The 121483-nt window shown below is 39.9% G+C and overlaps 4 protein-coding genes and 1 long non-coding RNA gene across 13 annotated transcripts; 2 read left to right on the forward strand and 3 right to left on the reverse strand.

Annotated features, from left to right (window-relative positions):
* Positions 1-294: 294 nt before the first annotated feature.
* LOC132973940 (uncharacterized) lies at positions 295-14991 on the forward strand. The gene is made up of 2 exons (XR_009673083.1): positions 295-505; positions 14040-14991. It is a non-coding gene; the product is annotated as an uncharacterized LOC132973940 (long non-coding RNA).
* On the reverse strand, positions 14742-45701 carry ep400 (E1A binding protein p400). Of its 7 annotated transcripts, none has more exons than XM_061037640.1 (53): positions 45549-45701; positions 42852-44206; positions 42642-42749; positions 42429-42510; positions 39984-40372; positions 39576-39875; positions 38886-39071; positions 38643-38783; positions 38460-38538; positions 38226-38263; positions 38094-38151; positions 36907-36996; positions 36474-36587; positions 36032-36216; positions 35774-35951; positions 35554-35690; positions 35292-35461; positions 34121-34295; positions 33857-33993; positions 33229-33415; positions 31953-32122; positions 31343-31530; positions 30055-30354; positions 28508-28681; positions 27588-27740; positions 27258-27328; positions 26842-27131; positions 26324-26526; positions 25741-25910; positions 25313-25509; positions 25049-25160; positions 24557-24856; positions 24386-24460; positions 24110-24244; positions 23967-24011; positions 23310-23463; positions 22951-23183; positions 22634-22807; positions 22501-22548; positions 22252-22388; positions 21029-21085; positions 20847-20925; positions 20503-20676; positions 20351-20396; positions 20164-20270; positions 19774-19975; positions 19542-19678; positions 18193-18429; positions 17693-17867; positions 17087-17241; positions 16756-16917; positions 16275-16352; positions 14742-15827 (listed from the first exon to the last, which is right to left on the reverse strand). In XM_061037640.1, exons 2-53 carry the CDS (start codon positions 44169-44171, stop codon positions 15507-15509), a joined length of 9333 nt encoding a protein of 3110 aa, XP_060893623.1. In that variant the 5' UTR covers positions 44172-44206; positions 45549-45701; the 3' UTR covers positions 14742-15506. The 7 variants fall into 7 exon arrangements, with proteins under 7 accessions (XP_060893623.1, XP_060893622.1, XP_060893621.1 ...); XM_061037639.1 differs by having other exon boundaries at positions 22951-23186; XM_061037638.1 differs by having other exon boundaries at positions 22951-23186; positions 28517-28681; positions 39966-40372.
* A 268-nt stretch (positions 45702-45969) lies between these two features.
* On the reverse strand, positions 45970-59552 carry ulk1a (unc-51 like autophagy activating kinase 1a). The gene is made up of 27 exons (XM_061037645.1): positions 58742-59552; positions 58568-58660; positions 58442-58483; positions 57132-57164; positions 57010-57046; positions 55684-55857; positions 55505-55578; positions 55319-55420; positions 53943-54001; positions 52701-52783; positions 52561-52611; positions 52393-52481; positions 52093-52249; positions 51923-51983; positions 51709-51795; positions 51379-51504; positions 51129-51268; positions 50704-50804; positions 50416-50537; positions 50086-50201; positions 49599-49727; positions 48275-48429; positions 47993-48168; positions 47776-47894; positions 47369-47526; positions 47126-47261; positions 45970-47006 (listed from the first exon to the last, which is right to left on the reverse strand). Exons 1-27 carry the CDS (start codon positions 58829-58831, stop codon positions 46963-46965), a joined length of 2754 nt encoding a protein of 917 aa, XP_060893628.1. The 5' UTR covers positions 58832-59552; the 3' UTR covers positions 45970-46962.
* Positions 59553-59999: 447 nt separating this feature from the next.
* On the reverse strand, positions 60000-94572 carry adgrd1 (adhesion G protein-coupled receptor D1). Of its 2 annotated transcripts, XM_061037643.1 has the most exons (26): positions 94131-94572; positions 93994-94030; positions 93573-93689; positions 92371-92469; positions 91818-91940; positions 91545-91721; positions 89542-89799; positions 88322-88389; positions 86881-87030; positions 86704-86754; positions 84861-84984; positions 84422-84529; positions 83103-83178; positions 82132-82273; positions 70955-71028; positions 70252-70375; positions 67688-67791; positions 67427-67538; positions 66623-66776; positions 63863-63929; positions 63550-63616; positions 63292-63383; positions 62318-62444; positions 62170-62211; positions 61944-62036; positions 60000-61861 (listed from the first exon to the last, which is right to left on the reverse strand). In XM_061037643.1, exons 1-26 carry the CDS (start codon positions 94212-94214, stop codon positions 61766-61768), a joined length of 2766 nt encoding a protein of 921 aa, XP_060893626.1. In that variant the 5' UTR covers positions 94215-94572; the 3' UTR covers positions 60000-61765. The 2 variants fall into 2 exon arrangements, with proteins under 2 accessions (XP_060893626.1, XP_060893627.1); XM_061037644.1 differs by lacking the exon at positions 92371-92469 and having other exon boundaries at positions 94131-94571.
* A 988-nt stretch (positions 94573-95560) lies between these two features.
* stx2b (syntaxin 2b) lies at positions 95561-104893 on the forward strand. 2 transcript variants are annotated; one of them, XM_061037647.1, is made up of 11 exons: positions 95561-95913; positions 96009-96083; positions 96162-96261; positions 97008-97082; positions 97180-97253; positions 97652-97760; positions 101825-101898; positions 102120-102257; positions 102480-102590; positions 102730-102840; positions 102989-104893. In XM_061037647.1, the coding sequence occupies exons 1-10, from the start codon at positions 95884-95886 to the stop codon at positions 102823-102825; spliced, it is 882 nt and encodes a 293-aa protein (XP_060893630.1). In that variant the 5' UTR covers positions 95561-95883; the 3' UTR covers positions 102826-102840; positions 102989-104893. The 2 variants fall into 2 exon arrangements, with proteins under 2 accessions (XP_060893630.1, XP_060893631.1); XM_061037648.1 differs by lacking the exon at positions 102730-102840 and having other exon boundaries at positions 102989-104891.
* Positions 104894-121483: the final 16590 nt, after the last annotated feature.

Here is a 121483-nt window from a genome sequence, read left to right on the forward strand (position 1 = left end):
AGAAACCAGGTCAGACACACAGTCTGTCTTTATAAAGAGCATGTTTACCACAGAATACAGAAGAAAAGCTCAACCATAAGATATGACTCATAAAGAATAAATCAGAATAAATGATTAATTCATTCATTTGGGTAGGCTATAAATATTTTCATATGAAACTTCACTGATGATTACAGAAATAACCAGCCTGACACATCCTGACTGTTCCAGACGACACAAATATGATATATCCTTCCTCCATCAGAGCCTCCTCTCTTCCCCTCCTCCTCCGCAGCTCCTCTCCCCCCTCCTGTCTCTCCCTTCAGTGGTTTGAGAGAAGCCGCTCTTTTGGCTGCTGGATCTGTTGGCCTGTCCTTCATCTGTAACTTCCTGGCCATGGAGCTGCTCTCCTCTGAGTTCAGATCTGGTCCCCAGCTGTCGTCTGGTCTGTGGCTGAGTCTGGCCGCTTCTACCAACACAGGAGTGATGGAGCAGAGTCAGTGAGGACAGCTGCCATGACACACAGGTACAGTATATATCATTTTTGTTCTCAAAGAAATTTTGAATCAGGTAAATAAAATGAAATATATTCTTCACCTCAGCAAAAAGAAAAGTCATCCCCAGGTGCAAAGGAACATTTTCTTGGTGTGTATAACAGCAGAAAAACACTTACTTTACTTATGCATTAATGATTACCGGTACCTTAAACACCCAATTTAGACTTTTCCTAGATTTTCTGCCGTCTTAACCTGTTGCATCAGAGCGCTGATTCTCAAGAAGCAGTAACCTGTTCAGATAGGTGTTGGCTATACTGTCAATGAATACGTGATCAGACAAGAATGTATAATCCATCAACGCCTTCAACTGGCTAGTCAATGCAAGTAATGAAGGCCAGATAATTAGTGTCTTCTATGCGTCACTGAAATGATTGTTTTTTATATTAAAGACGTCAGGTAGAGTGCTAATATCACAGAGAATTTGCTCTGCAGCTCTGAAAAGCGTTTGAGCCCGCTGATGGTTCTTGTTTTTGTTTCATGACACCGTATGGTTCAGTCTTATAGCTCTCAGCATTGTTTCGAGCAGTAGACATAAAAATGTGATCAGACCAAGTACAAATTGAGCCAATCATTAGATTTTTCTGACTTTCTGGGATGCATTAGAAATCAGCTCCTTTTAACAAACCAACATTTTAAAAGTTGTTGTCTTGTCCTCTAGCAGACCTGAATCTTGATGTTATTTCTGCAACGTATGATTCTTTATTTGCCACTATATCAAAAGAAAATCTGTTTCTTTTGCGTGTTTGTACCGTTGTAGTAACCTAGAGTGAAGCTTCTGTGTGACTCATTATTTACAGCACTGAAATGCCAGTAGGCCTGTGGTTGGATTCTGTCAGAGATCATCACCTCTGGGGGATGTAATGAACGAAGAACTGACAGCATACACATTAGCGACATACAACAAGAATGTGGCAGATTTTGTCTTAGCGTTTGAGTTGAAAACACAGAAACAATCCTGTGCTTAAATTTGCACAACTAACACAGCATATTTATTAATGATATTTTGTTTTTTATTGTCTGTTTTTTTTTTTTTTTAACACATCTCATCATAAATCAAGTAGAACATCAAACATAATTGCTAGTAGCCCAGTCTGATGGCTTCTAAAAACTAGTTTAGTCATTAGTCCTAATCCCAAAGATATTCTGTTCCCATTGAAGTATATAGCAGTTTATGGAGGTTCACACTAATAAGTCACTCTTCTCCCTACTCTTTTTCTTCCTTGCCTCTCTTTTTTTCCGCCCTCCTAACATTTAAGTCGAGAGAGGAGGCCCCTGGCCCAGATACCAGACCCCCATCTCCTCATGACATAGCAGTACTTGTGCGTGTGTGTCTGTGTGTCTGATTTATGTGTCTTGTCCAGACTCAGTGGGAGCAGTGAGTACCGACCCCCCCATCCTCCCCCCCCTAGCTAACAAAGCTCTCTAAAAATGTGTGTGAGAGGTTTGGGGGAGGTTCCCCTGAGAGGCAAATAGAATTAAGGAGCCGACTCGAGTCAGTGAAACTATGCTATAGCTCCTCAGCTGACAGCGGGAGCACACACCCAAACCAGAGAGTATTCCCTCTCACACACAAACCTGTGTTTTTCTTTCTCATACCTGCACATTTAACACCACACTGCAGTATAAACTGTGAAAACACTCTATCTGGATCCTTAATATGACCACTATTCCAGGCTAAACATCCAGAGAATATATCATTTGATACACTTAATTATTATGCCTCTAATCTAACATGCTGACACAGGCATTGAATAAATCAAGCACACACACACACACACACACACACACACACACACACACACACACACACACACACACAATAACACCACCAGAACTTCCTCCGGCTTTAATCTCACACATTTATTCTGGTCAGTCTTCTTACAGCCAGGAATCCACCAGGACATCTCATGTTGCATATCAACACTTCCATTTGTGCAGTGTGGGGCTTAAGTAGGTTAGAGGCAGGCATGCACACTCCACTTTCGTCTCCATGCCCTCGAGGCAGTAAACGATTCTGTCAGAGAGGCTGCTGCTCGTTATCGACGTGCTCACTGGCTGGAAGTTGCGGGCGCCGAGGCAGCACCCGTACATTTTAATGCAGCCTATGTGTGCCACACAGCATCCATGATCGAGTACATTATGGATCAGCTATAATACCATGCATCGAATCATAGACAAACACGTGGACCTCTGCAGTACAGTGAATGTGTATTGATTCTATTGTAGAACACAGAAATTGATGGTAGAGGCTGCATGGCTTTGGGCTGCAAATGGAAGGGTGTAATGGTCATAATTGCTTGTAATCAATGCTTAACGCAGAACAAACATTTAGCAAGACTCCACATCCATGCTTTATATTAGCCTAGCAGATCTGTGAGGTTGTACTAAGTGATAGGGGTGTCATGCAAGTCAAAATTCTAAGGGGGGGGGGGGGGGGGGGGGGGGGGGGGGGGGGGGGGGGGCTAAGTTAGAGTGGGGTCCTACTGATAAAAAAATGGGAAGAATGATGACATTTTCTGCATTCTCAAACATATATGATCGAAGCATAACAGCAATGATTTCTTAATCAGTCGGAAAGTCCTCATTTCAATCATGTAAAATTCCTCTCAAACAACAAGCATTTCTGATGTATGATATATGGTATTAGTAAAAGAATCTGACTGGCTTAAAATATTATTTATCATAACTATATATTATACAATGATCGTTTCAAAATAATATTAAGATAAGAAAAAAAAAGCACAGAGAAAAATGCTAATATCAGCAAGCTAACATGCCTCTGCTCATATTGTATGTCAAAGCACACACCTGTTTTTTAAAGTTCTATGCAAATCATATTATTATCATTATGATTACTATAATTATTAATGCTCTCATCCTTACATTTGGCACATATAGTGAGCATAGACACCATCTCAGTGAGATTTTTAGTATACTAACAGTAGATAGTAGACTATTCATTTTTCAATGTTATGCAGATGACATTTGATTGTACTTATCAATGAAGCTAGGATAAATAACTATATCACTATAATTTGATGGGTTTATTAATTGATTGTTGGATAGTTGAGGGTTACAATTGAGGCTTATGAGAATATTATTAGTTTTGCATGTACATAAGTGATAAAAACATTGAAAGTGTGTCTGAAGGCTAGAAAATCGAGTTGATACAATTGATACAATCAGGGGAGCATGAATGTTTTGATCAAATACTATGGTTATCCAATCAATAATTTACTATATATATCAGGAGTCGATGTCAAGCTAGTGTGTGTGGAAAAGACAGGCTCAACAAAATCACCAGGATGTGTCAGATTGCTTGACCACTGTCAGATAAAGTATGAAGTTGATGAGGTTTAAAAGAAAACAAAAAGTGCCTAAAAATGGTCAATAGAGGAACCATAAGTTAAAATGGCAGCTATCAACACAAACATTCAGTGAAAACACCTTCCGCAATTCTCTTGGCTACCTCATATCCCTTCACAAAATGTCTGAATATCTATATGCTGCACAGCGGTTTGGCTGTGCAAGAGAACAAAAGAGGGAGTGATAGAGAGAGAGAGCTGCCAACAAAAGCCATGTAGAAGTTTGATGATGCTAGTTTGTACAGAGTAGCTGTGATTGGCTTAATTACGCACAAGCTAACCCTGATTGGTTGTTTAATTAGGACCAAATTTGTTCTTTTTTTCTCATAGACACATGTCAGAGATACATTGATTCAAAAGAACATTTCAATTCAAAATTGTTAAGCACTTTTCCCACCAAGCGATCCGGTTCACTTCAGCCCGGTATGGTACACATTTGTTGACGTTTACACAGTCAGAAGTTGGAAATGATACCAAAATAACCGATCTGTACCATCCTACTTTTTTGCTACCCTTCTGATAGGTTGCCAAGCATACCAATCCCGCCCTAAAGGCTGGAGCTAGACACAGTTAATTGTTCAAAAGAATCGTCACTTACCATGTGCCAGGACAAATACATATCGTGCCATGTTTAAATATCTCGTGGATTTCAAGAGAGTAATTTCAAGGCTGTTTTTTGCACATGATATGAAAAGAATGCTGCAGAATGTTGAGTCGTTAAACAGTTTGATGGCCACAGGTAGAAAGGACTCCCTGTGGCCATCTGGGCTGGTACTTGGTGGTCTGGAATATCAGGAAAATAAAACTTTTACCTTCCGGTGGTGTTCGAGGAAAAGTCAAGGGACAACTAAATTCATTACTATTCTTTCTTAAAGTACCACTCGTTTTTGTGTAAAATTTAAAATGTTCAGGGCTTTCCAGCCAACAGTTTATGTGATATTTTAGCCTGTACCAAAGTCTTGGATGAACTGACCACCCAAAGTGGCACCAGTGTGGCTGAAATGCTAATTTCTGCTGCAGCTAAAGCTACTCCTCACCTAGCCCGAGGCCTTTTACTGTATGTGCATGCTTCTCAGGCTGTAATAACAGGGATGTTATTAGATAGTTTGTCTGCATTCTTGAATCCTCAGTACACTAGCTGTCCAGGGGGCTGAGCTGAAGATTTGTGGAAGCTGTTGGACCAGAATAACAACAGTCAGATTGATGACCCCTGTTCCTCTGCAATGCACTGACTCATTGTTGTATTTCACCAGAATTTGTAGCCATGATGTGTGTATTTGCTGCCTGTTTGTACTGTACAAAGGCATAGGTTAACTGTAAAAGGAAGCCTCATCACACACACTGTGGCATTTACACAGAGGAGTGCACACTGTGAATGGGGGTTGAGGTAGTTTATGGGGTAAATGCAGCTGAGTTGTATGATCCATGTGTTGCACCTGAGTTGTCTGCAGCCCCCAAAGGCGTACATGTGACAGTGAACTCCATTATCTCCCACCAACCTCCTCATCGAACACACATGTTTCCCATCATAGTGAGGACATTCCAGGCGTTGCACGGCATTCCACAAAACACATTTATCATGAACCGAACACGTCCAGATAGAACAAAGATAAAACACACTTATCCTAGATTTCCATGTTTCTGTACAAAATGTAGAGTGATAAAATTCATTCATAAGGTGCACTGGTAAGAAATTTGTACTGAACACATAATCTCCATGGAAGCAAATTTAAAACTATCTCAAACTGGAGGTAGGAGAGTTTCTTGATGTGATCTCTATCCCAGCTGTGTCTAACTGCCAAGTGTTTGACAATTAATTTTCATTTAATTTTAGGTGAATATGTCTAAAAATTATTTGATATATCAAGAACCCAGTAAAAGTTAAAGAGGTTTAGAGACCTAATCTAAAGGCCAAAGCTCTTCTGAATTCAGTTGTTTGGACATTCATTTTAGGTAATTATTTCAATTCTTTCTAATTTACTTTTGCTCTGTTTTCAATTTAGAATGTCTTTTTTAAGTTGAAATCATTGAACAGTTCATTTTTCACAACATTGTAGAATTTCTCATTCACTCATTTGCACAACAACCACTCTGACCTAAATACTGTTCAAAAATGATAAGTGGATTCTCTGAAACTTTCAAAGTCTTCACAACTTCTTAACTTTCTTTCATCATTTGAACCGTCGTGTAACACGCTGAAAATGCTTTTTCATATTTTCATATTTTTTTCTGTCATTTTGTTATATCAGTGTGTCTAGTTAAACTCATTTAATTTACATTTAATTTACATTTCTAAGATCATTAGTAAAAGAGAACAAAGTGATAAACAGTAAATACTGTGTGTTTTATCTACCTTTCAAGATTAAGACACTGGCCCTTTAAAGTAGGCTCAGTGAAGAAGACACAGAGGTGTGTGTAGGCTGAAAAACAAAGCTTGTGTAAAGCTGTGGGCATTTCTTTAATAAAAGTTGCTAAAAGTGAAGATGGACGAATTCTGACCGGTTCATTTCAAGGGTGCAACAGTCGCAAGCAAAATGTCCCATTCAGTTTTAAAAATCAGTCAGATATGTATATTTCATTAATATCCAAAACATGGGATGCTTATGGTCTCTGCTAAATTTGCAAATGAGCTGCCAGCTGAGAGTAAGGAACGAGGAAACACATGGGAGTCAATTTGTGGCAAATCTTCTGTATATGACTTTACATGAGTTTGCATAGGTTCAACATCAGTGAAATGAATTGGTAATCAGAGTGTTGCATTTTAAGGCCAGTGTTTCTTGTCGAACAAAGTGTGCTAAATGAGGCAATTTGTGTTCAGAGATTTGCAAAACTGTGATCTGGAAGGGTATTTGAGTGAGACCAATGGGATTGTGCTTCAAGTTTTCAGGATTGTGTGCATAGTTACAGTTTTTGTGTGTGTAAAAAGGGTAAACTGTTAGGCTACATGTAGCAGAATAATATATAGGCCTAATTGCTGTATTATTTCTGATATAGAGCCTGCATGCCACTTAAAATAGGCTAATATTTAAATGCTTAATGTTTAAAATGTATACCTTAATAATAAATAATATATATTGTAAAGTGTTCCCAAAATATGTACAGTCCTTTTTCCCAGAAGAGACATCTTCAGCACTCTGATCTCCAGACATTTTTTCTAGTGTTCGTTGCAACATGCTAATCTGTGTACAAAGTGAACAAAACAATTGCTAGCATCAGCATGTTAGCATTATGATTATGTCCATGTTAGCATTAAGGTGTTAAGGTTTAGCCTACAGCAGCAGTTCAGCCATGTGATGAAGACCAAACAGAAGCAAAGAAGTCACTGCTGCATGTCTTGCTACTCTCTGTGGCCATGACAACAATAATAGTAGCCTAAGCTAGCAGAAGTCTGTACATGCTGTTAAACATATCTGTGTGTCATTTTTAACCATTAGTGCAGCTTCTAGGATCCTGTGGTTACAAAGCAAGAAATCAAAGCAATAATTCATATATATACATGTGTATATACATATATTAAGAGAAAATTGTATATAGATAATAGACACAAGAATTGCAAAGAAACTAGCTAACAATGCAACAGTTATGTAGCTAGAAGTGGAGGAGGTTATAAAGCAAAATAAGTTGAGGTCTTTTCTATCTTCTGAATAAATAAATGAATCCTCAGAATTTTATAAGACTCATATATTCATATTCATATATTAATAGCCTACTGTTTTTGGGAAACCTGCAATAGGGATTTTCTACTTTTTTGCTTCAGGCTTTCTTTGTTCATTTTGGGATAATATAAGACACAAAGACTTTTCTGTTTTAAGTGTATTTATAGGGGAAGACAATCCTTTTATATAGATTTCTCAGTGGTATAAATAGAGAAAAATCGGGAAAGTGTGATATTGGGTTCATACCTCCTTAAACCTTGAGGTCAACACATATTCAATCTTTTTGCCACCAGGTTAGATCCCACTGTTTCAGCCTATTATAAGCCGTAAAAAATGACATGTGAACCCACACACACTTTTCTCACTCAGTGTTCACAGCAAAGCAGCTTATCCCATGACAAAGCTAGAGGCCATGCCTGGTATGTAAACAATGACTCACCTTTTATAACCCTAAACATATAAATCCCCCGTAGTCAAAGGGCTAAAATAATGCTAAAGCACTTTCTCAGCTCCCTCTGGACGTTGAGCCAGGAGCAGAAGGCTCTTTACATGATGTACATCATAGGAGGAGGAGGAGGAGGAGAGAAGGCCATCAGTGGGGGCGGATCAGGAGAAGATCAATGGGAGTGACAGGGAGTGCAGGAGGCAGCAGGAGTTTCAAAGTAGGCCAATAAATAACATCCTAGAGAGACAGAAACTGCCTCCTCCTCAGCCACCACTGCCCTGTTCCTCCCCAGCCCCCCTGGCCCCACCGACAGGGCCCCCTTGATTACTGATCTCTGAGGGGGGTAAGGGGGCCCTGGCTGCACAATACAGCTCTCATATGGGGCCCTCACTCACCCCTCGCCTCCATTTGTTGGACATTCATCTTTCAGCATGTGTGTGAGTTTGTTTAGGGGGTGGGAGCTTAGTGAAAAGATGGGAGGGGGTAGGGATATATGTGCATGTGTGTGTGTGTGTGTGTGTGTGTGTGTGTGTGTGTGTGTGTGTGTGTGTGTGTGTGTGTGTGTGTGGCATTGGGGTCTTCCATGTTTTTTACATCTTCTCCCCTTTTAACATACCCTCCCCCTAAACACCATACCATATTCTATCTCCCTCACCACTGACGTCTGTGTTGTGGTTTCACTGGGTGAGCTGGGTGGTTTAAACATTAGCCACTTTGTTTTTTTTTCACTCCAGAGTAGCCAAGAAGAAGAAGAAGAAGAAGAAGAAGAACCCGCCTGCTCTTCAGTCTGGTTGTCACTTTATATATATAACATAAGCCACTTTGAGTTCATAACAACGTGTACAAATAGCCCTGTGATGTTTTCGTCTTATTTGAACAGGTTGCAAAAGTCAACCGAAGAATGTCATCAGGGTAATCTCCAGTGTGGCTCAAGATTAAATAATAATAATTAATTAATGTTTTAGCCATGCTACTTGTGTAGATTAAAATGTATGGATGGCTAGCTGTCGGGTGTGTTTTACATGTGCGCCACTTTCGTCTGGACTGACATATCCAAACTACTACTGGATGGATTGCATTTTGTGCAGACATTCTTTGTCCCAAGACAATAGACAATAGACCATAGATTATTGATCCTCATTGGATGGTTTTCAGTGTGGCTTGTACTTGCATGGGAAGAGTTTTCTTCAAACAGGAGAAATGTCATTCAGCCTGTTTTCTGACAGACGATACAGATTAGGACCATTTTTTGGAAAAAGGGGAGCAGGTAGCATAGTGGTTAGTGTTCACGACCCATGTACGGTCGTGCATCCCCCTATAGTCTTTCAAAAGGGCGGCCCAGGTTCGAATCCGACCTGTGGCTCCTTTCCTGCATGTCATTCCCAAATCTCTCTCCCTGATTTCCAACTCTATCCACTGTCCTATCTCTACAATAAATAAGCCCCTGCTTTATTTAGTATAATGAATCTCTCAACATTTTCCTAATTAATCTAGTTTGTGCAAGTAGGACACACGCAACAACTGAATAAAATTCAACACACTACATGAGATAAAAATGGATATGAAGTACATGAATAAGGGTTGGTAATTTTCGAAAACTCCGTCATCGGTGGCACACTTTGAGTGTGGGCTCGTGCATGCAAGGGGTAGCGAACGAGCAGGGAGACAGGTTCATCAGATTGGTACCTCGTGGCAGACATTGGTCAACGTTTTTACATGCTTCTAACTTCTACAGATGACGGATTTTCTTTGTCCTGTTTTCAGAGCACGAATTAATTAAACACAAATTCAACCAAAACCAAAAAGAGAAACCCAATATTTTTTTTGGTTCAGAATGTTTTGAAATGTGACGTCAAGTCAAGAATTTTCCCAGAATTTCCGAGTTGAAGTCGTCAATATAGAGACTCGTCACATAAATGTTCCCATTCAGAGACTATTTTTTCCCGGTATATTCAGAAACCACATTAATACAGGGATAGTCTTGTGAAAAGAACTGTGCTGAGAACAGAGTACAATGTCTAATGAAAGATGCTATTGAGTTGTGGGAACGCAGGATCCCGTGGTTTTGATACACTACATACTAGTGACTGAAATGAAGAAAATCTGCTGCTTCTGCTCGACCATCCCTCAGAGCACTCCCTGCAGAGCTAACATTTATGAAGTGCCTCTTTAATATGTATGCGGTGTAAAAAAACAGGGGAATATGACTCATTTTTCACAGCATTAGTGGCAGTTTGCCAAATTCAGGTCAGTGTTCATAAAACTCTAACTCTTCATCACGCTATACAAGAAGCGACAGCCTCAGACTGTTACACATCCTGAGTGCTAAAGAGGAGATTATGATTTATGCTCCAAATCAGGATGGTGGATACGTTTAATTATAGTGGAGGACTGAATTTGGCACCTGGAGAAGGAGAAACTCACAGTGAGGAATGCATTTCAGGTTGACTTTCTTCCTTCGCTTCAGTGAAGAGAGTCTAAATATTTGACAAGCACACACTGTACAGGACACAGGGGACGGACAGTAGCAGGTTGAGGAGTGGGTTCTGCAGGCAGGCAGAGTGGGGCCACACCTCAGCCAAGGTTATCGCCAAGGCTCAGAGGGGGGACTAAAGAGATCCCCTTTGTGGTTCACACCCACTCGCTTACATGACTGTCACACCACGAGGCGTGTGTGTGGAAGATGAGAGCAGCCGAGCGTACTGAGCTGACAGAGGAGAGAGAAGGAGAGAGCTGTGAGGAGAAGAAGGAGAAGACAGGGAGAGATATAGGAAGTGAGAGAGAGAGAGAGAAAAGAAGTGGGATGTGGCAGACATGTACTGAAGACCTCCTTGGTACCTTTTCAAAGTGCTGCATGACACTTCCTATCACTGTGTTGGAAGAAGTGGAGCGTGTCGGCGCTGGTGCTCTCACCCATCTTGCCTGCAGAGCAATTACCATGGCACCCCCCCCCCCCCCCCTTTCCCTCTCCCCCCAAGCCACCATCATCACCATCATGGCCCCCTCCCTTGCAATTCAGAGAAATCAGTGAGCAGACCTGTGACTCATCATTTAGAGTAATAGGCCTGTCCTGCATTCGCCTCAGGAGTCTTGTAGGAGGCTTAAGGAGCTCAGGGAGAGGACTAACTAATCCTTATTAGTATGATTCAGAATGGAAGTAATCTCTAGATTCTTAATCTGTTGGTGGAACCAGATTTAGCAAGTCTTCTGGTTACTGTTTGTAGTAGTAGGATTATTGACCAGTAGTGTTTCTTTAGGGAATAGAGATATGCAGGAAAACAGTCCATGTGGAGAGCAAAAGGGGCTGAACACAATACACTGTTGTGCAATCCCAAAACACATTGGTGGTCATCTGAAAAGGATTAAGCTTTAATTAACATATTTAAATAGATATCTTTATACAAGTGCAGCTTCTAAACCCTTTCAGATTGAATTTGCTATCACCAATTTTCACGTCTGATGTTGCTAGTCAGACTGAACTACTGCAACATTTGGGGAAAAACAAATCTTGGAAGTCTTTCATGGCGAACAGCTAGCTACAGTGGAAGCCCCAGAAAGTTGGGCATGGCTCCCAGAGGCTTTACATTTGTCAGTGTGATAGCTGATGGGTTTCAGTTTTGGTCAAAAAAGTCAAGTCAGCACCATTCAAAAAGCAAGAAGTAAATTCTAGAGATGTTCAGAAACCGATAATAGTGTTGCTATGGGTTTTTATCATAAAATGCAGGACTGTGGATAACGCAAGGGTGTCAGTCATCGCACAGCACTGATAATATAATTTATTAGAGCCACATAGAAATTAAGCAGTTTCAGGTAAATTATCCTTGTGTAAAAGAAAACGCTTAACAATAAATATATAGGTTTAAATATAAGGTATTGGTATTAGTTAGTACTCAAGTCTAGGTATTAGAAGGAATACTGGAAGGAAAGAATGATAAAGATCGTCTCTAGTAAATTCTAATTTGGAAGATATTGCAACTAAAACATTCCACTGACTCCCGCAAAGCATCTCAGCATGACTACAGGATGCTTAAGGTCACATGAGCAGCATTTTGACGTCAAATCAAATGTGTGTTTGCTAACGCTCAATAGCTGTTTATACACTGTGATTCCCTTATTTACAGAGAGACTGAGCCGAGGCATGACTGCAGAGCTGCATGTGTAATTTCTGTGTGTGCTACATAACACTATTGTTCCACCAGCACTGTGGTTTTCACTAAAGGGGTCGCAGTGGGTTTCCATGGCAACCTTTCAGTATAGATGGCCTGCTGCTTTTCCAATAGCGGTGATCATGAGCATCATTGGAGCGGCATCATTAGCAGGGCACTCCCCAGGGCGGTGTGATCAGCACCAGGCCGGGGCATTAGAGAGCGTGCACAGGATGACGGACGGAGTATTTGGCCTTTATCGTCCAACTGATGAGCGAACCTCCACTGCTTTTGTACCTGGGTGTTTATTTTTTTTTCCACCTGCATCTCTTGCCTTTTAGCCCCCCTCGTCTCTGCAGTGACAAACAAAGCCCCCTCCGAGTTGATACCCTCACTGTTGTCGTGTCGACACACGCAATAATTGAATCATCCCTGCTTCCTGCGGCTGTCATTCACATGGCTCCTCTGCTCTGCGACATGCTTAGAGGGGGCTCGTGTTCACGGCTCCCTGCAAAGAGAGGAAAACACACACGGGAGTGAAAAATCCGCCCTCACACATTTGACTCTGCTCAGAGGCTTTAAAGACCCTCCTGAGGTAAACACTCACATGGTGGGAAAAGCTGCTGGTGTCTGAGAGGGAAGATGAAAACGATTCTGACAGCCACAGCCACCCTCCTAATGCAAGACTTTTTCTGTGGAAATAAAGATATCCAAATAAAAGCCTGCACTCCAAAGTGCTGCCACAGGGGCTCCTAACACACTTTTCCTCCAGTTGTAAACGTCTCACCGTCAGTTCTTGGATCACAGAGTTTGTGTTTCTTTTACCTTGGTTTGAAATCAAAGTACAAACACTGAATGAATGCATGTTTACACTTGTGCATAAAAGGTACACTTACACCCACCCCTACCTGCTGTAAAGTGACATTTGAATTAACGGTGGCTGTAGGGAGAAGCGGAAGAGAAGACGTTTCATGAGTGCTTGAATTTCCTTTTTATCTGCAGCACTTTCCATCGAATACACACATTCACAAAGGAGGAGGCGTGAAGCATGGTAATCTATGAATTAAAGTGTGTGATTCATCTCCTCTCCTTAACCGCAGCATGACAGCTCCTGTGCTATGAAGTCTGCCAGCTGTTCCTCCCTGCAGATTGAATAAAAGCACAGGACTATTTTATCTCCCCTCATCTCTGTCAAATGGTTAAAAAAGTCTCCATTCACAATTCCTGTATACAGTAGTAGACTGTTATAAAATAAATAAACATAAAGGATGCGCACAAGGATGTAGGGATATCTGGGCAAAAGAAAACCAGCCCTGCCCATCTGTTCATCCCTCAGCCCGCTCTTCCACCTCACCTCCCTTGTCTCCCTCGTTTAGTGCTGAATGTGGACGCATCGAGTGCCAGCGGAGACAGAGGAGACGCAGGGTGAGCTCTGAGGAGCAGATGGAGAGTTTCAATGAGCTGGAAAATCCAGAGTAGTAGTAGGCCTTTCCTCAGAGAGGATGGAGCTTGATACTGGTTAAACAGTGCCTCCCCCTGGACAAATACAGAATTGCGTCAACTTATCGACGGAAGTTAGAAAGGATTTTGTTTTAAATTTGGTGTGCTAGAATTAAAAAAGTCCTATTTAACTTATTAAGAATGTGATTTTGCAAAGTTAAATATGTGAAAAAAAAAGTTGATTTTGTCAACACTGTATTGTATATTAACACCTCTACCTTTCTGTAAAGTACATTTTGGATATATTTAATACTTATATTTTAGAGTGACTATTTTTGAGGCTATTATTTTTGACTGTAGATCTCCAATCTTATGTATTTACTTTTGTGGTGCTTATTTGCTTTGATAACCTGCTACTGTCACGCTATATATTTATGTTTATATGTCCATAGAGGCTCAGGCTCAACAAGCTGGTGAGGAAGGCACACTCTGTGGTCGGCCTGGAACTGGACAGCTTGGAGACAGTGGCTGAGAGGAGGATGAGGGACAAAATCACAGCCATCCTGGACCACTCCTCTCATTCTCTCCATGATGACCTGTGGCAGATGGGCAGCAAACGTCTTATACTGTATCTCGACATGTTTCCTTTGTCGACTGTGATTTCTAAATGTCCTGTGTCATTAACTAAAATCACAACTACGCAGTTATTCTTGCCATACTAATTGGCAATTTAAAAGAGCCCTTTAATTCATTTGAGTAGTGTATTTGCAGGAATCAGCAGCCAGTCGGGCCAAGCAGACAGTGCTGAGAGAAGCTTTCTCGTCTTTAAAGCTACCCTCAGACTGTCTAAAGGCAAAATGTCTTAAATGCAAGATCAACAGCACACCAAACCTAAACATTAACTGAGGAGCCAGGAATGCCCTGTGACTCACATTTTTGCTTCATTAGGTGCTTTTGTGTTTATGAAACCTACTGATCCAGATTCTGCCCTCCTCAGAGACTTCTGGTAATTAATATCAGGAAAAAAAGGAAAAGTTATTCAAACAGGACTAAAAAACATTTAGATCTATGAAAGCCCTAGTTCACTGTTCAGGCTGCAAATACTATACAGCAAACATTTAAAATCAGGGAATGTGTTTTAAGAATTCACAAGATTTCCAAGTACTTACATCGGATTTAATGAAAGGAAAAGATGAATTTGTGTATAAAAACAAAACACTTTATTACAATTAGGCTGAAAAAACCCAATGAAAACACGACTACTTTACAAGTACAAATGTTTTTCATTGATATTTACAGTTTTTTTTCCTTGACATCAATAAAAAAAGACAATTTATGAGAAACACAAAATACTAAAGTACATGTATACAGTGTATTTGCTGCAATAAAAAACAAAGGGCTAAAGGAACGTGCATTATTCTCCATTCAGTATCTATAGACAACAAGGGGAATAGACATAAAAGGGACTAATTATGGATACACTTATTCTAACGGACAGCTGCAAGATTTCCCATGAGCCTCAGCCTCAGATATCTGGTGATTCAGTGATAATTGTCACTTACAAGTCATTGATGTTGTCTCTGTTGCTTGATCTATCAGGGGACAATTTTCAGTTGTGGTATTTTCAAACATTCCACATTACATTAAACAAATAAAGAGAAGTAACAATGTTGACTGTAATGCAAACTTATGGATCCCACCAGGAGTTACAGGAGTGCTGAGATTGAGTTGAAAGCTTAGAAAGAACCACTGACATGTGTGTCATGTTCAACAGTTAGAATCAGATTAGAGATGGCTGCAGTGTGTGAGGTAAAGGTTTTCTGTGGTGAACAATGTGACAGGATCCGCAAGAAAAGCTTCAGCACAACGTCAGAGCTGTCACATCTGTACTGCAGGAAACAATCGCTCAATCCATTTCATTAGCTGCTCCCCCCGCTGGGCTTGGCAGGAGTTTTGGCCCTGATGCCACCCTGGCGAGCCTGACCCTTGGTGGGCTGTTGGGTCTGAGTTGGCTGCTGCGCTGTGGACTCGGCCGCAGAGGTCACTGCAGGCTGCTGGGCGGGGCTGTGTGGAGGAGGAGTCTGGATCTGAGGTGACGTGGCAGCAGTTACCACCTGCTGTTGGATGATCTTCTGCTGGACCACCTGGGCTGTTGCTGTTCCAGCGGAGATCATCTGCACCTGAGCAGGAGCGGACGTGGCCGCCTGGGTCAGAGTCACGGTCTGAGGCTGGGCCTGGATCTGAAGAGGAACACAAGCAAAACCTTAAGTTGGCTTGTTTTATCCATTCTGTCATGCATGGCGCATGTATAACGAGCAAAGAAAGTAATTGTTAAATCAGAATATACCTGAAAATTTAAAAAAATGTATTGAGTCTATTACGTTTCCTTGATGAAGACATTAGATTAGGACAAAATATAAAAAGATAAAAGGATAAAAGATGTAACATAAAGACATCATTTAGAAAAAAAGATGAACTGAAAGTGAATTTCTTTGTCCTCTTTCCTCAGCCAGTTCCTTATATGTCCCAAAGACTACAGTAACATTTTTAAACTTGGTTGTAAAGACCGCCTGAGGATACGAGGCTCATAAAGAGGTTAAAGTCTGAGATAGAGAACAGACACAACCTCACATGGAAGTGATCAGCTACACAGACCTTCAGGAGAAACACTCTTACAAAGCTCCTACCTGCTGAGGAGAAGACACGATTTGTTGGAGATTTGCCACAGTGGTTTGCTGCTGCACTATTTGTGGGAGCTTAGCCACCTGATAAGAGAAATAAACAAGAGATTGTATGTCAACACACAATATTTATGTAACACTATACATACTGTGACTCACATTTAACAATAAATCAAATCCATTCAATGATGTTCCCTCTCTTTCTGGTCCTCCCTCACAACCTCAGCACAGTTTTAGGCAGATGGCCGTTCACCATGAGTCTGGTCCTGCTCGACGTTTCTGCCTCTAAAAGGCAATTTTTCCTTGCTGCTGTAACTTCGATAAATGGAGCTTAGTGCTCTGCTCATGGTGGATTAATTATGGTTCTTTATAGATACTATAACAAAGAGTATGGTCTAAGCCTGCTCATTTTGTAAAGGGTCTTGAGATAACAGGATGATTGATTAATGTGTAAATATTGATTTCTAGACTTCCACTGATGGTGTACCTGGATTTGTTGGGCTCCAGTGGGTTTCTGAGCCTGAGCAATGGATGTAGTGAAGAACTGGGTCTTGATTCCAGGTTGGAGTTGGGTGGTGGCAGCGTAGGTCACCTTCTGCTGCTGCTGAGCCGGCTGGGCTGCCTGCACCGTCACCTGCTGGGTGCCGATCTAAGGGGAATGACATAACTACAGTTAATAAAATCTCTCACCACTCTATCTTTCTAATAGAACCATACCAAATGAACAACCCTGAACATAAGCATTAAGCACTAACGACAAACTCGTAACAAATCATGAGCTAATAAAACATGAAAGTTCCTCGTCCCTGTTTGTGTACCTTTTGTTGCACAGTGGCCTGCCCTTGCTGCGGCTGCCCTGCTTTCTGCTGAGCTGCAGCTGCTGCCTGAACTGCTGCCGCCTGCTGCTGCTTCTTCATCTGAAGCAGCTGCTGGACCTGCATCTGGGGGAAGGACGGCGTCAGCACAGGTCCACCTAAAGAGAGGAGAAAGAGGAACTAATTAGAACTTCAGACGTTTGTCATGATGAAAAACACATGTTGAAACAACAGCATATAACAAGAGGAAATGCAACACAAACCATGCAGGCCAAATCACAAATGAATATAGCTTGATTTGTTTCTGGCTCAGTGTTGAATTATTTTTTGAGATAGAACCGGTATATGATAAAACTACAGGAGATGATTCTTCACATAATTTTAGAATTAGTTCAACAGATAATTTGTAAAGGCCACATGGACCTGAGAGGGAAAAAAGGAAAGGTTGTTCACTGTCAAAGAGAAAACCTACAGTTGTAAAGTGCTCCACAAATACCAAAGATAATACTCATTCATGAAAAAAGTTAATCATTCATTACATTATAAAAACATGGAAACATGTCTGTAAGATGGCTTTGTCTACAAGGCTGAGTTTGTAGAAATGTTTACCTGTTTTCTGGGCCTGACTGATAGCCATACTGATGCCAGCTACAGTGACTGGCAGCGTTGTGACTCCAGCTGATGAGACCACAGCTGGCACAGAGACCACAGGAGGCTTGGTGAGGGTCACCTGGGCTGTCTGTCCTGCCTGGGCCTGAATCTGGCCCTGAGTGGGTACTCGAGTCTGTGAAAGTGAACAGAGACAGAATTAATAATAACACAACCAGAAGAACAGACGGGAAGAACAAGACGAGAAAAGAGGACAGGATTTTAACTGGACAATACTTTTCAAAGTCTGTCATACCTGGTCTCTAGGTCACTGTTGTTACACACCAACCATGTTTTGAGATGCTTTTCTCTAGATAGATTTTTAGTAATATGACCAATTTTCTCTTTTGACTCATACGTTTAGGACCCATGGCAAGTTTTTTTACAATGTATTTACTCCCACAAAAAGTGTGGAAATTCTCTATCTATAGATAAACAAACCATTATCTGCTCAGTCTTACCAGTCTGGCCACTTGCAGGCTGGCCACCGTGGTGCCAGTCAGCACCGCTCCAGGTCTGGGTGCTGCCACAGCCGTCAGCTGGGGATTAGCCTGTGCAGCCTGTGCAGGTTGTACCTGAGCAGCCTGCTGAGCTCCTGCAGCCTGTTGGCCCTGAGCTGCTGCTGCTGCCACTGCTGCAGCGACCTGCTGCTGTTGCTGCTGCAGCTGCAACTTGTGCTTGTGCATCTTCAACAACTCCTGTAAACACAGATCAGCTAAAGATAAGGTAACTGTTTACACAAGGCGTTTGTAAAGCCCTTACATTGTTTGATAGTATTGTTTCATGAGGTCATTTGAAGTATTTGTTCCATTTGTATACACTCCAAGCTTTAATACCTAAAAGGTCAAACCCAGATAAGAGTTGTTTTTTTTTCCAACTAATAAAAATGGAGGTTGTATTTAGGGGTGACCCTTCCTTTTGAGCTTTCTTCAAAGTTTTGTTCGACAGAGCCACAGTGGACTGCCAATCTCAATTGAACACTGCTTATGACACAAGGACCATTCCATTTCAGCGTTATGGGGGTGCTAATTTTACATAGATTTGTCTGTTTTCTCCAAATAAATCATGGCTTATAGCCTATCTTGGTATAAATATCAACTTATAAATACACTTAATGCATTTCTGAAAATATCTAGTACTTTGAATTAATCTCCTTAGTGTGTGCATGAATAAATCACCCGAAGCAGCATATCCACCTCTTCAGAATTTAATTGGCTACAAGAAATGACAGTCATCTGCACTGTTGCGTGCAATTGGTTGAAACAGAACAGGGGCAGGCACCTCCTTTCAACTCAGGCTCTCATTGGCTTTTAAAGGCCGGGAACAGTGAAAATGATTTCTATAAATGAATCATAAAAACCAGCTGTAGCAAAGGTGAATCAGTCCGTGGATCTTTTATGGTTATAATTTGTTCGGATTAAATCTTTCAGTGGATTTGTGCGGAAGACAAATAGATTCATTACATGCGTCTTTTCTTATGTTGCAAATGAGAATATGGGTTGTATCAAGAGGGCTCATATATGGCCCTCTATATCTATGCTTGTATGTTCTTTATCAACCTGAACAACTGAATCAAAGAAAAAGGAGAAAGATTCAAGATGAAACACAACAATGTTATTATCTGATTCCCCTGCACCCTAATATTGTGCATGTAAAACAACCTTCTCAAATGTTAGTTTGAAACAGATCCAGAACTGTGACAAAACTAATACGCAATCTCAAAGTTACAACTCCTAGTATTTTCCACTTTATCCCACGTGGGAGAAATTGCAGTTTGTGTAGCTGTTGTGTAAAGATTGAGGTGGTGTACCTGGGATTTGCCCACTGCTTTGATCTGTGGTGAAGCAGCCTGCTGCTGTTGTTGGTGCTGCTGAAGCTGCTGCTGACGGAGCATCTGCAGATGTGCCGGGGTGAGAGGCTTTCCTTGTGGCAGCTGCATACCTGTGGCTGAATGGAGAACAGCAAACACATCAGATCCATAAAACAACAGTACATGTGCATGAGGCTTTTATAAAAAAAAATGCTTTTGTTAAGTCCAGTACCTGGTGTGACCTGAGTGACCAGAGGGCGGGTCTGTGACTGCCCGGGGCTCAGAGTCGTAGAAACGACTGCAGACGCCGTCACTGGGGTAACCGCTCGAACACCTTGACCTGTAGCTATGGCAACCACTTCTGCTGGGGCAGCAGCAGCTGTGACAGCCCTCTGTTGTGTGTGGACCACCTGGGCTCCGGTTGCATTAGCAGGCTGAACAAACAACAACAACAACAACAGCAACACAATGAGAAACACTCAAACAGTAATAACTAAGCTGTGTACTGAGTAATGTGGGTGTGCTCTCTGCTTCATCCAAAGGCTATTTGCATCAAGAATTCCTGTTAGTCAGTAGGTTGCTGATTTCTGCCAGAGCAGCAGTAATAATGAGCTTGACTCACAGACAGGGTGCCTGGGATGACTGGAGATGCCAGGCGTTTGTTGGCCTGGAAGGGACTTGGAGGAACTCCAGCTACTGTGTTCACAATCACATTCCCCCCTACAGTGGCTGAAACAAACAAAGAGAAATGAATCAAACACTGGAACACCAACAGATCTTTAATATGAACCATATGAGTGTCATCGTACCCGCCTGGATGGTTGTGCCCACAGTGGCATTTTTTATGGCTCCCGCCTGAAAATCACAACAAGTATGAGTAAGAGCTTTGGCTATGTAAAAGGCTTATTCAAGATCTTAGTATATGTAGAAAAATATCAATGGTGGATGCTTTGATTCTAACCAAAACTGCTGCATTAGGAACAGCAGCGGCTCCAGCCACTGCGGCAGTCTGGGGGACCTGAGCCTGAATCTGACCAGCAGCAGGAGCCTGAACCTGGCCGGTTGCAGCCTGAGCCTGGGGTGCTCCGGTCTGCTGCTGTTGTGCCAACTGAGCCTTCTGCTGCTCTGCAAGGGCCTGCAGACACACATACACAGAGACACACATTACACTAAATTAAACACAAATGCTGTTAGGAAGCGAAAACAAGAACTTCTTTTGTCTGAAACACAAAGCAGATGCTCCTGATTGCTCTCCATAACAACAGTTTGGGCACAGAGTTAAATACCCTCATTGTCAAAAATAACCTTTTTCTCCTTAGCAATCCTCTCAGCACGTTGAGATGCCACCTGAATGGGAGGTAGAGGCTTGTCGTAGCTGATCCCGCTGAAGTAAAGTAAAGAAAATCACATGTAAGAATTGAATCCTAATTGGAATTTGTAAGAAGTCATTAGTAAAAAAAAAAAAAAAATGGAAATATTAAACACACCTTTCTGCCAAGACTGAGGCATGTTTAGGATTCTTCTGGAATGGATTCATGCCAAGCCTGTAATCAGTCAAATTTAAAGAGATATACTTCAGTGGTTGGAAGAGAAAACAAGACGTTTATGCAAAATGCAGCAGCACGACTGGTCTTCAACCTTCCTAAAAGAGCACATGTCACTCCCACACTGGCTCCCAGTTACTGCTCGCATCAAATTTGAAACTCTGCTGCTCGCTTACAAAACAGCAACAACAACGGCTCCTCCTTACTTTAACTCTCTCATCCAGGTCTACACTCCCTCCCGCCCACTACGCTCTGCCAATGAAAGGCGTCTGATCCAACCTTCACAACAGGGTCCTAAGTCTCTGACTAGACTCTTCTCCTCTGTCGCCCCCCGGTGGTGAAATGAACTTCCAAACTCCATTCGATCTGCAGAGACCCTCTGCACCTTTAAGAAAAAGCTAAAGACCCAGCTCTTTCATGAATACCTACTAACTTAATGATGATGGTCTCCATATTATTGATGATGATGGTAATGACGATGGTTTTTGTTTGATAACAACGACTTATAAGATGGTTTCTATACTGATAAGAGCTCTCAAAAACTGCCGTCAATGTTGTGCTTTGCCTCTGTGCAATGCCTGTCCAATCGGACTCAAAGCTGATCGTTTTGCTCTTACTGACATTGTTCCCTTTTTTCTAGATCCTTGCTTGTGTTGTACTTACTCTCTGATGTACGTCGCTTTGGATAAAAGCGTCTGCTAAGTGAATTGTAGAATTTATAACGTTTCCACTCCTCAGCTAGAAACGACTCAAACTGTGGATTTTAACATCATCACTACATGTCAAAACACTTCATGAGTTGAAATAATGGATCACCTCCTCTATAGGCTTACACATTGCTACATTTCCAATAAAAACAGTAGAAGCAGTTGGAGCTGAACCTGAAACCTGAACTTTCTTATTTAGAAAGTGCTTTTAAAATCTGAGTACAGCTGACAGTAATATGAAAAACCTGCATCATTCTAAAAGCTGTATTTATAATCTCACATTCAGGGTCATCAATTTTACAAACACTGAATAGCCAATAAAACTTTTGGTGAATCACAAGTTTGCTGTAATCTACAGACGTTTTTTTTTTGTTATCCTGTTTACTTGCACGAGCTACAACATTGTTGAACATGAAAAAAACATTTGCCAGAGGTGTGGTAATCGCAGACAGTACTCACAGTGGTTTGATTGGTGGACTCCTTTTACTGGCGATGATCTTCATGAGCTCAAAGCGGCTGTTGTAGAGCTGAATGTGAGTGGCATTGTCATCCTGTGTGTAGATCTGACATGTTCTTAGAGGACGGCTGTTCTTAGACTGAGAGAGGACACAAACAGAAACAAACAACACAAAGAAACAGAAGAATAGTGAGATCAGGGATTCAAGGGCAGGACACATTGATCACAGAAAAATGAGCAGGTGAAGGTACCTTGTATATGCTTTTGGTTTTCTTCTTGGGGTTAGCCTCATACACCAACTGAAAAATAGAAACAGAGACATGCTTTAGGTAAACAAGCACAATCAGAGTGAGTTCTTGTTTGAAAGAAGGTTGACTCTGTTACCTTGCCCTCTTCTCTGGGTATGATGACATTCTCGTAGCGGTTGCGACACTGTTTGGGCGAGCGGTAGATGCGGCTGCAAGAGTTCACAACATCGCTGACAAGATCCCAGTTCGGAGTGTGTGCAGGAGACACGATTGTCAGGTTCAGAGGCAATTCCAGCAGCTGCTTCACAGCCTGTCAGACAAACAGCAATGATATTAGTACTTTAAATACAGCTTTAGTCTTGCATGAGGATGTGAACTTCAAGGTTTACTCATATGTATTAAGACAGCTTGGAAAGTAAGAACATCATTAGAGCGGGTGAGAGGGGCAAGTACCTGAAGAAGAGCCCAGTCCTCACTGATGAGCCATTCTGGGTTGTCCTGGCCAGCCTCCATGGCAGGTTTAACCAGCGAGGGGAGGGGCTTGGCAAAGGGTGCTTGCTGCTTGAGGGAAAAGTTCTTCTTTTGGTCTTTGCCCTCACGTCGAACTTTGAGCATGCTGGCCTTTTCAAACAGGGAGCGTGGAGGAATGACAGTCTCCCCGTGGCCCTTCTTCTTCTTCCTGGCTGCTACTGGACAAAAAAAACCCAAAATATTTCTATGCAAGTCAATGTATATGTAACTAAACATGTAATCAGAGAGAGTGAAGGGCTCATACATTGTGATAAAGAGGCTCATGAAAAATGTTCTCTCACCTGAGGGGTCCATCTTGAGTCTCTTGTGCTCCTTGCGGACGTAGACCGGAGGCAGTTTGGCCTCTGGCATGGGGGTGGTGTCATACATCAGCATCATCACAGAGTCGATGTAAATGTCGTTGTCATCTTGTGGAGGTGTGGGAGGAGTCCAAACCTGTGACGTGAAGGGAAAAGACAGAATGTGACTTTATGATATGTCTCGATACAAAAAATGTTGATATGGAAGAGGGGAGGATATCCAAATTCTACAAAATCCCACAGAAAATAGAATCCTTTTCCAGACCATAAATGTTAGACGTGATGGAGATTTCAAGGACATTTTTTGACAGTTGCGCAAATAGCAAACATGTTATCACATAAAGAAATGTTATTAAATATAATATAAACTTCTCGCTATGTTTATTTTACTGTCTACAAAAAACAAAGATGAACACACTTACAAATAAGTAAGAGTTACTTTGCTGATAACTACATCAGAACTCATAAATGACCAGAGAAGCTAATATGGTCATTTTTGACACCATTACAGTTGCAAAGAAATGGGTCAAAGTGGGAATCTAGGGGTTTAAGTATTTCAATACTCATCAAGACCTAAAAATTACTAAAATACAAACAAATAAAAACACTTTTCATACTGTGATGAACCCTGTCTCTTACCGGCATGATTTCTGTGTGGCCGTCCTCTGCATCAAACACATACTCCTGTTAAATCACAGAGAAAAGATTATTGTCAACAATGGTGCAATACAATCCACACACCACTCCTGGTTTGATTAGCAGAGATCTCAATGGCCACCCACCATGTTGTAGGCATCCTCTCTGGTGTAGGTGAAGAGGTCTTCATCTCCCTCTATCATCAGCCGCTCGTCCTCCTCCTCTTTCAGCTTCTGCAGCTGCTTTAGCTCCCAGCCTCTCTTAAAGCTCTCTAACTGCTCCTGAGGGGGAAAAAAAGGCACACAAAACATTAACAGTCAGATAATGACACCAAAGGGCAAAATGTACAATGAAAAGCCAACACCTAAGGGCAGAAATGATTTACATGAAAAAGAAAATGTATTTATTACAGTAAAAGTTACCTTGAGAGCAGTTTCATCGTCACTGATGTGGAGGTACTCAAGGTAATGCAGCGCATACTTTTCAATAGGTGTGAGCTGTTGAGGTAAATATAAGACAGGCATTCAATGTATGCTTGTACCTTTGTACATCCAATTTTTAAGTAACAGTGAACAAATTAAGCATAAAGCTACCTGTTCCATGACTGCATTCAGCTCCTCTTTGTGAGCGGGCTCTCCTTTAGCTACACTCTCTGACTCTTGGTCCTCCTCTGTCAACTCCTTGCCTTCTAACTCCTCCTCCACCTGCTGCTGCTGCTGCTCTTCTTCCTCTGCTGGAGCATCCAGATTGATGCTGTGCAGAGCTTGGATGTAGGGCCGAGCCACTCTGGGAGAGATGGCTTCAGAAGATGACGGTTCCTGATGAAGTACCACAAACTCCTCCACCTTCTCCCCTGAGCCTGCCTCAACCTCGAACAGATCCTGGATAGTCCGCTGCAAACACAAAATATTGAGACAATTACTACACCTCATGGGTTTCTTAACTTTTTCTATCTGTTGGTCTTGGTGTCACAGGTAGAAAAAAATGACTTATTTTCTTATATATGCATAAATAGCCTTCAAAGTTTGAATAAACGTAAAGCCATGACAACAAATAAAGGTGTGCGCAGTTTCTGAAAGTCTTACTTGTGTGAGGAAAGCCAGGGTGTAGTCAGTACCCTGAGCAGCCACCTCTCTGATCAGATCCTTGGTGCCGTTCTTCAGCAGCTTCTCTTCAATAGAGTTCCCACTCTCTAGCCTGGGCAACACACAGAAAATGGCCAAACTAGTATCAAGTTTCTTCGGCTTTTAAAAAAAGGTTCAAAATGATAGCTAGAGTTTTGACACACAAAGTAAAGCAACATAGAAAAGAGGACCTCAAAACTGACTTCCCTGTGTTGACAATATTACCTGTATATGTGTATATCCTTAGAACGGCCTATTTTTTCACACCACTCCTGTGTGCGGGCATCCATGCTGGGATTGAGGTCTGTGTCATAGAAGATGATGGTGTCTGCATCAAACATAGTCCCGACTGCAGAGCAGCAGCGGTTTGTCAAGATACTGCAGAAAACCCTCCTGTTCCTGTTGAACCTTTTTATATTCTCCTGCAGGGACATGACACCAACACATGAACAAACTGAGTCAGAATTCTGAACAGTATGATGAAATTTCATAGATCATGAAGAGAAAAGACAAGGACCCCACGCACCATTTACAGCCTCATAAGAAAATATTTATTGTGAGGCTGTGGTGTTTGTAAAACTGGCTGAATTACAGTTTAGAAGCTTGTTATAAATATGCCTAGTCAGAACCACTTTAAATAGTATTCATTTTACCTGTCGTTCATCAGGAGTGAAGCTTTCATCCACTCGCACATAAGTCAGCTGCCTGTGATCGAGGAAGGCTTCCAGGATGTCTAACATCTTCACCATCTGAGTAAAGATGAGGACACGACGGCTCTCTGATCTTAACTTCTGCAGCAGAATGGCGAGAGCCTCCAGTTTACCTTTGGAAATTAAAAATATGTCAAAGTGTTATTCTTGGCAAGGTCAGTTGTTTTAGCTTGTGGTGTTTCAACAAGGATTATACCGGCTGCAGAGACTCTGAGAATAGTAGATCTAAAGACCAAAAATGAAAATATTTTCATCTGCCAAAGGGGGACCTGGCAGAAAAGGTTTGGTCTAGTCTAAGAGATGGTTGTAAATGGAGGGCTGATTACTCTCATACTTGAGAAAGGTAAACTAAGCCAAGTGTGAGACGAGTGATTGAACATGTGTGTGCATACTGATTACAGTGATGTTCCTACATGTAAAACATTTAAGTTTGCAATGTAATTATACATACATGTTTTGTTTTTTTTCTCCTCTTGTCAGTCTTAGCGTGCTAATAAGAAGTAATGAAAACAGTAATTATGCTAACCTGAGTCCATCTGCATCAGCTGCAGGTCAGGAAAATGGATGAGACTCCTGGATGTAAATTGGTGGATATCAGCACCTAGGGGTGCAGAGGCCTCTTGTAGCCGACGTTGAAAGGATTTCTGATCCAGCCGGTAGGGAACCGGTGGATTGGCTGCATACAGTTGAGGAGGCGGGGCTACAGCTCGAGGCACCACACAGACCAGTCTACAAGATAACAATTGTAGTCAGTGGTTGATATATACAATATATGTACATAAGATAGTTATAACAGGAATTGATAATAAAATATCTCAAATTGCACTTTAAATAAAACTATCTTAAGTTTTTAATATCTGCTTTTGTGGTGCATATTCTGCATGTTTAATATTGCAATTTAATATAAAGTTTTACCAAACCCTCACAGTTCTTACTATATGGCTATTTAGCCAAATATAACCACAAAGAGTCGATAAGAAGAGTGTTTTATGATGGTTAAAAACATCTGCAGTACAGGACAATGGAGATTTTGTGTTTAAGTACCTCTTGGTTATGTTGTTTGCAGCCTCCAGGCGGTCCTCCACAGAGAGCAGAGTGGACTGCAGTGTAGAGGTGCTAGTCATGCAGGTTCTCTTGGCCCTCAGGCAACTCTCTATGCCCACCCACCTCCAGCCTCCAGCTGTCAGGGCCGAGTGACCCGGCTCTGAGCTAAGAGTGCACGCCTGCAGCAGGTCGGAGCCATACAAAACTCTGCGACTGCAGCGTCGCTCATTCGCTTCAAACAGGCGGCCCAGACGCTCTTTCAGCTGCTGAGTCTTCTCTTCTGATGACTCCTGAAGAGTACGGAGGGAGATGTTAAACACAAAGGTAATTAGTCATTTTTGTTGAAGGCATAAAAAGACTTCAAATTGAAAGCAAACGTTGTCAACATGATTTTGATTGAGATTTAATGAACTCACCTGAGAACCAGCATTAGTAGCAGTAGTGAGCTTGGTTGGGGCTGATGTGGCATTTGTAGACACACCCAGAGCTTAAAACAGAATTATACAATGTCCATAGATTACTTACTTGTGCTGACTTACAAATACAGTACTATCATATTTTCCAAAAAAAAACAATCCAAAATAAAATATGTGTGATTATACAGGGAAGGTAGCATTTAATAGCCTTTTTTAAATGTATATCTATTTTTCATTCTAATAATACAATGGAAATGGATGGTGTTACTAAATAACTGAAGAGAATTCAGTTAATCAAACATAGTAATGTCATCACTATAAAAGGGGCACCTTGTTGGCCTGCTGACAGCGCAGGATGAGGTGTGCCAGGTGTAGCTGAGGCATTGGATGCAGGAACAGCTTGTGGCATTGCTTGCATCACCATCGATCCCTGGGGCCTGATGAGCTGCTGCCCGGGAGTCGACATAATCTGCAGGATGTTACCTAAATAGACAACACATACTATTAGGTGTACGATATCAGATGCATTTTCTCAAAACCTAACACTAGTTTGAATAAAATTTGAGACCTGTTTGGCCATCAAAATAAATGTAAGAGAACAAAAACACATGAATGAACATGAAGAAAGTTTACATGACAAGGTGGAAACTAGTGGATACTGTGGATGAATTCAATGCTGTTGTAAAGTGGTTGTGTATTTGTTATTTCTTAACAGATACTTGACTCCGTCTCCTGCCCAGGGACTACAGAGGTAAATTAGCTTATAGCGAATGTCTAGTACAGCTAAGTGGCTGTACACTGTCCCTGTCAAAATAAACAAATAAAAAAGTGTCTCTTTTGTTAGTTTTCATGAACTTTGCTGAGTTGATTTTTTACATGTAAAAATCACAAGTGAATCACAATTAAAATGTCATAACTGCTTTTTGTTTCTCACTGTTGACATTGGTGATGTCAGTGTGTATATGCATCATTGCTGACTACATCTTACCTTTCTTACACCAGATGTGCATTAACTACTTTTAATGAACATCTTTTTAAAATGCAATAATGTAAAGAAACATCAGTAATCTTCAAAATTCACATTGTGCATCCCGATATAAAAGTCTTCAAAGTTATCACACACCTGATAATTAATAAAATACGTAACATGCATGAAACTGAAAAAAGAAGAAGAAGAAGAAGAAGAAGAAGAAGAAAGAAGAAGAAAGAATGAAGAGAATTAGAGAGTATGAAAATGGGATGTACATTACCGAGGGTACCTTGGATCTGCAATGGCTGCCCGGTGGTGAGCTGACGGAGCTGGCTGGGAGACAGAGTGAACTTGTTTCCCTGAAACTGCAGAGTGACTGGAGTCTCCTGCTGTGAGATACGATTCTGTGTGCCGGCCATGTTGGCCAGTTGGGCAATCTTCACCACATCTCCACCTTCAGAGGAAAGAAAGAGCAAACACTTCATCAAAGACGGCATTAATATGTCTGCAGAATTTTTGGGACATTTAAAAAAGTAACACTTTTTTTTACTCTGCATCAGTTAGTTGAAGGGTGAAAAGAGACAAAACATGCAGACCCAGGGTGGATTAATCAGAGTGAGCACAGCCGCCCTCCACAACAGAACCATAGCAGCCTCTTACTTTAAAATGAAACTAATCCTGAAGGGGGGAAAGAAAATGTCTAGAAGGCAGTCCTCAGGTGAGACTGAGAGCCTAAAACATGACACAGGTAAATCAGAGCACTCGTCTCCCTACACGTTACTGGTCAACAGGAGGCCCACATTAGAGTCGGCATCCTGAAAATTTTAATTCTGAACAACCTCTATCATTTTTTTCTCATCTCTGACATGGCTTTCAATCAACCTAATTTGATTTAAATAAGACAATGCATAAGAAGTACGTTTAAATGACATGTTGTAATTAAAAATTACATGATATTTCTCAGATCTCCAAGGCAAAAGAGTATGTTTACAACACAAAAGTATGAAATGATGTAAGATGTTCAAAATCTTCAGAGCTAAGCAGCAATCAAAGGCAAATGATAAAAATCTATCTTTGATTAAATAACTTTTGGATTAGCAACACTTTGTGCTTTAGGAAGGGTTCAATTTTACTTTGAAAACTTTTAGTTTTTATGTCTTTGCTTCAAAATTACACTTAAAGGGTTTAACAAATCTTTAGTTCTGCCATTCAAAACGCAATTATTTCTCCTTCTTATACATCTTGCTGATAAGGCTTCTCCGTACATGTAAAAGCAGAAAGGGTTGGCAACTTCCACATGCTTTGCAGTGATGTACAACTTCAAAGTGAAATCGTAACATTGGCAAGAAAAAAACAAAACAACCCAAGCTTTGGGATTTCTTCCTGCAGCTGGGCTGATGCAAGAGAAAAAAGAAAATTAGTAAACTGGGAGAAAAATTATTAAAAAGAAGGGGGAGGAAATAATAACTCAGTTAAACAGTGTAGTGGTGTGTGCTGAGTCAGCCACAGTGTTCATGCAGGTTTCGAGAAAGAAACTGAAGAATACTCAGGCTGTGGAGATGCTGCTGATATGGCTATTATGTAATATTAAGGGATCCTTTGTTGGTTTATTGTTTTATGCTATGTTATTTTTACTTAAATCTTCTGTTACCACAAATTCTGCACAAGTGCCATTAATGTTGAGCCCAATTACATAGCCAGTACTCTGAGGGAATAAAGACTGAACACATATCAGCAGTTCCCCAAGTGAAGGCCTCAGTGAAGAGCAGCCCATACTGTTGTGCCAGAGGGTGGAGGGTAATTCTGAGAGGGAGGGAGGCCACTTACTAGGCAACCGTGCCTGGGCCTGGGATGTTAGAACCAGCCTCTGGGACAGTAAGCTTGGCTGGATTGCATGGCTGGGGGCTAGAGCTGGCCTGGGGACCTGTGTTAATCCAGGCTGGTTAATGGGAGCTAATGAGCCCATAACTGTGCCAGTTAAAGTCTGGCCCAAGGCCACAGACGCTGGCCCCAACACATGCTGCCCAACGCCAGTGTTCCCAGAGGAGGCTACAATGGAGGCGGCAGTGTTGCTGCTGCTGATGACAGGAGGGGTAGTCAGGGCTCTCTGAGAGGCTGTCCCGACCGCTGTGAAGTACAAGGCAACGGGGTACGGGGCTACATGTTAGCTGTGACCCAATATTTGGTCTAATTATCAGTAAGGTCATTGAACATCCTTCATTTATTCAGCTGTTGAGGACGGACTAAGCAAGCAGTATTAGGGATGTAATAATATGAACCATGGTATTGATATACTGGATAATACAAATACATATTTTACCTAACACTGAATAAAGTGGGTGTGTCTGTAGAATAGTAGGCCCTTCTGTGGGTGTGCTCAGTGCCAACAGAACTTCCTCCAAGCAGTAATTGGTTTCTTTTTCCTGCAGCTTGTCATCTTAATAGTTTACTTTGAGCGTTGATTCTTCCATAATACCCTCCACTATTACATTTCCATTTGCATAGCTTTAGTATTTATTTGATCAATAAGCTGTTACAGGGGATCACAGCATGTAGTCAACAAACAAAGTAGTTACATGGAATCTGTAGTTGCCTCATATTTATTCCTGCCATAATTAAATGCAACCTTTAAAGAAGAAAATGGCAAGCCCACCAAGTATAAATGTAAACAAATGTAACCTCCGTAGTATGATTTTATGATGCTATGTGAGTCTAATGGATGTGAATGTTTATATGTTACTAAAGCCTCTAACCAAAGGTAATTTTCTGTCACTGAGATAGACAATACATTTTTTTTTTAATTTGAAACCTGCAAGTGAAGGTGTCTGTACTTCTCCATGAGGTTGAACAAGTACCTCACCTTTCAAATTTACAGCACTGTTTTTAACAATGTACAAAATATAAATAAATATACATGTCTATTGTCTATGTTTTCTTAAAATCCCTTGAAATACATGTGTTATACACATGTACATTCTTTAATGCACACAGTGCAAGCACATTTTAAACCAACACAACAGCTATGGGTGTTTACATTTGTCATATTAGGATTCCATCTTGACTCCTTTGCCCAGTGTAATACAAACAATCCTGTCATTTACTGAAAGGGTCTTACCTTGAGAAGTGGCTGTAGTAGTTGCAGAGGTGACAGGGGACTTGCCTCTAGCCTGAGCTGCTTGGTTGGTTGTTGAAGCAGAGGTGCTTGTAGCAGGAGAGCTTGTCGGCGGGCGCTGGCCTGCTGTACTCGTTATTGTAGCAAGGCGGCCCTCTGGCTTCGTCCCATACTGCACCGGCTGGAACAATCTGATGCAAGAATATCAATGTTATGATAGTAAGTTAACATTTAGAGCAAATCAAAAGATCTCCACATGAATCCTACATTGTGAGATTTTTATCACATCTTCTTATAATCTGTAATTAACTCTGACTGAACATTAATGCTTGTATCATTTTTACTTTTTTATTCACTTCAATTGTATTGCTTGTACTTTACTACCATTTTTTTCTTTTAGATCTATTGTTTCTAATTTAATTCTTCAATCTCAATTATTCTTGCTGAGCTTTTGCTTTTGCATGTTGTAGACACTATGTTTGGCCTGACTATTGATGCTTATTCTGTTATATTCCTGAGTTCTTGCCTTTGCTTGTCTGTCAAAGCACCTCACAAACATCTGTTTTTAGAGGTGCTATGTTAATAAAGTTATTATATTGTTCTTATTGCTGACCTCATGGGTTTTATTGGGCATGGCTTTGGTCGTGGTGGTGGATCTGGACCAGTGTAGATCTCCTCGATGAGCTGCTGAGTGACCTTCAGTTTGGGTACCGCCTCTTCAGTCTGATACCGAGTCAGTCTGTTCTCGTTATTGATCAGATCGAATATCGACATGCTGGCGATCTAGGAGGATAGAAGACAACAGCAGAAGTGGATAAAGGTTGATTGATTATTAATTTGTTATTTGCTAATATTCACATTTTAATCATTGAAAAATATTTGACATATGCACAAGGTTCATTGCTGTAAAATATTTTAGATTTGATGATGACAGGCAGGTTTAAAATAAGAATTTAAAAATTTGAAATCCTTTTCATCTAAAAAACAACAAACACTAATCTTTTTAGTATTAATAAGTGGAGCAACCTTTTTTCAGTTCAATTTATAATAAAGTCTTTCAAAAGATTAAAAATATAATGACACATGTCCATCCCATGTTGCCGGAATCCAAAGTGATTTCTTAACACTGCTAGTTCTTTCTGTATAATGTAAACATCAATCCATATATAAGTTGCACCGGTATATAAAGGCGCAGTCTGTTTCTGATTTCTATTGCGTTCAGCGAAGTCTTCAACGTGCAGTTTGTGTACAGCTGTGTCACTCTTTTAGTTCAAACTGTTTCCGCTTTGTGGAGATTGCACTCCTACTAGCTACAGTACGGTAGTTGAACTCTCGGCCTACGGGGAAAGTGGACACTCGTTAACTTTAATATAGGACTTTTTTTTAATCAAAAAGTGCTCCACAAGCTTTATTTACTTAACAATATGCCACCGCTTGCAGGAGGGAGGGAGAAGAGATGAAAATATGTTAAAAAAGTAGCACAACCAGTCTGCTCTGTGTTGCTGTTTCCCAGCACAGCAGCAATCAGCTTGTATTTCACAATGAATGGGGATGAATTTTCAATTGCGTCACCTCTTGAGTAGTGTGTGATGGTGGCACATCCAACTTTTTAGATTAAAAGAAAAAGGTATTAAAAGTGCGTCCTATACATCAGATTTTAAGGTAATAGAAAAGAATGGGACAATCTTTAAATTTTATCAACACCACGATCCTTATGTTTCGAACTTTTTTATCCAGTTTGAAGAAAGATCATGGATGAATTCTCTTCATCCCCTCACAGACTGATCCTCTTTGCAATGCTGAGCAGGGTGTTTGCAAACATGTCATTTTTGAGTTTCAACAGTTCAACATCTTGTTGCTCATCCATGATGCAAAGCACTCGTGTTTACCTTGCTTGATTCCTTCTGAAGAGCTCCCAGCACCTGTGAGGGGATGTTGTATTGTAGGGAGGATCCAAAGTAAGAGCTGTTGTTCTCTCTTGGCACCACCAGCTCAGGGTGGTTACACACTCGCTGTAACTGCATCAGAACCTGAAGCACACTGACAAAATGACCCGTCTTCAGAGCCTCCTGAGATCTACAAGAACAAACCCAGAGAGAAGACATAGTATTAAAAGCTTCTACATTTGTACAGCCTGACAACTTTAACCATTTTGTTTATATTTCTTTCTACACAGAGAATTATAAAGGATTTAGTCCTTAAGGATTTCTTCAGTGAACATGAAGTGTTTTTGATACTGTGGAGAATAAAAACATTTGTAAAAGATTTATTCAGAAAAAAAAGGTAAAAAGTCACAAAGTAGAGCATTAATTGCATTTGGTAAAATACATTTGAGGACTGTCACACAGCAGTAATACCACTTTTGATTAACATTATATAGATCTCTGATTTACAGCTTTATGTCTGGATTGTACTTTGTAAAGCCTGATTAGTTTGTGATCAAAACATCAGATATCCCTCAAAGTGCGATATAAAACTGTATTCTGACATCACAATAACTAAGTGCAAAAATCTCACCCTGGTTGAGTGAGGATATCCTCATAAAGGCTCTTCTGTCTGCTGGAGAGACGACACTTCAGGATGTGCTCATACTTCTTGGGAAGCTGTTTCTCCACGTCCCTTTTTGAGCGTCTCAGGATGAAAGGCTGGATCATCTACAGTTAGGAGTGATATGATTTCATGAGTAACATTCATTTAAGGATAGCATGTGAACCAAACACGGTCCTAACTTTAACATGGTACAGTTTAAAAAGCGGGGGAATTTGCACGTGTAAAACCCACCCTGTGTAGGCGGATGACAAGTTTGTGGCAGTAGTCCTGGTTCTGGTCTGTTCCTGCCTTAACAGGGAAGTCTGAGTAGGGTCTGGTGATTCCTGGCAAAAGGAAGTGGATCATGGTCCACAGCTCCTTTAGAGTGTTTTGTAAAGGAGTGTTGATGAGGAGAATCCTTTGCTCGCTGCAAGATACACATAAACATCACACATAGTTAAACAAGTTTTTTTACAAGCAGAATATTAAAGAATTACACTTTAGTAGGGATGTAATTAGTCCTGGACTGTCATGGTACGGATGTCAAGGTTCTGTGCATGCAGTTATTTCACAAACACGTCAGAACTGAGAAAAAAGGCAGTCTAACATAGCAGTGTCAACCCCCAATTCATATGGTGTTAATGTGTGTAACTGCCAACCACTATAAAACAACGCAGGAGAAGAAGCAAACACAACAAAAGAACAAGAACAAGGCAGAGCTAGAAAAAAATCTGCTTCTTTACATCAGCTGTGTGGGGAAACTTCAGGTTCACAGTGCAGTAAGTCATTGGAGACACTACCAGCATGCTAATGAATATTAGACAGCATCAACGTGCAAATCAACAGAGCTAGACAAAAGAACACAGGTGTCTAACAACTTATCCCCTGCTGTGTTTAAGACAGGACTCTGGCTTCAAGTATTTGTTAGAAGTGCTCAAAGAAGTCAGTCTGTGGTTGCTTCCTTTACTGGTGTACAAAAACAATTATTCATACTTTCAGGAGTATCATCAGGAGATGTTATTCATTTCTGAATTGCTTTTTATTGAGCATAATTTTGTCTAATGTTTAATAAACTAAATAACACAAGATGAAAAAAACCTAGCTCTACTGTTGGTTCAAAATAAATTAGAGAAACAGAATTATGCTTTGGGGACTATTTTTTCTAGCTTCTACCCTGGCTACACCAAAGCTGTACAGAACTGTGACTCCACAACCAGGTATGAATGGAATTGTGACCTATGTGTACAGTTACATCCCAACCATAGAGACAAAAAGTCCCTCCGATGGATCAATCAAGTAATTTGCTTATACTACAAAGAATGGTTAGTGTTTCATAGAACAGATGAAGAATTGATTAAAAAAATCTTTCCAAAATCTTCTTCCTGAGATCTGTTCTTCATATTATATTGATGAGCCAGCTTACCTTTTGAGAGCAAAGACTGTTTCCCAGTGTTTCTCAGTCATGTTTTTGAGAAGTTGCACCTCGTCCAGGACCATGTGCCTCCACCTTCTCCTCAGAAAATGGCTTTGGTCTTTCATCAGCAATTTGTAGGATGTCAAACAGACATGGAAGCTGTTGGCTTCTCCCCACCACTGTGTTAAGAGATCGAACAATATGTTAAAGCATTAACCACCGTCTAATTAGGAAGTTCATGAGAATGTGTTTGTTCAAACACAAAAATTACCTTTCTCTTAAATCTTCTCTCCCGTCTGTTGCCGAGATAAAGGAGGATCTTCAGGCCAGGACACCAGCGCTTGAACTCAACCTCCCAATTCAGCAGCTTGCACGTTCTTACCACAATAAGGTGGGGTCCCCAGATGCCTGTTGAGGAAAATTAAACAGTTTAATGACATTAAAAAAATAATACAAATATTACTTGTTTATTTAAATAAACAGAGGTATACCTTCTTGGCCTGCTAAGTGGGCCATATATGCGACTGTCTGTACAGTCTTGCCGAGGCCCGTCTCATCTGCCAGGATGCCGTTGAGGTGTTTCTTGTTGAGGTTTACCAGCCAGTCGACACCGATTTGTTGATACTCACGCAGCGACCCATGCAGTAGAATAGGAGCTGGGCTGCGGGTCTATTCAAGTAAGAGAGCAGTTAAAAAATGATTTCAGACATTTTTCATTTGTTCGTTTTGTAGACAAGTGTGTGTCTTACGGAGGAGGTTGTCCTGAAGCTTCCTTTGGGCAGGATGAGCTCTGTGGTGGCAGCAACTTCAGCTATGTCTCTGGCAGGCTTCCCATCAGAGTCAGAGGAGGTGGATTTGTCAGCTCCTCTGTACTGGTCTACACTGAGCAGGGAGTCTATCTTCACTGCCTCAGGTGGACTGCTTGCAGGACATTCTAGATAGATATCGATATACTTTATTAATCCCACACTGGGAGATCGTGGTGTTACAGCAGCAGCAAATAAAGCAACAGAAGAATAAAACCCTGACAAATATAAATACTACCATATCATACTTGAGGAATATGAAAAATATCAACTATATATCATATTATATATACTCATATTATACAAAAACATCAGACAGAAAACCTGAGATAGATAGAACAGGTATAGAGATGAACATGTTAATACTTTTCAATTAAAAACGCACCTTCACTCTCCTCCATGTCTTCCTCCTCACTGTGAGGACTTGGCTGAGGCCACTCAAAGCTGTCAGCGTAAGCGCCTGCATACTGCTTCTTTAAAGCATCCAGAGGCATCTCAGCTAAAATACAAAAACATTTGAGTTAGCAATGTAGACACAAAGGAAGGGAATTCTGATGCTAGTGTGGCATATTTCAATCAGCATAAAGGAAAAAATGTTTAAACAATTTGATTTGTGATCTGTTGACACTATCAGCCATAACAAATGTGAGGACGTGCTGCATACCTCAGTGAAATGCCAGAATTAAAAAAAATGATAATCTTTTCAGCTTAGTTCACTGACCATGTCATACAAATGAGGTTTAGGAATAAACAAAGTTCTCCTCCAAAATCCTTCATTTCCACATACACAAAGACCAAGAGAAAAAGTAAATGAATACCATCTTTGGCGAGGTCAACCAGCTCTGCTTTGTGGTCCGCTTCCCCCTCCATCACCTCCTGCTCCTCTATGGTGCTCTCTTCATCTGGGACTAAAAGACAAGAGATACATTATGAACAGATGAAAATAGTTTGGGGTGATGCGTGAAACTCACCCTGTTGTTCATATGTCAGGAGTTTTAAGGCTACTGAGGAAGGAAAGCTGATTTGAAAAAGACCCTGTGTCGAGTTGCCATATTTGTCCGTCAAGTAGTGCTCCCAGTCAGACTCTTAAATAGCTTATCTATTTATTTATGTTTAACACCACTCTTTTGAACCTTTCTGAACATTATTCATGACCTATTTATCATGGGTTGAATATATCTCACAAATTAGCTTGAATGTTTATTCATTTTTAACCTTTAAGAAACTTAAGCGTTATTTGTTGCTAATCTGTCATGCCTCATTTTTTTATGGCTTTACAAGCTTCACTCACTCAGGACTCTTTGATTGCACTTTGGATGTTGATATGTGATACGTGTGTGTGTGTGTGTGTGTGTGTGTGTGTGTGTGTGTGTGTGGTTTGTTTTTGTGCTGGGCTGTCATTCCTGTGAGCTCTGTGTGACTGATGCTATTTTACATGACTGAAGTGCCTAATGGATAAATAAAGTTATTTGAATTTGAATTTATAGGCACATTAAGTTATGAGCATAATGACAAGAGCCCAGAATGGTGACTGCACGAACATGACAGATGCTTTTACAGCTTAGGTCATATATACAGGTTTACATATAAACTAGTTTTATGCTTTAAAAAAAGATTGTAGTATAAAATGTTTATGTTAAATTGTGTCTTCATTTAGAGATGTTTTTACCCATATTTGTTTTGACAGGTCTATAAATGTCATTTACAGACTGAACACACAAATTGTTTCATCTCAGTTGTTATGAAATTCTGTGAAACTGACCCTTAATTGCAGTGGATAAATTAATTAAATCCTGCACTTTTTAGGGGTATGTTGTATTCTTCAGTTCATCAGGAATCTGAGGCATCATGTATTGCTATAAACTGATTCTTGCTTTATCGTGATAATATCGTTATTGTGTGTCATGCATTGCATATCAAATCTAATCGTGAGTTACCCTGTGATCCCCAACCTTAGTGTATTTTTATTTTTTTCTCCTATGAACCTTGATTCTTTGGAACTTACCATCTTCATCAACAAAAGATGAAGTTGATTTCCTTTTTTTAGCTGAAGTTCCCACCTCCTATAAAACAAAAATGTGTATTAATAATATAAATAAGATGAAAGAGTTTTGGAAAGTGTCAGCGCTGCACTTACCTCTTTATCACCTTTCATGACTGTTGACTGACCAGGTACTGTAAGACAAGGAAGTTGAATTCAAAACTGTGGTTAATAAAAAGGCAGTTTAGGTTGAGTAAGATTAGCGGAGTTTAGCTTTAACCCAGAGTCAATAGTTGGGTAATTAAATGCTTTGTGTATATATACATATATATATATATATATATATATATATATGACTTTAGTTTTTGATAGCTGATTTGAGAGACATACCTTTGGCTGAGGCTTTTTGTAAGCTGAGTGCTTTTAGTCTCTTCTCATAAAACTCAAATTGCAATTTGATTTCGACAACCTGACAGAAAAAAATACAAAATTAACACTGTTACAAAAACTGTTAATATATGCAAATCATTAGAAGGTTAAACGATGAAGAAAATGCATAAATAATTAACAAACCTGCTCAATGTTTGACCAGAAAAATTCCACCTCTCTGGCAATTGTGCTGGCAATGTGGCGATGATGAATTTCCCTTTCTCTCTTTGACCTCTCTTCACTTTTCTTCTGCTCTTGGTGGTGACGGGCACAGGTGCGAACAAGCTGTAAGGAGACACAGGTGAAAGATAAACATGACATCTGTTTTTTAGGTTAGGCTAATTTGTAATTTGAATTATTTAATGAATCATTCAATCTCTGTCTTACCTTCTTAGCTGCCGCCTCTTTCCATCTCCTCTCCTGGGCAAAATCAGCGGCCATCCACTGCATCTCCTCCAGGAGGTAGTCCCAGTGGGACTTTGGACGTGACGCTTCAACAAGCTTTGGGAGTCTACTGGCTGACCACTGGCCCTCCTTCCTAAGCTCAGAGATGCGTTGATGCACTTGACTCTCCTGGGAAAATAGAAACAGCATGTGACCTCAGTGTAGAAAGCATGATTACTCAATTCAATTTAGTTGCTCAGATATGAGATGGCTAAATTCTAATGTACTGAAGATATTCAAGCCAAGTTTGTTTGCAGTAATCTGTTTGCAAAGAAAGGCCCTGATTGGCATCAGACAAAGAAACAGGAGAACATGTTATACAATCCAGAATTCTGAATTTATCCTGAATAATCACATCCCTGGTTTTCACCTTGCCTTAACATGGGTCTACACATGCATCTTGATGCCTGCTCTATGTCTCATTTCCACCCTACTGAACTTCAGTCAGTACACACTTGGTCAGATTGATAGGATTTCAAAAAATAATCAAGACATCTTATAAACAATAACAATAAAGTACATCTATCTATCTTAAGTGCCTTAATAGCTTTGCTTTGGTCTGTCCAGTTGTGATCCCAGTATTAATATTAATACCAGGTGTAAACAGGGCCTTAGTGTGCTTATTGAACTTACCAGTTTGGCCTGCTCAACATGCTTGTCTTGGGAACCTTCCTGGGAGGTCTGCATGGTTGCACTCTGACCAAAGCCACCCACTTTGACAGTGGATATGCCATTGGTTCCACTCAGTTTGGACTGGGTGCTTGGGTTGATGTTAGCACCATGAGGGCGAAGTGGATTGGCAGTGTGGGGGGTTGCGACAGGATTGGTAGAAGGAAGGGGAGCAGGAGAAATGGATGTCATGGATATTGGGTTGGTCATTATCCTCTGAACTGGCTGGTTTGACTCTGTACCAGGACGAGCAAGTGTGACCGTCTATAGAGAAGAGAGAAAAGTACATGTTTAAAGGTCACCTGCAGTCATATGATCCAATAAAAAAAACATACTTGAAAACTGTATTTATACTTTTTTAAGTTGACTGACCGCCTGTGCTGACTGAAGAACAGCCTGGGATTGTTGCTGCTGGGGCTGCAGCTGGATATGAAGACCTGGCTGCATCTGTTGTTGCAGTTGGGCCTGTAGCTGTGTGTGGGGGTTTACTGTGGTCAGGACAGGCCCACCTGCCTGCACCTTCACCTGTGCCAGTTGACCACCAGCCTGAGCTGTGTTCTCCAGTAACTGAGCCTGCTGGGAGAGTGTCATTGACAGGCCTGCCATAGGGAGAGTACCTTGGGGCAACCTGCCAGGTAGCTGGGGAGGAGGTGTGTGTAGACTGGCTGCATTCTGCACTGGAGGTCCTTTGGATGGGTCATATTGCTGGTTCTGCTTCTGTCCTGCAATCTGGATTGCTTGAGGAGTAGGCGGCATCCCGCCTGTACACATAGTAACCAAATTATAGGACAAACAAAGGGGTGGTATAGAGAGTAACACACAGAATGATGTTAAGATCAATCTTGTCGTCTCAAGTCAAGTGTTTTTCAATGTCCATTTGTAATTTTAATAAGATAAAAATGTTTTGAAAGTGCTTGATAGTTCTCCTTATATCTTATTGAGAGACGACTTTCAAGAATTATATATTTACGCTTCTAAGTAGATAATTAAAAAGATGTTTTAAACTTTAAACGATGGTTTAAGTTTCAGCTATTAGATCTCATTGGGTCCTTTTGCCTAAATGAACAAGATGTACTGTATGATTTGACAGTTGTTTACTACTTCCTGATGATCAGAGCAGAAACTAATGAGTCATACAGCAAAATGGTTACAGAAGAAATGAAATCAATGTGAAAATCTACATGTCTCTCAAATAAAATACTACTTTGATTAATGCAAAACCAAAACATTGTATTTCAAATGTTGAGAGAATGTGGTTAAAAACATCAAAGAAATTATACATGCAATAACAGAGGTTTTTAGAGAAGAATATAGAAATCTTACAAAGGAAAATTGTATTAAAAGAACAGCGGAAACAAAGAGACAGGGAAAATTAAGGGAAAATACATATAGAGCAGACACTCACAAAAACACCATGTTTGGCATGCATGAAGCAATGTCACTCTAGCGGTAAACCAAGGCATCTAGATGCCTCATGTAGCGACAAAGCACAGAGGTGAGCAAAAGGACACACATGGGGTCTTGCAGACAGCAGGCCCTGAGCAGAGCTGTGCACACTAAAGCAGCACCTGCCTTACCTCCCTGCACGTCACACCACCTTGCCTAGAAGCCATCAGCACCTGGCCCTGACTCACCCACACCACCACCATCGCAAAAACCTGTGCCGTGAACGCAACTCCTCCACATGATCCCCCTCCTACTTAGACTGAGGGAAAGAGGCCAAGTCAGAACAAAATGCCATGAAATAACATGGAAGGAAATCAACTAAACGTGAACATGACATAAAGAAAAGACACTCTTGAAGATGTAACGTATGAATTTAAGATTGATGATGTTGAATCCTTGTTGATTATACAAGGAGAGACACGCGGAGAGAGGGGAAGACTTGAGAAGGAATGCAATGGGAAACCAAAAGGAAGCATGGCACGTGGATTCATAAAATGGGAAAACAAGCAAACACCCGTTGGAGAGTGAATCTATTCACACAGGGCTCCCACTTTCTGTGATCCACCGCCACATTAGATGAAAATCCATCTGAACGGACAAGAAGGTCGGTCCAAACAAAGATGACGAACGGGAACAAACTTCAGAAAAGAAGAGATGGATAACGACTGGTGAACGATAGATATAACAAAAAAGGGAAATCATAAGACATGGCATCTTCCCATTGAGTGGCTACTCTTCTTCAGATTTGGATTGCCTTCTTCCCCATTAATCATGACAGAGTGAAAGAGCTGCTGCTGGTACAGCTAAGCCTGAACTTCCTGTGGACTGCTGAGAACTCCAGCACACGGATGAAGAGCTGTTTGCTGATGCTGCTTGAAGTTTGTTTGTAGAAGATGAAGTTGTGATTCACTTTTTAAAATCTCCTTAGCTTGATGGAGGGGATAAGTCCAGCAGCATCGAACAGAACAAAGAGCGGCCTGGTAGTAGCACTCCTACCTTGCGCTGTTGGCATAAGCTGCTGGAGTGGAACGCCAGGTGATCCTAAAGGACCTACACCAGGATGCTGGAAAATCAGCCCATGGCGACCAACGTCAATCCGGGACCTCTTAGCCTGATCTGGGATTCAAAACACACAATACCCTCATAACGCAAAACAAAAGCACTCGGCACAGAGCAATGACCTTCTGCAGACCTTACAGGTCACCTTTCCTTCCTCCGGTAAAGACTTCAACATAGAGCTCTAGTAGAGGATGCCAAATATCTAAAAGCAGAAGCAATTAGAGGGAAAAAAGAAAACCAACAGAAAACAAAGCAAACGGGGAGGAAACAAAGCAACATAAGAGAGGCAGCAGTTTACGATCCTTGCCCTACCTGCTTGCACCATAGCCTGCTGCCTCTTAAAGGCATCCATGTCACCAGGGTTTGTAATGGTGCCAGCAACCCCTTGGTGTACCTGCAAAAACAACATCTCAAAGAATTAATGAAGGATTTTCTTTAACAAAAGATTTTTTAAATACAATCAAGAAAAGAAACTAATGAAAATGTTAGCAAAATAATTGCTTAAAACAGTGTTGCGACTATCACCTGGAACTGCTGCTGGACAGAAAAAGCTGCAGAAACATTGGGAGGAAGCTGTGTTGCTATGGCAACTGGTGTTACTGCTTGGCCATCCTTTCCAGTGACAACCTTTACCTGAAAAACATGCAGATTTTAAATAAGAATTAAATCAATATTCAGTTTTTAAATAGTAAAATTCCTACTTGGTTTCACCAAGTGAGCTAGACAATGTATTACCTCATCATTAATGACTTCAGACTGTTCTTCTTCTTCCTCTTCATCTTCCAGGTCCAAGTCATTCTGTCTCAGATAAGTATACAAGGGGACACAGGGCTTCTTCTTAAAAGCTAGGTAGTCCATCATGTTACCTTGGAGGTGCTGCAGAAAGAAGAGCTCAATCAAGTATTCTTTGAACACTTCTTTCAGGCTCTCCATCTTCTTGTTGTGGTGCTCCAAGCACTGTTTCCTAAGCTGGGCAATCTCTGGAGACGAAGGAGCGATTTCTTCTAACTTCTTGGGAATCTGCTTCTTCACAGTGCCCACAGTCATGCTAGTGAGTCCAAGGGGATTGTTGGCGATCCCTTGGGTTGGACTAGTGAGGGATGGGCTAGAAGGTGGAATGGAGGTGGGTATACTAAATGATGCTGTAGCTGTGGTTCCTACTCCAGCAACAACACCCTGTGACGTCTTCTCAAATATCATGGGGCGTGCCAGCTGTCCTTGAATGATACTGCTGATCTGTGGAGGTAGGTTGGATGTGGTGATGTGACCAGGACTGCTCAGAGTGGGGACAGCAGTACCGGTGGCCACAGGACTTTGAGGTCCATGATGGTGGATGGTGCCTCCAGTCTGTGAGTGAGGCTGAGACAGCCTGCGTTCCCTTACAGAGCCTGGTGCTCCTGGAGAAGCCAGCTGTACCTGGCCAGGTGTTGCCTGTGCAATCTGAGCCAGTCCCGTCCCCTCCTGGTAAACAAAGTGGCCGCTTCCTGAAGGACTTCCTAAACTGATTTGCCGCACCAACATACCGGCTTCAACAAATCGTGTTGGACTCTGTCCACACAGTGCTGATGTAGGTGCTCCTGGCCTTGTCAAACCTTGCACCGGGACTGGGCTGTGCTGCGTGGGACTCTGGGGCTGCATGGGCTGGGGCACAGGTGAGGTAACCTGAATGTAGGAGGATGGAGCATGCTCAAACCTCCACTGAGGTGTAGTATGCTGAAAGCCAGGAGAGGCTGGGTTCTGGATGGGCAGTGGGGTTAGGGTGATCTGCTGGTTACCAGTTACCATCTGTCCCACATTTTGTAATGTGATGTTCATGTTCTGTCCGGTGACTGGGCTGCGACTCATGATTATTTGATAATTGGGTGACTGAGGGGCAGAAGGACTGGCAGCAGAGGAGAATGTGGTCACAGGCGATTGAGGATGGTTAATTGTAGCTTGCTGCTGTGTGACTGCCATGGTGGGCTGCTGCTGTGTCTCCTCTGCTTCAGACCCACTGACAGATTTTGATCTCTGGAGCTGTCGTTGCATATTCTGCGATCCACTTCCATGGTGCATTGCGTGACAATGTTTCTATGCCTAAACACAACAATCTGTGGAAAGGGCAAAGCATATCAAAACAATTAGCGAGTTTTGATGACTAAACATGATAGTAGCAATGCAAGGGTTATTTGAAGTAGTACACCTGAGCAATGCATATTATGGTAGTTACAAATGGTTATACACCAATATTCACCCGATTAGGCATAAGTATGTAGGCAATATTTATATTTTCAGAGATCATACTATTTTATATCTTTAATATTCCTGTGTTGATTAGGTCGTACTTGAAGCCTGTAGTGTTGTGAGTTGAAGAGCATGAGATATGCCTATTTATACATTCAAACTAAATTCTCAAATGGCTAACAATTTAAGTCATCCTAAAATATCTATTGTTGTACATAAAATTATTTGCTCTGTCTCATAAAGTCTTCATCATCATCAACCTTTATTTAAGTTCTCGGAGAGATCACTGAGGGCGACCCTCATTTACAACGATGCCGAGAAACATACATAAATGATAAACAACGAGAAATTAGATAAAGCTACTGCAGAACTAACACTAAAAGCAGTTTTCCCCAGGTCAGTCCTGGAGAACCAGCCTCTCTCTCACCAGGGTTCAGGTGTAACAATGAGGTGATATATGATGTATCTTGAGTCTAGTTCTGGTCTATATAACGTATTTAAATAAATCAAACCAGAGGTATGTACTAGAAATAAAGAGGGCAGCTCCTGACAGCTGGCACATTATATTAAGATATGATAATTTAGAGATTTCACTTTATTGACAATAAATGGTTTCGTTGAGCCAGAATAAACATCTTGCATGATTATAAGATGTTTTAACAGTCCATCTTTAACACTCATCATTACATCCGTGCACATTTAAAATGAACTAAATGTTACAGAATATGTTTTATAATCTCTCATCCTGGTTCAGTGATCGATACAGGTCATTTATCGATGGTCTATCTGATACAATATTTAACAACATAGAGCGATAAAAGATGTTTTGTGAGAACTCGTGTTAGTCACACGGTGTTGAGGTTATATTTGTGGTTTATATAACTAGTTAAAATCATTATTTTCAGGATGTAAATGTTCATTGTTTATAGCTCCCACTGGGGCGTAACGTCGGCTAACGCTAGCTAACGAAAAGCAATTCAAGAGAATATAAGACAAAGCCTTAGAGCTGCGGTAACATACAATAAACATACGTGAATAAGATAGCATTGTGTTACTGCTGGCATGTTGTTATCTGTGTCGTTACGTTAAATAAAATTAATCTTAACACAGAACGCGTGCTAGTCAATGCTAATTATGTTAGCTTGTTATTGCTAGCAGGCCGGCTGCTAATGAATAAACACATTTTATCCCCTCAATTTGGTTACTTACAGGGAATGGGGCTTCTGTGGTAGCTTCATAAATCCTAAGTCATAGTTACAATAAGTCAAATAGGGTAACAAAAATTATTCCGCGAAAAAATAAAATATCGATATTGCTAACGGCTATTCAATGTTTTGGAGCTAATTTCATTCAGCAACATGGCGACCGCAGCGACCTTTAGCGTGACCCGGATGTAGAACAGTCTCCAGGAAGCCGTAAGACCGGAGTGCGGTGTAGCGTTTAATATTTACTGTCTTGTTCTAACCTTATTATTTACAGTCTATGGTTTTGGGTTTAACAAACACCCTCGCAACATTAACAATCGTCCCATTTCATACATTCATTTTATTTGTTTTTGAACACACTAAAACGTATTGTTTAAGTTATAATTCAATGTACACATGTACAAATAAAAGACAAAAAATATACATTATTTTTCTACAATAAATATTTATTTTTTATCAAACAGTGTGTAACAATTACATTTTGCAAATCTCAACGGCATTCACAAAGTCAAAGTAGAAAAGAGCAAATTCCAATCCTAACAAACTTACACAAAAATGAAATGTGTAATTGTATTTAACAAATGGACTATCAGGCAGAAATCATGTGCAAATTCATTTATAAACTATCTAACAAAAATACAAGATCTTAACAAAGATCTTTTCCAAAAGCTACAATATAAAAAACCTAATTTGCGATCATACACAAAAACATCAGACAACATGAGCTCTTGCAGTTGATGTACCTCCAGACTGGAAACATTTCAAATGACAGAGGACATCAATGAATCAGTTTTAAAAAACCAAGATCTCAATCAAATGTCAAATGTACTTATTAAAGGCTATGATGTAAGACAATTAATCTCTACAATCTATCTCATACTTACACCACCTTTACTTTCACCCTGTGCTGTGATTAAAAACTAAATGTAGAAGAAAAGCAGGCACATTTTTCCACTACTTCTGCTCATTTGTAATATTTGGTCATCTTATCCAAAACAATCTGGCTCTCGATGGCTGGTGAGCTTTTTTACTCTACACATAACACATATGCATCACAACTGAACAACCTTTGTTTCAAGTAAAACCCATTAAATGTCAGTTATATTTAATCTTCTTATTCTATGTGCAAACACAAAACACACTAACATACAGTCTTTAACAAAACACATACTGATAACTAATTACCTGATCAAAGTGTCCAAACAATCATAGCACAATCTTCCAGTCTTTTCTGTGCATTTATGTAAATATTACAGACTGGCTGGGGGGATCAGAGCAGATCCTCTACTGGTCATTTCCCTTAAGACGGATCAAAGTGCTTTGTGTATTGACAGACTAGAAGAGTCCATCAGCATTGAAAAGATGAGGAAAAATAATACAGTTGCTTTGGACGCTTTCCTGGGGGTTCATGGATATTGTTAAGACTGCAGAGCAGAAAGGCGTCGCTCAATACACTGCTTACCTGAGAACAACAGAGAGATTGAAAGTTTAAGATTAGAACAAAATCTTGTGAAGAGTAAGGCAAGATTCATGTAAGGAAATCCATTTCTGTTTGGTAATTTAGTTTTTACTGCCACTTACATTTATCAACGCTGTCAATGTCTTTTTGCTCAGTGATGATTCGAGACAGACCCTCCATTAGCAAGAGGGCTTTGTGGTAGCGCTGGACTGATGCTGTGCCATAGTGGAACATCTCATCTAAAGCAGCAGACTGTACCTGAATACATCAAGAACACAGCACAGATGCATTAATATAATGATGCCCAATGGGTAGAATGTAATTCAGAGTGAATATCAGCGTGTCGTGGTGTGCTGTGCGCTCACCATGTGCATGGTGTGACTGTAGATGAGTTTCTCTGCTGTGAGTCCATTGAAGCGCTCCATCAGTTTCTGTTTGTCGAGCAAGAAGGTCTGCAGCCGATGATTGAGTGAGCGACAGTATGTCACACAGTTCTTGTACAATTCGTTCAGCTTCCTGATCACTGCACACCAAAAATAAAGTATTTAAAAGAAATGTAATCAGAGCCTTGTTATCAAGCTTCAATATGGAATCACTCTCACTTAAAGTAGAACAGTAGAAAACCCTGAAAGGGTCAAGCTGTTCTCTGTAAATTATTATTAATATTTTTTAAGACCAAAAAGAAAAAAGTCTTTATCTGTCGTAAAACAAACTACAAGTATAACTAGGTAGTTGTAGATTCTTGATATACAAAATAGTTTACAAGTCTCACCTTGTTTGACTGTAGCAGAGGGAACGAGTCGGCCTTGTTTGATATTGTCTTTAGCTGTGTGCAGTGCCGATGACAGAAACTCCTCAGCCTTCATGTACAATACTAATTCTTCTGCATAGCTGGAATATGCACATAAAAACAGAAAACAGTCAGTCCCATTATAATTAGTGAAGAAAGGGACAAGCTGAGAAAATACAAATAGCTTCATGCCTCTTACCTCCATTCTTTACTCAGAAGGCTGATCTGATCAGTCACTAAGCTCTGCTCTAGAAAGGAAACATCAGGACTGCTTATGGTTTCAAGACTCAGGTCCTTAGAAGAAGCCAACTCCATGACACAATGGACAAAAGCCAAGATGAAACGCAGTTCACTCAGGACGTCTGTATGAGCCTGCTGTCAAAAGATGAAATCTCAAGTCTGAATTTCTCTTTTTTTTGGTCATTTTCATTGTCTGTAATTTGAATTCACCTCAAGGCATCAATATAGTATTTGTCTGTACCTCCATCAGTGTGTCTTCGGGGAGCTCCGGAGGATGAAACACCAGACTGCTGTGAGGAGTAGCGTCCATAGATTCAGTCTCACTGTTTCTGCGGCTTCCTCCCTGAAGCAGACGACTGTTGAGAAGCCAGGCTGAGTTCATGTAGCTGGGAGAGCCTGCAGTCACAAAAGTTAAACACAACGAACAAACAGAGAAGGGGAGTACACGATTACACATACAGATTTGCAGTTAACCAGGGACTGTTATTTTTCATTGTAGTAAATATTTTTTTAATGAAAAAAATAAAAACAATAATTAAAATATCTGTCTCTGCTTCTGGTGCCTGTTCCTGATGGCTTCTGGTCTCTCCTGTATTTTTATCTAGCTAATTAGATGTGTGTCTGTTATTTCTTATGTAACAATACTGTCCATTTTCTGTGTAAAACTGTCTGTGAGTTCTTTTGTGTGCTGCCCTGTAGACTGTCCTGTGAGATGTCCTGTAATTGTACATTTCTTTTGTATTTTTTGTTATTACCTGCACTAGGACTACGGATGAAATTTGGCTTTTGTGCTAATTCCTGCATATTTACATAGATTTGTATTGCTTATAGGTTGATTGATTTTCACTGTCCTTATCGCACCTTACAGAATAAGCTAAAGACCTAGCTCTTTCATGAATACCAACGACCTTAATGATGATGATAATGATTATGGTTTTGATATTATTGATGATGATGATAGTAATGACGATGATTTTGTTTGGTAACAATGTTTTAAGACGGTTTCTATACTGATTAGAGCTCACAAGAACAGCTGTTAATGTTGTGCTTTGACTGTGCAATGCCTGTCAGCACCTGTGTGTCCAATCGGACTCAAAGCTGATTGTTTGTTTACTGACATTGTTTCCTCTTTTCTAGACCCTTGCTTGTGTTGTACTTACTCTCTGATGTATGTCGCTTTGGATAAAAGCGTCTGCTAAGTGAATTGTAGAATTGCAATTAAATACATTAAATGCATAAATAAATAAAATACTTTATCTAGCATGTTAAAGCACTTTGTAAACACTCGATTTTAAGATGCTATAATTGAGTTATTATCATCATAATAACAATCACAGTCTGATCTTTAACTTACCAAATGTTCCTATGGTTTATCTCAAACAGATTTGTTCAACCACAAAGGCTCTCAGTACTTGTAGTTAGCAGTGTTATTTTGTAAATGCACAATAACTTACTCTTCAAGATATATCTTAAAAATTATACACTGAAAAAAACAACAACTAATAAAATGAGAAATCCACAATCTACAGTGAAGTCAATATTGGGACAGTGTTTGGGATACTAACCTGAAAACATCCTAGATACCACAGCATCAGGAGGAGTGTTTCCTTTGGAGGGAGAAGAACCCATTATGAAGATTGTAGGAGGGGGGCTGTCTGTGAACTGCAAGCCTCTGTGATAACCAGTAGGTGGAGCTGTTGCAGAAAATAAAAGGAGTTTATGTCAGATGGAAAGATGTCTTTGGAAAATATACTAAAATACCTTGAATTAGATACTATGTTTCAAACATTTAATCACTGCCTCCCAAAAGATATGTGTTTATTTCTCAAAATTGTTTTCATTGTAACATAAAGGTCTCCCTTTGCATTATGTTCTGGTGCAGTTCTAATACATGGCCGATTACTATAGAAGCCTTGCTAGTTTTTACTAAAAAACATGTGCCGATCTTTCTAAATCGAGACCAGCAACATAGTCTCAAACACATGTGAACAAAGACACACAGTATCTGTAAATAATTCTAATGCTTTGATGTATCCTACTTTATACTGGTACCTGGTATATCCATGCTTCTGTCACAGTTGAGGCTCTCGACACTTCCTTCTTCAATAAGATGAGCTCCAAAGGCGGCTTTAAGTAGCATGTCAGACAACCTGCCAGTGCTCAGCGATCTAGAAATCAGATACAGACACAGACACCATTGATAGCATTTAATCATTTAACAGATGCAAATCATTTACACTGTGTGACATGACTACATGCCAGATGGCAGGTTTACATATGAATGAAAAAGTCTTGATTACTTACATAAATTCCCATTTTATATAAAATTCATATCATAATTATTACATGTATTCTAATATATTAGGAGTATGCTGCTCATACCTTTTAAAAGGGCCCTTCTTATTGGCTGACTTCCTGCTGAAATTGGTCTGGGAAACAGGAGATGGGTCGAGGGATTTCAGGTCTGGGACTGTCCTGGTTCGGTTTGGCATCCTTGATTTAACCTAGAAATAAAAAGATATTGAAGTTCTGCCCACATGTACAGGATCTGATTTCCCCTGCATTAGCAGAATGTATTTTTGCTATTCTTAATCATAAAGAATGAGTCACTTGTGATGAATTGGGCCAGGTAATGTGTGTGTCTGTAATAGAGATCTTTTTAAGGCTGACCTTTGGGCTGCTGGTGTCCTGCATGTCAGGGGAGCCAGTGAGCAGTCCAGTTCTTGTGCTGAAGGGGAGAGTCTGCTCTGAGGTCTTTGGAGTCATTCCCACTGAAGCACAGAGTATCATAAAGATTATGCCGTAAGAAGTCAAAGTGATTTAGGCATGTTTGAAGTGAAGCAAGCTCAGACATGTTCTCTAGGTGTTGTCACAACACTTGTGAGTCATCAAGAGGGAAAGTTGGTATGGAGAAAGTAAAACTGCAACACTTCATCAAAAAACATCTCCAGGAATACAGCTAACATGACATATTTCAGATAGTGGAACTGAAGGAGTTTGACAGATAGCGTTGCTGTAGGTGACCTCTGTTTTGAAACACTCATTGGATAGAAAAAAACAGCCATAAAAAAAAAGAAGCCATATCAGATGCCTACCTAGTGGGGAAGACGGATGTGGTCGCGCGCCTCCAATTGCCAGTCTTGGGGAGTCGACGACAGATCCCAGACCTGCAGACCTACAGCCTCCATATTGGGGGGAGTTTTCCCCGCTGTTGCCGCCACAGCAGAGTGTAGCCCTAAAGGACATGAGACACAGTCAGACACAGGCAGGAAAGAACAGGTGATAACTAAACAACAGCAGTAGGAAGCAGGTGCTGAGAGGAGACAGCTGAGTAGCTGTACGTGCCTGGTGGAGCCGTGCAGGCCGGCAGGGTGCAAGTTCTGCTCCATACGCTGGTAGTTTTGGATCTGAGTCGGGACAGGAATGGGCAATGAAGGGCTGCAGTTTGGGCCGACTAATTTAACAGGTTTGCTGCATGGTTTAAGGAGGAAGCAAGAGAAAAAGAGACAACACAGGAATGTGCAGTTAGGAGGGATTTTAATGCAATTATAAAGAGCAGTGGGTAGCATCATTTCACAGATTGTACTTTAACGATTAAACATGCAACACTCAAGTTAATAATTTATCACAGATATTTTTATCTACAAGGAACCAAAATCTGAGCCTGACTCTTACCTCGGTTTCGGGGGAGAGTGTAGCTGGGGAGAGGCTGGTGGTGTCTTTCCTGCAAATCCAGGGCTTCTTTCAACCAGTTGTGAGCTCCTAAAAATAGTATACGTTAGCTCTATCTGTCCAGCAAATAGAGCGTTCTAATTTTACTCAACACTTTATAATAAGAAATCAAGTAATAAGTCTGTTTAGAAAATAGTTTATTATAGCAGTTACTTACCCACTGTAAATCAGGCAACTCTCAATAGGTGACCCGACTTCAACATCACATGTGTCCTCATCTACACAGCAGTGAAATAGAAATAGTCAGACACCGAGTACTGGTGTGAAGAAAAACCGGCATAATAAAAAAGATAAGCATATCTAAAGGCTGAGGCTTAAAAGTCTTACTTGGAAACTGTGCAGGCACCATGACATAGTCCTCTGTGGAAGAAGAGGTGTTCCTGCTGTGCTGATTGGCTATTTCTTTTATCATGAGGACAGGGGAGTCCTGTGGAGGGAAATACTGCGCTTTGGGCTGCAGTCGGTGCATCTCTCCATCGGAATGCTAAAAGAGTGTAAAATAAAACACTGCTTAATCAAACATAGAATACATTACAGCAGGGAAAAAGATGTGCTCTGGGTGTGCATTTCATATATTTTACAGAGGGATTTTGGAGTTTTAAATCCACAAAAGAAAGTGTCACGCACTTGAGGGGAGGCCAGATGTGATGTGGAGGAGTTGCTGGAGGAGCTGACTGAGCCTGAACTGGGGTAGGAGAGCATGGGAGCAGGAGAGCCTGTCCAAAAAAACACAAACGCTTTAGTCTTGCACCACTACTAATTAAAAGACATCCAAAGACAACATATAGTCCGTACATTTCTTTGTGGTTGAGCTTGTCTCCAAGAAAGGATGGTGGAAGAACTCATCTGCAAATGCAAAAAGAAGTTGATGTCAGAGTCTTTTAAAAATGTACTAATTAGAAGAGCTTCTGACTATTAAAAGAGTGGAGGTTTACCGAAGCTGATCCGTTCTTTGTGGTTTCTCTGCAGCAACCCCAACAGAAGGTGTCTGAGTTTACGAGAAGTCTCCTTTGGGATGCTGGGAAGATTAAAGTTTCCAATTTAAAATAATAACAAGGTAGAACACTGCTCAAATAAATCATGTGAGACAGAGATGGGTCATCGATAATAATCGTCTATGAGGGAGACTATGCTGGATCATTCCAAGAATATAAGAAAGAAAGATCAATCCAGGACAAACTGGAAAACATTTGGTGTGTTAATCCTTACTCGCAGCTTTAAACAGTGTGGCATAAGTGCATGTTGCATTGTTGCCTGTGTGCATTCTGTTGAGGTGTTAAAATACATATTGAGGTCACTTACATAAACTCAGAGTGAGCTGTTAAATATGTGGATTTTTAATCTAATTTACAGCTTCAGTGCAGAACCGCAGGGCGTCATGACTTCCAGAGCCTATACAGGTTGTGTGTGTGTGTGTGTGTGTGTGTGTGTGTGTTTACGTCTGAGTGGAGCTATTTGGGTCATGTGGAAAATGATAGCAGTGCAGACTGCTAGCGGCCCAGAGCAGGTTATATATAGAGTGACAAGAAAACAACAAACCATGCCTGCTCATATAAAAACAGGGGCCTGTGTTATAAGCTGGCTTTATCACTGCCAAAGATAAGCATGACCACGAGCGAACACACAGGCTGGCTACAGCAGGAAAACAACCCACAAGCCCTTTGAATACTTGTTTGGTTCAAGTTCTGAATGTGACAGATCCAGTGTTTGAATCACTCTCATTAGCAAAAACAAAGCTACGTGCTGAGTGACATCAGGGCAGAGACATAGGGTTTGATGTTTCACAGGGACAACACCTCATGGTAAGCTTGATCAAACCTGGCACACTGGATTTAGTGTAAATACCAACCATGTTAAAGGGACTGATTTCAGAAAATTCAGGTCAGGTGTCTGTGTGTTCTTCCACATTAGGATCATTTCTCTTGTCGTCATTGCGGCTCATTCAAAGAGTTGGGTAAACCCTCCATGTGCATACGGAACATCATGCACAAACTTCAGAGCGTTTACAGTGTAAATGAATCGTCAGTAAATAATCAGAAGACAGAATCCAGAGAAGACAGATCTTCAAGTAAAGCCTGTTTACACTTCCTTCTTTCATCCGTCTGTGTGTAACGTGTGTGCTGAGTGTATTTATTGTACATGTGTGTTTGCGTGGGTTCGTTCAGGTTTGTACTAACCTGGGTAAGAGGGTCATGTTGCTTTCATAAAAAAAGCGAAGCTCCTGCGGTGTGCTGGCCTGTACAAACACACACAGAAAAAAAGATTAGTGTACCAGTCGGACAAACAGTAACTATATTTATCAATAAATCTCCTGATTCTTTTCATGGCTTATCAATTAATCATCTTTTCTATAGAACTGTACAAAAAAAATGGAAACATGCTTAGCTCATCTTCTGAAAGCTAAAAGTGATGTTTAGTTTATTCTGAGGGGGAAAAAACCCCAATACTCGTTCACTATCATGAATAACAAAGAACTTCAAACAAGCCAATCTTTTGCCAATCTCAAGATTTTTGCTTGAAAACTGATGAAACAATTAACCATCAGTCATAAAGAAAGTTGGCAATTAGTTTTCTTTGACGGACTACACCGTGAGCTAAATAATCACTGCTCCTCTGAAGTGGTTCAACTTGAAAATGACCATCAAATGTACACACCAGAATCCTTTGAAAAGGGGCTTTTGTATGACAGTAATGAGCAGTCTGACCATAAAGTATATTTGCAAAAATATTTTATATACATATATATATATATAGTAGTTATTGCACAGTGCAAACAATCCAAAGATGAACAACAGGTGGGCATCTAATGATCACATTGAATGCCACGTGGAGGGCTTGGAGACTCCAGGTGAGCCAGCTATGCAAACATCATCAGCATCATCATCAGCCAACCTCATGCTGACCCTTGGACTCTTTTCAACTCACTGCCCTGTCAAGGTAAAAATAGAAGCCCATCTTCCCTCTCATCACAGGGAAAATGCTTTCAAGGAAACTCTGAATAACCTCAGTGGGGCCAAAAGGTTTGAGACACGACATGTTTTTTCTTCTTTCGCTGCTCATTAAGTGGATAATAAAATGGGTTTCAGAAATAAAAAGGGCTAAACTAGGAGACTAAATCATTAGCATGCGTTATTCGGAAATCACACCTGAGTCCATGTGAAAATAACTGCTCAGGTTTCATCTGAGCAGCCACGTGAACAGTAGAAAGTAATACCCAGGATTGTGAAACCATATTTACCGTGGGCTCAGAGAAATGGCCGACAGCCACTTCCGCATGCCCACCTCAGTCTGTAAACAAGACTCTTTACAAACAAGTAGTAGACAAACTGTTCCAGCATTTTCCAGCAACACTGGAAACTAGGCTAAGTGTCACCCACCAGGCAGGTGGTATTTAAAGGAGGTTTAGTGTATCATGTTGTTTCTCTGAGTTGTGAAAGGGAACCATCATGTGCAATTCCTCAAGGTCGTGGTTATGCAAGGGGCCTTAGTGAGCATTTGATGGTTGAATAGTTAAATCCACTTTCCTTAACACCTAAAATGAGATTATACTCACATGAAATGGAGCCTTCCCAGTCAGACACTGGTACACAATAGTACCGATGCTCCACAAATCTGCCTTGGCATCGTAGGTCTGGGACATTATGACCTCAGGAGCCTGTGACCAGACAAACACAGCTTGACACAATGACACAATGACATGTTGGCACAAGAGACTACAGCACAAGACATTAATGCTCACCATGTACATGGGAGAGCCGCACAGCGTGGCTGCCATAGTGTCTATCTGGAGATGACGTGCAAAACCAAAATCAGCTGCAGGGTGAGAAACTGATGGTGAGCAACATACAGAAGAGTACGTGTACTGCTAGAAACAAAACCTGTCATACCTCAACATATTGAAATGTATACAAGTAGTACCTAATTTGATGCAGGTATTTGTGGGACTGGACCTGCGCCCCTCTGGTTGGCAGAGCAGGATATTCTGGGGTTTGAGGTCTCGGTGGAGGATGCCTTTGCCCTGCAGGACCTTCATGGCCTGAGCAATCTGCTGTAGGAAGACTCGGATGGTGTCCTCGCTTAGAGTGCCCTTAGCTGGGGATCAGAGGGATAAAAGACGATCGAGAAGGACGTTAGCATGTTAGTGTTTAGATTCAAAAGGTTATTACTGTATAGATGTTATTAAAGAAGAATCAACCAGGTAACTAACAATCCAATAATTAATATTAACAAATCCTTAGTTACAAATCTGACTTTTAAATCTCATGTACTCTGTTTGTTTTTACACTATCATCCAAAACTTAAATGTGATGTAAGAAGATCATGCATGACTGTAATCACACCGGCGTCACGGCTGTCAGGATTCATGGAAGAGAATTTTGTTTACGATGTTGCCTCATTTGGGAATTATAGTCAAAGCTGTCTGACGTGCTAGCACCCCTCACCCTCCCAGTACTCCCAGTATTTATAGCTGCAGTGTTTTTCCACCGGAGGACAGGGGATAAGTGAGTGACAGATGGGTGAGGTCATGTGGGTGCTCCATGAACCTTGCCAAGTGTGACTGTGTGTTGTGCTGCAAGAAGCTGGATGAGCCTCCTTGGCAGAGACACAGAGCGGGCTAGAGATGCTGCTGGCACGCTGGCAGAATTACACCAGCATTTAAATAGACACATTAACACTGATTGGGTAAATTTAGCTTGAAAATAATCAGCTCCATGGGCTCAGATGCGTCATCATATTTTGAAACAGGATTTGGAACTTGAGGAGTGGAAAATGTTGTCATGTGAAAAAGGTTTATTTATCACTATGAGAACTTAAAAGTGGACAAAAAAAATACACGAAAGCCAACAACATAACAAAGTAGCATCAACATAATTTGTAGGTAAAACATATTTTAGTATTTCTTTGGCTTTGATTTCATCTTAGTTAAGATCTTTGAAGTATTGGTTAGTATTTACCCTGTGACCTTTCAGACCTTTAAACCTGAAATTGCATCATGTACTGCTGTTTCCTCAAAATCCTATTATTCCTACAAAATACTAAAAAAGCTTAGCCAAGCCTCTTGTAAATGAAATAGACCCGCCTGTAAGTAAGCAGCTCCAACATTTTACATTAAAGCAACAAGCTAAAAGTTTGATCTGGTGTAACAGTGAATATTAGAATCGATGTCCCCCTGCATTGACTGTGACTGCGGGTAAAGTGGAAAAGAAAGAGAAGAAAACGTCTTCCAAGATGTAGCAAACTTACAGTGAAGATACTCTGCTAGGTCACCTCCATTGCAGTACTGAACAAAAAGAGAGACAAGTTTAAAAGGAAGCCACAACAACTCTGCATTGTGAGTAAATGGGATCTGTATTTGCACAACATACCTCCATGACAAGATACACACATCCCCCAATTTCCTGTCCAAAAGAGCAGATAATATTCATTTTATTTGCAAAGGAATAGTAACAAACTTAAGCTGAGAATATGGTCAAAATGTGTTATGAATCACATATAGGTCATGTAGAAAAATAGAAATAACAGATTTATAACAGAAGTCCCTTGGTGTATTTTCAGATGTACCCTAAGTTACACAACAAATGTCACCAGCTCATTTCTAAGACTGAGTTGACTCTTTCACCAGAGCCTCTTCTACAAATTTTGGACCTCCTGACGACAGCAGACTCAGGGAACCTGAAACTTTACCCAGTACTGACACCTGTCCAGCTCCTCGCCCACTGGATCATCCTGGACCCCTCCCCTATTTAACACTATTGATATCAAAGGAGTCACAAGAGGTGACATGAGGTGGGCTAAAAGAATGGGAAATTTGAGGTGTCACTCAGTCCCAGCTGACTTACATGTAGTGAAGCAAGTTCCCTCTTGTTTGTATTTTACACAATCAGGTGAAGCCAGCAGGGTTTGTCAGAAGAAAACGGGTACAACTGAATTAATAACACCCTATAGCTGTGAGTGTTACTATTACAGATCATTGAAAGCATGGTTTGTGCTGACGCAAGTTGGAATGAACACATTGCAGTATATGAAGGCTTCACCAGCCTGAGTCAGAGTGTATGATCTTAGTTCATTAGCCCTGCAAGCTGGTGTGTGTCTAAGTGAGACTCTGTTTAGGATCTGTGTTTATTAAGTCCTTATTAAACCTGCTGCTCCCTGCCATCTGTTTGAAACACAGTGAGAGATCAGTTCACCCCCGTCTGGATGTCTGACAGGTGTTGGTAAGGTGAGAACAGGAAGGAACCCATACTATCACGCATACTGACATGCAAGCAAATGGTTAATGTCCTGTGCTGTGTGTGACCTGTGAGAGGGTTTTATCTAGTCTACTGCATGCAGTAAACACAGTGAAACATTTTCATGAAATGACCTTTTAGACTACATGTTTCACTGTTTTACTAAAGTGAGATTGAAAGATCTCTACATAAAACCTAGAGTTTTCACAAAAACTACACCTCCAGGTCACTGGGTTCGCATGCTTCATGAAAAAACTACAATATCCTTCAGCCAAATCTGTAGTCCATCACGAGCCAATGGCGCTTAGTATTGCAGGAACATGTACACATTTGCAACATGTGTCAGCAAAGTCGACATCATTGTGTGTTAAATCTTTTGACTTTACTGGCGATGTGTCATTTGTATCAGACAAAATAAATATGGAAAAGGAGGTAATAATCTTTACCTGATAGTCAAGTAGTCTGACGATGTTTTCATGTTTTAGTTCCTGGAGAAGTTGGGGGAAAAACACTAGTTTGAGGTACACAGAAAGTCTTAACACGGGATGTATAACATTTAAAAAATGTCTTACCTTTAATATTTTGATTTCTTTACCCAGCAAACACTGTGACTTGGCCAAGTTTCTCTTGTTGATGCACTTCACAGCAACTTCCCAGTCACGTTTCTTGTTACAAAAAAAAGTATAGCCTATAAATACACAACAATGACCAGGCAGATATAATAACACACGTATATAAAAAGTTACCTCTTTATGTCTTCCTTTGAACACAACTGCAAATGCACCGTGACCAATCAGGTCTTTCCTGTTGAACTCAAACTTCCCAACAGACTCCATGGATAATAAAAAATAAAACTCGTTAAAGTGTCCTGAGCAGGTTCAAGAGGTTTATTTTAAACAGATGTACAGTCCCACGAGACTTCCCTCGTGCCGGTAAATCCCATTTCATTGATTAAAAACACCGTCCTCGCATGTAAAATGCTCCATGGACGAAGATAACAACGATGACAACGTGACAAAGTTTGTCAACACAGAAACTTTAAACAGCGTGGGAATATCTGTATGTTAACAATTTATTAACGACCAACAGCGCTCACTATACGGTAAAAAAATAATAATCATGTAAACCTACTACGACCGGTAAAAGTTTAAAAAGTTCACGTTGGTCTTAGTCGCTGTTTATATTTAGACACTGAGCTAAGATATTATTGTCTTCGTCACCTTTCTACCCATACGCTGGTTCATATCCCACGGCGAGCATGCGCAAACAGTGTGGCAGCTGTTCGACGGTGGGGCATTCAGGGACACACTGTAAAATTGTAATTCAATGTCTTCATTTGGCTACGACTTATTCTAAACGCTATATCAAGATGGACAAATTTCTAAAAGTAGTATTATGGTCGCTAGTGTTCTAATTTTAAGTGTCGCACCACACTTAAGTTTTTTTCTGAAATATTTTTTATAGTTCAAGGGTGTATATGACAACCACTTAAAGGTCGAAGACATTTGAAGAAAAAAATGACCAAATACATACCAAACGAGTGAGATAAATTCCAGTTCTCCTTAACAATAATTAACATATTTATAAACATTTCATGCTCCATTTCCAAAGCTCCTGTCATCAGTGAGTCAAGACCAGTTGAATCCCCAAAAAATTGTGAAAATGCTCAATTAAAATTCCTTCTTAAGAAAAGATAAAGCCCCTATTTACTTTGTAGATGTCAAAAAGATCACAGCTTAACCCTAAGAAATGTTTGTTATTCTCAGCTCCTATAGTAGCCGTTAAGGCCTATTGTTTTGTGCTAATACAACAATATACATAGGCCTATGACAGAAGTCTTTGAACCCACTCTTCATGCATCTGTATTACTCAAAGCATTTTTTGTTTTACAAAAATTACATATTAGTATAATCCAATTCACGATCACATACAAGTTGGACCAGCCTGCAATCAATATTAATTTGAACAAATTGGTTTAAAACATTTGAAAAAGGATGACACAGATTTCTTGTCATAAACGTTTTATAATAAAGATAACTTGAAGCAAAAACACAGTACCATAAGACAACAATCAGTAAAGGAGCATAGAAAAATGTATACAAAATTAAAACTGACATGAAAAGTGAGCACAGAGTGACATACAGTAAATTTAAATCCTGTTTTAAGGAACCGAATGTTGGTACAGTGTAAGATCAATAGCATTTTAAAATATGTCATTTCCCTCCAATCTCACAGTATGTTTAGAAAAAAAATCACCCTCATCACATCCTTCTATTGTTGATATTTCATTGTACAAAAATGTATGAAATGTAAAAGAAACAAGCAACAGAATAAAACTTCACAGAATTGTGTCTGGAACACAATGAATATTCACGTATCCTCAAAAAGCAACACAGCATACTGCAGCTTACAAAGAAGTGAGGTACTGCAAATATACCAGAAAACACAGTCACAGAATTTAAAATGAGAACATACTGATTGTTAAGCTGTGACACTCTGCAGAAGACATGATACAGATCTCAAAAATCACAAAATAAATAAATACATTATATCAGAATTACATAAGGTGAAATGCACTGCTACTTTACTAATTATTGTTATGGTGAAGTTGTGGTGTGCTGTCCTTAAAGTTGGATAAAAGCTGTAGGAATCATGTGAATGTTGAAAAAGTTCATTCAGGTAAAAAAGTATTTTTTTCCTCTGTGATGATAATACTGTAAAGAGCTGGTGAATTGTTTGTAAGGCATACATCTAACACTATATTCAAGGAAAAACTCCCCTTGGTCTTTTCTATTCTAGTAATGCATTTTTACCCAGCCGTGCTCTGAAAAGACTGCTTACCACCTCAAGTTTAATTTGTCATCTACAAGCAGATGTAATTACACAACTATTTTGTGAGACAAATTGCATCTCTAACATGATGCTTTGATCAGAGGTTACTCTTTGACATTTTTGTGCAAGAAAACTTGTTAGCTTGCCAAGTGTTAGATGAAAAAAATTGCTTCACAAATAATTTGTGCACGCTGAGTATGAAGCAACAGGTCAGCTACGCTTGGCACAAGTCCTGGAAACAAGGAAATACCTAGTTTAAATAACTGTTTTGGGTTTGTTTTGCCAGAAGATATAGCTTAGCAAGTTATTAGCAGGAGATAGCTTGGCTAGCTTTGAAAAATTATCAGCCTTAAATTAACATGGCTAGTTATTCAAAAACAAGCAAATGACCATGAAACAATAGCAGGCTAGCTGTTGCCTCTAATTCAAATCTTTGTGCTAAGCTGAGCTATAACCAAGTCATGGCAGCCACAGTAACCTAATGTTTGAAACACACTTAGCAATGGCTGCAATTGTTTTTTATCTAACTCTTTGCAAGAAAGCAAATTACTCCTCTTCCCCCAAATCTTAAACTGTTCTGTTTAATATATTCTTGCCAGTTAGTAAATCAACTAAAATGTAAAAGGTGGATGGTGTATGCTATCCTCAAGGATCTCTAAGTAAGTCTGGTGACATCCAAAGAAATCCCTAATCTTGATTTTGGGAACAGTGTGTGTTTTTACAAGACAATACAAGGCACAGTCCTCAGAGTCTGTTTGTCTTAAAAGGTGAAGTGATTATTTAGCCACACACCTCCTTTGGTATCATGTTCACTCGAGCGGATGAGTGTCCAAATCTTTACATAACATAGTGGGAGAATATTCTGGCCAGTGTTTGTCAGTCTACACTAAAAGATTTCTCTCCTGCCACGGACAGAAAGCGAGTGAGATTCTGTTTTTCTACACGGCAGAGAGGTCGATTCTATTGGCTGAGTTGGTGCTTTTGTCCCATGTGTTCATCTTGGTTGGAGTCACACCCTCCTTGTTTCCATTCATCTAGAGGTGGAGAAAAAGTGTTGTGAGATCAGAGAGTTCGGCTCAGCTTTTGTTTCAGTAAATCTTTAACCACAGCACTCACAATGTCAGAGTTGAACGGTTTCACATTGATGTTTCGGATGGAGCTGCTGGTAAGAGACCACACCTTGGTCTTGTGTTTGAAAGCAGCTCTGACCTTCAGAAAAAAAAGGAACAGACAATGATGAGAAATCTTAGCACTCAACTTAGCACTCAAAATATGGGATATCCATTTTGCATATAAAAATAAATGTCTGTGAAGTGCATGCACAATTCATCATAGTACATACCTCAGAGTTGAGCAGACAGTGAAACAAGAAGACAAAGAACCCCTTAAGAAAAAAAACAAAAAACAACAACAACAAAGCTTTACTGGACGTACTGTACCTCATAAATTGCATGTTTGGAAAAGAAAAGGTAGAGCAGTAAAGAACTTACTTGTAATGAGTTGAATACAGCAAAAATGTACAGGAATGGTAAAGAGTGTTTGTTGACAGCGAGAACGCCAAAGATCCAGGATATACCGAGTATAGGCAGGAGCACTGCCACTGCCTTTATAGTCAGCCTGGAAAAAGCAGGATAACAACATGTGGTATTAATCACCTTTGTTGGTAGGTAGGAGGTAGGTAGGAAGGAAGTTTGGTACGTAGGTAGGTAGGTAGGTAGGTAGGTAGGTAGGTAGGAAGTTTGGTAGGTAGGTAGGTAGGTAGGTAGGAAGTTTGGTAGGTAGGTAGGTAGGTAGGAAGTTTGGTAGGTAGGTAGGTAGGTAGTTTGGTAGGTAGGTAGTTTGGTAGGTAGGTAGGTAGGAAGTTTGGTAGGTAGGTAGGTAGGTAGGTAGTTTGGTAGGTAGGTAGGTAGGTAGTTTGGTAGGTAGGTAGTTTGGTAGGTAGGTAAGTAGGTAGTTTGGTAGGTAGGTAGGTAGGTAGGAAGTTTGGTAGGTAGGTAGGTAGGTAGTTTGGTAGGTAGGTAGTTTGGTAGGTAGGTAGGTAGGAAGTTTGGTAGGTAGGTAGGTAGGTAGGTAGTTTGGTAGGTAGGTAGGTAGGTAGGTAGGTAGTTTGGTAGGTAGGTAGGTAGGTAGGTAGTTTGGTAGGTAGGTAGGTAGGTAGTTTGGTAGGTAGGTAGGTAGGTAGGTAGTTTGGTAGGTAGGTAGGTAGGTAGTTTGGTAGGTAGGTAGGTAGGTAGGTAGGTAGTTTGGTAGGTAGGAAGTTTGGTAGGTAAGTAGGTAGGTAGGTCGGTAGGTAGATAGGTAGGTAGGTAGTGCTAGGTAGGTACGTTATTATCGTTGCATGTCCAATAATTTAATTTTAGTTTGGCAGCAATCCACTCCATAGCAGCATAAAGTTGTTTATATGAACTAACACAAAATGTTGAAACTATAATAACAACCTAAAGAAGTAACCTAATAAACTCACTTGACTGCATTAGCGTCTCCGTGAACTTTGTAACTCTCTCCACTGATTCGAGATATAATCCTGGTCACAGATACCAGAATGCCAATATTCACCTGGATATCAGAGAAAGGATAAATAGTTTTTTATAACAGTGTCACAGAAGATTTTACTTTTTGTCATTCCTCACAAATAGATACGAAGACGAGTCTGTAGATTAAATAATGCAACAAACTGGGAAATGTAAAAAATGACAAATGTTAATGGATCCTAATTCCTCACCACGATGACAAACAGAGCCGGTGCCACAAAGGCCCAGATGGCTCCGTTCTTCAGCGACAGCCAGCAGCTGAGAAAGCAAAGGAAGGGGCATAAGAGAGAGAAAAAATCACAGTGGGTTCCCTTCCAAGTGAAAAAGCTATAATGTAAATATGAAATGACGTGTGTTATTACAGTTAACCTAAAAGCTTTTGCTCGCTGGTTCCAATTTTATTCCACAGGTGATGTAACTCTCATGCAATGCCACCAAGATTTGATGGAACAAAATCAATTCCACATTATTTCTAAGATTTTTTTTCTTTCATGCCATACTTACTTGTCAACCTCGCCGTAGCTATCCAGAGCTGATGTCATGGACACCGCACATATTACCAATGGAGAGCCTGATAATGATGACAGAAAGAAACGCACATGTTACACATTAACTGAGAATGTCATACAGTACCCATGACTGGATTTATGTGTAATGAGGACCTGAGGCAAAAAATGTGATGTGAGGCCCTGTTGAACCCCTTTTTTCTTCTTTGTATTGCACTGTTCATGTACCCTGTTGTGTTTGTGTCAAATTCAAGTGCTATCATGGTGGCTTCACCATACATGCTGTATTAATAAATTTATGCTTTTGACAGTTGATTCAACACATGAGTATATACAAAGTGCACTAGGCCAAGCTGGCTGAGTGGGATAATAAATAAAGGAGTTAAAAAAAGGAATAAGCTAAAAAGCACTTGTCTTGACTAAGGGCCTGTATAAATGTCATCTCCTCAAACACAGGTTATTTTTGGATGTAAGATCATCTAAACAACCAAGAAAACCTTAAATACTTTGACTAAAGCAACAGACATCCAGTTCATGACAGATCTAGGTCATATAGTGAGTAAACATACTATAATTTCTTGAATATTGAGAGGGCCTTTATTTGAATCAGGAATATATTAGAATCAAGGGTTTATTTAACATACAAAAATATATAATTCGTACATAATTCCTATCTTATTATGTGGCCTTGTTTTTAGCCGCTTATGTTTGTCCAGAAAAAATACTTTCAACTTAAAAAGCTGTCTAGGGGTGTTGTATAAAGAGATCATTCAATCTTTAATAAGATTTGCTTTGACCCATAAGGAAGCAGAGTAAGATTTTCTGGCACAACTTCACCAACTAGCAAGGTGCATGGAGAGTGAAAGGCTCGAAGAGGTCAATAAGCTCCAGCAACACTTGTACTACGAAGCTCAACTTCATTAACTTTATTAGACCGAGAAAAACGTGTCAGTCTAATAAATATCTTCATACTACAAGTGTTGCTGGAGCTTTTTCACCTCTTTCATCGTAATGGGCAGTTTGTTGCACAGCTCCTGCTGAGAATGAGAGTATAATAAATAATAAACAGGCAACCTCTTTCTTTTTTGTGAACAAGTTGACAGTAACAAGAGCATTTTGTTTTGTTTTGTTACTTCATAATAAACAGTATGGCATCACATTTGAAATCAGAATGCGAATAATTGAATGTACGCTATACTAAGTTTGCGTTCCTATCATATGAAAACCACCTGGAGTTTAACCACCCTTGATCAGGGACAGATCCAGGTGGTGGCCAAGGGTGGCCATGGCCTTCCTTGAAATCGGATTGGCTACCTTAGCGGCCATCCTAAAGCTATTATTGACTATTTGCCTTGTGTGAGGCAGAACTAATGTAAAAACTTTTTGGGCTTTTAGAAGCTTTCTTTGCATTTCCTTTTGTTATTTCGGCTACTTTGGAAATTCATCTTCCTTTTTGAAAGAAATCAAAAAGATGCTGTTTTTTCTTTTTTTTTTTTAAGCTTTTTTAGAGATTTTGGGGGCTTTTTTTCCCCTCAATATTTGACAGGACAAGAAATCTGGAAAGGGAAAGCGAGGGATAACAAGCACTAAACAGTGTCCGGATTTTGAGTTGAACCAGCGCCCCCTAAAAAAAAATGTATTCACTGGACTGTAACATCTTTTAGATAATTGAATGTCTCTAATTATAATAGATATGGCTCATGGAGAATAGTCAAGGGAAAAATAGATTTGTGTGTTTGTGCACACAAACTTCCCTGCATAAGTCAGTGCCCCAGTCAGGACCCTGCCCTTGTTATTCAAGCAGCCTGGATTTGGGCCTTTTCTTTTTGTTAGGGTGAAATCAATATAGCGTGGCTTTTATATGAGGAAATTTGGTATTTCATCTTTTTAACCTCCATGTCATCATCTAGAATTACAGTATGTCTCTTAAAACAGCCTCCTGGCCTTTGGTGAACTTCTCCCAATGTGCCATGTGACTTTTCATACGTTCAAACTCAGTGCTGGTCAATTTATCTGCTTTTCTGCTAATTGCTCATTTCCCTGAAAATGACTCTTTTTTTTTTTCTCTTTGCTGCCTTTTTTATGAGCATTAATTTGGCATGCTATACTACAAGGAAATAGAAGACCAAGTGTTCCGTAGCCTTTATCACATCTAATAGCAGCAGCCATTAATTACAAGGCAGGTATTTACTTTTAACGTATAACAGCTATACCTCTGTCACACAAAGTCTCCAGCACATCATTTGCAGTTGGCCACACAAAATGAAAAATTACTCAAGCCAGAAGAAGGAAGTAATAAAAAAAGATTGTTTTTCCACTAATGGGTCCAACATGTGAAGGAGAGACTTTGCATTCCTTAGCAGCCAAAGACACTATACGTAAGTATGTCCCGGGTTTTTTTTCCTCTGCCCATCAAATTGTGGGTCACTGAGATCGGGGCGGGGGGGGGGGGGGGGGGGGATTGTTTTACCAGGAACTGACTCAAAGCAGATTTATTTATAGGTTCAGAGTTCTTAACTTTTTAAAAAGCAATATTGTAGCAGAAAGGTCACCTAAGAAACGTGAACAAGTCACATCATATTTACAGTAATGGACTAGCGTGAGGTAGAACCAGGACATTGGGTGAAATCAGGAATGAGAAAATATGATGACATGAACAGAAAAAAATCTCATATAGGATATAACAGGTAGCAGTGTTATATTCTAAAACAGATTTCCGATGTAAGTGTTGTTATTAAACCGTGCTGGTCAGACTTACCCCAGCCTATGCCGTAGTAGTAGAAGTGTTTGCTGCCTTCAGAGCCGAACACCTTGACCACCATACTGTAGAGGTGGAGGCCCTCCACCAGCATCCAGGCGAAGGCACTCAGAAAGAAGAAGTGAAGCAGGCCGGCCATTATCTTACACGGCAGCTGGGAAACAACAAAATCAGACTTTAATACCGCACATTCTCTTTACTGTTATTACATGTATCCTTTAGTTTCAGTAAAAACTTCTAGCTGCTTCATCAGCATTTTAAGTTTCTTTGTTTTGCTATAATAGATTTTTCATCTTTCATTCCTGATTTTTATCATTGTGTGGTTGTTGTGTAACAGATTTTGTTTATTTTCATGTATATTTTCTGAAAGGTTTTGTTTTGGCCTTTAGGGTCCTACATCCAAAAATAACTTGTGTTGGGGTCTGAAAAACGGGGAGAAAGAGAGTGGGGAATGACATGCAGGAAAGAAGCCACAGGTCGGATTTGAACCCGGGAGTACCACTTGGAGTACTATAGAACTCATTACATTCAATTCAGTTCAATTCAATTACATGGCGCACACACTAACCACAAGGCTACCGTCAAACTATATATTTGTATTTTAACTTTTTTTCTAAATCACTTTGAAGTTACACAAACATTCCCTGAATATTTCTTTTTATAATCTATTCACTGTTACAATAAAGAACAATGCCTTTTACTCCTTATCAGCATTATAATCCTAATCATCTATTTTACCATACTTCATCATTATTGCAACCATTAAAGTCATTACCAACAGCATGATCGGTACTGTGTACCCACCGTGCCAGGGTCGAAGCGGGCGCTGATGAGCAGTAAGATCTCAGCCACCAGGATGGCGAAGGACAGGTTGGCGTGGATGTGGTAGCGTTGGTTGCGGATTGTACTCACTGACCTGCAGAACACAAATCACACCCTGTGGTTTTAACACTTAGTATATAAAGCATAAAAGGTTGTGTGTTTGGATGAAGTTTACATTTAATATTTGGTACAGAGCAAAGACTTGACATGTAAATCTATTTGTAAAAAGTGTGAAATACTCACGACAAAACTGCAAAAGTGACCAGAGTAATGGCAAGACAGACAATGGATATAGAGCAGCCAACATAACCAATGGTTGACAGTGCCACCCTGTGGCCAGTAGTGAGCTGTGGACAGACACATCATCAACCATGGACAAAACAACATTGTGAAAGATTTGTATTTTGTGTACATCATGGGTGAGATGATTGTGTCACCAGTACATCTAAAACATCTATCCAGCTTGTTTCATTGAACCTGTTTCATCAGCCAGGTGACTTCACCCTACAGGAGTGCTGTAGAGTTTTTAACACAAAACTGATATAAACTATCTCTCTGGAAGGTCACTTTTCAAGTCTGGACACATCAAACCATGGGAGATATGGTTCATTTTATATATTATGCCTCATTTAAAACATTTTATAGTGATAAATGACATCATCTTTACATTTAACTTGTAGCACTGTATTTCTTCTATGTATATTCTTTATTATTTATTAATATTGTGTGTTCATCTAGCAGATCGTGATGGATATCCGTGCTCTTTAATTTGTCCTGCTATCACAAATTGATTGTTCTGCCATTAATAGCAGCTAAGTGTAATAAAGATATGTGTATCTGTTGGCACTTGTTCTGAGGAGAGGGCAGCAAGACAAGAAGCAACAGTTTTTCTGATTGTCACCTATATAGTAACAGACAACTTGTTTCTTTTTTTGTGAGTAAGTTGACAGTAACAAGAGCAGTTTTATTTTCTTACAGTTGATTGATTTTACATCTACCGTGTACTGTTTCCTCATTTGGATTGTTTGGAAGTCAGAAACTTTACATTTTTTGACCATACATTGCTTTTTTCCTTGACATGGAGTTCCTGTAATCAATCTAAAGTATGTTTTTTTATGATTTTGAGAGGATTGTCTTTATTTATATGCACATATCCTTAGTATGCGACCTAATTCATTGATGTTTTGGAATTCAGGCTATTTTCAGCGTTCGGGTTAGATTCTTCATTAACTGTCTTGACATGTGCCTTGTCATTACGAGAGCATAAGAGTCTCAGCCTTCCAGAAAAAAGGATATGCTGGATGCTCCCTTGCAGCTGAGCAATGAGGCTGACCACTAATTAGAGACTTGCTAAGGGAAAGTATAGCATCAAATAGACTTCTGCTCCTAAAATACAACACTGGCCCTTTTAACTGCAATATGAAGTCCTCTTTTCTAGTTCTATTCAAGCCATCAAAGATGCTGACCATACTCTGATTGTTCATATTCTTCGATAACAAAGATTTAGACTTTGGTGACAGTGAACACGGGGTAGACATTTTAATTGCTCTACCTGTGGAAAATATAACTGTCAAACACTGAGCGGGAGAGAGGAGAAAAGGATGTCCAGATGTTTTCACAAAACAGTTTTTGGTCTCTTGAGGTGCTGTGGTCTTGGAATAAATGGACCACTGACCTTTGCAGCGACCCAAAAGAACCACATTTAACCATAGTTGTCCAAAGTACTTCTACGTAAACCACCAGTGAAACCGACATTGTGACTATGGGAAGGTCTGCATACGGTTGACCTAATGGGAACAGCAAACTGTCCAAAGGCTGCAGGGAGGCGGGAGGCGGGAGGCGGGAGGCAGGAGGGGCTTTTGATTGATAAGTATGTGGTAAACCAAGGCTTCCTGTCCTATTGTGTTAAAAAAATAAAAACGTCTTAATATGTGACAAATACTCAGAGAAAGGAACAAATGTATTGAGTATGATCAAAGGAGTAAACCTTCCTCTAAAAAAGTCGCTGAGTGGGAGCTGCTTCTAAGGGCGTTTTCCCATTAGGTATCTACCGTGCAGCTCAGAGGACAAAACAGGCCCCATTCTGCCCGGATACAAGGGACAGGAGACGTTTAGAATTATGTCATATAGCGGTCCACTTCCTTGTTTGAGCACGGTTGTGTTCACATCTCCCGTGGACTGTACTTGGGTACAAATGAATCGTTCATGAAACCAGCTCTTCAATGGGACTTGGGCACAGTAGGTACCTGAGTACAGTATGGTACGTTTGCGATCAAACTGATCAAATGAAACAGAGTTTGGGGTTAAGTGTACTTGGATCCGGGCCTGACTCCCTAGCAAGTTTCCCTTCAACAGATAAAATAAAAAGCACTGTAGGGAAAATCAGCATTTGGCTTTTTCACAGCACAAGTTCAGACTTTCATGACAGAAAAAAAGCACACAAGTAAATGATAATTACAATCTGTTCTATTTCAGTACATGCCGTGACCCTTCGACAGAAAGCTAAAATTCAAATCACTAGGACCAAGGATGATAGAGATGAGGAGGTGAAGAGGTGTCACATACGGTCAATGATTTGGAGTAGTGTTTTTAGTCACGCATATTCACTATTCATTAACCTGTTAGTAGTCGCCACCAAGGAGACACCTCTCTTTTTTTGTTTTTTAATGCTCCACAGTGTTCACCGGTGAGTTACTATTTTGGCCTGTGCTGATTATTCTTCCTGAATTAGCTTCCTGCTTGGATCCATTGTTAGAATAAAAATAATAAACAAGAGAGGCTTTGAAAGGGTATCCAAAAGGTCATACCTTTAAGGGCACCACTTGCATGAGAATGGCAAAGTTGGTGAGGTGGTTGCACAAACACACAGAGTACGACACGTTTCCATCTGAACGTACACAACCTTGGTTGGACCACACGCCCTCATTTGAACTGAAAAGTATGAAAATCAGGTATTACATTCAAACAAAAGTATATGCAGAGGTTTCATAAAAGTACTATCAGGAAGAACAAATATAAAGAATATGAAATGTCACAAAAATGTTTTCATAGGAACTGTTGGACGGGATCGCTCAGTCTGATCCTCAGTGGGAGGTACACAGAGAAATGTCTTTGCTGAGTGTAGCAGAGCAATCTGACAGGGCAATCACATAATTCACATTTCTCTTAAGCTTCAGGGCAAAGGGGAGTAAGAAGAGAAGTCTTAGAATCCAGCTGAAACACACTCCCTTTTAAAATGAGTTATGCTTTCTAAACAGTGTTTTGGCCTCATTTATCAGCATATCACCATATTTTTTTTTTATGGAGGGCTGTTGCTCAAGACAGTCCAATATGAAACATCAACACATGTAGGGCTGGATGTTTTTGATTTAAAAGAGTAAAGGGAGATACACTTTCTCCAAATCATTGTTCATTTCTTATGATTTAAAGCCTGGAAGAATACATTCAAGTCAACAATGAAGATAAAAATCGTATTTGGCTTCGCGTCTTAAATCCCAAATACAAACCCACCTGTAGTCCAAGAAGGCACAGTAGAGGAAGACTTTATTACTCTGGTTTAGTACTTGTTCCTGCTGTTCTTTATTCTGAAACAGAAAAGTCAAATCAAATTAAGATCTTAGGAAGCGATAATAAAGTATGTGGTATAGGAAAACATGTGCTTTTGGATTGTTCCTTCTCATTAAATGACCAGCTTTGTTTTGTTTGGAAAAAGTGCTTTGATCAAGAAATCGTGGAATATTTGAGACGCACATCAGCAGCATTTTTTCCTTAAGGATCTCTGATTTCTTTCCAATCATATGCTTAACAGAAACATCCATTCTAGATGTAATTAGGCCAAGAGAAAACTCATATCAAGTAAAGAAAAAATAGCAAACCATCATATAAATGTTGCTTCTTTGACAAAATTAAAAAGCCCTATCTGTGCTTAAATGTCAATTAATGGAGGATTGACATCATGCTTAAACACACATATTGACACTCAGCAAAGGTGATGATTAAACTGGGCTAGAGTCCCAACTGTCTTCAATAATCTTATTTGATTATAACTCACTTTTTCCGAATCGTTCCTTAATAACAGATTTGGAGTCCTCAGAGACAGTGAGCTAATGGCTACAGTGCAAAAATGCAGTAATTGGGGCTTGCCCCTGGTTTCAGGTCAAACCACTTCCCTCCTCCTCCTTCTGTCATGTGAAGAAAACAACAATTTGCACACCTCTTCCCATTCCCTCTCCCGGCTGAATAAGTGTATGATTAGATGGAGTGTGTCTGCAGCGTTTCCATCTGGAAAAAGTGAGAGTGAAACTGACAGTCAGCCTGTCTGTTTCCTGGCCCATAGGCTCAGTGGTTCATATTACAAAGCATACGTTGACTTCATTGTGTAACCAAATCTCTGCTCTCATTCTGTCTGTTTTGCACATGCAGATCTGCAGTCATCATGTATTGGGAGCCTGGAGATGAATGCAGTGGATTGATATTCATGTGGCCTGAGAGTAGGTCCAAGATCCATGGAAGGGCCGTAAATGCAGGCCGTCATCACAAGCCTTGAGAAGCTGCAAGGAACCTAGTGCATGAATTTACTGCTCCCCTGCGGCCTTTTAATAACTCACATGTCTTGTTGGGTGTAAATGAAAGCAGATGCAAGAGAGACAAACTGTAATTGGCAAACTGTAACAATTGTAACACTGTAACTCTTTACAATTTCTGTTTCTGTGCAATGAAGAAAGACTGACGATCCACATTACACACAAAATATAAACCCTGCCATGTAGGAAACAATCTATCACTATCAATCCCTAATATGTACCAGATACAAACTATACAGTGACTAACAGACCATCACATCTTTAGGGAGCGCTGTTTGGCCATGCTTCCTCTATAGCAACTGTATGTTTGTGCTACATGCATTGTGTGTTTTCCTGTCTTTATCTGATGAGAAGTGCAGGAACCTGAAAGTTACAATGAACTCAAAGATCGGGCCAAGCTTTGAGAGCATGCCGTTGTTTCCCCGGGTGCCCCGAGGCCTCAGCCACCAGCCAAGAGTGGAGCCAGGTCTCAAAGTCTTTATTAACAACAGAAGGCCAGCAAACACCGCTTTGGATCTCACTGCTCACAAGGAGAACAGACGGGGAGAGGAAAGGAGAGTGAAAGATAGCGACAGGATAGTGATGAAGAGTGGCAGGCTGATAATGGAGAGGAGTCAGAGAGAGACAGGCTGATAAACCCCGGATAGTCAAGGAGTTTCTGCTGCGTCTCTGTTATCGTGTCCCAAACAGTGCAGCCCATGGTACAACAATGCAGAAAAAACTGTATTTCAAGATAAAGTCCTGCATTCAAAATACAACTAATATACAAGTACAAAATGCCAGAGCACTGTATGAAATTTGAACTCTAAATATTGACCATTTTACTGAAGAAGCTAGTGATCTATTTTATAAACATTAAGGTTGTTAATCCAGTGGTTCCAAAGATAGGGAAATGGTCAACGCCATTCTCAACGGGGATAGAAAGAAGAAAAAGAAGTTAAAAATATTCTTCAGAATTCCTATTAATTTTTCTGGCTTTCTCTAGTCTTTTGCTATTTGATAATTTTACTTTTGGCTAAAAAGCCCACCCAAAAAAAGAAAAACAGGCCAGATTTTACATTTATCATATAAATGAAAAATCGAAATCCAAAAGAAACTTCAACTTTTTGTCCCTGAGGGGAAATTTGTTTTGCTGCCAGGTGAAAAGAAGAAATATGTTGAAAACGCAGGCACTTAGACTCAGACATTAAAAACAACATAAAAACATTGATACAAGAGTTCATAAAGTGACAACAGGACACAGAGAATATATAAAATCGTCCATAAAACCATTATTAAAACCAGAGTAAAACCCATCATAGGTCATCAGTGTCATCATTAGAAGGCAGCAGTTTGATGGCCTGAGTTATAAAATAAAGTTTCAAGCATGTATGAAAGTAACAGTCGCTTTAAAACAACATGCGGGCTTCAGACAAGGAAGAGGATTGCACCGACCGGATCTTTACACCAAGGAACATCATTGAGAAATGCTCGGAGTGGATCAATCCATTTGACATCAGCTTCATTGAAAGCTTTTGATAGCTTACACTGTGACACCCTGTTGAAGATCATGCAATCCTATGGAGTCAGAATTGACATTTAGGACTAAACTGTTTACTATTTGGGTCATTTAGTCATATTCTGAGATCAAATCTTATCTTCCTCCTACTTTGATCTCACCCAGGGTCCATCCCCCCGACAGCAGCTTTGACACACACGCGTAGGAGGCGAGAACGTGGAGAGAGAACAAATAGTATGAAACGTTTCTTCATAACCTTTAAAAATGAACTTGTGACTTTTCACTGAGTCACTTACACAACATCAACAATTTGTAACAATGCTCAAAGTTACATTTAGTCTACATGACCGGCCCTGTGATTGTAACGTCTAATTAAACAAAAGTTCACCGTCTTGAGCTGCCTTTGACTCATAAAGCACTTCACCTGCAGGTGCTGCTGATAGGTCTGATGACACTCATTTCAGATCTGTGATTGTGCATCTGTCTCGAGCTTCATGCTGTGGTATCTTTGACAGCAGCAGCATCCCCTAGAGCTCAATTTCAATTACGATTTTGTCTTCCCATGATCTTGAAAATACGATCATCAGATTAAACAATTACATGTTGCTCTTGTTTTGGCCGTAGGTTTAGGATCAATGAATGCACAAGCTTCAGATCTTGTAAAATCAAAGTAATCAGGATCCAAAAATCAATCAAAATAATCATAATTATGATTTTTGCCATGATTGAGCAGCCCTACCTAGAGCCATTACACACAGACTGCATGCACAGGGTTCTCAGAAAACTGATGATGATATCAAACATACTTTCATTGTAGATTGGGTTTAGAGTGACATGAAAAGATCAATGCATTCCACAATGGTCATCTTTGGAAGATTAGACCAATCTTTATTCCAGAAAAGCTCTTCAACAACGGCTTTCACAGAATAATAAGCTGTCATAATGTGGTGGTGGGAATCAAACACTGAAGGCTCACACTTGGACATGTCCTCAGAGTGGACCAGGACTGCATCCCTAAAGTAACTTTGACATGAACCCGGTCTGGATAGAGAAAACAAGGGAGGCCAAAAACAACCTGGCGGAAAACTGTGACATCAGAACGGAAACGGGCTAACCTACCATAGAGCGAGACACAACATGCTGCACAGGTTGGATCAAAAGGAAGCAGATAGCTGAAGCCTAAAACGACGGTAGGATAAAAGTGAAAGTACTCCAGTAAAGGTTACGTTAGTATGATACGGGACTAAATCTAGTTACTTTATACCACTGGCAGCAATAACACGTGAATTTAGAGTTTAGCCAAAAATAGATCTTAAAAAACAAAAAAAGCATTTCAGTCGTAGATGACACACAGAAAGCATCTATTTGTTCAAATGTGAGCGTGGCTTTTCCTCTGTGGTGTCTCTCAGACCTCCAATGACTGGCAAAGCCTCGCTGTGGTTGAGCTCGCTCCAGCAAAATAACTGTAGCTTATGTCTCTGCAAATCCTAAATCATTAGGCAACTCCCAGCCAATTTAAATCTTAGCTTCTGGCAGATAGAGTTTGTGCAAAAAATGGAGATAAAACATTCAGCCAATTATCCTTTTTCGAAAAATCTGTGCTTTAGAAATACAACCTAAATCCCGGTGAACGACAACTGCAACATACAACATCTTAAATCTATTTTTGAACAATCAGCACTCTCCATGAAGGGCTGTAAACTGTTAAACACATGACTAAAGAAAATCAAATAAATCCCAGGTATAAAATCTTTCCCAGCACAGCTAAAACAGAGCTCTTCTCATTTATAGCTTATTGTAGTTTAAAATGATTTATTAATTGTGTTGTGTATAAAATGTGCGTATTTTGGTTTGTGCATTTCATTTATATCTTAGGATAATTATCGCTGTATATTAAGTTAAACTGCATGTGAAGGCCTAACAAGAGGTATAAACCATAGACTCTAAATATTAGTGGACAAAGCCTGAGTGACGTCAGCCATCTGTTATGGCAGGGGGCTCTGGAGACTCATCGGCAGCCGCCATGCTGGAAATGCTGTCTCAGCCTAACTGTCAGTCAACCTAACGACAGGCTGAGAGCTGGAGCTGATGTGGGGTTTAAGACTCTTGACAAACCGTTACATCGCCCCCACCTGTCAATCATGTCAGCCTCAAGCGGACACTCGATAAACTGCAGGATTTTGCACTTCCACATTGGCTTAATTTTTCAAGATCGGAGGTTGCCGTTTGGTTTAAACCTTAAACCAGCAAAAGAAATAAACTTTCTGCATTACATCAGTTTAAAGCTCTATTGCAGCACTATTACTTCTATTACTATTGTTTAATTGCATCTGTTGAAAAAATAAGGACTTGAATCATACAACCCCTAAAGACAAACAAAATAAGAGTAATTGCTCTTGAACACTATCAGCGGTAAGCTACTGTTAACCAACTAAAATTAAGATAAAAAACATTATGTAGTTGCAGGTGATGATACATTTTAATATAAAATATCAATACAAATGTGATAAGATTTTTTTATCATGGAATACAAACGTTTGAGTGTGTCAGTAGTTTGACAAAAAGAATATACTTTTTATCCATTCACAAGCTCTCAGAGTACAAGATGTAGCAGAAAGAAACGCTGACTAGACCTTGAAATAAATACGAAGTATCACTTCTGCACCCACTCATTTCCAGCATCCAGCACTGGTACAACAATATATGCAGCCACAAGAGCAATGAAGCAGAGATGTCTAAATACAGGCTCTGGGTGTACTAAATTTAAAAAGCAGCAACAAAATTACACAACAGCGTGAGTGAATAAGTGAGCAATCTTCGTCTTTTCCCCTCGTCCTCCTTCACTATGCGAAAGCACAGAGCGCCAGGCTGTAATTTGGACAGAGCTTTGTACATTTGGTATTGATATCAGTCGTTACGGGTGCATTTGCCAGCAGAGTCAATCACAACTCTGAAACTCATCAGTAAAACTTTAAACAACTTTAAAATTGAATTTAAAGCAAAGATTATTTTCTGTCAGTATAGCAGGTGAAAGTGTTGCAACATTAGGTCAAGTGAAAAGCTAGCCAGGTGCTGACAATGGCTAAATTGTTCTGTGTAAAACACAGAGAGAGACCATGCATGCATTTCTCAAAAGCTACAATGACTGCTGTTATATTTAGCAAGGGAAGGAAACACTTTATAGTAGTATGTCTGGAAAAGCCACACGAAGCTACGGTATGGTGTTACATTACTGACCAGGCAAAGAAAAGCCAAAGCCATAACTTGACCTGAAGATTGAGAAGGGCCGATTACACCACCTTAAGATCACAATAGATCACACCCTGCAGCTCTGATAAGTAAATATCTCTGTGTTTTTAAAACAGGGCATTTCAGTCAGAGGTCAGACCTAAGCATGTGGAGTAACAATCTCAATTCATGCAGGAAAACACAACTGGCCTTGAGTGAGATCATGCTGTCAGGGGAAATGAAATAAGATGTGCAGCTGTGGTTTCAGCTCAGTCTCCGAGGTAGACACAGAAAATATGGAGACGTGCTGATATGTATGCAGGGTGTGAGGAAAACTGGGGTCCATTTAACAACCCAGGAATTTCAGATTTGTTCTTTCCGTTTTTAAGTGAGTGGTAGGCAAAAATAGTGTACTGTGGCAAATTCATAGGTTCCAAACAACATGTTTTTTCCTTTTATAACTGGACTGACAAGGAGAGAGGTTCTCCATGCATGGATCCATGTGTCAACTTCCCCAAGGATTTTACAAGAGGCCATTGTAATGTTTCTCTGGTTTCTGGTCTGTTTCTGTGGGAACTACATGTTTACATTCACATGTCGACGGCTGCATTTAAATCTTTGCAGAGAAGTTCCAATGTGGGGAAAGATGTGGGATCAAAAAAGGATAAAAGAAGCCACTTTCACAAATGCACTGCACTCGTGAATATGTCAGGATATTACCCAGAGCCAGTGAGAAGGCCAACTTTCACCTGCTAGCAGCTGGCAGCAAGTAATCGTATGATCCATTCACAGCCATTCACAGTGAGAAAGGTAACATGTTGATGACACTATCCAAGTTGCACTATGATCAGCTGCTTCATAGCTTGTTGCCTCAGTTGTATGAATATTGTTTTTTCTTCCTCTATTTATAAACTGTAGTAACATCAACTCAACAAAGTCATCAATATGCAAGAGTCCTCCCCTCAATACTGGACTCTCTATCCAGATGCCTCTCCTCGCCTCAACTCAAGTTTTGCCATTAAAGTTTTGCCAACATATAATCTGGTATATTTACATAGGTTCATTCATAGGTTAGGTTCATTAATGTGCACTGTCCCTATTTTAAATAAATAAACAAAATACATAATTTTAAGGATGCCAATAACAAATGCAACCACTTGGTTTAATATTGTTTAGGACCATTGTTTCAAAAGTTGTACCTCTTTCACCCTCTCAAATGGCACCATATAGAAAGACTCTTACAAACACAACCAGAAACAAAACATTTCTACACGTTTCTACATGGAGTGCTAAGCTGATGGTCTTGTGGTGGCGAGTCTGGTGTGTTGATAAAAGGGGGTGCTAAATTGGGAGGAGCCGCGAAAAGAGACTCCAAACTCTTCTGACACGAGAGGGATAGCAAAAGCCAGACCTCCATCTGTGATTGATCAGTGTGTTGGCTCATACAGTCGGTGTTTGTATGTGTGCTGGCGTATGGATGGGTGTGGGTGACTGGGAGGGATTTAGGAGAGATTTTGCCCACAAGATTTATGCTGGGTGTGTACTGGGAGTTATAAAAAGACTGGCAAAACAGAGCGGTTCTTATTGTGGTTGAAAGGACTGATACCAGCACTGGCCGGCATGATTACAAGATAAAGAGTGTGGGTATGTGAAAGTGTTAAATGTCTTGTTTATTGTCAAAGTTGCTGAACAATTAATCATTATTTTACACGTAAAGGAAGCTCCAACAAGTCTAGACGTCTTGTGAACAAGCCGACCAGTTTCCCTTTCATCCCCAGATTTCTTACTCATTCTCCATTCAATTTTTTCACATCCTCAAAGATCAATAGAAAAGTGAGTCACTACGGTTTTGGTTAAGTCCCCTTGGTTATTACATGAAGTGAAGAGTAAGGGAGAGTCATTTCAATTCAATTTCAAGTGAATTTGATCAGTACAGTATTCATATTTTCTTTTTTTAATGTTTATCTAAGAAGATCATCATTTATTTTAGTGCATGTAGAAAGATCAAAGTGTTTAAAGTGAAAACATTAACGTTTCAGAAAATAATCTTATTTCCATTTTGGCTGAGATTGAGAAGTGAAGTTTTTTTTTTAAATTAGCGAGTATTATAGGCCCCAGTGGGACGTTTTATTTGACCTGAGTTAAAATTACTCTTCCACAGTTTACAGTTTTTTAGCATAGCTAAACCATCTAACAGCTAGCTGTAACACACAGGTATCCGTATCCATAGGTAGTTGTACTAAAATAACTTTCTTAAAATTTTCCAACTTTGACCAAAAGGAAATCATGATTTTATGAGGTGTCTGTAGAAAACAATGTGTCATTCAATTTAGTTGGATATTTGAGAACATACTTTTTTTTGCCTTTTAGTTGAGAGTTAGAAATGATGAGTCTGTTGAATAAAGCTAGCTACCAGTTAGCTTAGCTAAGACTGTTTAACAGATGTAACAGCTGGCGAAGAAATTGTTTTCTTGGGTGTAAAAGTTTGAGAAGAAATAGATGCCAGTAGATTTCGTTTTGGACAATTTGGATTCTCTTGTTTTTAAGCTAAGCTTCACTTATTAGCTGTTAAAAACACATCCATAAGAAGTTGAATGATAGTTAATATTTAAGCTGAAGAAGTAACGATAACATTACTGGTGTCTGTTCGTTAAATTCAGTTGTTTAAGCAAAAGCTTGATATCGTGGGAAATCCTCCTGTAAGCTTTAATGATGAGAGTTAGACACAAAAACTATTTTGAGTATTCAAGTTTTAGTTTTGGTTTTATCTGGACGGAGTCAGGATAGCTCTTCCCATGTCTCCAACGAAGCTTAGCTAAACTAACATACTGGCATGCAAGCTTCAACAAACAGATGTAAAAAAAGGTGCCAGTTATATCATAGAGAAGCTCCACCAATGAGCAAAGATTAAATGTTGCACAACTAGTTTGAAGTTAATATCTTTTGGTTTATTTATCATCTTAAACAAAATAAAGCACGTACTAAGGACAGTTTCACAACCCTGTTAGACCCCCCCAAACTAACATATAACGCTTTGTAGGCCTGTAAAGTCAAGCTCTAATGTCATAATCTGTTTTTTCAACTATCTTAGTTTTACCCCTATAAATCATCACCCCTTTTGAAATCAATCTTTCCATTCACTCACCTCATACCATCAGTATGATGAGTGGGCAGAGGTTAAGGACATGGGGGGAGGGTCGCAGTTTCATATATGTATTAATGTTTAACTACAGACCCCAATGCCTCCCAACCTCTATTTTTCTTCCCTTCTTCTGCATTCAGGCTCTTTCAAACTGAACCTGAGTCAGACAGCTGTAATAACTCACTGACGGAGCCAGGGTCCACTCAACACCACAGTCCTATGGCGTGAGAAAGCATGCAGGCCTCCAGCAGCCTTGATAACACCTCGTCTGGGTATCAATCCCGCTCTGACTGTGCCACAAAACGTGGGATGGCCGCATCTCAGCTTAGCCTGAGTCCACTGGGAATAGCATGACTTCACAGGGATGTTTCAGTGTACTCAGAGGGCATTAATCAAGACTGCAAGGTCACCCTGCCCCCGACAACATGCATTCTGACCTTCAGTGAGTGGTACCTGCCATGGCACAAAGTTCTTTATCATTTCCATCAATCAACTGTACAATTCCTTGTATCATGGCAGGTGTCAGATAGGAAAAATAGATGACATCAGTGTCTGAGCCACGATAGAAGGTGAGTGTTAGGCACACAGGACTTATTGTAACCATGACAGCATGAAAAGACAGATGAGGAAGCTGACACATTTCTTCCTCAGACACACTCACGCCTCCCGCTAGCTTTTAATGAAGTCACTCAGTGCCTGTCTGCGCTCGGTTGCAAATCACTTCCTCTAAGCAAACTGAAATGGTGCCAGTGAAGGACATCTTTGTGGTTGAACTTGTGCAGACAGTAAAGAGCAACATAAACAATGATGGGAAAAGTTTGCCACATACTGTGTGAGCCGCCCTCCCTGTCTCCAAGCAAGGGAGGTGATTAGTATCCACCAGCTGCCCAAGACGTTCAAACTCCCAAAATAGCCACTTTTTGATGAAATCCAACATAAAGTCTGTGGAGCAGCTCAGTTATAGCAAAGCAACCCTTTTTCTGGACACCATCACAGCCAAAAGTACTGCGTGCCAAATTACTATGCAGCTCCTAAATATAAGTCCAAACTATGCAGGCTGAGTCAACTTGAAGTGTGCTGGCATGGTGCGTTCCAATCAGTATTCGTAATAATAAGAAAAACAGATTACTCGTTTTGAATTCGGGTTAAAGAATGTAATAAGCCTGATTTATCCTTACATCAAAGTTAAAGGCAGTTAAACTAAAATAGAAACACAGCGTCACAACCGAGCTGGTTAGCATCCCCTGCACTCCCAGAACAAAGGCAATTGTAAACCCTCTCCCATGGTGTCTGCTTAAACAAACACTGTCACAAGAACGAAGCCAGATTATTGCAGCATAAATATTTATTTCTCCAGGGAAATTGAAGGCAAACAAAGAAATATTGCCATGGTTTCATGAAGCTGCATGGCTTAGATTTGTGCTCTTAACAAAAAAAGAAATCTGGTAATTCACTTCAATAGATGGTGAATAATTCCTTTTAGGGTTTGAATATTATAATACATTGTTTGGGATTACTCAACAAGTTTTATTAACAGCCTCATTAGTGCTTTTGTATGATAGCCAAACAAACTTTTAACAACACTTATTTGGATTCAAGAAAATGCAAATATTTCAAATAAAAATATTTAAAAACCCCCACATGGCTGTGAAGTAAACTGCCACATTGATGACTTTACAAGGATGCAAGCTAATGTGATACACATTTTTCACTTAATAATCATTTGGAGATTCAGCTGCATTTCCCATGGAAAACTGGCACACCATCTTCCATAAAGCAGCAAAGAAAAATATGTTGTTCATAAAAGAAAGTTATTGTTCCTTTATAGAGCGCCCTGAGCCTGCATTTCAAACGTCCATAATCAGTTTGCTCTCTGGATGCCACATGCTCCATGAGGAAAACTTTAGGCGGGCTAATGAAAACCAAAACAGGCGTCTCTCCTTTTTCTGGTGGGTGCCCAGCTGCACAGGCCTCAGCCAGTGACAGATGCTCATCTTCTTACATAAGAGAGCACCAAAAATAGAGCTGATAGGTTTCATATGGGGGGGGGGGGGGGGGGGGGGGGCAGCTACTGTAGCCACAGGCACCACATTAGTCTCTTTCCTCTGATAAGGTTGCTGTCCCACACCCAAAAACTGGAAATGAAGTTCCTTTTCCAAGCATGGCTGACTCACATAGAAAGTGGAGAACGATTGGGATTAGAAGACACTGGGACACTGTATGGGCTGACACTTACCAGGACGTGGGTGAGGACAATCTTGATGAGTGGAGCTCCAGAGAGGTTGACTGACAGGGCCGGTGAAGGCTCCACTTTCAGAGAGATTAGAAAACTTGCTACTTGGATTTTGTGATCCTTGAAATCAGCTGCTTCATTTATCCTGCAGGATAGAGAGAAGAGGAAGGAAACGGACACAGAGAATATAATAAAAGTAAGGCGAGAAAAGAGGTCAAATAAACCAGAAAGCAAACACTGTAATGTGGCAACAAATCAACACATAAGTGTTACACATGGGCATAGAGAGGTGGCATTCATGTGTGACTTTAATCATCCGTCTATGTAAGCTATCACACTGACAACAGGCAGTGTTGCATCAAAACTTTTTCAAGATAAACTTATATGTGACATTGGAGTCATACAAGTGCCACCTCTCCTTAATGAAACAGGGAACAAGAGGATAGAAGATAGAGGTTGGGCAGCCTCAATAAAAACATGCAGTCACAAACATCTCCACATAATAAACATAATGTACTCTAACTTCTAGGAGTCAAAGAGGAAGGTTGCTTAATGGCTGTTATATCATGTTTAGTGAAAATAAACAATGCAGCAGAAGTGGAACAAGCTGGTCCATGATTAGACAATAAATGAGGAGGGGGGGCATCTAGGGCTAATAGCAGGGTGTATCAGTCAGTGGAGGCTGAGTGGTGAGATGAGAGATAGGCCAGAGGACAGATAAGGCTTTGGCTCCAGGCATCGACTGTTCTGAGGCGCAGGAAGCAGGGGCGCCTCAGCGCCAGAGGACCTGGTTCACCACACAGGAAGTTCAGAGCGAGAAGACTGTTTATTCCTTTTTTTTGTTTGAAGGATGTTTAGAATCTATTCCCTCAGAAAAAAACTTGTGAAATAAACAAAAATAGTGTGATTGCCTTGGACTGGATTACCAAAAATGTCAAGGTCACTTTTCTTCTTGTGTTGTCTCGTCTTCTTACCTGGTCCTAGCAGGGCTGATCTCTTTGTAGTAGCTGTGCATGTTGTGGTAGAAAAGGCCAACGATGGTGGTTTGAGCTGAGAAAAAGAAGACAACACACAATGTTTGAACATGACCGACATGGGCAGCAGGCTGGGAATGTAAAGCAGTCCTGTTAAAATGCTCACAAAGAAGAGAAGTTAATTAACGCCGTCCTGCCGCCGCACTCTGACACCGGCAGGCTAATAGGACGGCAGTATGCTCGCACAAGGGTGAAAGGGAGAAGGCTGCAGACCACATGGATGTTGGGAAATCTTATGAAACCTCTAGATGACTTCACCGGGAGAGCAGGAGGTCTGCTCCCCCTCCCCTAATCTGACCTATCATCCAGCTAGGTCCCACCTCAATACTGCAAGATAAACAGTGAAATTGGAGGAAATCCTTAATGGTCCTGTTCCTCCTTTCAAAGGGCCTCTACCCGAGCCCCGCTGACTGTGACAACAAAAAGCTTGCTGATGTCAAACAAATGTGCGGTGCGTTTGCTGCAGGGGAGATTTGAACCTTCCAAAATATAATTTCAACATTAAGACCTTCTGCAAGTCCCACAGGGGAGCTCAAGGTGGCCGGCTTGCTTGTACAACTCTCCTTAGGAAGAGAGAAAATAAGGAATAAAAGTCCCAATGCAGCTTGCTCCCTCCTTGATTAGTACATAAAAAAACTTTCCTTGGAGTGTTTCATACATCCAGGTATACTGAGCTATGCCTTAATTTGCTTCTGGCTCAAATGTGTCAAGCAATTTCATGTATTTGATTCCTCTTAAAAGCCTTATAATGGATTATTAAAATGGTTTATTCAACTAATTTTAAGGCAACACTGTATATTTAGCTGCCAGGGGGATCTGACCTGAACATAAAGTCAAACAAAGAGAGTTTTAATGACCAAAGTAATCACTGCCCTCCCTCACTCCGCTATGCGAGTCCATTCCTTTTAACGACAGAGGAAAGTGGAGAGAAAGTGCTCTCTCTCTCTGGTTTTGGATAAAAGGGTAACTGCCAACATTAAAGTCATAGCTGGATTTCTACGGTGCACCGTTAAACAAAAGCTCTCATGGCACTCTTGTCCTGCACTGTATGCTATGTTAGTAGTCTTAAATCTGAGTATAATAAATTAAGGGGCCAATAACAAGAGACTCCCAGCTGGACGATTTTGTCTTGGCAGAATCAGAGCAGGACTAATGTGCAGTATTTTCACACTCAACTTAGAGAGTCCATTACATTTTATACAGTGAATCCAATTTGTTCATCGCTACATGTCACTTCAGTTTGCACTATTTGCACTTACACTGCATGGTGAAAGCTTCTCCAGGTACGGAGATGTAGCTCTTTCCCAGTTCAGGGAAGCGGTAATGTGGAAGGTTGTAGTTCTGTGGGAATTTCATCAGAGAGTAATCTGTGGGGGTCAGAAGTTAGAAAAAGCAAGAAATGTTTAGAACTCATAGCATGAAGAACAAGCAACAGGAAATGTGTTTTTTATCAGGGGTGGACGAAGGTGGTTGAAGCCACCCTATAGGGAGAAAAACACAAGCAAACTTAGGGTAAAACTAAATATTATGCAAAATGACCCACACCAAACTTGAAGGGGTTGTTTTCTGTTTATCTGACCTGCATGTATCCTCTGCCTGTGAAAACGTATGACATAAGCATGTATTTCTACCCTCTAAGTGAGTCCACATAAACTAAAAACAGTGAGTCACTTTATGGAGAGCGGAGAGAGTACTGACCTGCAACAAAAGATGTTCCACCAAGGGAGATGAGAGAGTTCGGGGTGGGCTCCAGGTTAGTCACCATATGTTCCATCACTCTGTCCACAGTTTCAATCAGACCGCTGACCACAGGGATGGACTGCTACATGAAAGTTAAAAAAACAATTCATTGTTGCTGCTTTTCAAAGTCCAGTGCTGCCTCATGCTAACCTAAAAGGATGGTGTCACGTCTTATTAACTATTTTAAAATTCGATTTTTAAACCAAGGCTTCACAAACTTCAAATAGACACTGTGCATTCCAGTTTCCATTTCAAGAAAATGATGCAACTTTTTCAAAACAGTAACTCCCCTAGAGTTACAAAAACAACTACAACGGTAATGTATAATACATAAAGCTAGAGTTCTTCACAGTGTTTATCTGCTAAGCTAACTATGTCACAGTAGTTTGAGTAGAGAGGTGTCATAAAATCAGTGAATTTACATATTTATGTAAAATTCCTTTAGCATTAGCTAGCTATAGTTTATAGATAGGACCTACTGTCCCAGCTCTGTAAACAAGACCAACGGGACGGCATAACAATTGGTGCCACAATTTGTTACCAAGAGCTGATATACAACAACAAAAAATCTCTATAATCAAAACACAAGCAATCACAATATCTAAGGATTTCTTTAGCAATTCAATTGCCACCATTGTCAAATGATAATACATATATATTTTAAACTAAGTGTTGTCGGTCCGTCTCAGTGTGCTTTCTCTTGCTTTTCTTTGAGTGAATGAAAGGGGATGGTTGGAAATAAGAGACTTTGACAGATATGTACCATCTGGTTTAATCGTCTGAAGAGATCATTATATGATCTAACAGAAAATACAAGCATGTCTTTAATAGTTAAGCTTCAACCTCAACAGTTGCCTTTTGAAAGGATCCATCTTTTTAGTTTGGATGCTTCAAAAAACATAATCATGGCACCTTCATGTACAAAGTCAATGGGACGCCATGAGTTATTTTCCCCTCAGGTGTGGTCAAGACCTAATTGCACTCTGTGTTAATAATCAACTGACTAAATAGTGCTGTAGCAACAAAACTACTAAATGTATCTAACTGAGCCATTAGTTTCATGTGACTTGAACTTTTCATTATCTGTAGAAGAAGAATGAATTATATGTCCTCGTACGAGTGACATTGTCTCGTTTTAACATTTCCAAAAATGAATAATAATAATATATACTGCACAGCCATCTGCATCCTGAAATGTACGAGATATATGCAAAAGTCCAATTAGCGGCTGAAGTTTGAAAAGTGACGCTTTTTGACACTCAGCACAAATCGGATCAGAAAGATCATCGAAAAGGGGATTTACTGACACTAAATCCATCCCAGTTCTGCGTTCTCATACAAGCACATCTGTTTCAGCTTGTTCCTACAAAAACAAGCAGGCTTGTTCTGAGCACTCAATGTACTGAAACCACACACTCACTGAGAAAACTTGCTCTTGCTTTTCTTCTGGCAACAATGTGTTTGTATATAGGCGCCCGGAGATTGGACTGGGATGAGTGTAGAGTACAGGAAGCTACGAGTTTACCTTCAAAAATGTAACTCTAGTGTGTGTACTCTATAGTCAAGCTTACATTACTGGTATCAAACTATTTTCACCACCTTACTTGACCACATACTGTAATCCAGAGTGGGTCCGCTGCCCAGTCTTCATATTGTTGTTGGCATCACTTGTTCGAAATATGCAGCATTAAAATCTCATATGCAGAAATCTATTAAATGCCTTGGATTAAAGGATTCACCAAATTGCATACGTTGCATTAGGTAGAGTTTGAACATTGCACAACAGTGTGAACTCATTTACCTCTGGCACCACTGGAGAGGAGAGCACTTCTTCCACACTTTTGAGAAAAGCCTGAGTGGAAGAAAACAGACATCTAGGAACTGTTGCATCATACATATACACATGGGTGGGCATTGTGTTTGTGTGTGTCTGTGAACAGTTCTGTTTCAAGTGTTATATGTGTGTGTGCTCCAAGACCTGTGTGAGGTTGTTGGCAGTGTTGTGAGGAATGGTCCTATTTGGCATCCCCTTCGGGAAGCACAGCCCTGGCATGGCCTGTGACTCCTGAGAGCTTTGACCCTCCACCTGCTGACTGCTGTCGACAGGGGGGCTCACTTCAGTCGCTCTCTGGGGAGAAAACACATCAGGCAGTGAGTTCCAGCACACACAGGATGTTAGTGACTGATGCTGACCAATGCTGAGTTTGGGGACTACTCTGAAGGAGTCATTCTGTGTGGTGTGAAACAGCTGTCTCTTCTTTCCTTCACTCTCTTTATGTATCCGTTGTCCACCTCCAAAGTCCTTTAATAATCAGAATGACTCTATTCACATGTGCCCCCAAAATCCATGTTTTCTAGCTATTGTATCTTAAATCTATGCAAATGTGTCTTACCTTTTTCCAAAACAAATTTCCCTTTGGGGCAATAAAGTATATCTTATCTTATCTCATATATTTTTCATTTTAACATCTAATTTTTAAAGAGTACCTGGATGATTTACACGTTAAGAAATAGAAATGTAGGTACAGAGGTTGGAAATAACCACTAACAAATACTTCATTGTACTAAGTTAGTGTTCAGGTATCTGTGCTTTACTTGATTATTTATTTTCTCACCTCTTTTTTAACTTTAACCCCTTACAATTGATACAAATATGACTACCTCCTAAAGTTGTGGTGCTATCACAGACTATTACTCTCTACTACACGTAGAGCTGTTCAGGCTGTCTTTAGCCATTTGTTTACACATGCACTCCTGAAAATATCTAGATCATTTCAGGAGGACTGCTTCTAAAATATTCTCCTGACCTGGCTGTTCACATATGCCCCTCACAGCGGGTCTCAACTTTAAAAAACAGGCTTGTTACTCATGTTATTTTGCTAAATTTCCCAACATCAAGATCAATTTCAAATGAATGGATGGGACAAAGACATGAAGGAAGAATGTGTCTTGCCCACACAGTGTCATGAAGGAAGAATGTGTCTTTGTGTATTCGATTTTGTGTAATATGCACTACAAATGTAGCAAAAACAGACAAGAGAGAAACGTCATCTGCATAAAAGATACTTTCCCATATTGGAGCAAAATATATTTTCATTATCTTCTGTTTATTGTTTTTTTAAATTTGGCAAAAAGTCTTGGTGATTTTGGTTTAACAACCCCACATGTATAACTTAAGCTTTAGTTAGCTTTGCAGAGAAAATCTCTTTCAGGGGGTGTCTTTAACTTTTCTTACCGTTAAGAGCCTGTACTTATTCACTTCTACTTCAGTGAAGAAGTTCTTCTTCTTTTGTCTTTTTTCAGAAATATCTATACTGATACATGAGTAAAGAAGGTGTGCTCTTTGTCACCACTGTTTAGATATCTCATCTGTATTTCTAAATGAGCAAACCTTTCAGAGTCAGAGAAGACAGACTTACAGATGCTGGTGTAGTTGAAGTGACCTCTTTGGAGACTCTGGGTGTTGTGGCAGATACCATGGCCTGACCTAGAACATTAATTACAGAGGACTTTATTAGAGTTAGGTTAGGCACATCACTGATGACATACATTGTGTGACACTTTCTTGTTTGGATATCCCATGCTTGCTGTTTATGAAGCATCTTTATGATTTTGTTATTAGGTCCTTTGTTGAACTTGACCAGGCTCGGCTGCCGTGATGTAGCTGGGATTTATCACCATACAGCTGACTTTTTTATGAGGCCTCTGCACAGGGCCAAGTCATGAAACCAGATAGATTACAACCTGTACAAAACTGGGTAATAAGCTCCATACTGTAGAACAGCTAGCTTCTGTTCAAGATTAGGATACATTTTATGTCTTTGCTGTATTTTACTTAAACAGCATAAGCTACAGTAGCTACTAGAAAAGCTTTGTATATGGACATACATTAACCTTTCTTACTCTTCTTTGGTGCGATGCAACATTTGACATGTGTGCTCTGAAGAAGTTAACATGTTTAACCTGTAACCTCAACAGTAATGGTGTGAAGAACTGAACAAATATGAACTCTTTGTTTCATATATTGTGACCAGCTGAAGCTAGCAGAGCGTAGTTTATATACTTTTGGCATCTTGTCACTCACTAATCAGTGATTATTATATACTCGCTAAACAATTTACATTATAACAAGCTTTGAACATTACTCAGGGTGGCAATAAAGCTTCATTATATGAATTTTCACAAAACATGTCTCATAAATGTCAGTATGTTATCCTCCATTTAGGGTGCTCTAAAGTCCAAATGAGGTAAACAGCAAGAGAATAAAAGTGTGAGTATTTTGTCTTAGCGTGTTAAAACCTGTCAAAGTAAATCAAAATGATTCCCCGTGCAGCCTCTAAAATGCCTCTGCACTGTTATAAATACTTATAAGGCAGAACTATGTGAGACGTGCTACTTTTATGGTGGAAGGTCATGAAAATGTTTTGTACAATAGCCTTTCTGACAGGGAGCTGGAGTATATTTGTACGGTTTAGTATCTTTCCATTCGGCTTAAATGCTGTGGAAGGAATCGAATGAGGACACGGAAGGAAATGGCTTTTTAATCCTTCTTTCTTCAGAGCAGTCAATAGGAAGGAAGCATTGAAATAGATGTCCAGAAATGAGAGGAAATACTTTCCAGTAGAGCGTGATGTCTTACCCATGGCTGCACTGTAGTAGAGTAAGATGTCATGAGGTGAAAGAGCCCTTTCCCAGATGACAAACTCATCGAAAGCTCCTGTGACATAGTGACCGTATGCTCTGTCGTTTCCTGTTCCTATGACCAGGTCAGGGTAAGGGTCACCATAGTTCTCTGACACACTTCCATCTGTGTCACTCGTGGTGAAAGTCCCATTGATGTAGACCATCAGACCAGCGTTTTTTGTCCAGGTAAAAAGAATATGGGTCCAGTAAGGCCCTAAAAGAGGAAACAGACACAGTCAAAAATATACCAGTAATATATATTTACAAAGTTTAGCACTGAACTGAATAGAATAAATACAGGTAGATAAATGTGATATTAATTCAAACTTGAAGATTCAAAAACCAAGATTTTTTCTAAATCAATCAATGTTAATGCTTTTCTGAATCAGCAACTACTTGTCCATTTTTTTTACAGACATATTTACACTAGAAATTCTCAAATAGAAAGTTTTGTCCAGTTATATTCAGTTTACTGTCATTTATCTTAAAGAAAAGTGTTATAACATCACATTTATCCTGGCTTGAACCAAGAAATATTTGCTAATGCTAATTTGCTGTGATAGCATGCGAGCTAAAACACTAGTCGCTCTATATATATCCATAGCTTTAAGCCTTAACATTTACATCTAGCTTTAAGGTAAACATTAGCCTACTACCATGCATGAACATGCTAACAGTTAGCAGAAACATTGTTTACCGTCTAAGTTCAGCAAATTAGCATACTCACGTTTCTTAAATAAGCCTAAACACAAAGCTGAAAAGCTGATGCTAATAGGAATGGTATATTCCTTTTTTTCCAATAATGTGCTGGACCATTTGAATTTCTTACCTAATGTGTTTGATAAAAAAGTGAAGGTGCCACCAAAGTAAGTATCAATCTCCTTGTTAATGTTGGCATTAAAGTTGTCCTGGACTTTTTCTTTTTACCTTACGTGCAAATTTTCACTTCCCATGAGAAGTCAAGACTATCTGACCTTCTTCTGCCTGCTTTTATCCTGTCAGTTTTATATGACCAGGATCTTGCTCTCTCTTGTTTCTCCCAAGAAAATTGACAAAAATAGCAGTCCCAAAAGAGTAAACATCCACTGTCTGAAAACATGTCAAAACAACCAGAGCACCTCTCTTTTGTGTTTAGAATATAACCCATCTGTGCCAAAGACCAAACCCATCAAGACAGAAACTCCCCTGTAGCCTACCTCATTTTATAGAGATTTCTTTATGTAGAATGTAATATTTCTGGCCTTCTATTAAAATGTATTTTTTATCATAAGGCACCTCAGGGTTTACTCCTTCATGCTGTGAGCTTTTTCTCACACTTGCAGCAGAGAGAAAATTGTCCTGAAACTTCACTCTTTATGAAAACCAGATCACATTTGATCCTCTGTGACTGAACACTCCAATGCAAATTGAGTTATGCCGGCCCTTGAACACAACCCTCACTTAGTGCAGCAAAGACACAGATGACAAAAGTCATTTGAGAACAAAATACGGATCTGTAACAGTTTCACATAACGGTAAGCCTCATTTGTTTTTTCCCCATTTTGTCAAAACAGTTTACAAAATCTTTTAATCTCATTTTGTTACAGTTTTCATTCTCAGAGGCGAATAGAAAATATTAGTCACAGTCTGACTTGTATCAAGTTTCAAATTTCATGTAAACTTGACATTTAGTCTTCACAAAACATTATTGTTTTTTAAGAGGGAAATGGCTGCGTAGCATTACATGTCCGTGATAATTGTATGTTTTCTGAAACAGCAAATGATTTGATGAACTTTATCCCTGACTTGCCAAATCAACTCTCTGCACCTACATCTGATTTCATTTAACAAAACCATGACTACATAACTCACAACTTAAGTATAACAAAAAAATACACATTTCCAGGGAGAAAGTACATTCCTCATTATAGGAAACTAAACCAACATTCTGAAATATAAAGGCAAATTCATTCACAATACCTGGAACTCTGATGTTGGCCTTCCATCTGTGGTGGTTTCCTCGAGTGTAAAACTCCACATATCCTCCAAAGGGATTGGTGTAGACTGAGAAACCATTGGAGATAACTTTCCCTCCAGAGGCCACAGCAAAACGAGACTCTTGCTCGTGGTTTTTCCAAAAAAAGGAGAAGGTAATCCCTGGAGAATGAGGAAAAATCCCCTTGTATCCACCAAGACAAGACACTGAAAGATCTCTTTCCAATTTATGTTAAGCTAAAACGGCCGCGCACTTACCCTCAGGACCACACAAAGTGGGGTCACTAATGCAAGAGTTCTGGTAGCTTCCAAAGTGGAGAAAGGTACCACCGTTATCTCCATTCAGAAAGATGCCCTTGTTGACCATTCCTTCAACAATATCTGCAGAAAACCACAAATCATTGTCATGATTCCAATTAAAATAATGAGCAGAGATTGTTTGCCAAGAAGTCCACTCAGGTGCCAAAACGTATAAAATATCAAGTTCTCTGTGTACGTAATAAATCAAATTGTGCAAAGTCCCTTCACAGTCAATTAATCACAAATTGTCTTTGTAACTAATGAGCATAAGGCTTTTACAACTTGTCTAGTGTCTTGTAAAATAAATAACACAAGGCTTTTAAACAATTGAATTAAGTCTGATGTTTATCATTCCTGGTATTCACTAATGAACAAATTATTAAAAGGCAGAGAATGTCTTAACTTGTGCAACATGGACAAAAGAATGAGCAGATTGAGAAGTGTGCAATGGACAACGGAGAGCAATGGGTGATGCACTGATGAATTTCAGAGAGCAGAAAGTGATCCTCACCTACTGTCGCAGAAATGTTAGTGTAGGCAGAGTCATTGGTATACACATAAGAAGAGTTATGGGAGGAAGGGAGCACAGTGTGGTTGTGGATTCTGAGAGCTGGACAAAGACAGCGGAGAAAAACAGTGATTCACACCTAAACAGACACATAACAGAGGACACAGGTGAAAGGAGACAACAGGAGGGACGTGGTGCGCAGGTATGAGACAGAGTGATGCCGGGTGCACAATGGCAGCGCTCAGAGGTTCAGCTTTTTTTCCTCTTAACGCGAGGATTTCCCTAAGGTCAGAGTGACTCCACACATCATCTTCAAGTCTATACCTGATCCCTCTTCAATTTAACCATGTTTTAAATTACAATAACCAGTTTATTAATAACAACGTCTGTAAACTCAATGTTTTCTTAGCAAATTGAAATGTACTTGCAGTTTAATGATCAAGCCCTTAAATTTTCTCGAGTAGCATGAATACAGATGAATGGGATTTATGCTAAAATGCATAAAGCACTGGCTACTATGCAAATCAAGGCACCAAAAGTACAACACAATATATTAGCCTCCTCCAAAAAATAACTGGTATCTATTGCTTTTGGAGCAGCAAGACAAGAGTACATTTTAGACAAAATATCAGGTGACGTAAGCAAACAAACACTATGTGGTACTAGAGCTCTAATTTTGAGTTCAACTTTAGACTAAGCTTAACAAAATGTCATCAAACCAATGTTTTTCCATCACATGATATAGCCTATGAATGTTTTTCTTATGTATTTGAAGTCAAGATAATTAAAACTGTTGAATCTACAAAATACAAAATGTTTCAAGTTAGCTGCTGCTTGTTTTTTTTAAGGTAAGCATTCTTTCTGTGCAACTTGAAACAGGCCAGAAAACAATAAAAGCAATCATATGATGCTGAGAGTTACTCAGCACTGGCCGATAGGGAATGTAAGGAGTAAAAAATGTAGGCTATCAGAACATTACCTCTGCATTATAGAAATCTAAAATATTGCAGTTCTCTCACATACTGAATGTTCTGTTTTGCATCTCACAAAGCTTTGAACACCTCAACACATTTAAAAAAAAAAGCATGAGGAACGTTTGATGGTGCTGAGAAACAGCTTGAGATCATGCAGAGAACAATCAGACGAAGGTATTAAGTTGGTGCATTCCTGTGAGCTAATGCAGAATACTTAATGTGTGCACATACTTATGTTACTGCCGTTAACATAACCTGGTCTGTTTCCAATCTGGTCCCACAGTTCATGGATCCCGTCCACAGCATCAAGAGGCCAGTAATGTGAGGCTGTGGCTAACACCTGCAGGCCTGCAGCGAGAGTTCATGGGTAAACAAGCATCCAGAAGGGTTTTCCCCCAATCAGGCTCAGTCAAGAACACTACAAGTATTTTCCAGCAATACATTTGGGATTTTTAGGGGGATTAAAAGAGTGATAATAATGAAACTAATACTTGTAAAAGCTATTAAGACTGTACCGGACAATGAAAAGAGAAAATGATCTGATAACATCCCCTGATTTAAAAGTTAGCAGATGGTTAACTGCTCCAATAGCTGTACAATGTAATCTTATTTCAGATTGCTACTAGTAGTGTAAAAGCAGCACACAAACTACCTGGATGCTTCCCAGCCTGAACCACCTGAGCAAAGACCTAAAATAAAAAAGAAGTCAAATGTATTTTTAAAGAATGCTATGCAAAGGTTGATCAGACTGTAATAAGGGAGAAAGTTATCTTTTGTTTGACATCTTACCTTAATACAAGAAATAAACGCAGTTAAAACGTGAACTTTCAAGGGAAATTCCATAGCTCTTGGAAACTGAACCATAGAAAGCATTTAACTGTTAAATCCCGGAATAAAGATCAAGCCAGGAGGAGTCAGTCATTATTTCAGCACTTGCACACTCCTGATCAGTCCATGTGTCCAACTTTAGAGAAAATGATCAATAAAAATAAAAATATTGGAACAAAAATAATTGTAAAAAATGTATTCCTTTGGCATGAAACAAAATAAAAACTAAAGAAGGTTGCCTTATTGCCTTTATAAAATACAAATCTGAAAACTCAAAATTCACGTCCACTCAGAAAACTGTAATCCGTGATCTGTGTTCCTACGGTCAACTTGTGTCTCTGAGTTCCTCTGCATGCATCTGGAAACTGCGATGAGAGTAGAGGAGCTACGTGGAGGCGGACTGGTTTGTTGGACTGAACGTGGGAATTGCAAAACGTGATGTCATTTTCTGGATCTTCTAAAGAGGGGCGTTACAGCTGTGCGTAAATGGCATTGTTTGTGCGTAATTGGAGATTGCGCGTGGAATTAATTAGATCAGGATCTGCACGGTGCGATCCAAGTATTGTTTTTTGAACAAAAATATACATCCAGAAAATGTGATATGATCAATCGTTCTACTAGGGGACAACACCCGGTTGAACCAAAAACTGAAAGGGATGCTGCTGAGGATGAGTTGGTCCAGCGACAAGTACACAGACACAGAATTTACAAATTATAACTTTTTATGCTTGACTTGGTAGATTTTAGTGGGTTTAATTTAACTCAAATATTTAAACATTTATTTTAAAAAAACAACTTAGTCTACCTCACTGCGCAAATGAAGAAATATCACACGTCATGAATTGAGATGTGAGTCACTCGTCTTTTTTTGTGTTTGTATATGTAATGGAATTTTCTGATGGGTTGGAGAGTACACACACAGGTGGGGAGTCACTAGAAGAAGTATCACTACTCGCTTCAGAAACTGCCAAGGTCAACTTGCACTCATGTCCGGGTAAACATCGCCCCCGTGTGGCCAAACAACCACTCTCTCACAGGCCACCCAGCCATGCTCATCAATTATTTATCGAGCCTTCTCGTATAACTGCATGAGGGTGTTTTCTATCAAACTAAACTTCATCATCTGATAAAATAGACAATAATCACTGTTGTTTAAAAAATAAACCACAGAGGACTCATGTGTCACGATGTTACACTTTAATGAAGTTGATATCAACCTAATATTTCCTTTCCCCTCCCTTCCAGAAATATAATAGGATTATCTTAATTCAGTTTGTTTATCGTGATGGACCGATGAGATTTAATTGAGGGAGGACTGTTTTCTCCCCCTTGAGGATGAGAGAAAGAAAGACGGAGGGAGGGAGGCAGAGTGGGGTGGGAGAAAAGGCGTATCCCGGTGAAAGAGATACTGTGGATCAGCAACAGGTCGTTGGCGCTCTTGCGGTGAATATACCTGGAAAATAGTGTTATTTTGTGGAGCTTTTTACTTTTTAGATCTGTAGCTTAAATATAGTTTTCGAAACAGTTACAACGTTATCCCCATATCTGTCGAATTAACGCTGTTACTGTAGGCCTGGGTAGTGTAGACTATATCCCAGCTCTCGTACAGCGCAAGGTGGCTTAATGTTACTCTACGCACGGAGACTGCCAGGATGACCCGGCGTGTGTAGGCTACTAGTACAATATCTTGGCAGAAGTAGAGTCGATCGGTGGGATGAAGGACCGACTGGCTGAATTAGCTGCTGTAAGTGTTATGTCTTCTCTTTAAGTATTTACACATTGACAAGTGGAACAAAAACAGTCTCCAAACGCGTACTTTTTTTTCTTTTATCCGCACAGAGTAGGACACGAGCAGAGGAGGATGTTGCAGTGGTGGTGGACAGAGATGACTTCATGGAGAACTTTTTCAGAAGGGTGTGTACCACTTCTACAGTTTCTAGTATGTGCATACATGTTGGGAATTCAAATGTTGATGTTTCATTGTTGCATTAGGTGGAAGAAGTTCGAGGACTCATTGATAAGATCTCCTACCAAGTGGAAGAGGTGAGGAAGATGCACAGCATGATCCTGTCTGCACCAAACCCAGATGACAGTAAGTGTGTGCTCACAAAATACTAAGGTGGAGACCTGAGAGGATTTGGTGTTCAGAGTTTATATATCTGTAGTTTGAAGGGTTAATTTATCTTGGCTGTGGTTTGACTTTAGAGGCGTAGAGTAAAATACAACAAACGTCTCACTTCCTTTGTTATATTTTCCTTCTCATTGTAAATGAATGGCTGCTTGGCAGGAAACTTGTGAAGGAAACTGGGTTTTTTTTTGGTCCCAAAACTCACAAGCCATTGTAGTTTGTCTCTGTTTGGAACTTTTTAACAACCAGGGATTCAAACATGCCGTCATTTGGAGATGTTTCGAGGCACCAAATAGTGAGCTTAAGCCAGTTTGTTTCAGAGTATTATTAAAAACTATTCAGGTGATTGCAGCACAGTGTTATTACTGAATGTACTCAGTTCCTGGCTCTCTTCAGTGTGGAACTGAGGCCTGATGATCGTACAAGACAAAGAGTCCGTTTACAGAGACATGGCATCATCAGTCATTATGTTTAATGTAACTGAGTACAGTGCATACATGGAAGGAAACAAAGGGCTTGTGTTTTGTGATGTGTGGCCTTTATGCTTTATTGCCACAGGATTGTTGCCAAGTTACAAGAGGAAATCAGTGTAAATTCAATATTTGCTGTAAACAGAATCGCAGCGATTAGCTGGATGACATGATTTTTCCTCATCAGCAAATCAAGTCTGACATGTGTGTGTGTGTGTGTGTGTGTGTGTGTGTGTAAAGGAACAAAGGACCAACTGGTTTCACTGACCAATGATATCAAAGGCAACGCAAATGTGGTGCGGACTAAACTAAAATGTGAGTTCAGCCATAACCTGATTGCCACACTTTTTGTGTTGTTTTTTGTGTTATGGTATTATGTAATGTTTATTTGTGACTTTTTCTCCCTATGAAGCCATGGAGCAAAGTATGCCCAAAGATGATGCAGCTAACAGATCCTCTGTGGACTTCAGGATCCAGAAAACACAGGTTAGGAAACACATGAAGGACTTCTTACGACCCAAACACAGATGATTATCACCACCTATCTGTCAATGGTACACAAACATCAGCAGGGAGAATAGGGGTTATGTATAGAATATATAATGATATACATATATATATATATATATATATATATATATATATATGATACAGGAACATTGAATCCAAAGTACATTTACAATACCAAAGGAAAAACAGCTAAAACAAGCGGTAGAAAAGAGCAATATACACATTCAAATTGACATTCCTTTTTATTATGTTTCATTGAACATCGTTTAATAATACACATTTAAATGTACCCCCCCCCCCACCCCACCCCACACACACATGTTGTTACTGTGTACATTCTTATCCCCTGTCCTTGTGTTGTCATCTGTCCTCAGTACACAGTGCTGTCCAGGAAGTTTGTGGAGGTCATGACCCAGTACAACGAGACTCAAGTGTCCTTTCGGGAGAGAAGCAAAGGAAGGATCCAGAGACAGCTGGAGATCAGTAAGTGACAAAAGATGGAGACCCCCTCAGACCATGTAAAGGCCAGGGGTATTGCATATTCTTTGATGCTTTTTTTTCAATATGTACAGCCTTTTTTTTTAATGCATCAAAGGATTGAATTTAGTTGCATGTGAAACATTTTGAGTTCAGAATTTGGGAGATAAAAGAGTGGACCACCAAAACCCTGAGGCTTTATCAGGACAGGATCCAGGAAACAGACCACACTGGTTTCCTCTCCGTGTCTCTGAACTTAAACCTGACTGTTAATAAACAGACAGCAGCAGCAGGATGGTATATTGTATTTTTCCTTTAAGATGTCAGGGTTTTTTTTGTTGTATTTACCAAAGTCACAGTTAATCGAATCCAAACAATAATTTTCAATGTCTAACAAATTGAATTAAACCTTAATGAGTAGAAGTTGTAAAGAAAGAATACAGGAACCAATCACTACTACAAAATTTAAAAGGGATTTTAAAGGGATAAATATGTGGGTGCTAGTTTAACCATAGTAGTTATCGCAGGTGCCCCATATCCAGAGGCTATCGTGTCCCACACATGTTGGTCGCAGGTACGAGTCCCATCAACAAGCCTTTAGAGCATGTGTACTCCACTCACTGTTCCCAGCATTCCAGCTTATCTTCTTCAGCTATCCTCTCATGTTTGACAAACAAACGTAAAGACATCGTGTATCAGGTGTTTCATATTATGCACATTTAAGTTTCACAAGACTATAAAGAAAGGTAAAAAAATAGGCCTCACTCCAACAGTCCCTGCGGCCAGTATTAATGAGAGGCTCCAGTTATCTGTGCTGCAGACGGAAGAGTCGCCTGATACTGGAGATGGCCTGTTGTGTTTGTGTTGCCAGGGCAACGGGCAGAGGGCTCAGCGGCCTGTGTAAAAGTAGTTCACCTGTCTTTGACACGGCCACCACACAAGTCTCCTCGGCCTTTTGACGCAGACTTACACCTTTTAATCTACATCATTTAGAAGGTGATACTCTGTTTGCTCGAAGTGCATGATAAGCTGTGCTGGTGGCGTGTTTTTGCCGTGTTTGGCTCCGCCCTCCCTGAGGAATAGTCTCCTGAAAAGGTGTGACACTTACAGTAAGCACCTGCCCACAGATCATGTCTCTCTGGGGTGCTGCTTGCACAACAGAAGGCACAGCCTCAGGAAGAGAAAGCTTTCTGTTTATAGAGTTTCAGCAGCTGTTTGTCTACGAGGGCTGCCGGGCTCCTTTGTTCCTCTCCTGATCCTCTAGACACTTCTAATCTTAGACCAGCGTAACAACGTCACCCACAAATAAACTGGAAACCACAGCAGGAACTGACTGTAGTTAAACATGAAGTTATTTAAATTAGCAGTGAAGCGATAAATGCGTTGTTATCGACAGTTTGCACTGTGATTTGTAGTTTAATTGTAGTTTTTGCTATCAACATTTAACACTGTTAACTTGGAGCCCCTCTTGTGCATTACTGTATCACTTTTAAACACTTCCATTAGTTATTTCAGTATCACGTTTAGATCTAATTCTTAATGTATAAATTCAATACAATATATCTCCCACCACTGCTGAGGGGAAAGTCTGGATCGTGCATGTAACAGTGTCCCCTGGGTGACTATCCATCAATAGAGCTTCAAGGAGGCTTCTCCATCTAACAGAGCAAGCTTTATACACGTTTCAATACTCTATGAGACAAATGTATTATCCTGGGATTAAACAACACAACGGTATATTTTGTACATGGGATATCCTCGGCATCATTCATTTTTTCCTAGTTATTTAACCTGTTTTCAGAACAGAGCAACAGTCAAATCATAATTAAAATGTTCCTGTTCTTAAATAAATTAAGCTTTTGCGTTAGGTGATGCAGGACATGGAAGTCATACGTCCCAGCAGAAATCACATGACAGCGAGCTGATCGAATCACACACACACACCAATCACAGCTTATTCTCAAATCAAGGCGGTCCATTTAAACACAACCTCTGTCTCACTGATCTCTGCTACAACAATGCTGCTCACACTCCCTCCACCACCCCAGCCGCCTCAATCCTTTGGTTTACCCTTGGGCTGGGCGATATGGACCAAAACTAATATCTCGATATTTTTTCGCTTAATGGCGATACTCAATGTATAGCGATATGTCTTTTATTTACAGTCAGCTGCACAAGTTCAACATGTTCATGAAAATGAACTACCTGTTTGTGAAGTTAATTCATTTTCTGCATAACAAAATAAACACAGTTGTGTGTTTTGTTATCCATTTAGTTTGTTGAGTTTGGCTCAGAGAGAGAGAGAGGAGCAGGGTATATATCGTTATTTTAATGCAACATGAACTATATCGATATAAACGATATTGTCTCACCCTTTATCTCGTTTGAAAATATATCGATATATCTTAAAAACTCGATATATCGCCCAACCCTTGTTGGGGGGGGGGGGGGGGGGGGGGGTTAGCACTGTGCTACCTGGAAACCTAGCTGCTCAGCTAAGCATCAGTTGAGCAGAGCCTTTAACACCAAGCAAAAGTGTGTGTCCATTTTGTAATGAAATGGTTAAATTTAAGTGTTCCTGACTGAATTAAATTAGATAGAATCATCAAATGATAAACAAATAAAAGAATCACAAAAAAAAAATACAAAAAGTGATTATTACCGAGAGGAAATACGATAGACAAGTTATGTCATAAAAAAACAAATTCTTCTTCCATTCTTCATGGAAACTGTTATGAGACCCATGGTTAACAAATCTGATCTCATCTAAAGTCAAGGACTTCCAAGTTTCTCTGATATTGTGGGAGGGGTGTCTTTTTCCAATGCAACAAGATGAATATTCATACCTGTCAGTGTCACTCTTGACATTATTAAAGCACTCACTTTTTCAGGAGTTTCTTCTTACCAACCTCAAAGTTGTGATTTTTTTGAGCAGGCTACAAATGATGATCAGAGTAATTACACCAGAGTGCACCGGATAATCAATCTCTTAATTGTAGACAGCTTTTATAAATCATAATCCAATGATTCATCTAGATCTAAGTTCACGGGCTCTCAATGTTGTTATGCCTGATGATGCCTGATGATGAATCAAAGGTTTAGACTAGAGGGAAAATAAAAAGGTCAGAAGAGGTCTAATGTTAAAAATGGCAGGTCTCACTTTTCTCCCAACAAGCTTTCAATAGCTGCTGCCTTTTAGTGTTAAATCGTCACTCGAGGCCAGTTATCATACATTCATTTTCATATTTAATCATGAGTCTCATGGGCTCATCATGTATGTTATTCCATGTATTCACTCTGTCTTTGCTAAATATGATTTGAATGTTTTTGCTTCCTCAGATTAGTCTGAGCTACAGACTCACCTTCAACTGGAACATTGTGTTTGTTTTTGAAGATTTTAAAACCAGGATGAAGAACGGCTGCTCGATCACTGCAAAAAATCATCACAGTTATTTTTATTATTGATATTGAGATCATTATTAAACATGATTACTCTTTGATTTTACAATATCTGCATCACAAGCATTTATCCCACTTTAGCATTCTGAAGACTGAAAAACAATAATTGCATGAAAAAAATATAAATATATACAAATGATAATTTAGAAGAAATTAAAAAAAATAACAGTATTTGATGTATAGCGGTGTTGTTCTCTGGTGGCTGAAATAAAACAACAAGAAAGACTTGAGACAATATATTTAGAGGATGTGCATTCAGGGTCATCTTTAGATCACGTCTTACTGGTACTCAATAACAGCCTGTTGCTTAAAAATCAATTATGGGAACTCATTGAACTTTCAGAATATAAATTGATAACAGTGTAAAGGAAAAAGGTAAACATCGATATTTGTCTTATTTCTGCTGAGAAAGGACACAAGTCCTAAAACAAAGTATAGTGTTTTTGCACACTCACAAAATTCAAGGCTTGTTGAGTGTATATCCACCAATAATTAGCATATTTCCTGACTTTAACTGATGAAAAAAAAATCAATGTAATTATTCATTTTCAGTTGTACCAGGAGCTGAGGGCATTTACTCATTAATCATTGCCTGATATTTATTATTCCAGCTGGAAGAGTGACCACCAATGAAGAACTGGAGGACATGTTAGAAAGTGGAAACCCATCAATCTTCACTTCTGATGTAAGTTCTCTCATTTGTTATTTTGCAGTATACACCATGTACTGTATATTTATTGCAGGGCTAACGGCTGATACTGCCATCTAGTGGTGAGGTAAGAGTGGGTCATTTTGGGTTGGGAAGAGTTCTGACAGATCTTTATTTCACTCACAGCTGGGAGGAATAATACCGTGTTTCTGGATGACATATTTAATTTTTTTTCTCCCTTCCTTTTTGCTCCTCAGATCATTTCTGATTCTCAGATCACACGTCAGGCCCTGAATGAGATCGAGTCACGCCACCAGGACATCATGCGTCTGGAGTCCAGCATCAGGGAGCTCCATGCAATGTTCATGGACATGGCTATGCTTGTAGAAACTCAGGTAAATATAATGTGAAACGTTGATAACATAAAAGGAAAGCAGCTCTATATCCATTTTTTTCTTCAAACTACCTTATTTCATCTTATAAGGCGGAGTCTATGCTTCAATCTTAGAGACACACCTCACTTGTAAATCAGAATGTAGCCACTGTTATTCTTTACTGATACTCAAAGACAAAATCCACTATTTGAAGCTAAAGCCCTCTGATTCACACATTTACAGGGGGAAATGGTAAACAACATAGAGAAGAACGTCTCTGATGCGGCTGAATATATTTGTAGTGCAAAGGAAGAAACCAAAAAGGCCTTGAGGTACCAGAAAAAGTCCCGGAGGGTATGTGCTCCTTTCTAATTTTTGTTGTGTGTATAATGTCAGTTAGGTTCAGGTCCACATGCGACCATATTATAATGTTTTAACCTTTTTGACAGACTTCATTGGAAGTTGGAATAACAACCTCTTCTTCACTCGGCAGAAATACATTATCCTTGCCTTCGCTCTGTTGATCCTGCTTGCTGTCATTGCACTAATTGTTGGCCTGTCTGTTGGACTAACCAAACCCCCTGTATGAGAACTTCTGCGTGAGGTAACACTTCATCCACTACTTCCAGCTCCTTAAAACACAAAATGCATCCATTCATTGTAATGTATACAAGCCTGTGATTTCATGTGAAATAGTAGAAAGTGTTTGTCATGCAGCACCTCTGACTCCTCTCTTTTTTTCTTTTTCACAGAAATGTCTCCGCCTTGCCATGTGTGGGGCTGCAGGTCTCCTCCTTTTACTCATCATAATAGTTGGAACCTTTGAGTGACAGAGTTCATGGTTCACAACCTCACAGCAGTCAGCTGTTAGTCAGTGATGGAGCATAACACGGCCTCGTAATAGGTTGAAAAGTCATTCACTATTCCACAGCATTACAGAGAGGATCTCCTGAGCACATGAATATAAGTATGGTGAGTGTGATGCACCACTTACCTCATACCTCATGATACACTGTTTGGGAGTCTTTGCAGCTAGAGTAGAGGGTCTTATTAGAAGACATCCCCTTCCCTTTGTGGTGATATAATGAACAGTGACATCTAATTTAATTAATACACTGGTGTACACACTGCAATGCGCCAAGGAATTTAAAGAAATAGTTCTAACATTTTGGATATGAGATTATTTAACTTCTTGCCAAACGTTAGATAAGAAAATTTACTCTCATGTCTGAGCGGTAGATGTAAAGCTGTCACCAGCAGCAGCAGCCAGGTAGCTTAGCTAAGCTTAGTATGAAGACTGGAATGAGAGAAAGCTCATCGGCTCTTTCCAAAAGTATCAATAACACAACAGGTTATTTCTCGGCAAAGCGGCAGCCTCATGAGGGAAGGATCATCTTTGCATCTTACTCTTGTTTGAAAGCTTTCCCAAAATGCTGAAACGCAGCTTTAATATTGAAAATATATCGTGCAATTACTAATGGATTTATTGAATCATTGTAAAATGTGTGTTTACATGTTTAAGTGTATGCTCCTTATGTCTTCTCCTCATTTTGTATATTTACTGTAACTCATGTGAATTGAATGTAAAACTGCTACAACTCAGGAGACATTTTGAAATAGAACAGATATTTATTAAAAGTTCCACGTACTAGTGTTGGAATACTCAAAATCAGACCGGTCTCGAGACCACTATTTAAAGGTCTTGTCTTGGAATTGAAAGCATTTTTACTTGATCTCGACTCAGATTCCAGATTTTAAGACCAGTCAAGACCACCACTGATAGGCTTCTTTCTCATGTCATTACTGTAATTAGAAGAAAAACGCTCCTTTCTAAGGCAAAAAATCATTTAAATTCATTTCTAGTTAGTTAGTTAGTTAATAGTGACACGCCCCCTAAACACAAGATGATTTTCTGTGATATTTATGGTCTTGGTCTTGTCTCGGTCTGGCCCTGTCTTGATCTTGGTGTTGACCAAGTCTCGTTCCCTTAATGTCTTGGTCTTGTCTCGGAGCACTCTGGTCTCGGGTATGTCTTGGTCTCGGTTAGTGTGGTCTTGACTACAACACTACCACGTCCTCGTTCTCTATTTGTTTTCGATCTGAAGAAACATTTTCTGATATATTGAATGAAATTCATCACTTCACGTAACAACTGTCCACCAGTAACCTTAGTGAAGTGCCTTCTTGAAATAGAAACGTAAACCTTAACTTATTAAACTGTATTTATCACAACCCCAGTGTGTGATGACTGAAACGTTTGTTTTCATTATGATTTCAAGAACACACTTTTTTCCCCCCAACACAATTTAACCTTTTTTATTTGTTTTTAAATTATATCTTGTATTTTGTATTGAACAGAATTATTCAGCAATGTAATTAAAAAAATAAACAAATTGAAGTCTATAAATATTGCATTGTTTCTTTACTGCCATGTTTAAGGAAATACAGTTCTTTTGGTTGGCCTTCAAGAATGAATCCCTCCATGTACTTTCTACGGTCCTGAACTTACCAGGCAGAATAAATATTGTCCTTTAACACTCTAAACATGTGCAGTTTCAGTTTGTTTACAGGAAAACAGAAAAGAGAAAGAGGCTGCTGTTAACTCCAGGACTAATGAGCAGTTTGCACAAAGCGCTTGACTTCCGTGTAATCAACCAAACAAGATTAGTGAAGAACATGGAGGGAAGTCCCCAGAGGGCAACTTCCTCTCTGTCTTTGAATGAGATCAAAGAAAACTTCAGAGGCACAGAGAGATGGTGAATGTCCTTAAAATATGAACATGGGGGGTATTTTAGGTCACTGATCAAGACGTTCAAGATTTCAAGTGATATTCCAAATAAAACAGATATGAAACTGGGATGAAGCAGCTTGTTTAGGTGAGCATCTACAGGATAAACTGTGGGTTTGGTAAAGAGAACAGATGTATTTAAGAAGATTTTACTTGTTTATTTTAATCATGTATTTTTGTTCTGAATAATACTCATTATTACTTAGTATTAGTGTACACATCAAGCTGTTTACTGTAATCTGAGATTTTAACTGTGAGATCTAGTCATCTATTTACATTTATTGGAGGTTTTTCCGAGATTTTCAATCCAAACATTTTTTATCTTTAGTTGTAGACCACCTTCTTGTCTGCTTTAACTTCTCTAAACAGCAGTTTGCTTTCTTATTGTTGTTTGCCTGCTTTGTTCTTGGCATAGTATTTTTCAATATGCATACTTTTAAATTGTGTAATAAATCTAAATTACAATTCTAAAATGGCATTTTGTCCTCCACACGCATTTAGGACACACAGTACACTTCCTTACTGACCTGTTCTCATTAATTATGTGATCGTTCAATTTCTGTGAATATATTTCCCGTAAGTTTCTACAATATGCCCAACAGTATAAGTTTATTGACACTAATTACAATGACGTGTTAGAATGGTCTAATGAAAAGTTCACTTTTCATCTTTTTGTTAGTTTAACAGTCTCTTGTTTAATTTACTCTCTTTCATCAGTTCACCTATAACCTCTTCCTCGACCATATTTTACAGTAAGTGAGGAGATCCCAACAATATGAGTATTTTGGTTGTTCCCCCTTTTCAACCTATCAGCGTTTGCATAACAAACAGTTAAATAATACTCTGTATATATTTAGATAATCTGATGTTATTTTACAAATGTCCCACCTGGTAGCCTGAAATCAAAGCTGTTTCACCTGTCTGTGGATCATTTGATCCAATACAAATTGTTCATAATGAATAAACTGATCAACACATGACTGGTCTGATACTAAGACAGGGTTAATAGGCCATAATACAATAGACAGGAACAGAAGAAATGTTGTTATGCACTCCTATATTTCTTGTCCTAGCAGAATAGGTTATTGTGCTCTTTATTTCTTTTAGCATATCTGTAATACCCCTTTTTGTTTTTTGTTGACAAACTGATCATGAATTTGTTGCAACAAACTTAACAACACATTCATTTTTTCTACAATGTCAAATACAGTAATCCATTGAAATAGTTATGAATGTGTAACTCTCATAACATTCAATAAAAAAGGACCTCCAACCCATACCCTGAGGTGTTCCAGTTTTAAAATGTTAATGTCATGCATTTTGTCATCATTTCACCTGAATACATAGTTCCTACACTTATAAGTGTAGAACAACAAAAGAGAAAAAAACATACTTATTAAGTATACCTTTATCAGCAGCCTCTCCCTCCATAACACATAATGTGCTTTTAAAAATCAAATCATAGCTGTCACCGTTTTGTTCATCGACTTAAGCTTTTCTTATCTCATGCTCCAGACGTGACTGTCTCCATAATCTGCTCTGGTTCATTGCCAACATATATTTTTTTTTACATTAGCCTCTTATTAGCCATCCGTTCCATCAATATACAGATGTGTGATGTCAAGGTAATAGACTTATAAGTGGTAGGCTTACTAACACTTTCCCCAGGTTTCCTTATCAGAATGTGACTTCTCCTAACCATTCTGTATTAAATAACAGCAGCTTTTTTCCCCACAATGAAACATTTCATCATGATGTAACATATTTCATAATTCCAGGGTGTAGTTGTCTTTTCATTCTACTTGGTGGCTCCATGTTTTCAGATTGAGTTCTCTTTTGTTGCATCTGTTTTCCTTGAACAAATTATTAGGACTGCGTAGCTTATACTTTAACAAATTAAATGACCATTAACTTAGCCTAGTGTTAAATTAATTTCTCCATAACTCAAAACAAGGTTACTTTAACCCTCACCCCCTGCTTCGGCCATCTTAGGGCCCCTTTGATCATTTAAATTAAAAGTTTTTTGTTTGACATTATATAAAGCCTATCAAATTGGAGACTTATAGCTTGTTCTCATTAGTATGATTTAACTGGGGAAGTTTTTTATTCATAAATGCAGATATTTGCAGACGAAAACCTGTGAGTTGGTTAAAACTAGTCATTTTAACTTGTTAAAGACAAGAAAGCCCTTAGTGTTTTTCATTATTGAATAGGTTTGACTTAATTTGAGACAGCCCCGTATTTTATTATTTTATTTTTTACTGCTTCCACGTGATTGAAAGTGCCTTGTTTGCCTGTACCTGCAATATGTTCAATAAAGAGTTATTTAAAAAAAACAAAAAAACCTTCTCCTCTCATTTCCTGGTTCACCTTTAGATCAGCAGAAGAAGCCATTGGACAGTACGCTTCCGTCACCTGTGCGCAGGCGTGGTTACGAACTAAAGGAGCGGGGACTCGCTCATTCAAACTGCTCTTCAACACTTCCAGAGGTCAATAAACTTCACATATATTTTCTTGCAGCTACGTATGTTTATATGTATTTAAGTTACATGTTTGACAAATGTTTTTAGAAAAATATTACATTTTGTTGAGTGACAGGCTAGTGCCCTGATCTCAGGTCTGCTGCCGCTCTGCCGTCCTATCTCAAACACAACCATTTATATCTCTTTTCCATAGCAGATTAATGGCTTAAGCAGCCATTAATCCACAGCGGGAAATTCAGATAAGGGAAAGCGTCCTTTCATGTCCATTATGGTTGTATGGCTTTCATATTGCTAAGTGCAGCGACCTACTGGTCTGAGGTCAGTAAATTTCACAAACAGAAATGACAGAGCATTCAGTATGTTAAAGAAAACAACAAATATGTGCGATTATAGGCCTGCGCATGCGCAGCACAGTGGGTTTTAAGATACTACTTAACCTGCTTTTTAAGACTGATACTAAATTTCACCACAAATTTTCTTTGACTGAAAGTAATGAAAAGGGGATCACACCTGTATTAAATAGGACATTAATGGTAAAAACACCTTTGTCTCCCAATTAGCAAAACTATGTCTAACACATTTAAAGTATGATAAGTGACTCATCGGGCCACTTAATTTAACCATAATATCTTCATATAAGAGAATTGGATGTGATGGCTGATGCCTGAGCTGTGGTATATAGGCTATTCTTTTAATATATTCTGATTTTATCAGGTTCATACTTTTTAGTACACTTTCTATTTACTTTTTGACATCGTTCACTTAGAAGCCTACATGCATATATCATTTCCTTATCTATTTGCAAAACTTAACAGGTCACACAAGCAGCACAGAATATAAAAAAAACCCTGGACCTGCAGTGGTGTAGCTGTCTTAAAAGTGGGGATAGACAGTAGTGTGTCAGTGTTTTGTTTTCCTCTTTTACCCACTACTCAATTTTTTTCAGTGGATACTTTTCCACTTTTATCTAAGAGAGTTACCTTGACAACTATTTCTAATTAGGTCTGGTGTTGTGGCTTCTTAACCATCTCTCAACATTTCCATGTTCATTTCTCTCAAGGACTAGGAAAGTTATACGGCAATTGGAGGCAAATATGTTGCTCAAACCCAAAAGACTAACGCTGCTGGATAATTGGTAAGTAGAATCAATCCCAATGAAATTCATCTCCTCTGAGAAGAAGACATTTCACCTGGTAATGCAGTCTCACACTGTTATGAAGGAAGATTCACATTATTTAGACTGTTTAGAAGCAACTTTCAATGTAAAAGACATTTCTTGTTTTAAAGCGATACAGGGTTAAATGCATGTTACAATTGCGGGCTTACATTGAAGGGAAATCCCTTTTAGCTATTGGTCTCTTTAACAGGCATTTTAGAGCACAATGATCTGGATGAGCACACTGGTCCGGATGACCCAGCGTAAACTGTACTTCAACGGATGACCGAACCTCTGGATGTTTGAAATGCCACCTCATTTCTGCTGGAACATGCACCTCTGCACTAGAGGTAGGTGGTAGCAAAAAAAACCTCACATACACAAAAGTATTTGTTGAATCACAATTTTATGGATTAGCAAAACTTGAATTGAGAGACTCGAAGTCATAATGAATGTACGGTCTCTTACAAATGAGCTTTACTATCCATGAATTTATAAAGCTTTTACGTTTGAAATCACAACAAAAGCTATGTATGTCCTAATTTATGCACTCTGAAAACTGCACTTTTAATATGCAGGTAGAAAATAATAACTGTAAACTTACTGAAAAATTATGTGTTTAGATATTTTTTTAACTTATACTATATCATACAGTGCACCTCTTACAAGCAGCTGTTTCCTGATCATTTTCTTCTTCAAATGACTAAAAGGTCATTTTGGGTGGTTTTATGTATTTCCAGTGGCAGCTGCGCTGTTTTTCCTGTCTGTACCGACGGTAATCCAACATCCATTATTATGTAACGCTGCTGGATACAGATATTTATAATCTGAACATGCTGGAGTTATGACATCACCCAGCACTGATGACCATGACAAGCGTTTGGGGAAGCATGCAAACCGAGTTGTCATGGTAGGTCATTGCTTGCACCAAACAGGAAATGTATCACTAAGATGTAATGTGATTGATGCGTGGCTTAACTCGATATCCGCTTTCGTGTACCAGGGGACAATGGGTTGTCAAAAGACTTGCAAGGTGGATAAACTCTTGAAGCAGCCTCAGAGGGAAGTGGTGTGGAGCCAGAAACAAAGGATAGCCACAGCAAAGAAGAACAGCCGGATGAGGGACACAGATAAGGTGAGCGTGATGTGTCGTCCTGCATGTTTTTTTAGAGTGCTCTCTATGAATAAGCTTTGAATCAGCCTTGTGTGGACACTAGAAGGATAAGCACTTGTTGATGCCTACAGCCACAATGTGACCTTTCTCTGCACTCCTCGGCCAAGGCTCCTTACTGTCAGGGAGGCTCATTATTAACAGACGTAACCATATGAGGCACTCGCTGATTGTATTTTCATCGCTTCTGCGGATGATTTAGCCACAAAACAAGCAAGACATCATAATGCTTTATTATTAGTGCTGTCTGCTTGTTTATGAAGAGATTACCAGGCATGCCATTATGTAATATGCATAAGTAAATAAAGCAACAAATGTACAGTGACAACACATTAATTGCATCCCGGCTGTTTTACTTTGCTACAGAGGTGTAGAGGCCCGCCATGACATGTATTTTTATATTTCTCTCAAACATTTTCATTTATTATTTTTTAACATGACAAATGAGTTGATTCAAATTGTACTTTTTTAAATTTAAAGATTAAAAGATTATAATAACTTTAATGATAGGGGTTCATAATGCACCAGGAAGGTTTTTCTAACATAAAGTTTTGGCATTGAACTACTGGTAGTGTATTCATAGAGACGACTAAGAGAAGATCTAAGTAAACAATTGTTTGAAATTGATTTGAAATTGTTATTTGTGCTTCAGCAGTGCAGAAATCAGGTTGCACAAAATAAAATGCAGTTCTTTTCCAGATGCACAAAATGCAGCTGGGTTGGTAAATAGCCTGAGTAGCTTACATCTGTACCCATGTGCAGATTAACATTTAGTCTGTCATTACAGGGTGGTTTGAGTTTTTATATTGTCGGTGCGTGACTATTTCAGAAGCTTGTTAATGGATGTGGTGGATTTTAGAAGGGGAATCTGTAAACCCATCTAAGCTGGTTGAACTTAAAAATGTAAGATCCCCTGCTGCATTCAAAATGTGAGTCAACCAAACGTAACTAGTTTGAAGCCATCTCGTGAGTGGTAAGAATGTAAAACTTACTGAGTTAGATTGCTGAATATAAGAAAACTATCAAAATAAAATTAAGATGACAGGTTCAGTCACATGGACAAAACAATGACTCATTTGCTTTTCATTAGTATCTGTTTTAATGTTGATTTTTCCTTTGATTTGAATAATTAACAGCTGCAGCAGCTCCTGTTTAAGCCTCTAAAGAATGAATACAAAGAATATATAGAATGATAACAATAATAATGGAACGTAACTAACTATCCTTATAGCTAGAGAATGCATCATAAACATTTTGACTTCAATAATGCTGTCTCAAATGCGTCCCCTTTTTGGGGCTGAATATCCCACAAAGTTTACTGTAGACTTTTTACATCTCCATTCTAAACAATATTGGAATAAAACAACTAACATTATGACGGTTTTTTCTGTCAGTGATATATATTGTGATTTAAAAAAAGAAAAAAATACACCAGATCTAGATAGTGTCTGTTTTATTAACATAAAAAAACATTAAAGCGAACGACTATACTTTTTATTATTTTGGTCTTTATGTCATTTTGTGACATTCTGTGTATATTTTGTGATATGTGTCGACTCTGACACACACACATACACGCACACACATGCACACACACACACACACACACACACACACACACACACACACACACACACACACACACACACACACACACACACACACACACACACACACACACATAGGGGTGGGAGGAGGAAAGATGGAGAGAGAACAGGTGGAGCGTCATGTTTCTTCTTAAACTTTACAAATAAACTTGTCAGCTTGTTATTTTGTCACTAAAGCGAAATCAACTATTTCTAATTATGTTCAAAGTTACGTTTAGTCCAAATGACCGGCCCCGTGATTGTAACTTCTAATTAAATGAGAGTTCACTGTCTTGAGCTGCCTTTGACTCACTAAACACTTCAACATATGCCCTGCAGGTGTAGCTGCTAAAAGTAAACACCCTGTCCGTTTGTGGCTACAGTATTAACGAGCACTGGGACAGTCTGCTGCTGATATACGGGCAATACACTCATTTTAAATCTGTAATAACTGACTAATAATGGTGATATCAGACAGACTTTTATTGTAATTTAGTCAGAAACAAAAAAACTGGCGTTTTGGTTTGCATGAAAGAACACAAAAGTGTCAGCATGACATGCTTCAGGTCACTCGACCGACATCACTCTTCCTGTGATATGATTATTGGGCATGCGCACATTGCAGTTACATGGTAAAATGATATATCGTTTAGCCCTAATCTTCATCATCTTTAAGGTGTTAGATCAGAGTATATTCATGGAACACTGTCCTGTCAGTGGACCATATTACCACTTTACATAATATAGTACAGCCTGACTAATGACAGCAGGTGGATTCTTATGCGTAAAGGGAAAAAAGAAGAGGAGTGTAAGTAGCTGAATCAGGTGCATGCAAAGATAGAGGATTGTGTGTGTTTTCACATATGACCTGTTTGCCTCCTTAGACAATTCACTGGCGTTGCTCAAAGATAGTTTTAAATGTAGAATTAGACAGGACTCTCATTAAAAAAACAAAAAACAAGAGTTGTGCAAGTTCTCAGTGAAGGCTGAGTAGCTCACTCTGAATGTACAAGGTAGGATGCAGGTAAGGACCTGCCGTGCAAGGAACTAAATGTAACTTGAGTCAGTGACACCGGACTGTAGCCATAAAAGGTAGCATTTATGCCATGATTTGTAAAATGTAATAATACACTTTTAATATTCATTTAAAATGTGTAGAATAGGATTAAGACTAAATAACATGTTTTTTCTATAATCTGTGAGACAGACCTCTTCTGTTAATGCCACCATCATGCAAATCATATGATTTTTATTTATTTTGTCTTAACACATCTTGTGTAAATCTTTTCCCACTGCATCAGTAATTATCTCCAAATCGTCAGTGTTGTTGCTCTGGATTCCTTTTTATATTCTGCCTCTCATCATTGAAGATATCTTAGCTCTCATTTATGTTGTTGTTGCTGCACCTCACACAGCCTTTTTTTAATCTGCAGAGGCTTTCACAATAGAGAATGTCAAAACAGTCGTTCACACCTCCAAATGTGTCTCACCGAGCTGAGTTAAGGCAGGCCTGCAGCTCCGGGTCTGCCTTCTGACGTCCTTTGACAGCTGTCTGAACAGGTTTTGTTCCCCCTAACATTACCAGGTAGGCAAGTGTCCTCTGAATCATTATTTAAGAAATAAGCCAACACGCAACCAGCAGCACCAGCTAGCTGGTGCATCTTACACAGCTCTATCCTCCCTAGTGAAAAGTCAGAAAATGCCTTGATCCCACTTAGCTCAGGCATAATTTACGGCTTGACATTAACAGTTAATGACTTTATTAAAATGTTCTGTCAGTCCAAACTTTAAAAGCACATAGAAAAACACATCTGACCTAGAAATACAGGGCTACATTATTCTCCTTGAAGACAAATTCAAATTGGACAACTGAAGGTCATTCATTCATATTTTATAGAATATATTTTTGAACAGGGTTTCCTTTTTGACATGATGAAATATGTGGAATTCTTGCAGTTTTGTGTTTTGTCCTGCTAATGATTTTAGTCAATTGACTAATGTCCTTATAGAAAATCGTATCTACAGAGCAGTTCCTCATAGCAGCTGATGAAAACATCAGGTGTGCTTTCTGCTTACTGTCAGAACTCAGCACCTCCCCCTTTTGTGTTTACACACCAGGTAGAAGACATGGGCGGGAACATTTGACATCAATCCTGTGATGTTGTGGTGCCTTGAGTGTTAAACAGCCACTATGCAATATAAGCTCTCAATTGGGATTGCAGAGGTGGTCCCGCTGGAGGGGGAGGGACAGCTCTTAACAGAGGTAAGGAGCTGCTGTGGTTGCTAGGCATCCAACGCTGAGGAAAGCATATCTGTTTTGGGCCCTGGTCCTCCTCTCTGCTTTCCCCACAACAGAGTGCAGCACCACTGTCAGCCACAGAGGGCAGCCATACTGCTCATGCTGTGCTGTTCTCCTTCCCATCTCCCTGTAGTGAAAAAAAAACAGGATGGCCCAAATAATCCCCTTTAATACCCTTCTGCACTTGATTTCCTGACCTGTGATTGGATGGTAATTCTGTTTGCTGCTGTTTGTGATAGCTGATTGGTCTGGACCACCGTGCAGTGAGTGAGGGTTTGTCAAGCGGAGCCTCCAGGGAGCCTCTTTGGCATAATGACCCATGACTAGGCGAGGCAGAGTCCCTGTATCGGCTTTGCAAAAAAATAGCTGATAAACACTGCAAGGAGACTGAGAGCACAGACCAAGGGAGGACGCCAAAGAACCTCACATGACCTTGCCAGCTTCAATCATGGCTGCTCATCAGAGGTGGTTAGGTGGGCAGACGGGACGATGGAGCACGTGGCTGGAAGGGTTTACTGACAGGATTGCCTATGACTGCTGTGAATAAGAAAAAGAATGACCAATTCTGATTAAGGAAGACGAAAGGCATCCTGAAGAGGGAGCGCTGCTCAGTGCTGCTGCACACTGCACTGCCTCTGCACCCCTGCGTGCCTGTCTCTGTGTGACTAAGCGTGTGTGTGTGTGTGTATGTGTGTGAGAAAGAGAGAGAGGCAGAGAGAGAGACAGGGAGAGAGGGAAAGGGGGCGTGTAGATGTGTGTGCTCTGCTGCACAGCCAAGGTAGTGTGAGCTGAGTGATGCTCGCTGGCCGTCTCTCTCTCTCTCTCTCTCTCTCTCTCTCTCTCTCTCTCTCTCTCCTCTCTGCACTGCCTGGCTGTGCCTCTTTCGAGCATTGATGAACCATTTTATGCTACAGAGCTGCCGTAGCCATCGTCCTGGTCCAGCTGCCGGCTGCTTCTCTGTCCTTTCAACACGTTAGGAAACACCTGCTAATGCATCGCTCTCTTAAAAATTGCTGCTAAGGTACTGTACCATCTACTGTCTGCTGTCAAGCCTTGTGTGTTTTTCTGAGCCAGGGCTTGTTGTGCTGCCTCTGCTGCAAGATCCCTGGCTGCTGCTGCTGCTGCTGCTGCTGCTGCTGCTGCTGCTGCTGCTGCTGCTGGAGGGATAGGGATAATCTTAACATGTCTTAGGCTCTTACCGCTATCATAGAAATGTACTCTTCTACTTACTATAGCTCCTAACCTTTACATACATTTCTTCACAGAAGGATCATACTGTTTAGATTCCTGTGCAGAAGTGCAGAATATCCAGGTTAGACGGCACTGGGAAGAGTCAGAGGACATTGCACATCATTTGCATGCAGTAAGGATTCACTGTCAAATTATTTTGTTATTTAAGTTTCTTGCCCTAAAAGAAAACATTTCAAGGAACATTTAATTCTGGACAACATGAGCAGACTGTTTATTGGCTGTGGTTGATGTATCCTAATTTCTAGGGTGAATGTTTGTTCTGGTTGTCGCCGGCATGCCTGTCAGAAGGTGCTTTCTACAGAGTCCATCTCCATGCATAGGCGATGTGTTTTTTTATTAATTGCGAGAAATCATTAGTGCAAAGAAGTTGTGTGAAGGACTTGGTCACATATATTCTAATTGATAGATAGCAGTTATTTGATATTTATCAAACTGCTTGAATGGATTTTGTAAAGCGATTGTACTGATTATCCATCTGGGTTTTGTACCAGTGAAGACTGTTTGCATCTCAAAGCTGTGAAGACAGCAGCTGATTCTGTGTGGTTGGTCTTTTCTTTTTTTTCACACAAAAAAGGTGTCCATTAATGTTTGTGTGTGTGTGTGTGAGTGTGTGGTCATTATAAGTAGATACAGAGAGCTGTAGAGGGCATTAACAGATATGTAAAGGCTGTAATTGTTTCTGTATGTCGTGTCATCAGTTTGCAGTGAGACAGGATCCTATAGGTGGCAGTCATGAGTGCAGACAAATAAAGAGTGAAGGCTGAACTGTGCAGAAATATAATGTCTGTGTGCATGTGTGCACAGGTATAGATGTTTTGCTGCCTCCCAAGGTCACTCATTTAAAGAGCTTTCATAATTAGGGCTGTCAGTCTCGACTCACACCTCAGGTATGAGAGAGTACTCTGTCGACATACTCCCATTCATGCTGTGGCTCCTCCTGCCCACCTTGACAAGTAGGCATGGCCATTTATCATTTTGCTGGTTATCCCTGAGGTGCCTGCAAGCGACTTTTATCTTCACTATGCACAGGAGAGGGACATTCATATTTCTTAGCTAAATTTGTTTTGCTCTGCAATGAGTTGATTACAAGAGAGGAGGTTGGAGGGTGGCAGTGGTTGCTGTGGGGGAGCTCAGGAGGGAGGAGGAGTACTGCTGAGCGTTTCTTAAACCCAGCCCCAGGTCAAATAATATTTGCATAAAATTCTTAGTATATATTTCCTCCTTTTGGTTGCACTGAATGGATGGGATCTACTGCAGTGGGAGTTCAAACTCTTGGTTTGCAATAACACAAAACTACACTGAATTTAAAATTAACAATTATTTATTTTTTTAACTATAATGAAGCCTTCTGCTACATGTGAATATGATTAACAAGAACCAAGACTACTTCTTCATCTGACAGGAGATTTGGAATCTGCTTAGTTTAAAAAAAAAATTGCAACCAACATTTAATGAGTGAGACCTGCATTAATGATTTTATGGTTGCTTAGGGCAGCAGACAACACCTACATTAAACACCTTTGAGATATCACATCAACAAACGTGCCTATTTGTACACCCATCAGACACAGAGCAACATTAGCATGCATGGGGAATCATGCCCAATCCACCAGACATGCACTCCGGATGGTTCCTTATGGAATATATTTGGTTCTAAGCTGGCTGTAGAAATAAATCTGGGGCCACTGAGAGTGACCTAAACAGTGAGGATTTTTGCTTTTAAACTATATATTAGAGCCTGAGAGTCCAAAATGCTCATAAAGGAATTAGAAGAAGTAGAACCCACATGCAGTTAGAGATCTGATCTGTGTAAAATGACATTTTTAATCAGAGCAGATTTGAAGTAGAAAAAAACATGTGTCAGCTCATTCCAGGGTACAGTTTTTATACTGGAAAAAAGTGTTTCTCAATTACCTAAAAAAAATATACTACAATTATAAAATTATAAAATACTATATAATTTAGGATTTCTTTGCTCTTATTTCTTATAAAGTTGGCAACACTTTTACACAATTACAGATGTGTTTGTAATGAGATAAAATCATGAATAAATTATCGCCATGCTGGTATTGAAGTTTCACAGAATAATTAGCAAGTTTAATTTTAAATCTGATCTATGTACTGTATGTCTAAATTAACATGCACAACACTAAAGGCTACATCATGCAGCATGTTCATGAGTGTGTAACCTCAGTGACATAATTACCAACCCTTTTAGCCAATGCAGATGGTGCCCACAGCTAGCAGTTTGGATCCAAGTGTTTATAAGATTTTTTGGGCAACCAATTTGAAATCCCTAAATAATGCATCATCAGTAAATCCCCATGTGTTGTGTGTTCATTACGGAGAATATGCTGAATTAGTACTGTCGGTGTAAAGCAATGTTTCCATTGCTTATTCTTGTGACACCAAAGTGAAATGAGTGCTGAGGCACTGAACATGGCTGCTCAGCTGAGGAGGCAGCAGTGGGAGAGGAGCATGGCTCAGCATGCTCCTTAGTGACTGAAGCTACGCTGTAGTAACAGCTGGATTGTACTCTTGGCGCCTGGATGTGGCCTGGATAAAGCACGTGACCCCGCGCCACAGTGTGAGGCATTAGTGATATGAACAGCAGGGTCCATGGCCGTTGTTACATAACACCATCTTTGCTGGGAAAGCTCTGTAAAGATGGCTATGGGAGGCTCGGTGACAGTAGAGTGAAAGTGCATTATCATTGTCAGCGACTGCATCACTCGCTCTGATTGTTAAACTGTCCCGTGCATGACAAAGCGAGCATGTGTCTCTGATGTGTCCTCAGGGTATTCTCATGTGAGGGCAGATTTATGTAGATGTTTTGTGCTTTAAGCCTCTGGACTTGATCCGTTTAAAACACATGTTCAGTGCATTTGTGGTCTGTCCATATATGTATGTGTATCTGCTCGCATGTGTCTTAACATCAGGATGTGACTGTTGCAGTTTGTATCTTAATAGATGAGCATGTGTGTGATTATACAGCACATGTTCATGTTAAAACTATAGCTGCTGCAGCTCAGATGTATCATTAGAAGAAATATGTTGAGCCAGCTATTGTCATATCTGCAGTTTGACCATTGTGGCGTTGCTCGGACGGCCAAGAGTGTCTGTCTGCTGACTGTAGCTGAGGTCAGAGGAGAGTGGCTGGTAATCACCCTAGGGATCTGGCTACATTCATAATTGATTGCTCCTGGAGTTGATCAGGGCTGTCCACCTAGTCAGATGAGAAACACTGATCTGGGGTAAAAAGTATGAGATTAGAGCCCCTGGGGTTTGTGAAAAACGTTACATCCATAACGATGGAAAACAATGCAATTTACTACTTAGAAGAAACTGTGATCCTGCTTTTTTGTAAGATCATGTGTTTGGGCTTTTTGGCCCTTATTAGATAGGAAATATTTGGAGAGACAGTAAGTGTGTGGAGAGAGAAGGGGATGACATGCACCAAACAGGTCGGGAGTCAGACATGCCAACAGCTCTACAAGGACTGTAGCGTCTGTACATGGTACACGGCTGCATTACCAACTGTGCTAAGCCAGTGCTTACGATGATCCTACTTGTTGCTCTTTTGATTTTTAGCCTCATCCCATTCTTTGGGACAGGGGGGAATGTCTCTATCCAAACTCAGTTCAGGAGAAGAATTAGAGTGAAAAGGATAAAACACCTGTCTCGCAAAAATAACAGGATTTTAGGGCGCACTCACACTAGGCATTCTGTACCGTACCCAAGCACGCTTCACCCCTAAAGTCTAGGTCGTTTGACTAGTGTGAGTGCTCCGATCCGTGCTCAAGCATGGTACACTTCCTTGGCACTTCGAAGAGGTGTGCTTCGGCACAGTACACTTCATGCACGAGCACAAGCACGCGGGTACACAACGTTGACAGCCTTCATTATGGAGAAATCCCGGAGTTGTATGGCTGTATCTGACTAAAATTACTCAAAATAAGCCACAAAGTCAGTAAAGTAGCTGAGCTGTCTTGTTCTCTGGTGTGCGGATGCGGACCCGACAGCGTGTCTTTTTCTTTCCCTCAAGTCCGTCTGTCTTGTAATTACGTAAAGCCATGCATGTGTTGTATTATGACCATATGTACAAGAGGTAACCGTGCTCAGGCCTGGTTAGTCCTGGAGAGTGCAGGACACAGGGGGAATGGGGAGGGGGGGCAATCACGGTACGGGACAACTTTGCTAGTGTGAGTGCACCCTTAGTGTGCACAAAAACCACAGCTCATATATGAAAGACTATTACAGAGTTTTGCTGCCTTCTCTGAACTGTTGGTACGTTTGTGTTTGAGGTCAGCTTAGTAAGGTGGAGGGCTGTTTGGTCCTGTTCTGAAAGGTTCGCATTTATGCACGAGGGAGGCTGCTGAGGGTGATTACGTGGATCTTGCCAAAATCCACAGGCAGTGATGATTATTTTTAAGGCTTTGCTTTGTAATAAAAAAGCTTATCCTGCAGGTTCAATCCCTCTCTGTCTGTGTCTCTGCCTTTCTGCTTACATGTCCAGCTTAGTGTGTCTGCTACGTCATCAATGTATTAGAACTTTCTTTGAATACCAAAATGTGTTCAGTTTTCTTTTGCACAAGTTAATTCAACCTGAACTAGATTATATTTTTAACAGATGATAGTACAAATAAATCAAATACATCAGCGCTCATACCACTCTGTACTATCGGAGTGATATGAGCGCTGATTTATTTGATCAGCTTTCAAATGACAACAGTAGGATCCTCTGAAGTCTGAGATAGTTGTTGAACATCTTGTCTAGTGTTCATGTCCTCAACACGGACACACTCTTCTCCTTGTATTGTCATGGAAGTTAATTGCACACTCTTTCATTACATATTATTGGTAGGCAGGGCGATAGTCACACTGTTCATGTGAGTTCAAGGCACACTTTCTGTTTCTGAAGCATTTTAATGTTGAGGATGATTAATGCAATCCTTATGTGCTCCAGAATGAATGCTTTGTGTTTATGTGGGGATGCTATTTATTGACTCTAATGTCCTGATCAAGTGGAATTTCACAGCAGATTACTGGAACAAAGCTCATCTATGCAGTGGGTGCTGCTGAAAAAGAGTTCCCTCTTTGTAGTGATCAATCTTTGTTAACTGTACAGTAGGACACACTACATTGTCCTATGTTTTAGGCCCCTGTGGAGTTGATAAGCCCACTGTCCAATCCACTGCCTGCATATTGTCCCGTCATCCAACAGGGCCACAGGCTAATTACATGAAGAAGCTGTAATAAGGTGGATTGAATTAGCTTTGCCCTGACTTAAATGAATTAAAGAGGCCGTCATGACATACAGTCTCCCAAACTGACTTATAAAACCTGTTAAGCCAAATATTTGATAATCCAGGGTATAATCTTAAAGATGCTGATAGTCAAGGGACCAAAAACCAACTTGAATTTGTGCACAAGTTTCTAATTTGTGTGAATTAGAAATTCATAGGAATTCGTATGAATTAGAAATACCTGCATGGGACCTACCTTCTACTATGAAAAACCAATAGCTTCATTCCAGTCCTGACAAATTATCACAAATATTTCGCTCTTGCTATTTGAAATGTCATTCCATAAGATCATACATGCATGTCTGATCCAGATGTTCATGTTTACAGTAATGGAATGCTTCTGAATCTTACTTCTCAATCCTACCTCTCAACTATTGTAGCCACAAACTATTATGTGAATAACATATAGATATTTCATAGAAATTGTCTGTAAAAAAAGGTATTATTATAATAAGACAAATCTAAAGATGACCTTGTTCCCAACCTTGAATTGAAAGGATTTCTTGCTTTAATTTATTGATGTAATTGTAAAGGATTTTTTTTTTCTTCTAGACTTTTGGTCAGACAAATCAAGCAACGGTAAGACGTCACAGGAGGCTTCTAAAAATTGGGCTGTGAACTTCTTAGAAATGTTTTACAGAGAGAGAAGAGAAATACCTTGTTCTTTCTGAAACACAGTATTGAGACGACCAAAGCTGATGGCCCTTTTGCCAAAGACTTAGTTGTTTGGACTCATCAAGGAGTCGTATATAACCTAATGAAGTTGAGGTGGATGGAGGGGATGCATGGCTTTTGGAGCTGTTCCCTGGCAGCAGGAGTACAAACGGGGCAGGACAGAGAGAGCCTTTGTCCAGATGTCTGTTTGTGTTCGTGAGGTTAAGGCACTGCCTTCCACCATTAGAAACAAACACTAATTGCCCATTGGCCCCGGGTTTAAGATGTGCAGCTGGGGACATGTGGCTAAAAATAGCACAGCTTTTTCCCATGAGTGGCGGGAACACAACACCGTAGCATTAGTATTCAGCTCTAAAACATGGCATGGATTAAAAAGGTCATCTTCTGGCCATGGCCACAAATGTCAGACTGGGGTACAAAGCGAAACTAACACAAGGCGAGTTAGCTTAAAGCAACACCTCAGGGTTTGCCTACATTTAGACCAACCTACTGAACCTTTATCCTCTGTCTGTACACTCTGTTTCCATGTGAC

Source organism: Labrus mixtus, chromosome 5 (genome assembly GCF_963584025.1).
Source record: "Labrus mixtus chromosome 5, fLabMix1.1, whole genome shotgun sequence".
In the NCBI taxonomy this organism is placed as follows: domain Eukaryota; kingdom Metazoa; phylum Chordata; class Actinopteri; order Labriformes; family Labridae; genus Labrus; species Labrus mixtus.

Coding starts and splice junctions, on each gene's coding strand:
- ulk1a (XM_061037645.1), bottom strand. CDS start 58,831: ATGGAGTCTGTTGGGAAGTTTGAGTTCAACAGGAAAGACCTGATTGGT. Junction 58,484..58,567: donor AAGAAATCAAAATATTAAAG/GTAAGACATTTT, acceptor CAACTTCTCCAG/GAACTAAAACATGAAAACAT. Junction 47,262..47,368: donor ACAGTCACACCATGCACATG/GTGAGCGCACAG, acceptor TGATGTATTCAG/GTACAGTCTGCTGCTTTAGA.
- adgrd1 (XM_061037643.1), bottom strand. CDS start 94,214: ATGCTTTCTATGGTTCAGTTTCCAAGAGCTATGGAATTTCCCTTGAAA. Junction 91,941..92,370: donor TAACATTTCTGCGACAGTAG/GTGAGGATCACT, acceptor GGTTTTCTGCAG/ATATTGTTGAAGGAATGGTC. Junction 84,530..84,860: donor TGGAACATCTTTTGTTGCAG/GTCAGTACTCTC, acceptor TGACCCCCACAG/ATTACTCTCTGATGAAATTC.
- stx2b (XM_061037647.1), top strand. CDS start 95,884: ATGAAGGACCGACTGGCTGAATTAGCTGCT. Junction 96,262..97,007: donor TGCACCAAACCCAGATGACA/GTAAGTGTGTGC, acceptor GTGTGTGTAAAG/GAACAAAGGACCAACTGGTT. Junction 97,083..97,179: donor GGTGCGGACTAAACTAAAAT/GTGAGTTCAGCC, acceptor CTCCCTATGAAG/CCATGGAGCAAAGTATGCCC.
- ep400 (XM_061037636.1), bottom strand. CDS start 44,171: ATGCACCATGGAAGTGGATCGCAGAATATGCAACGACAGCTCCAGAGA. Junction 39,876..39,965: donor CGGTCAGTCAACTTAAAAAA/GTATAAATACAG, acceptor TCTTCTCTATAG/ACGGTCACACTTGCTCGTCC. Junction 25,510..25,740: donor TCACTCCTGATGAACGACAG/GTAAAATGAATA, acceptor ATGTCCCTGCAG/GAGAATATAAAAAGGTTCAA.